This window comes from Musa acuminata, chromosome BXJ1-10 (genome assembly GCF_036884655.1).
Source record: "Musa acuminata AAA Group cultivar baxijiao chromosome BXJ1-10, Cavendish_Baxijiao_AAA, whole genome shotgun sequence".
NCBI classification, from domain to species: Eukaryota; Viridiplantae; Streptophyta; class Magnoliopsida; order Zingiberales; family Musaceae; genus Musa; species Musa acuminata.
In genome coordinates, this window is record NC_088336.1 from 30,772,674 (window position 1) to 30,913,966 (window position 141,293).

Sequence of the window (141,293 nt, forward strand, 5' to 3'; positions counted from 1 at the left end):
TTTGATCACATAAGATGAGTTATGTTTAATCACATAAGTTAGATCATACATAGTCACATAGATGGAGTTGTGTAACTATAAATATATTAGGTTATATTTGACTACATTGATTGTGTTATATTGAATCACACGAGTTGAATTATATTTGGTCACGTAGACTAGGTAATACCTAGTCACATGAGTTAGATTGTACTTGATCATACAGGCTAATTTGGTCAATCAACTTAACTAACTTTAAATCTCCAATTTGACTCATACTTATTAAATTAGATTTTAATATTTTAAAAATTATTTTAAAATATTATAAAATAATAATTAATCATAAATCTATTATTTTTCATGAATTAATTAATTTATGTTCTAAATGTAAAAATAATTAAATTCATACTCAATTGTTTAAAACATAAATTTACCTAATTAAATGAATTAAAATTATTATTAAATTAATTAATCATTTTAACATCATAATTCAATGATAATTATTTATTAATCATAAAATTGTAATTAAAATATTATTTTTGTAACATATAAATTAAAAATAATTATAATATTAAATATTTTAAAAATATAAATTAAAAATTAATAAATAAGAAAATAAAAAATTCTATTCCCCTCGTCATCAGAACCGTTTCCTCTTCAAACTAAGAAAAGATGAGCTTAAGCTCTCAAAATAATAATAATAATAATAATAATAATTTAATTTTTTTAAACTTATTTTTATACCCAAAAGATAGATTATAATATTTATCCTTTATTGTTCAAATGTAAAAATAAAATTTAAAATAGTTATTTTTAAAAATTATATAACTCATTAGTATATAAATAGATTAATAATTTAATTGATTGATAAATTTTTTAACTTGTTCAAGTAAATAGAAAATTAATTTTAATGATTTTTCTTAATCATATTATATAAACAAAAATACTAATTTAAATAAAATAATACATGATTTAGAGTAATTAATTGATGTTAGAAAATTATCGATGATTACAAAAGTCACGACTTTATTGGATTATCTTATTAAACTAATAAATTATCTACAGTCAATCAAGTTCACCTAACAATTACAAGATCTTTTGAATGTTGATAGTTGTAATTTGTTCACTATGTGAACGAATAGAGAAGATGAATTCGAGGATAAGATATAAATTCCTGAAGTTTTAGAACACCTAACATCTATAAAAGGGAAGAGTTCAGTTGAAGCATTGTGAAAACGATGTAAAAGTATAATATGAAAATGCACCGAGGAAAAAAAAAACATAATCCATCAAGACAAATTTATGGCTTTCACATGCATGCATGGCAAATAAAAAGGTCCAATTATGATCTTAAAAACATAATTTTCATGCAAAAAGAGAAATTAATGGTTCAAATAAGACATATCTTAATAAGAGTAATTTAACTTTTAACCCACGATACCTAGCCGAATCACTACAGAGTAATAAAAAACCCATAGTTATTGAAATGTGTTACTTAAAAACTCGGAGTAACTATAGTAACCATTTTCCCGTAAATTAAAATTTTATTTCCACTATATCTTTCCTTTGACTAAGAATAACATCATTAAACTTCTACCATCGATCGATAACAATGACGTACTCCCAATCTGCACGAGAGCAAAGGTCAAGAACAAAAACTTGAGAAACCAAATAATTCTTTCTTAAAAAAATTAATTTAATAAATTCATTTCAAGTTGTCAACCAATAAAATTATCAAACGTAATATCATGATTGGATCTGCGGGATATGGTATAGCTTGTGGGTTGAGTCGGACAAACTCATTGATTTCAATTTAAATCATAATTAATTTTTAAAATTTAAATTAGAATATCCTGAAATTATAATAAAAATATCTAACCATTACCATTGTGTTATTAAAACATAGTATTAACTTAAAATGTTGAATATCTATTTTATAAATTTTATTCATAAGAAAAATTTATCCATATTTTTTTTATATAAATAATTTATTCCTATAATTTTGTATTTCTTGTGCTTAGCGACGGGTTAGACGGACTACAGATAAAAGCGGATTGTTTGTATTAGGGTGCCGCTGCGGCTGCTCTCTTTCGTCCCACAATGGCGGCTGCGACGCTCCGCTCCGTGCTCCGCCGCAATAGCCTCCTGCCCTTGTTCGACACCCACCGCCTTCGAGATCTCCTCTTCTTCTCCTCCTCTGTCGACCTTGCGGCCGCCGTAGGCGGCACCATATCTCCAGATCCCCACTTCATGGTGAAATACCTCGTGAACTCCTGCGGGTTCTCCCCCTCCGAGGCAGCCAAGTTCTCTAAACCCCTTGCGCACCTCCGATCCACCGAGAAACCCGACGCCGTCCTTAACTTCATGAGATCTCAGGGCCTCGGTGGCGCCGTTATCAGGAAGGTGATATCTTGGGAACCCAATTACCTGTGCTACAACGTGGAGACGAACATCGCCCCGAAGTTTCAGTTCTTACGCGATTTGGGCCTATCGGAGTCGGATATCGTCGATGCCATCCTGAAGAACCATGGCATCCTCCTCTTCAACGTTCAGCGTTCAATCGTCCCGAAATTGGAGATGTGGGAAACTCTCTTGGGATCGAGAGAGCTCGTTCTCAAGCATCTCAAGAAGACAACGCGGTTTTTCCACTCCAGCGTTGAGAAGACATTGCATCCTAACCTAAAGTTCTTGAGGGATGAGTGCGGCATTCCTGAAGAAAGGGTCTCTGTCGTCTTGAGAAGTCACCCAAAATTAATCTCACAGAAACCAGAGTCTCTCCGAGCTTTGGTGGCGAGAGCCGATGAGCTGGGGATGCCACGGCAATCTCGGATGTTCGTGCGGACACTTGATGCTCTCCACAACGTAAGCCAAGAAAGGTTCGAGGCCAAGGTCGAGCTCATGAGGAGCTTCGGGTGGTCGGAGTCGGAGTTTTCTTCTGCAGTCAGGAAAGCACCCACCTTCTTATGCATCTCCCTCGATATGTTGCGCAGAAAAGTGGAATTTTTTATGAATGTAGTCGGGTACACCCCTTCCTTCATCGCCTCCCATCCAAATCTCTTGCTATTGAGTCTGCAGAAGACGGTAATTCCTCGGTTTCGTGTTTTGGAGATGTTGAATACGAAAGGCTTGTGGACTCGACGAGGCAAGTTTTCGTACTATGTGACATTATCAAATACAAAATTCATGGAGAAGATTGTTCTACCCTACAAAGAAAAGGTTCCTGAGCTTCTTGATATTTTTGAGAGCAGGTGAGTGTGAAGGGAAATGAGCCCTTTTATTTGGTATCAGAGGAGGATGAGAAGGGCTTAGCTGATGGTCTAACTCACATTTGAATTTCTCAACAGGAGATGAGCAGTGATTCGGCACCTTTTTCCTTGACAACGAGCTGTCTTACATCAACCACCAGCCTTGGCTACTGAGGTGCAGTCCAGTGAAAGAAATATTCCTTTGGTGTCATATGGTAGTAATGTTGTAATTGGAAGGTCTATGCAGTGGCCAACACAAAATGTCTTCCAGTTTTGCTCATTAAGGTTCATGGAAAAGTCTGTTCTTTTTTGCAAAGCAGTAAGCCCCTGGCCTGTTTGAAATCTCTGATCGATGAAGGTAGATTATTCCCCTAGTTTGAGATTTTGGAAATAGAATGCAAATGGCTTCTCTAAAAGTCTATTGAGGTGTGAGATTCTTCTTATGCGACAAGCTAGTTTAGCATTGATTATAAACCAACTTTGTTTTGTCTTATTAAATGTTTGCTCGAATCATTTTCTGATTGTGTTTGGCACACTATTGTCGGATTGTATGTGAACTGCAGGTTTTAGAATTTCTGCTTTTCTTGTCAGTTGATCGTCTATGCAAACTAGTTCTTGTGCTAATTGGAAGATTCCATTTATGTTTCTGTTATGTATTGTGATATTTGCTCGAATCATTTTATTTCTTATTTCAAGTCTTTATGTTGTCGATGTGGTCCATGTTTCCCGCATCATGAACCGCGTGGCCCATTGACTGGTCAATCTCGGAAGGACTGTAAATTCTCTTTGTTTTTTTGGGTCTTGTAATGATAGATCAGTCTAGCTCAGTATCTAATCCACTTTAATCTTTATTGAAATTTCTCCGTTTTCGGTAAAAAAAAACAAAAACTCTAACATGCAAACTAACATGTAAGATCAGAAGGTTTAAAAGTGGCAATTAAATGTGTATTGCAAGATTCTGTAATTGGCTTTAGTTGTTGTTGTAGAGTTTATGATCATTTACATCACTAGTATTTCTGATTTTTATGCACACTATTTTGACCCGTTCTCAACTAGTATTTTTCTGGCTATCGATGCCTTTGTGCATGTATTCGGTATCTCATTTCAGATAGGGTCATAAGATCATCACTCATCTTTATCAATGCGCGAAATGTGTTTTGGATTTTGATATTAGTTGTTCCATCTTTATTCTTTATGTCTTGGATAATAACATCCCAAATCGTTATGTCAATACAAGTCTCAATTTGATCAGACAGACATTAATGAAATGAATTTATGGAAGGAACTGAGAAAAGTAGAATTCATAAATTTAAATAAGACAAGTAATCAAAGCAAAAATATTCACTTATATCATGTTAATGAACCACTGCAACGTGAACATACAACAACATGAGCATTTTCAAACAAAAGATAGGATATTTATGGATAAACACGAAGTTGGCATGTATAGATTCCCGATTGAAATGTGGTCTGCTATAATTAACAGGTGTTATGTTACAGATATACTATATTGGTGTACAGTGAATTTTAATTAAATATTATATAATCCATGATCAACTTCAATCGAGCTTTTTTTTCTTTTTACGAGTCATAAATACTATTCAAGGCATATTAATTTAAACAAAAGAAATCAAGTTTTGAAGGATCATATGATTGGTTTTTTTTTCCAAATCTGGTGCAACAATAATTTTTTTTGGATCAAATAAATGATTAATTTTATATCTTTATAAAGATACAAAATCATATAAATATTTTGTAGATCACTTAATCCATAATTTTGATATAAATAATTTATTACAGTAATTTTTATTCCTATGAATAGTGAAAGACAATCATTAGAATTATGATATTCTTATGGATGCTCTCCTTTATCTAGTTACAATGCTCGGCTCCTACTTTCATCGTGATAACCTCTTGTCATTATTCAAAACTTATCGTATTCGAGGTCTCCTCTTCTTTTATTTTATCGTCGATTGATTAAGATTATGTTTAGATTAAATTAGTTAACAAGAAAATGATGATTGAGTTTTGCCTAACCGTAGGTGTTATATCGTATTTGACCATATTAATTGAGTTATGTTGAATCATGAGTTGGATTATACTTAACTACATGAACTAAGTTATACTTAGTCATATGAGTTAGATTGTACTTAACTATATAGATTGATTTGATCAATCAACTTACATTAAATCATTAATTTAACTCATCTTATTAAATTATATCATAATATTTTAAAATAATAATTAACCTTAAATCTATTCTTTTTCAAGAATTAACTAATTTAGATTCATAAATTTAAATTTAAAACTAATTAAATTATACAAATTTATACATAATTTTTTAAAACATAAATATGTCTAATTAAATAAATTATAATTATTATTCAATTAAGTAATTATTTTAACATCATAATTCCATAATCATTATTTATTAATCATAATATTTTAAAATTAAATATTAATTTGCATCATATTAATTAAAAATTCTACTATTTAATATTTTAAAATATAAATAAAAAATGATAATAAAGAAAATAAAGAATCATACTCGTCCTTGCAATCCTGTCATCAAAATTTTTTTTTTCTTAATCCTCCGTCCAACTTCTAAGCTTGAGGGAGGAATTAACGTGGAGTAGAAGACGAACTCTTCTCGATAGATAAATAATATTTTTGTTTTACTTTCATACAAAACTGGATTGTAATATTAATTTTACATTGTTCTCATACAAAAATAAAATTTAAAATATTTGCTTTCTAAGAATCATATCACACATTAGAAAATAAATCAATTAATAATTTAATAAATCGATAAAATTCTTAATTTATTCATATAAAAAATAATTTTAATTAGTTTAAAGTATATTAAATAAATAAATTAAATATAATAAATATATGATTTATAATAATTAATTTATGTTAAGAAAAAAAAATCTATGATTACAAAAATCTTGAAGTTTCAGAACACCTAACATCTATAAAGGGAAGAGTTGAGCTGAAGTGGTTACTGGAAAAAATGGTTACTGGTTCAAGTAAAAGACATCTGTAATTAAGTAATTTAACTTTTAATCCACAACGCTAAGCTGAATCACTACATAATAAGAGTCGCCAGAAATTCACAGTTATTAAAACAATTTGCTATAAAAAATAAAAATCAGACACGAAGTAACTTCAGCTTATTAAAAAGAAAAATGAAAAATGAGAAGTAGAGAGGTCATCTTTTCCCCTCGAAATCAACTCCATACGTGGCAGGGAACTCCAAGATATCCTTGTCTAAATATCATCGATAAATATCACACACACACACATATATATTATTGTAATTTATTTATACATCAAAATAAAAGTTAAAAATAATCATAGGTTTTATTCATAAACATAATAATATAAACTCAAAAATAAACATTCAACTTTTGGTCTATTTTTTATTAAAATCTAGTCTAAGGTTGCTTTGAAAAAAAGAAACCGAAATTTTTTTAACAATATTAAGTTGTAACACCTTATAACGTAAATACATATCAAAAAGTCAATTATCCAATTGATCGTATATTAAATTCCCGAATGAGTACTCTCCAAATAGTAAATGGAGAGACTTCATTTTATTAGATGATTTTATGTTCTTTGGATATGAATGAACCTATATCGCACTCTCAACAATTGATGAAGTGATATTCCTCACTTATCAAAGTGAGGATATATTCCTCACAATAACAAATAGATAGAGGAACCATCATATCTCACATCCCACTAATTTTTGAAAGAAATCACTCTACTTGTCCTTGTTAAGGCAACAAAATCATCGTATACCGATCATTTTCCATATCGAGATAAAATAATATATTAAAATATTTTTAATTTATTTTTTAAAAATATTATTAATATAAAAATAATATCAATTAGTCATTAATTGATTTGAACCCTAGTTCAATTGATCTAATTGGATTGGATTTAATTTTTATTTAATTAATCTAAACTATCTTAGACTTAATATAATTTATATTATATTTAATTTAATTTATATTAAATAGATTTAAATAAATTAAATCAGTTCAGAGTCACCTTCAATCGATTTAAATTTATCGATCGAACACAAATGAAATAAAGTAAAATAATAAGTTAGATTGTATAGTAAGAGAATAGGTTAAGTTAGTTGATGTACTAATCATGTACATCGTATACGATAATGTATATATCATATCAGGCTATGTAGCCTATGAACTAATCATGTACACTACATATGATTGTCCTTGGATCAGATTAAGTGACTAACCAAGCTTAGCCTATTCGTTGGGTCTAATCTCCGGGTTGTAGTTTAGCTTGTGAGTATAGCCTAATTTTCTAAGTAGATTTTAACCTAAATCATAATTAATTTTTTAATTTTAAACTATAGCATCATGAAATTATAATCAAAACATGAAACTATTACAATTGAGTCATTAAAATATAATAAATAGTAATAGATTAAAAATACAAAATTACATTAAAGGGAAAATAATATTTTTACTCAACTATTATACAAATCTAATATAAATTGAATATTACAACTAGTATGTTGCAAGATAAAAATTTTAAAAATTATTGTAGTATGAATAATTATAATATATTAAATCCAAAAATAAAATTTTAAATATTTGGATGAATATAATAAAATTTTAGAAACTATATATAGCATGAATAATAAATAATAATAATTTTTTTTTTAAATATAGACGCGCCTACCTCTCTTATTCTGATTTGACGTAGTGAAAAATTAAGAAAAGGAATTGCCCCTATTAAATAAAAAGAGTCGAGCCTTCCAAGGTAATAAATATTTTATTTTTTATATATTTATTTAATTAATTAATAAAAAATAATATCACTTAACTTAAAATATTGAATATTTATTTTATAATTTTTATTCATAAGAAAAGAAAGTAAATAATTGTACTTAAACTGAAAGATTTAAGGACAGATGAAACCTGTCAAATTAGTATTTTAAGATCATTTTATCCATATTTTTTATATAAATAATTTATTACTATAATTTTGTATTTCTTGTGCATAGCGAAGGTTATACACACTACGTATAAGGAGGGTGGTTGTAATTAGGGTGCCGCTGCTGTTGCTCTCGTCCCACAATGGCTGCTGCTCCGCTCCGCTCCGTACTCCGCCGCAATGGCCTTCTGCCCTTGTTCGAAACCTGCCGCCTTCGAGATCTCCTCTTCTTCTCCTCCTCTGTCGACCCTGCCGCAGCCGTAGGCGGCACCATATCTCCAGATCCCCACTTCATGGTGGAATACCTCGTGAACTCGTGTGGGTTCTCCCCCTCCGAGGCAGCCAAGTTCTCTAAACCCCTTGCGCGCCTCCGATCCACCGAGAAACCCGACGCCGTCGTTAACTTCATGAGATCTCAGGGCTTCGACGGTGCCGGTATCAGGAAGGTGATATCTTTGAAACCAAATTACCTATGCGTGAACGTGGAGAAGAACTTTGCGCCGAAGTTTCAGTTCTTACGCGATTTGGGCCTATCGGAGTCAGATATCGTCGATGCCATCCTGAAGAACCATGGCATCCTCCTCTTCAACGTTCAGCGTTCCATCGTCCCCAAATTGGAGATGTGGGAAAGTCTCTTGGGATCGAGAGAGCTCGTTCTCAAGCATCTCAAGAAGACAAGACGGTTTTTCTTCTCCAGCGTTGAGAAGACAGTGCATCCTAACCTAAAGTTCTTGAGGGATGAGTGCGGCATTCCTGAAGAAAGGGTCTCTGTCGTCTTGAGAAGTCACCCACAATTAATCTCAAGGAAACCAGAGTCTCTCCGAGCTTTGGTGGCGAGAGCCGATGAGCTGGGGATGCCACGACAATCTCGGATGTTCGTGCGGACACTTGATGTTCTCCATATGGTAAGCAAAGAAAGGTTCGAGGCCAAGTTCGAGCTCATGAGGAGCTTCGGGTGGTCGGAGTCGGAGTTTTCTTCTGCAGTCAGGAAAGCACCCACCTTCTTATGCATCTCCCTCGATATGTTGCGCAGAAAAGTGGAATTTTTTATCAATATGGTCGGTTACACCCCTTCCTTCATCGCCGACAAATCAAATCTCTTGCTATTTTGTCTGCAGAAGAGGGTAATTCCTCGGTTTCGTGTCACAGAGATGTTGAAATCGAAAGGATTGTTGACTGGACAAGCCAAGTTTCCATACATTCTCGCATTATCAGATACCAAATTCTTGGAGAAGTTTGTTCTCCCTCACAAAGAAAATGTTCCTGAGCTGCTCGATATTTTGAGAGTTGAGGGCGTGTGTAAAGGAAAATGATACCTTTCATTTGGTATCGGAGGCTGAGAAAGGGCTTAGCTGATGGTCATTCAATCCGACTCAACATGGACAATCTAAGTTGCACTGGGTTGATAAGGAGTCACCAGCTTTAGTGCTAACTATGCTCTTCTGAAATGTCTTCAACCTCCTTTGGAATTGCTAAAGTTTTACCGCATCAACAAACTATTGCATGCCTCCATAGGCTTCTGCTCGTCCACGCTTTGTGATTCCAGTTGCAGATCTGTTCATTCTTGGATTTGGTGGATGCAACTTCTCATCATCATAGCTGAAGCTTCTGCTCCACTTGAAAGCCTTCAGAAGGCTGCACAACTAAATATCTCCAACATCTTTATCGAGCTAATTCGCTTGGAGTTAGTCGATTCGTTGGTTCCTTAAGAATATTTTGGATGTCATTTTATTTCTTATTTCAAGTCTTTATGTTGCCGATGTGGTCCATGTTTCCCGCATCATGAACCGCGTGGCCCATTGGCTAGTCAATCTCGGAAGGGCTGTAAATTCTCTATTTTTTTTTTGGGTCATAGATCAGTCTATCTCAGTATCTAATCCACTTTAATCTTTATTGAAATTTATCCTTTTACGGTAAAAAAAAACTATAACATGCAAACTAACATGTAAGCTTAGAAGGTTTAAAAGTAGTGACGATTAAATGTGTATTGCAAGATCATGTAATTGGCTTTAGTTTTTGTTGTAGAGTTTATGATTATTTACATCACTAGTATTTCAGATTTATGCACACTATCTTGGCCCGTATCTCAACCAGTTTTTTTCAGGCTATCCGTGCCTTTTTACATGTATTCAGTATTCAGTATCTCATTTCTGATAGGATCATTAGATCATCACTCATCTCTATCAATGGGTGAATTGTGTTTTGAATTTTGATATCAGTTGTTCTATCTTTATTTTTTATTCTTTATGTCTTGGATAATAATGTCTCAAATCTTTATGTCATCACAAGTCTCAATTTTGGTCAGACAAACATTAATGAAATGAATATATGGAATATGGAAGGAACTGAGAAAAGTAGAATTCATAAATTTAAATAAGACAAGGAATCAAAGCAAAATTATGCACTTATATATCATGTTAATGAACCGATACAACGTGAACATACAACGACATACGCATTTTCAAACAAGGATAGGGTATTTATGGATGATCACGAAGTTGGAATGTGTAGATTGATGTCTTCAGATTGAAATGTGGCCTGCTATAATTAACAAGTGTTATTTTACAGATATAGTATATTGATGTACAGACAATTTTAATTAAATATCATATTATCCATCATCAACTTCAATCGTGCTTTTTTTTTTTTTTGGAATTTTTACGAGTCATAAATACTATTCAAAGCATATTAATTTAAACACAAGAAATCAAGTTTTGAATTATCATAAGATTGTTTTTTTTTTAATTCTGTGCAACAATAAATTATTTTTGGATCAAATAAATGAATAATTTTATATATTTATAAAGATACAAAATCATCTAAATATTTTATAGATCATTTTATCCATAATTTTGATATAAATAATTTATTACAATAATTTTTGTTCCTCATGCATAGCGAATAGCAACAGTTGAAATTATGATGCCCTTGTGGATGCTCTCCTTTATCCTCAATAATCATAACCCTTGGCTTCTCTTTTAATCATGATAATCTCTTATCATTATTTAAAGTTTATTCGTTGTCTCCTTTTTTTTTTTTTATCGTCAATCGATTAAGATCATGTTTAAATCAAATTAGTTAACAGAAAGACGATTGAGTTTTCCTTAACTGTACGTGTTGTATCGTATCTGACTATATGAATTGAGTTATATTGAATCATATGAGTTGGATTATACTTAACCACATTGACTGGGTTCACATGAGTTAGGTTGGACTTGACTACATAGGTTGGTTTGATTAGTCAATTTACATTGAATCCTCAATTTAACTCATCTTATTAAATTATATTTTAAATTTTTAAAAATATATTAAAATAATAATTAACCTTAAATCCATTCTATTTCATGAATTAACTAATTTAGATTCATAATTTTAAATTTAAAAGTAATTAAATTATACAAATACATACATAATTTTTTAGACATAAATATGTCTAATTTAAATAAATTAGAATCATTATTAAATTAACTAATTATTTTAAAATCACAATTCAATAATAATTATTTATTAATCATAATATTTTAAAATTAGAAGATTATTTTACATCGTGTATATATATATATATATATATATATATATATAGTTTTACGATATTAACTTAGAGTTAAATCATGACCACATAATATAAATCATATAAATTGAGTCTTATATAATCAAATTATACTTGATCATATAAGTTAAATTATATTTGATTATATGAATTAAGTCATATCTAACTATATAAGTTTGGTTATATTTAGTCACTTATGTTAAGTCATACATAATCAGATGAATTTGATCATGTCTAATCACACGGGCTAAATCATGCTTGATCATATGTAATGTATTATGCTTAGTCGTACTAGCTGAGTTATACCTCATCATATTTGTTAAGTCATAACTATTAAATGAGTTAGACAATGGTTGGCCACATTTGATGCGTTATGTTTAAACATATAAGTTAGATCATACGTCAGATAGATTGAGTAATGTTATATTATATTTGATTATATGGATTGTGTTATGTTGAATCACATCAATTCAATCATATTTGACTACGTAGACCGAGTGATACTTAGTCACACGAGTTAGATTGTACTTCACTACATAAGTTAATTTGGTCAATCAACTTAACTAAGATTAAATATCAAATTTGACTCATACTTGTTAAATTAGATTTTAACATTTTAAAAAATACTTTAAAATGTTATAAAAATAATAAGTAATCATAAATCTATTATTTTTCATGAATTAACTAATTTAGATTTATGTTCCAAATTTAAAAGTAATTAAATCTAAAAATTCATACTTAATTGTTTAAAACATAAATACACTTTCGATGATCATTATTTATTAATAATAAAAGATAAATAATAATTTTAATAATTTTCTTAATCATATTATATAAATAAAAATACTAATTTAAATAAAGTAATATATGATTTAAAGTAATTAATCGATGTTAGAAAATTATCGATGATTACAAAAGTCACGACTTTATTAGATGATCTGCATGATTATTAAATTAATAAATTATCTGTAGTCAATCAAGCTCACCTAATAATTACAAGATCTTTTGAACGTTGATAGTTACAATTTGTTCACTATGTAATCAAACAGAGAAGACAAAATCCAGAATAAGCTACAAGTTCCTGAAGTTTCAGAACACCTAACATCTGTAAAAGGGAAGAGTTGAGATGAAGCATTATGAAAACGATGTAAAAGTATAACATGAAAATGCATCAAGGAAAAAAAATAATATAATTCATCAAGAAAAATTCAGATCATAAAGGGCGTTCTTTCACATGCGGCAAACAAAAAGGTTCAATCGTGGTTTTAAAAACATAATTGCCATGCAAAAAGAAAAATTAATGGTTCAAGTAAAACATATCTAATTTAACTTTTAACCCACCATAGCAAACAGAATCACTACACAGTAGGTAGGAATAATTAGAAACCTATAATTATTGAAATGTGTTACTTAAAAAATCAGAATAACTCCGATCACCTTTTTCTACATAAATCATCTTTTCCCCGTAAACAAAAAATTTATTTCCAATATATCTTTTCGTAACTAAGAATAACACCAGTAAACTTCTGTCATATATCGGTAACAATGACATACTTCCCATTTGCATGAGACCAAAGGTCAAGAACAAAAACCTAAGAAACCAAATAATTATTTATTTAAAAAATCAATTTAATAAGTTCAACATATTAGTTTGACGGATGGATCTAATATGTGGGTTGTATTATAGATTGAGTCTGTACACTGATTGATTTCAATTCAAATCATAATTACTTTTTTTTAATTTTAAATTATACTATCATTAAATTATAATGAAAACATCTGAGTGTCTTATTAAAACATAATATTAACTTAAAATATTGAATATCTATTTTCTAAATTTTATTCATAAGAAAACAGTTAAATAATTAAACTTAAACTGAAAGATTTGATTACAAATGAAACGGTCAAAATAGTATCTTGTAGATCACTTTATCTATTTTTTTGATATAAATAATTTATCCTTTAATTTTGTATTTCTTGTGCTTAGCGAAGGGCTATACACACTGCAGATATAAGCGGGTCGTTTGTCTTAGGGTGCCGCTGCGACTGCTCTCTTTCGTCCCACAATGGCGGCTGCGACGCTCCGCACGGTACTCCGCCGCAATAGCCTTCTGCCCCTGTTCGAAACCTGCCGCCTTCGAGATCTCTTCTTCTTCTCCTCCTCTGTCGACCTTGCCGCCGCTGTAGGCGTCACCACATCTCCTGATCCCCACTTCATGGTGGAATACCTCGTGAACTCCTGCGGGTTCTCCCCCTCCGAGGCAGCCAAGTTCTCTAAACCCCTTGCGCACCTCCGATCCACCGAGAATCCCGACGCCGTCCTTAACTTCATGAGATCTCAGGGCTTCGACGGCGCCGGTATCAGAAAGTTGATATCTTTGAAACCAAATTACCTATGCGCGAACGTGGAGAAGAAGTTGGCCCCGAAGTTTCAGTTCTTACGCGATTTGGGCCTATCGGAGTCGGACATCGTCGATGCCATCCTGAAGAACCATGGCATCCTCCTCTTCAACGTTCAGCGTTCCATCGTCCCCAAATTGGAGATGTGGGAAAGTCTCTTGGGATCGAGAGAGCTCGTTCTCAACCATCTCAAGAAGACAGGATGGTTTTTCTCCTCCAGCGTTGAGAAGACGTTGCATCCTAACCTAAAGTTCTTGAGGGATGAGTGCGGCATTCCTGAAGAAAGGGTCTCCGTCGTCTTGAGAAGTCACCCACAATTAATCTCACGGAAACCAGAGTCTCTCCGAGCTTTGGTGGCGAGAGCCGATGAGCTGGGGATGCCACGGCAATCTCGGATGTTCGTGCGGACACTTGATGCTCTCCTCATGGTAAGCAAAGAAAGGTTCGAGGCCAAGGTCGAGCTCATGAGGAGCTTCGGGTGGTCGGAGTCGGAGTTTTCTTCTGCACTCAGGAAAGCACCCACCTTCTTATGCATCTCCCTCGATATGATGCGCAGAAAAATGGAATTTTTTATCAATGTAGTCGGGTACACCCCTTCCTTCATCGCCTCCCAACCAACTATCTTGCTATATAGTCTGCAGAAGAGGGTCATTCCTCGGTTTCATGTGACGGAGATGTTGAAATCGAAAGGATCGTGGACTGGACAATGCAAGTTTGTATGGATTCTTATAATGTCAGATACCAAATTCATGGAGAAGTTTGTTCTCCCTCACAAAGAAAATGTCCCTGAGCTGCTTGATATTATGAGAGTTGCTGGCGCGTGTAAAAGAAATGATACCTTTCATTTGGCATCGGAGGATGAGAAAGGGCTTAACTGATTGTCTGATTTGTGACGACGAAGGTATATTATTCCCCTAATTTGAGATTTTGGAAATTTTATGCAAAGAACTTATCTAAAGGTGTATTGAGGTGTGGGATATTTCTTTTATGACAAGCTAGATTTGCATTGATTATAAATCAAATTTGTTCTGTCTTACTGATTATTAGCTTAAATTCTTTTCTGATTGTCTTTGGCGTAGTATTGTTGGTTTGTATGTAAACTGCATGTTTTAAAAATTCTACATAACAGTCCAACTGAGATGACCTTTGGATCTATGGAAGGGACTTTTGGCTTTTGTCCAAATTAATTCCTATTCCAGATTGAAGAGTCATATTTCAGATCAAGTTATGCAGCAAGTATATACAAAATATCACCAAAGATCACAGGAAGTTGCTGAGTAGTAGTTGCTCTAACGATTTAAGTGGCTGAAAAACACTTAAACTTCTTTGCAAACCTATTTATTTATGTAGTACTTGGAATATTCAAATTTGATTGATGCATTGTAATATTAGTATGCAGTGGCTTCAATGGAATTTGAAAGACCAGTTGCACTGGGTTGATCAGGAGTCACCAGCTCTTCTGAAATGTCTTCAACCGCCTTTGGAATTGCTAAAGCTTTTCTCGCATCAACAAACTCTTGCATGCCTCCATAGGCTTCTGCTCGTCCACTCTTTGTGATTCCAGGTGCAGATCTCTTCATTCTTGGAGTTCATTCTTGGATTCGGTGGATGCAACTTCTCATCATCCTAGCTGAAGCTTCTGCTCCACTTGAAAGCCTTCAGAAGGCTGCACAACTAAATTTCTCTAACATCTTTATCGAACTAATTGCCTTGAGTTAGTCAATTCGCTGGTTCCTTAAGAATATTTTGGGTGTCATTTTATTTCTTATTTCAAGTCTTTATGTTGTCGATGTGGTCCATGTTTCCCTCATTATGAACCGTGTGGCCCATTGTCTAGTCAATCTAGGAAGGGCTGTAAATTCTCTGTTTTTTTGGGTCTTGTAATGATAGATCAGTCTATCTCAGTATCTAATCCGCTTTAATCTTTATTGAAATTTCTCCTTTTTTGGTGAAAAAAAAACAAAAACTCTAACATGCAAACTAACATGTAAGCTCAGAAGGTTTAAAAGTGACAATTAAATGTGTATTGCAAGATCCTGTAATTGGCTTTAGTTCTTGTTGTAGAGTTTATGATCATTTACATCACTAGTATTTCTGATTTATGCACACTATCTTGACCCGTTTCTCAACCAATTTTTTTCTGGCTATCCGTGCCTTTTTTGTATGTATTCTGTATCTCATTTCTGATTGGATCATTAGATCATCACTCATCTCTATCAATGCGTGAATTGTGTTTTGAATTTTGATATCAGTTGTTCCATCTTTATTCTTTATTCTTTGTCTTGGATAATAATGTCTCAAATCTTTACGTTAACACAAGTCTTAATTTTGGTCAGACAGACATTAATGAAATGAATATATGGAAGGAACTGAGAAAAGTAGAATTCATAAATTTAAATAAGACGAGAAATCAAAACAAAATTATGCACTTATATATCATGTTAATGAACCGATGCAACGTGAACATACACGTATAAGATTGATGTCTTCAGATTGAAATGTGGCCTGCTATAATTAACAAGTGTTATTTTACAGATATAGTATATTGATGTACAGTCAATTTTAATTAAATATCATATAATCCATCATCAACTTCAATCGAGCTTTTTTTCTTTTAATTTTTACGAGTTATAAATTCTATTCAAGGCATATTAATTTAAACAAAAGAAATCATGAAGGATTATATGATTGGTTTTTTATTCACATTTGGTGCAACAATAAATTATTATTGGATCAAATAAATGAATAATTTTATATCTTTATAAAGATACAAAATCATATAAATATTTTGTAGATCACTTTATCCATAATTTTGATATAAATAATTTATTACAGTAATTTTTATTCATATGCATAGTGAAGGACAACCGTTAGAAGTATGATACCCGGATGCTCTCCTTTATCTAGTCATAATGGTCGGCTCCTCCTTTCACCGTGATAACCTTTTGTCATTATTCAAAACCTATTGTTCGAGGTCTCATTTTCTTTTATTTTATCGTCGATTGATTAAGATTATGTTTAGATCAAATAAGTTAACAAGAAAATGACGATTGAGTTTTGGCTAACTGTAGGTGTTGTATCGTATCTGACCATATGAATTGAGTTATGTTGAATCATATGAGTTTGAATTATACTTAACTATATGAACTATGTTATACTTAATCACATGAGTTAGGTTGTGCTTGACTGCATAGATTGATTTGACCAATCAACTTACATTAAATCATTAATTTAACTCATATTATTAAATTATATCATAATATTTTTAAAAAATATTTTAAAATAATAATGAACCTTAAATCTATTCTTTTTCAAGAATTAACTAATTTAGATTCATAATTTTAAATTTAAAACTAATTAAATTATACAAATTCATACATAATTTTTTTAAAGCATAAATGTCTAATTAAATAAATTATAATTATTAATAAATTAACTAATTATTTTAACATCATAATTCCATAATCATTATTTATTAATCATAATATTTTAAAATTAAAATATTATTTTGCATCATATTAATTAAAAAAATCTACTATTAAATATTTTAAAATATAAATAAAAAATGATAATAAAGAAAATAAAGAATCCTACTCGTCCTTGCAATCCTGTCATCAAATTTTTTTTTTCTTAATCCTTCATCCAACTTCTAAGAGGGGAGAATTAACGAGGAGCAGTAGAAAGACGAACTCTTCTCGATAGATAAATAATATTTTTATTTTACTTTCATACAAAAATGGATTGTAATATTAATTTTACATTGTCCACACACAAAAATAAAATTTAAAATATTTGCTTTCTAAGAATCATATCACACATTAGAAAATAAATCGATTAATAATTTAATAAATCGATAAAATTCTTAATTTATTCACATAATAAAAAATAATTTTAATTAGTTTAAAGTATATTAAATAAAAATAAATTAAATATAATAATATATGATATATAATTAATTAATTTATGTTAAGAAAAAATATCTATGATTACAAAAATCTTGAAGTTTCAGAACACCTAACATTTATAAAAGGGAAGAGTTGAGCTGAAGCATTACGAGAAAAAAAAAAAAGTTCAAAAGTGGTGCAGAAACAAACATAATAGCCATGCAAAAATGGTTACTGGTTCAAGTAAAAGACATCTGTAATTAAGTAATTTAACTTTTAATCCACAACGCTAAGCTGAATCACTACATAATAAGAGTCGCCAGAAATCCACAGTTGTTAAAACAAGTTGCTATAAAAAATAAAAATCAGACACGAAGTAACATCAGCTTATTAAAAAGAAAAATGAAAATGAGAAGTAGAGAGATCATCTTTTCCCCTCGACATCAACTCCATACGTGGCAGGGAACTCCAAGATATCCTTGTCTATATATATATATATATATATATATATATATATATATATATATATTTATATATATATATTGTTGAATATCGGATTTTGATGATGAAGTTAATTGTCATTTGTTATCTAATCTATATGTTGAGATAAATGTGCAGGATTAACTACGATTAAAGTAAGATATGCAGCAGGAGTTGCGCCGGAGTCAAGACAATGATCACATTGGGAGTTCGAGAGTTCGACGGAAGTTCGGACAATCGTCGGAGGTTCTGCGGGAACAAATCCGAGAAGTCCATGAGCTTGCCAAAGAAGCTCGTCGGAACTCGCCAAGTGGATCGTCGCAAGTCCATGAGTTTGCCGGAAGTCCACAGGAGCATCACCGAGTGTTCATCGGATGATCGACGGAAGTTCACCGGAAGCTCGCTGGAAGAAGCGATTGACGCACCGGAGCAAGTTGCAGTAAATGTCTTAGGAAATATCGTAGTTAGCACAATGATTAAGTTGGAAATGGGAGGTGATCCCATTAACTTAATCTTGGGGCAATTGGGCCCTTGAAAAACTCAAATTGGGCCGAATGGATCAACCCATTCGGACCCTGATTTCTGCCAGGCGGTTGAACTGCCCAAGCCAGGAGGTGGCACCGCTTGGGCTAAGTCTCCGAGCAAGACTGGGCAGTGCAACCGCCCCAGCCAGGAGGTGGCACCGCTTGGGCTTAGTCTCCGAGCGAGACTGGGCGGTGCAACCTCCCCTGATAGGAGGTGGCATTGCTTGAGCTCGGTCTTCGAGCTCTAGCAGGAGGTGCAACCGCCTCAGTCAGGCGGTGCGGTTGCACCGCCTGAGCTCGATCTTCGAGCTTTGGCAGTAGGTGCAACCGCCCCTAACAGAGGTGGCACCGCCCAGAGGCTCAGTCTTCGAGCTCTGCCAGGCGGTGCAATCGCCTCAGTCAGGAGGTGCAACCGCCAGATCCCGGAATTCCAAGAATTGACAGTTTTGAGCTCCAAATTCAAACTGAATTGGGGCCTATAAATACCCTACCCTTTCAGCACTGAAAGGGCACTCAACATACACCAAAATTCTGATCTTGTTCTGTGATTTTTAGAGCTCAAAATTGTTGTAAAGGCCAAAAGTTCTTCTCCCTCTTTTCTTCTAAATTCTGAGTTTTAAAGAGAGAGAGAAAATTATGTAAGGGTTGTCTCCTAAGCCCGTCAAAAGGAGTGAAACTGTAAAAGGGTGGTTGGCCTTCGCCTATTGAAGGAAGGCCTTTAGTTGACGTCGGTGACCTCGTCGGTGGAGGAAGCCAAAAGTGGAGTAGGTTAAGATTGACCGAACCACTCTAAATCTCGGTTTGCATTTACTTTGAGCATATTATCTTTACTGCAAACCTCCTCAAAAGCTTACTGCTTCTGCGCATATACGATCAGGTTTCAAGCTTTGCACTTTCCGAATCGGCGTTTAGACGTAAATCAGTTTTTTCGTACAATCATCATATTTCAGTTTGCGTTTACGTTTTGATTTCTATCATAACTGCAAACTGCCTTTATATCCTTGCTTAAACTGCATCTCGCTTAATCAAGTGATTTACGAATCAGCATTTAAACGTAAATCAGTTTCTTCGTACGAATATCGTATTTCAGTTTGCGCCTACTATCTGATTTGAATCGTAACTGTAAACTGCATTTATATCTTTACTGCATCTCGCTTAATCAAAAGTTAAAGTGATTTACGAATCGGTTTTCTTACCGAAATCACTTTTATCGAACGAACGCAGTTTTTATTTTAATCGTAAAAGGTTTCATAAACATAATAATATAAACTCAAAAATAAACATTCAACTTTTGGTCTGTTTTTTATTAAAATCTAGTCTAAGGTTGCTTTGAAAAAAAAAATCGAAATTTTTTTAACAATATTAAGTTGTAACACCTTATAACATAAAAACATATCAAAAAGTCAATTATCCAATTCATTGTATATTAAATTCCCAAATGAGTACTCTCCAAATAGTAAATGGAGAGAATTCATTTTATTAGATGATTTTATGTTCTTTGGATATGAACGAACCCATATCGCACTCTCAACAATTGATGAAGTGATATTCCTCACTTATCAAAGTGAGGATATATTCTTCACAATAACAAATAGATAGAGGAACCATCATATCTCACATCCCACTAATTTTTGAAAGAAATCACTCTACCTGCCCTCGTTAAGGCAACAAAATCATCATATACCGATCATTTTCCATATCGAGATAAAATAATATATTAAAATATTTTTAATTTATCTTTTTAAATATTATTAATATAAAAATAATATCAATTAGTCATTAATTGATTTGAACCCTAGTTCAATTGATCTAATTGGATCGGATTTAATTTTTTATTTAATTAATCTAAAACTATCTTAGACTTAATATAATTTAGATTAGATTTAATTTAATTTACGTTAAATAGATTTAAATAAATTAAATCTGTTTAGAGTCACCTTCAATCGATTTAAATTTATCAAATTAGATTTCGCTCAATCGAACACAAATGAGATAAAGTAAAGATAATAAGTTAGATTGTATAGTAATATAATAGGTTAAGTTAGTCTATATACTAATCAGTTGCATTGTATATGACCATGCATATAACATACTAAGCTATGTAGCCTATGAACTAACCATGTACACTACATATGATTGTCCATGTTGGGACAGATTAAGTGACTAACCAGGCTTAGCCTGTTCGTTGGGTCTAATCTACGAGTTGTAGTTTAGCTTGTGAGTAGAGCCTGATTTACTAAGCGGATTTCAACCTAAATCATAAAAAGAGTTGAGCCTTCCAAGATAATAAATATTTTAATTTTTATATTAATTAATTAATTAATAAAAATAATATCACTTAACTTAAACTATTGAATATTTATTTTATAAATTTTATTCATAAGAAAAGAAAGTAAATAATTGTACTTAAACTGAAACATTTAAGCACAGATGAAACCTGACAAATTAGTATTTTAAGATCATTTTATCCATATTTTTTATATAAATAAATTTATTCGTATAATTTTGTATTTCTTGTGCATAACGAAGGTTATACACACTACGTATAAGGAGGGTGCCGCTGCGGCTGCTCTCTTGTCCCACAATGGCTGCTGCTCCGCTCCGCTCCGTACTCCGCCGCAATGGCCTTCTGCCCTTGTTCGAAACCTGCCGCCTTCGAGATCTCCTCTTCTTCTCCTCCTCCTCTGTCGACGCTGCCGCCATCGCCGTAGGCGGCACCATGTCTCTAGATCCCCAGTTCATGGTGGAATACCTCGTGAACTCCTGCGGGTTCTCCCCCTCCGAGGTCCGAGGCAGCAAAGGTCTCTAAACCCCTCGCGCACCTCCGAGCCACCGAGAAACCCGACGCCGTCCTTAACTTCATGAGATCTCAGGGCTTCGATGGCGCCGGTATCAGGAAGGTGATATCTTCGAGACCCAATTACCTTTGCTGCAACGTGGAGAAGAACCTCGCCCCGAAGTTTCAGTTCTTACGCGATTTGGGCCTATCGGAGTCTGACATCGTCGATGTCATCCGGAATAACGATGACATCCTCCGCCGCAACGTTCACCGTTCCTTGGCCCCCAAATTGGAGATATGGGAAAGTCTCTTGGGATCGAGAGAGCTCGTTCTCAAGCATCTCAAGAAGTCAGGATGGTTTTTCTTCTCCAGCGTTGAGAAGACATTGCATCCTAACCTAAAGTTCTTGAGGGATGAGTGCGGCAGTCCTGAAGAAAGGCTCTCTCTCGTCTTGAGAAGTCAGCCACAATTAATCACAAATAAACCAAAGTCACTCCGAGCTTTGGTGGCGAAAGCCGATGAGCTGGGGATACCACGGCAATCTCGGATGTTCGTGTGGACACTTGATGTTCTCCAAATGGTAAGCAAAGAAAGGTTCGAGGCCAAGTTCGAGCTCATGAGGAGCTTCGGGTGGTCGGAGTCGGAGTTTTCTTCTGCAGTCAGGAAAGCACCCACCTTCTTACGCATGTCCCTCGACATGATGCGCAGAAAAATGGAATTTTTTATCAATATAGTCGGGTGCACCCCTTCCTTCATCGCCTCCCAACTAACTATCTTGCTATATGGTCTGCAGAAGAGGGTAATTCCTCGGTTTCGTGTGACGGAAATGTTGAAATTGAAAGGATTGTGGACTTGACAATGCAAGTTTACATCGATTCTCGTTTTCTCAGATACCAAATTCATGGAAAAGTTTGTTCTCCCTCACAAAGAAAATGTTCCTGAGCTGCTTGATATTTTGAGAGTTGCTGGCACCTGGAAAGGAAATGATACCTTGCATTTGGCATCGGAGGATGAGGAAGGGCTTAGCTGATGATCTAATTTGTGACGACGAAGGTAGATTATTCCCCTAATTTGAGATTTTGGAAATAGAACGCAAAGGGCTTATCAAAAGGTGAATTGAGGTGTGGGATTTTTCTTTTATGACAGGCTAGATTAGCATTTATTAGAAATCAAATTTGTTCTGTCGTACTGATTGTTAGCTTAAATTATTTTCTGATCGTCTTTGGCATAGTATTGTTGCTTTGTCTGTAAACTGCATGTTTTAAAATTTCTACCCAACATTCCCAACTGAGATGACCTTTGGATCTATTGTAGGGACTTTTGGATTTTGTCCAAATTAATTTCAATTCTGGATTGGTTTTTGTTTGGGTAAGGCCTGATGAGTCATATTTCAGATCAAGTTATGCAGTATATAGAAAATATCACCAAAGATCACAAGAAATTGTTGAGTGGTAGTTACACTAATGATTTAACTGGCTGAATAAAACTTAAACACCAAAGAGTTGTTTCTGTAATTTGTTTTTAAATGAGCCATCACCCAATTTATGGATTTGGATATATCTAAGAAGGTGTTATCTCTTGTCAGTGGAGGCTTCTTTGCAAACTTATTTATTTATGTAGTACTTGGAATATTCAAATTTGGTTTATGCATTGTAATATTAGTATGCAGTGGCTTCAATGGAATTTGAAAGACCAGTTGCACTGGGTTGATCAGGAGTCACCAGCTCTTCTGAAATGTCTTCAACCTCCTTTGGAATCGCTAAAGCTTTTCCCGCATCAACAAACTCTTCCATCCCTCCATAGGATTCTGCTCGTCCACCCTTTGTGATTCCAGGTGCAGATCTCTTCATTCTTGGAGTTCATCCTTGGATTTGGTGGATGCAACTTCTCATCGTCATAGCTGAAGCTTCTGCTCTACTTGAAAGCCTTAAGAAGGCTGCACAACTAAATTTCTCCAACATCTGAATCGAACTAATTCCCTTGAGTTAGTCAATTCGCTGGTTCCTTCTTTTATTTCTTTGTTCAAGTCTTTATGTTGTCGATGTGGTCCATGTTTCCCGCATCATGAAAGGCGTGGTCCATTGGCTAGTCAATCTTGGATAGACTGTAAATTCTCTATGTTTTTTTGGGTCTTGTAATGATAGATCAGTCTAGCTCAGTATCTAATCCACTTTAATCTTTAATGAAATTTCTCCTTTTTCGGTAAAAAAACTCTAACATGCAAACTAACATGTAAGCTCAGAAGGTTTAAAAGTGACAATTAAATGTGTATTGCAAGATTCTGTAATTGGCTTTAGTTGTTGTTGTAGAGTTTATGATCATTTACATCACTAGTATTTCATATTTATGCACACTATCTTGACCCGTTCTCAACCAGTATTCTTCTGGCTATCCATGCCTTTGTGCATGTATTCGGTATCTCATTTCAGATAGGGTCATAAGATCATCACTCATCTTTTTCAATGCGTGAAATGTGTTTTGGATTTTGATATCAGTTGTTCCATCTTTATTCTTTATTCTTTATGTCTTGGATAATAACGTCCCAAATCTTTATGTCTACACGAGTCTCAATTTTGGGTAGAAAGACATCAATGAAATGAATATATGGAACGAACTGAGAAAAGTAGAATTCATAAATTTAAATTAGACAAGTAGTCAAAACAAAATTATGCACTCATATATCATGTTAATGAACCAATGCAACGTGAACATACAACAACATGCGCATTTTCAAACCAGGATAGGGTATTTATGGATGATCACGAAGTTGGCATGTATGGATTGATGTCTTCAGATTGAAATGTGGCCTGCTATAATTAACAAGTGTCTTGTTACAGATATAGTATATTGTTGTACAGTCAATTTTAATTAAATATCATATAATCCATGATCAACTTCAATCGAGCAATTTTTTTTAAAATTTTTACAAGTCATAAGTACTATTCAAGGCATATTAAGTTAAACACAAGAAATCACGTTTTGAAGGATCATAAGATTGTTTTTTTTTTCAAATCTGGTGTAGCAATAAATTATTTTTGGATCAAATAAATGAATAATTTTATATTTTTTAAAGATATAAAATCATATAAATATTTTGTAGATTACTTTATCCATAATTTTTATATAAATAATTTATTTCTATAATTTTAATCTCTCGTGCATAGCGAATGATAGTTGTTGAAATTATAATGCTCCTGTTACTCTCCTTTATTCTAAAATGATTATTGGAAAGCTTGTCTTCATCCTTAATCATGATGACTTCCTATCCCTATTTGAAACCTATGGCTTTCGAGGTCTTTTTTTTACTTCATCACCGGTTGCATGTTCTATCAAATTAGCTGAAAATATAAGGACGATTGAGGATGAACTCAACGTTTAATAAGAAGAAGTGAACTGCATTATGGAACTACGACTCAAATGCGTCTCATGTCCTGTTGTGTACAAGCAAAAGGATGACCTCCTCAAACTGATGGGTGAATCCAACAAACGATCGAGATGGAAGCACCTCTACCGGGCACATTCCACGCCTGGGAGCATCCCCATCATCATTAGACAATAGTACATATGTTGACCTATGTACGAGTGTACAACATGAAAAGGGAAGCACTTAGTTAGCCTTCAACTCTTCTTCTTCCTCCCTTGAGAACTAACGAGGGATGCCGAGTGAGCTAATGGGGGATGTAGGAGGCCACATAAAGAAGAGCAGGTAAGGAGATAGAGGAAAAATGATTCTGGAGGTCTTAGTAGTCCAGGACATTGCACTATCATTGAACCTTTCAACCATAAGAGCAACATATACCATTGTCTTTATCACACTCTCTTCCTCCACGTATAATTTAGCCCTGCTTTGGCTCAATGCATTCTGCAATGACAAACCAACAAAGTGAGTTTTCATAGGTACATTTTGATATCGACATTTTGATATCCGTGAACATGCATTGATACATACATTAATATCTAAAACCTTTAATCATAAAACCTTAAATCACTAGAAAGGTTAATTTATACGACTACTATGTATTTGTTCTTCGTACTCTGCTACCATACAACTTTAACGTATGGAGTGTAACAACAACGAACATCTGCATATATAGTTTTATGATCTTAACTTAGAGTTAAATCATGACCACATAAAATAGGTCATATAAATCGAGTCATATATAATCAATCATAATTATACTTTATTTAGAAATTAAATTATATTTGATTATATGAGTTAAATCATATCTAACTATATAAGTTTGGTTATATTTAGTTACATTTGTTAAGTCATACTTAATCATATTAATTGAATTAGATGATGTCTAATTATGGGCTAAATTATGTTTGATCACATATAATTGATTATGGTTGGTCATACTAGCTGAGTTATACTTAATCATATGTGCTAAGCCATAACTGCCAAATAAGTTAGACAAGATCACATAGGATGAGTTATGTTTAACCAAATAAGTTAGATCATACTTGATCACATAGATTGAGTTATGTCTAACTACATAAATTATATTATATTTGATTACATGGATTATGTTATTTTGAACCACACAAATCATACTTAGCTACATAGATTGAGTAATACTTAATCGCGTCAGTTAGATTATACTTAACCACATAGACTGGTTTGATCAATCAACTTAACTAAGGTTAAATCTCCAATTTGACTCATACTTATTAAATTAGATTTTAATATTTTTAAAAATATTTTAAAATAGTATAAAATAATAATTAATCATAAATCTATTAATTTTCATAAATTAACTAATTTAGATTTATGTTCCAAATTTAAAAGTAATTAAATCATAAAAATTCATATTTAATTATTTAAAACATAAATGTACTTTCAATAATCATTATTTATGAATCATAAAATTTTAAAATAAAAATATTATTTTTATAACATATAAATTAAAATAATTCTAATATTAAATATTTTAAAAATATAAATGAAAAAATCTACTCTCCTCATGATCATTTCCTCTGAGAACCCTTCCCCCTCGGAGCTAAGAACAACGAGGAAAGATGAGCTTGAGTTCTCCATAAACGATAAATAATAATTTTAATATTTTTTTAATCATATTATATAAATAAAATACTAATTTAAATAAAGTAATACATGATTTAAAGTAATTAATTGATGTTAGAAAATTATGGATGATTACAAAAGTCACGACTTTATTGGATGATCTGCATGATTATTAAACTAATAAATTATCTGCTGTCAATCAAGCTCACCTAATAATTACAAGATCTTTTGAATGTTGATTCTTGCAATTTGCTAACTATGTAATCAAACAGAGAAGACGAAATCCAGAATAAGCAACAAGTTCCTGAAGTCTCAGAACACCTAACATCCATAAAAGGGAAGAGTTCAGCTGAAGCATTGTGAAAACGATGGAAAAATATAATATGAAAATGCACCAAGGAAAAAGAAAACATAATCCATCAAGACAAATTTACGGCTTTCACATGCATGCATGGCAAACAAAAAGGTCCAATTATGATCTTAAAAACATAATTTTCATGCAAAAAGAGAAATTAATGGTTCAAGTAAGACATATCTTAATAAGAGTAATTTAACTTTTAACCCACAATACGAAGCCGAATCACTACATAGTAATAAAAAACTCACAGTTATTGGAATGTGTTACTTAAAAACTGGGAGTAACTATAGTAACCATTTCCCCATAAACCAAAAATTTATTTCTACTATATCTTTCCTTGACTAAGAATAACATCGATCGGTAATAATGACATAATTCCCATCTGCAGTAAAGCAAAGGCCAAGAACAAAAACATGAGAAACCAAATAATTCTTTCTTAAAAAAATTAATTTCATAAGTTCATATCAAGTTGTCAACCAATAAAATTATCAAACGTCATTGTTGGATCTGCGGGATATGGTATAGCTTGTGGGTTGAGTCGGACAAACTAATTGATTACAATTTAAATTATAATTACTTTTTAAATTTTAAATTATATTTTCATGGAATTATAATAAAAATATCTAACAATTACCATTGTGTTATTAAAACATAATATTAACTTAAAATGTTGAATATCTATTTTATAAATTTTATTCATAAGAAAAAATTATCCATATTTTTTATATAAATAATTTATTCCTATAATTTTGTATTTCTTGTGCTTAGCGACGGGTTATACGGACTACAGATAAAAGCGGATTGTTTGTATTAGGGTGCCGCTGCGGCTGCTCTCTTTCGTCCCACAATGGCGGCTGCGACGCTCCGCTCCGTGCTCCGCCGCAATAGCCTCCTGCCCTTGTTCGACACCCACCGCCTCCGAGATCTCCTCTTCTTCTCCTCCTCTGTCGACCCTACGGCCGCCGTAGGCGGCACCATATCTCCAGATCCCCACTTCATGGTGAAATACCTCGTGAACTCCTGCGGGTTCTCCCCCTCCGAGGCAGCCAAGTTCTCTAAACCTCTTTCGCACCTCCGATCCACCGAGAAACCCGACGCCGTCCTTAACTTCATGAGATCTCAGGGCCTCGGTGGCGCCGTTATCAGGAAGATGATATCTTGGGAACCCAATTACCTGTGCTACAACGTGGAGACGAACATCGCCCCGAAGTTTCAGTTCTTACGCGATTTGGGCCTATCGGAGTCGGATATCGTCGATGCCATCCTGAAGAACCATGGCATCCTCCTCTTCAACGTTCAGCGTTCCATCGTCCCCAAATTGGAGATGTGGGAAACTCTCTTGGGATCGAGAGAGCTCGTTCTCAAGCATCTCAAGAAGACAACGCGGTTTTTCCACTCCAGCGTTGAGAAGACATTGCATCCTAACCTAAAGTTCTTGAGGGATGAGTGCGGCATTCCTGAAGAAAGGGTCTCTGTCGTCTTGAGAAGTCACCCAAAATTAATCTCACAGAAACCAGAGTCTCTCCGAGCTTTGGTGGCGAGAGCCGATGAGCTGGGGATGCCACGGCAATCTCGGATGTTCATGTGGACAGTTAATATTCTCCATAGGGTAAGCAAAGAAAGGTTCGAGGCCAAGGTCGAGTTCATGAGGAGGTTCGGGTGGTCGGAGTCGGAGTTTTCTTCTGCTGTCAGGAAAGCACCCAACTTCATAGGCATGTCCCTCGATATGTTGCGCAGAAAAGTGGAATTTTTTATCAATGTGGTCGGTTACACCCCTTCCTTCATCGCCGACAAACCAAATCTCTTGCTATTTAGTCTGCAGAAGAGGGTAATTCCTCGGTTTCGTGTCACAGAGATGTTGAAATCGAAGGGATTGTGGACTGGACAAGGCAAGTTTACATGCATTCTCACATTATCAGATACCAAATTCATTGACAAGTTTGTTCTCCCTCACAAAGAAAGCTTGATATTTTGGGAGTTGCGGGCGTGTGTAAAGGAAAATGATACCTTTCATTTGGTATCGGAGGCTGAGAAAGGGCTTAGCTGATGGTCTAATTTGTCCACGACAAAAGGTAGATTATTCCCCTAATTTGAGATTTGGGAATTTTCTGCAAAGGGCTTATCTAAAGGTCCATTTAGGTGTGGGATTTTTCTTTTATGACAAGCTAGCTAGGTTAACATTGATTATAAATCAAATTTGTTCTGTCTTACTGATTGCTAGCTTAAATTATTTTCTGATTGTCTTTGGCATAGTATTGTTGCTTTGTACGTTAGCTGCAAGTTTTAAAATTTCTACCTAACAGTCCAACTGAGATGACCTTCGGATCTATCGTAGGGACATTTGGCTTTTGTCCAAATTAATTCCAATTCCGGATGGGATTTTGGTTGTTGGGTAAGTCTCAAAGAGTCATATTTTAGATCAAGTTATGCAGCAAGTATATACAAAATATCACCAAAGATCACAGGAAGTTGCTGAGTAGTAGTTGCTCTGACGATTTAAGTGGCTGAAAAAATCATAGAACAGTAAAGAGTTGTTTCTGTAATTTGTTTTGAAATGAGTCGTCACCCGATTTATGGATTTGGATATGTCTAAGAAGGCTTCTTTGCATACTTATTTATTTGTGTGCTAATTGGATATTTAAATTTGATTTATGCATTGTAGTATTAGTGTGCAGTTGCTTCAATGGAGTTTGAAAGAGCAGTTGCATTGGGCTGATCAGGAGTCACCAGCTTTAGTACTAACTTTGCTTCTGGGTTGTATGGACTTTTCTCTGAGCATCAAGACTTGAGTATGCTATCCTAAAATTTCTTCAGCCTCATTTGGAATTGCTAAAGCTTTTCCTGCATCAACAAAGTCGATTATGAAATCTTGATATGTGAGCCTCTTCCTCCGATAGTTGCATCTTTATTGAATGAAAATATCTTTATTGAATGATTTTCAAGAACACAAAATCGTTTATGAAATATAATAAAATCATTCTTAGCTTAAAATTGTTTTAGTTAAGATCCCTAAGCTATCAAATTAGCTATTATCTGGAGATGAATATTTTTCTTTTGATTTTTTTTTATCCTTTCTACCAAAAACAATTGTACCATTAGACATATTTATTTGCCTCAAATAAAAGTTCAAGCTTTATATTTACCAAATTTGTCATCATAATTTTTTTAAAATATTCATATAGGTTATAAGATTTAAAAAAATTGTATTCAAGACATCAACAATTAGATTAGCCTTCCCAAGATAGTAGTTGATATTAAAATTATAATCTTTAGGAAGTTTGATGATCTTCTCTATCCCATATTTAAATTATTCTAAGTGAAAATATACTTGAAATCTTATTTAAGATTTCAAAAGTATATCCATAAAGATAATATCTTTAAAGTTTTAGTGCGAAAATGTTAGATATTAGTTTAAGTTATGAGTAAGATAAGTTTATTTCATGAGGCTTTAATTATTTATGTACATAAGAACTATTTTTTTATTTTATATTAGAACATAACTAAGTCTTTGAAGTGAGGTGTTACTATACATTACAAGACCTCATAAAGATAGGAATAATAGCTAATTTCTCTTTCAATTCTTCAAAACTTTATTGACACAATTTTACATTCTTGTATGTTTATTTGGTTAAAGGTATTGTTATTTTTTAAAGATCTTTTACAAATATTTTACAATATCCAATCATACCCATAAGACTTTAAACTTTGAAACATTAAGAGGTTGTTTCCAATTCATTATAGTTTCAATTTTTTGGGGGCCAATAGACATATCACACTAGAAATTATATGACCAAGAAATATAACCTTATTGAGATACAAATTGAAGTTATTAAATTTGACATACAGTTTCTCTTGACATACAGTTTCTCTTGTCTTAAGATTTTTAAAATTTGTCCTCGGATAGTGTTTATATTTTGTTTTATTTCCTATTTTTGAAGTAGATCAAAATGTTATCATTGATTATAATTATAAATTTATCAAAATAAGAGTGGAATCCCTGAGATCCATAAAAGCAACTAGTACATTTGTGTATTCGAAAGATATTACTAAAAATTTATAATAATCATATCTTATTCTGAAAATAATTTGATGTATTTCTCAATCCCTCTTATCTTTAGTTAATAATACTCAAATCTCAAATTAATTTTTGAGTATACTTGAGTGCTTAAAGCTGATTAAATAGGTCATCTATCCGAAAAAAAATAATACTTATTTTTTATGATCACTTATGTTGAGTTCTCTGATGTGTAGGATCCATCATTTTTCTTTATAAACAGGTGATGGAAACCCCAAGATGATATATTAGATCGAATAAAGCCATTATCTAAAAGGTCATGAATATGCTTTTTTAACTCCAACTAAATTGGTCTCATTCTATTCAGAATTTTGGAAATAGGTGTAGTGTCAAGTAGAATGTCAATTATAAATTCAATTTACTTGTTTGGATAGTCTAAGTAAATCTTTAAGAAAATCATCTGAAAAATCTTATACAAAAGAGATATCTTTTAATATAATAAAAATAAAACTAACTACCCTCAATATCCTTTCAGTAATAATTAGTAGCACTAAAAGTTGAAATAATATAATAGAGCTTTTCTGGAAGCCAATGAACTAAATGAATGTTTGATATTGGGGTGAGAAAATAACAATTTTTTGAAAATAATCAATATTGTGAAACTCTAGTAGAATAAAGTCTACTAACAAATCATGACTTTCAATAATAACAACACGATTTCTAAATAATTGATCAGTTATCAAAGAGTTTTTAATTAGCGTTACTATTAACAATGCATTACTAGTTGTTTTAGGATTCTTATGTAGTCTCACAATAAAATAATATGACATAAAAAATATATGGAACCAGAATCTAGAAGCACATAATAGATATATCATGGAGTATAATTATACCTTGAATGATAAATCTTGAGGCTTCAACATCTTAATAGGTGAGTACATAGTTTCAATTGATCTCCCCTTTTATGTTTTGACTATTACTATTCATATGTTTGCTTTGGAGTTTGATGTTGGCGTTGTTTCTATAGGTTGTCATTCAACAAGTGTCTTGGTTGCTGACAAAAGAAGCATATATGTTGTCCCATGGGGCGTGAGGTGAAAATATGATCAATCTTTTCATATATATATATATAACAACTTATGATAACTTAATTACTAAGAGCTCGTATATAGTAATGTCAAGATTACTTGCTCTTGCCCTTCTTTGAAGGTCCAAGGTCCAAAATGTGATCCCCTATATATACATGGTACAACACTAAAAGGTAACTTTTGAGCCTTTGTCTGTTATAATTCATTATTCAATTTTTTCACCACTAGAGTTAGATTGAGTACTTCAGTATATATTAGTAAAATTAATACAATAACAGATTTTTCAATTGATGGATGAAATCTATTCTCAAAAAGATAAGTCTTTTAATATTTATTAACGATAATATATGGAGAGAACTCGACTAGCTCAATGAAATAATAATCATATTTCATCATAATCCTACTTTCCTAATGAATGCTAACGAACTCATTGTTTTTCGAAACGAACCAAATTAGGAAAGAACTACTTTATTTTTAAATTTCTCCTTTCCTAAATGAAAAAAATAGATGACATCTTCTAGTTTTCTTTGTGTTCAATAGTTTTAAATATTTTCTTCACTTGAAGGATCTAACGTTATACAAGATTAGATCTAGTTTGTTCTAAAAAATAATTAGTCTCAATTTTTTAAGGTGATCTAAATTGTTATTTCTATCTCGCTAAGCTTCATCTCACTTCTTTTGATTCTCAAAATAACCTCTTATAATATTAAGAATTTCGTGTATATCATCTAGAGTATTGGCAAGTGCTGAAAAATGAGATTCATTTTAAGGTGTCCAGAAAGTTAGCACATAATCAATGATAGGTGTATGTGAGGATTAAGTTTGTTTCAAAATACGTAAAACTTTCAAGTTAATATTTGCTGAACATCTTTCAGAGGCATATGCCAATAGCATTATGACCATAAACATCTCGAGCAATATGATTATTATTTACTTAAATTGGATTCATATCTCGTATAATAAGTTAAAAAATAATCATTGAATATCTATTAACCCTAAATAATACAATGATATCATAAAAAAAGTACATCCTGTATATTTTTTTGAATGATTACAGCATCTTTCTATATATACATCACTAGCCAAATTTTAAAAAAAATTATTTTATTAATATATAAATTATAAATATTTATTATAATTTATTTATTCATAAAAATAAAATTCAAAAGTTAGGTTTTATAAAGAAAGATAAATCAAAAATAAAATCCAACTAGCTCTACCTAACGAAAAAAATATTTTTGCTCTTTATTAGAATTCGATTTAGTATTATTATAAGATTGTTTTGAAAATTAAAAATAAAGTAATAAAATTTTAATATGTTGAGTAGGAAACCTTATAAGTTAAATATAACATAAATACATATCCAAAACATGCTCAAATATGCACCCCCATAACAACAAATGGAAAAGCTTCATCATATAGGATAAGTTTATGTTTTCCTAATAGTAAATAGATACAAATACATATTGTGATATCATTCACCTACTAAGGTAGATAGATATTTTCAGTGTCACTAATCTTAAAAAAATATCAATTAATTCTCAATTGATTTGAACCATGACTTAACATTTAACTCAATTTAACTAGTACATAACTAAAATCGATATCTTATTTTTATTTAATCGGATTGAACCACCCCTTTAGATTAGATTTTATTTAATTTAGGTTAAATAGATTTAAATAAGTTAAATCGGTTTGAAATTCTCCGGATCAAAACTGATTAAATGTAATTTGATTCAGGATAATATGATAGATTATACAATACTAAGTTAGATTGAGCTAGCCTAAATCATATACACTGCGTATGTTTATGCATACATCATCAAATTATAATCAAAATAATTAATCATTAATATTGAGTCATTAAAATATAATAAATAATAATAGATCAAAAAGATAAAATTATATTAGGGAGAAAATAACGTTTTTATTCGACTATTATATAAATCTAATAGAAATCAAATATTACAATTAGCATGCAAGAAAAAAATTAAATTTATATATAGTATGAATAATTAAAATATATTATTAATTAAAAATAATTTTTTAAATACTTAACAGCATGGAAGAAAATTTTATAAATTGTATATAGCATGAATAATTATAATATATTTTAATATAAAAATAAAATTTTAAGTACTTGAATGAATATAAGAAAATTTTAGAAACTGTACATAATATAAATAATTGTAATACATCTCAATTCAAAAATATTTTTTTAAAAAAATTAAATATATAAAGAATATTCATTTTTTAAAAAACAAAAGAGAACCTATTATTATGTAAATTCTTGTTCCTCACACAATAAAAAATGGAGAGAATCCTCCCCGCCCTTCAAGGTAATAATTTTTATTTTTATTTAATTTATTGATAAAAATAACAACACTTAACCTAAAGTATAAAATATTTATTTTATAAATTTTATTCACTAGAAATAAATAATAATTATTATACTGAAAGATTTGATTACAAATGAAACGGTCAAAATAGTATCTTGTAGATCACTTTATCTATTTGTTTGATATAAATAATTTATCCGGTAATTTTGTATTTCTTGTGCATAGCGAAGAAGGTTACACACGCTGCATATAGGAATTAGGGTTTCGCTACGGGTGCTATCTTTTGTCCCACAATGGCGGCTGCGACGCTCCGCTCCGTACACCGCCACAATATCCTTCTGCCCTTCTTCGAAATTTGCCGCCTTCGAGATCTCTTCTTCTTCTCCTCCTCTGTCGACCCTGCCGCCGCTGTAGGCGTCACCATTTCTCCAGATCCCAACTTCATGGTGGAATACCTCGTGAACTCCTGTGGGTTCTCCCCCTCCGAGGCAGCCAAGTTCTCTAAACCCCTTGCGCGCCTCCGATCCACCGAGAAACCCGACGCCGTCGTTCACTTCATGAGATCTCAGGGCTTCGATGGCGCCGGTATCAGAAAGGTGATATCTCGAAATCCCAGTCACCTATGCGTGAACGTGGAGAAGAACTTGGCCCCGAAGTTTCAGTTCTTACGCGATTTGGGCTTATCGGAGTCGGATATCGCCGATGCCATCCTGAAGAACGATGTCATCCTGCGCCTCGACGTTCACCGTTCCTTGGTCCCCAGATTGGAGATGTGGGAAAGTATCTTGGGATCGAGAGAGCTCGTTCTCAAGCATCTCAAGAAGACAAGATGGTTTTTCTTCTCCAGCGTTGAGAAGACATTGCATCCTAACCTAAAGTTCTTGAGGGATGAGTGCGGCATTCCTGAAGAAAGGGTCTCTGTCGTCTTGAGAAGTCACCCACAATTAATCTCACAGAAACCAGAGTCTCTCCGAGCTTTGGTGGCGAGAGCCGATGAGCTGGGGATGCCACGGCAATCTCGGATGTTCGTGCGGACACTTAATGCTCTCCACTACGTAACCCAAGAAAGGTTCGAGGCCAAGTTCGAGCTCATGAGGAGCTTCGGGTGGTCGGAGTCGGAGTTTTCTTCTGCTGTCAGGAAAGCACCCACCTTCATAGGCATGTCCCTCGATATGTTGCGCAGAAAAGTGGAATTTTTTATCAATGTGGTCGGTTACACCCCTTCCTTCATCGCCGACAAATCATCTCTCTTGCTATTTAGTCTGCAGAAGAGGGTCATTCCGCGGTTTCGTGTGACGGAAATGTTGAAATTGAAAGGGTTGTGGACTGGAAAATACAAGTTTACATCGATTCTCTTATTCACAGATACCAAATTCATGGAGAAGTTTGTTCTCCCTCACAAAGAAAACGTTCCTGAGCTGCTTGATATTTTGAGAGTTGCTGGCACCTGGAAAGGAAATTATACCTTGCATTTGGCATCGGAGGATGAGGAAGGGCTTAGCTGATGGTCTAATTTGTGACGACGAAGGTAGATTATTCCCCTAATTTGAGATTTTGGAAATAGAATGCAAAGGGCTTATCAAAAGGTGAATTGAGGTGTGGGATTTTTCTTTTATGACAAGCTAGATTAGCATTGATTAGAAATCAAATTTGTTCTGTCTTACTGATTGTTAGCTTAAATTGTTTTCTGAATGTCTTTGGCATAGTATTGTTGGTCTGTCTGTAAACTGCATGTTTTAGAAATTCTACATGACAGTCCAACTGAGATGACCTTTGGATCTATCGTAGGGACTTTTGGATTTTGTTTGGGTAAGTCTTGAAGGGTCATATTTCAGATCAAGTTATGCAGGATATAGAAATTATCACCAAAGATCTTAATTCCAATTCCGGATTGGTTTTTGTTTGGGTAAGTCTTGAAGAGTCATATTTCAGATCAAGTTATGCAGGATATAGAAATTATCACCAAAGATCACAAGAAATTGTTGAGTGGTAGTTACTCTAATGATTTAAGTGGCGAAAAAAACTTAAAACACCAAAGAGTTGTTTCTTTAATTTGTTTTTAAATCAGTCATCACATAATTTATTGATTTGGATATATCTAAGAAGGTGTTATCTCTTGTCAGTCGAGGCTTCTTTGCAAACTTATTTATTTATGTACTAATTGGAATATTTAAATTTGATTTTTGCATTGTAATATTAGTATGCAGTGGCTTCAATGGAATTTGAAAGACCAGTTGCACTGGGTTGATCAGGAGTCACCAGCTCTTCTGAAATGTCTTCAACCTCCTTTGGAATTGCTAAATCTTTTCACGCATCAACAAACTCTTGCATGCCTCCATAGGCTTCTGCTCGTCCACTCTTTGTGATTCCAGGTGCAGATCTCTTCATTCTTGGAGTTCATTCTTGGATTCGGTGGATGCAACTTCTCATCATCATAGCTGAAGCTTCTGCTCTACTCGAAAGCTTTCGGAAGGCTGCACAACTAAATTTCTCCAACATCTGAATCGAACTAATTCCCTTGAGTTAGTCGATTCGCTGGTTCCTTCTTTTATTTCTTTGTTCAAGTCTTTATGTTGTCGATGTGGTCCATGTTTCCCGCGTCATGAAAGGCGTGGTCCATTGGCTAGTCAATCTCGGAAGGACTGTAAATTCTCTATGTTTTGTGGGTCTTGTAATGATAGATCAGTCTAGCTCAGTATCTAATCCACTTTAATCGTTTATGAAATTTCTCCTTTTTTGGTAAAAATAAACAAACTCTAACATGCAAACTAACATGTAAGCTCAGAAGGTTTAAAAGTGACAATTAATTGTGTATTGCAAGATTCGGTAATTGGCTTTATTTCTTGTTGTAGAGTTTATGATCATTTACGTCACTAGTATTTCTTATTTATGCACACTATCTTGACCCGTTCTCAACGAGTATTTTTCTGGCTATCCGTGCCTTTTTGCATGTATTCAGTGTTTTGAATTTTGATATCAGTTGATCCCTCTTTATTCTATTCTTTGTCTTAGATAATAATGTGTCTCTATTTTGTTAAGACAGACATTAGTGAAATGAATATATGGAAGGAACTGAGAAAAGCAGAATTCATAAATTTAAATAAGACAAGTCATCAAAGCAAAATTATGCACTTATATCATGTTAATGAACCAATGCAACGTGAGCATACAACATGCGCATTTTCAAACAAAGGATACGATATTTATTGATGATCACGAAATTGGCATATATAGATTGATGTCTCCAGATTGAAATGTGGCCTGCTGTAATTAACAGGTGTTATGCTACAGATATACTATATTGATGTATGGTTAATTTAATTAAATATCATATAATCCATGATCAACTTCAATCTTGATTTTTTTTTGAATTTTTACGAGTCATAAATACTATTCAAGGCATATTAATTTAAACAAAAGAAATCAAGTTTTAAAGGATTATAGGATTGTTTTTTTTTCAAATCTGGTGCAGCAATAAATTATTTTTGGATCAAATAAATGAATAATTTTATGTTTTTTAAATACAAAATTATATAAATATTTTGTAGATCACTTTATCCATAATTTTGATATAAATAATTTATTCCTGTAATTTTAATCTCTCGTAATAGTGAATGATAGTTGTTGAAATTATGATGCTCCTATGGTTCTCCTTTATTCTTAAATAATTGTCATAAAGCTTGTCTTCCTCCTTAGTCATGATAACTTCTTATCCCTATTTGAAACCTATCGCTTTCAAGGTCTTCTTTTTTTCATATCTTACTTCATCACCGATTGATTGTGATCATGTTCTATTAAATTAGCTGAAAAGATAAGGATGATTGAAGATGAACTCAACGTTTAATAAGAAGAAGTGAACAATATTATGGAACTATGACTCAAATGCGTCTAATGTCCTATCGTGTACAAGCAAAAGGATGACCTCCTCAAACTGATGGGTGAATCCAACAGACAATTGAGATGGAAGCACCTCTATCGGACGCATTCCATGCCAGGAAGCATCCCCATCATCATCATACAATAGTACATATGTTGACCTATGTACGAGTGTACAACATGAAAAGGGAAGCTCTTAGCTAGCCTTCAACTCTTCTTCTTCCTCTCTTAAGAACTAACGGGGGATACCGAATGAGCTAACGGGGGATGCAGGAGGTCACATAAAGAAGAGTAGGTAAGGAGATAGAGGAAGAATGATTCTGGAGATCTTAGCAGTCAAGGACATGACGCTATTATTGAACCTTTTAGCCATGAGAGCAACATATATCATTGTCTCTATCACACTTTCTTCCCCCAAATATAATTTAGCCCTGCTTTGTCTAAATGCAGTCTGCAATAACAAACCAACGAAGTGAGTTTTCATAAGTACATTTTGAAATCAGCATTTGATCAGATCCGTGAACATGCATTAGTACATACATTAATATCTAAAACCTTTAATCATATAATGTTTTGATTTGAGTACCTGAAACTAAGAAAAATTTCAAGAAACAATAATCTCATAAATTAAATCACTAGAAAGGTTAATTTCATACAACTATTGTACATCTGTTCTCCATATGCTATCATACAACTTTAAGGTATGGATATATATATATATATATAGTTTTACGATCTTAACTTAGAGTTAAATCATGACCACATAATATAAATCATATAAATCGAGTATAATCAAATTATACTTGATCATATAAGTTAAATTATATTTGATTATATGAGTTAAGTCATATCTAACTATATAAGTTTGGTTATATTTAGTCACTTGTGTTAAGTCATACCTAATCACATAAATTTGATCATGTCTAATCACACAAGCTAAATCATGCTTGATCACATGGAATGGATTATGCTTAATCATACGAGTTATACCTGATCATATATGCTAAGTCATAACTATTAAATGAGTTAGACAATGCTTGATAACATAGGATGAGTTATGTTTAACCACATAAGTTAGATCATGTCTCATCACATAAATCGAGTAATATATAACTATATATATTATATTATAATTGACTATATGGATTGTGTTATGTTGAATCACATGAGTTGAATCATACTTGACCACGACCACGTAGACTGAGTGATACCAAATCACGTGAGTTTGATTGTACTTCACCATATAGATTAATTTGGTCAATCAACTTAACTAAGATTAAATCTCAAATTTGACTCATACTTGTTAAATTAGATTTTAACATTTTAAAAATATTTTAAAATATTATAAAAATAATAATTCATCATAAATCTATTAATTTTCATGAATTAACTAATTTAGATTTATGTTCAAAATTTAAAAGTAATTAAATCTAAAAATACATACTTAATTGTTTAAAACATAAATACACTTTCAATGATCATTATTTATTAATAATAAAATTTTAAAATTAAAAAATATCATTTTTTTATGTATAAATTAAAATAATTTAAATATTAAATAATTTTAAAAATATAAAAATAAAATATTAATAATAAAAAAATATACTCTCCTCATGATCATTTCCTCTAAGAGAGCTAGGAATTGAGTAAAGATGAGCTTGAGCTCTCCATAAAAGATAAATAATAATTTTAATAATTTTCTTAATCATATTATATAAATAAAAAAAATACTAATTTAAATAAAATAATATATGATTTAAAGTAATTAATTGATGTTAGAAATTTATGGATGATTACAAAAGTCACGACTTTATTGGATGATCTGCATGATTAGTAAACTAATAAATTATCTGTAGTCAATCAAGCTAACCTAACAATTACAAGATCTTTTGAATGTTGATAGTTGCAATTTGTTAACTATGTAATCAAACAAAGAAGACAAAATTCAGAATATGCTATAAGTTCCTGAAGTTTCAGAATACCTAACATCTATAAAAAGGGAAGAGTTGAGATGAAGCATTATGAAAACGATGTAAAAGTATAACATGAAAATGCACCAAGGAATATATATATATATATATATATATATATATATATATATATATATATATATATATATATATATATATATATATATATATATAATTCATCAAGAAAAATTCAGATCATCAGATATGAGAGACAGCAAAAACATAAAGGGCTTTCACATGCATGCATGGCAAACGAAAAGGTTCAATTGTGATTTTAAAAACATAATTGTCATGCAAAAAGATAAATTAATGGTTCAAGTAAGACATATCTTAATAAGAGTAATTTAATTTTTAACCCACGAGACCAAGCCGAAGCATTACACAATAGGAGTAATAAAAAATCCACAGTTATTGAAATGTGTTACTTAAAAACTCGGAGTAACTTATAGTAACTATTTCCCCATAAACCAAAAATTTATTTCCACTATATTTTTCCTTGACTAAGAATAACATCATTAAACTTCTACCATCGATCGATGACAATGACAAACTTGCCATCTGTAGGAGAGCAAAGGTCAAGAACAAAAACATGAGAAACCATAAAATTCTTTCTTAAAAAAATTAATTTAATAAGTTCATATCAAGTCGTCAATTAAGAAAATTATCAAAAGTAATATCATGGTTACATCTACTCCGCGGGCTATGATATAGCTTATGAGTTCAGCCTAACATACTAATTTATTTCAATTTAAATCATAATTAATTTTTAAATTTTAAATTATACTATCATGAAATTATAATAAAAATAAATTATATACCGATCATTTTCATGTCGAGATAAAATAATATATTTAAATATTTTTAATTTATCTTTTAAATATTATTTAATATAAAATAATATCAATTAGTCCTTAATTAACTTGAATCCTAGTTCAATCGATCTAATTGAATTGGATTTAATTATAACCTAGTTTAATCGATCTCTAATTCTTATTTAATTGATCTAAAATTATCTTAAACTTAATATATTTTAGATTATATTAAGTTTAATTTATGTTAAATATATTTAAATAAATTAAATTACTTCAAAGTCACCTTCAATCGATTTAAATTTATCCAATTAGATTTCGCTCAATCGAACACAAATGAAATAAAGTAAAGATAGTAATATGATATGTTAAGTTAGTCGATGTACTTATTGTATATGACTATGCATATAAAATACCAAGCTATGTCAAAATCATAGCCCATAAACTAATCATATGCACTACACATGATTGTCCATGTTGAGTCGGATTGAATGACTAACTAGGCTTAGCCTGTTGGGTCGAATCTATGGGTTGTAGTTTAGCTTGTGGGTAGAGCCTGATTTGCTAAACGAATTTCAACCTAAATCATAATAATTTTTTAATTTTAAATTATAACATCATGAAATTATAATAAAAATCTCAAACTATTGCAATTGAGTCATTAAAACATAATAAATAGTAATCTATTAAAAATATAAAATTGCATTAAGGGGGAAATAATATTTTTATTCAACTATTAGATAAATCTAATAAAAATTGAATATTACAACTAGTATAATGCATGCAAGATAAAAATTTTCAAAATTATTATAGTATGAATAATTATAATATATTAAATCTAAAAATAAAATTTTAAATATTTGGATGAATATAATAAAATTTTAGAAACTATATATAGCATGAATAATAAAAAAATAAAAAAATATTAATTTTTTAAAAAATATAGAAACACCTAACTGTACGTAGTGAAAAACGAAGAATAGGAATCACCCCTATTAAATAAAAAAAGTCCAACCTTCCAAGGTAATAAATATTTTAATTTATTTATTTATTTAATAAAAAATAATATCACTTAACTTAAAATATTGAATATTTATTTTATAAATTTTATTCATAAGAAAAGAAAGTAAATAATTGTAATTAAACTGAAATATTTAAGCACAGATGAAACCTGTCAAATTAGTATTTTAAGATCATTTTATCCATATTTTTGATATAAATAATTTATTCCTATAATTTTGTTTTTCTTGTGCATTGCGAAGGTTATACACAATACGTATAAGGAGGGTGGTTGTAATTAGGGCGCCGCTGCGGCTGCTCTCTTGTCCCACAACGGCTGCTGCTCCGCTCCGCTCCGTACTCCAACGCCGCAATGGCCTTCTGCCCTTGTTCGAAACCTGCCGCCTTCGAGATCTCCTCTTCTTCTCCTCCTCTGTCGACCCTGCCGCCGCCGTAGGCGGCACCATATCTCCAGATCCCCACTTCATGGTGGAATACCTCGTGAACTCTTGCGGGTTCTCCCCCTCCGAGGTCCGAGGCAGCCAAGTTCTCTAAACCTCTTGCGCACCTCCGATCCACCGAGAAACCCGACGCCGTCCTTAACTTCATGAGATCTCAGGGCCTCGGTGGCGCCGCTATCAGGAAGGTGATATCTTCGGAACCCAATTACCTGTGCTACAACGTGGAGACGAACATCGCCCCGAAGTTTCAGTTCTTACGTGATTCGGGCCTATCGGAGTCGGATATCGTCGATGTCATCCTGAAGAACGTTGTTATTCTGCTCCTCGACGTTCACCGTTCCTTGGTCCCCAAATTGGAGATGTGGGAAAGTCTCTTGGGATCGAGAGAGCTCGTTCTCAAGCATCTCAAGAAGACCCGGTGGTTTTTCTTCTCCAGCGTTGAGAAGAAATTGCATCCTAACCTAAAGTTCTTGAGGGATGAGTGCGGCATTCCTGAAGAAAGGGTCTATGTCGTCTTGAGAAGTCACCCACAATTAATCTCACAGAAACCAGAGTCTCTCCGAGCTTTGGTGGCGAGAGCAGATGAACTGGGGATGCCACGGCAATCTCGGATGTTCGTGCGGACACTTGATGCTCTCCACAACGTAAGCCGAGAAAGGTTCGAGGCCAAGGTCGAGCTCATGAGGAGCTTCGGGTGGTCGGAGTCGGAGTTTTCTTCTGCAGTCAGGAAAGCACCCACCTTCTTATGCATCTCCCTCGATATGTTGCGCAGAAAAGTGGAATTTTTTATCAATGTAGTCGGGTACACTCCTTCCTTCATCGCCTCCCAACCATCTATCTTGCTATATAGTCTGCAGAAGAGGGTAATTCCTCGGTTTCGTGTTTTGGAGATGTTGAATACGAAAGGCTTGTGGACTCGACAAGGCACGTGTTTGTCCTATGTGAAATTATCAAATGCAAAATTCCGGGAGAAGATTGTTCTACCTTACAAAGAAAAGGTTCCTGAGCTTCTTGATATTTTGAGAGCTGGTGAGTGTGAAGGGAAATGAGCCCTTTTATTTGGTATCAGAGGAGGATGAGAAGGGCTTAGCTGCTGGTTTAACTCACATTTGAATTTCTCATCCGGAGCTGAGCAGTGATTCGGCACCTTTTTCCTTGACAACAAGCTGTCTTACATCAACCACCAGCCTTGGCTACTGAGTTGCAGTCCAGTGAATGAATTATTCCTTTGGTGTCATATGGTAGTAATGTTGTAATTGGAAGGTCTATGCAGTGCCCAACACAAAATGTCTTCCAGTTTTACTCACTAAGGTTCATGGAAAAAGTCTGTTCTTTGTTGCAAAGCAGAAGTCCCTGGCCTGTTTGAAATCTCTGATAGATGAAGGTAGATTATTCCCCTAGTTTGAGATTCTGGAAATAGAATGCAAATGGCTTCTCTAAAAGTCTATTGAGGTGTGAGATTCTTCTTATGTGACAAGCTAGTTTAGCATTGATTATAAACCAACTTTGTCTGTATGTGAAAATGCAAATGGCACAGTATTGTTGGTTTCTATGTGAACTGCAGATTTTAGAAATTCTGCTTAGCAGTCCAACGGAGATTATTTTGGATCTTAGGAACATTTGGATTCTGTTTAAGTTGATTCTGAACGGGTATTTGGATTCTGACAAATGTAATTCCGGATCGGTTATTGGTTGTTGGGTGAGTGTGAAAGAGCCATGTTTCAGATTAAGTTATGCAGTATGTATACACCACCAAAGATGACGAGAAGTTAAATGGAGTAGTACTTGCTCTGATGATTTTAGTAGCTGAAAAAAATTTAAACCCCAAAGTGTTGTTTCTATAATTTATTGTAGGTGAGTTTTCACGGATTTATGGATTTGGTTGTCTTCAAGGAGTTGTTATCTTGTCAGTTGAGTTTCTATGCAAACTTGCTCGTGTGCTAATTGGAAGATTCCATTTATGTTTCTGTTATGTATTGTGATATTTGCATGCAGGGGCCTCAATGGAATTTGGAAGACCAGTTTTTGTGTTGATCAGGAGTACCATTGGTTTGGTACTCACCCATTTCTTTTGCATGTAAGAAGGTGTCACTTTGCTTGCAGGTTGAATGGACTTCAGAGAATCAAAACTTGTGTATGTTATACTGAAATGCCTTCAGCCTCATTGGAATTGTTGAGTATGCTATCCTGAATTGTCTTCAGCCTCACTGGAATTGTAGAGTTTGCTATCCTGAAATGTCTTCAGCCTCATTGGAATTGTTGCCCAGGCATTTCCTGCATCAACAAACTCTAACATGCAAACTAATTTATACGCCTAAACATTTTAAAATTGACACCAAAATGTGTATTTCAAATCTCTGTAATTGTCTTTAGGATTTCTTTTAGAGTTAATGATCATTACATCATAAGGTTTTATGTCCCGCATTTAGTGCAGAAATGACTACTTATGATTGTGCAATCTATCCTTACCCATTCTCAGCTACTCTTGTTTCGGCCTCTCCATGCAATTGTGCATATTTTTAATATCACAATTCAGATAAGATCATAAGAATATTGATCATCTTTCTCATATGTAAAATGTTTTCGGAATCTTGATATCAGCTGTTCATCTTTTGCAGCGAATTTTGTGTAGCTGTGCATGAATTGTGGAACTGATAGAACTAACAAGTGCATCAAGAATATTGGAAGGTATGCGAAAACTGCTTTTCTAATTACATTCTTGTTCCTGCCATGCTTGTTTGTAGTGCTATAGAGTATGCTATGAATCTTGTCTCTTGCAAGCAATCATTGGAATTGGTTCTTGGATTCTTGTTCATAGTTTTTGTTTTGTTTTTGAGTGTGTTAGTTTATTTAATCTGTTGCGAGTTTGGTATAACAAGGTTTCAAAATCATTTGGTTATTATCTCAATTCTCAATGGGCATATTGAGACCCACAATCGGCCTAAATTGGGCTTTCCCATTGTGTAGGCTTGCTCAATATTTTCTTACTTTTGTTCGTAAGGCCCAATTTAACCCATTACGTTCCCGTATGCAGCCCGTTTCTCGTGCGTACACTCAACCCTGTATCTTACTTTCTTTAAATGTTTGTTATAGATTGCTCCTCGGGCAATCAGGTAAGTGTGATTTCTGTGAATTCTTCATCAAGTCTGCTGCTTTTTCTTCTTTCTTCCAATTGTAAGTTATGTATCTGTTATCATTCCACAACTATGTGTAAGCATAATATAGATTGGAAGTTAAATATATCTTGCAATGATTGTAAGAATTCTTTAATGTCATGGAGAGTATTCAAGCTGAAGTTTTTGTGGAATCGTTTAACTATTGGTTGTTATTAGCAATAAGTAAGAAGGACATTGCAATAGCATTCTTAGCTTAAGTTTTGATCTGCTAATTACCTTACTTTTCATGAAAGCATGATTGTGCCCTGTGAGATTTTTAATCAAAAGCTAAATTTTCCTCTGCCTTAGATTGGTAATTTTGTGGTGTTACTGTTATGTGTAGCAATATTATGCAATGGAAGGTAAACTTGTGCATTTTAATATTGTCACATCTTTGCAATGATCATAAACATTTTTCAAGTTTCTGGTGGTGCTAGTTTCTCCACTGTTGTTTATAGTTGAGTTCTTAACCTATGTTCTTCCAAGCAAGTTTGCCTTGAGCTAAATGTAGCACCTGTGGGATTTACAATTGAAAGGTACACAGTAAGATGAAGGCAACAGAGGTTCTTAATGACTTACTGGGAATGGATGCTAATATGTTACATAAATGTACTTAAATCCTTTGGGTCTCAATTGACATTACAAAAGGCTTGTTGTAAGTGCAATGCCTTTTGTGCCATGGTGCAGGTGGGAGCTAAGCACAATGATAATATCTATATTAAGATAAAGTGGATGAGGCAAATGTGAATTTTGTTGGTGGATATTTCATGGTGGTCTAATCATAAGTGACAGAAGATTGGATGAAAGAAACAGATTAAGATTTGAGCCTATGAGTGATAAAAGGTATTAGTAAATTAGTCCCTCTCATGGATTGCGTCAGATATCGAATTTATTTTATGTCAAGTCCTCATCATTATTCCGAATTTATTGCTCCCTGTTGCTGCTGAAAGGCTGAAGGGGGGTTCCAGGCTTCTGAAAAGTTCTTTGCCTTGAAACTTGGTTGTCTTGAATGCCCTTCATATTCTGGCCTTTGGCTTATGGATTCTATATTCACAGCCGGAGGGTAATTTATTGGTCCCATGGTTGAGTCCGTCGGTGGCCTATAATTTGACACAGCAGATGATGAATATACCTGATGAGATAATTTTGCTAACTGGGGGTATTCCATTACTAGTTCTTCTTCCAGTCCTGCTGCAATTAATTCCCTCTGAGGCTTTCGAGGATACGGCATCTCTACTTCTTTTTCTGAGATATGAGTATCTTGAAAATAGGAATTCAGGCCTTCGCGTAGTTCTTCTGCTAAAAGTGTAAAAGAATATACATATATATATATATATATATTAGCATTTATCTCTATATCCCTTGCTCCAAGATAAACTGGATTGTTGGATTAATAATAATAATAATAGTCTATAATAATAATTATAGAAGATTGGATTTTGAAAATAATTATTACATAAGTAATTGGGAGGCAGTCAACCTCATTCCTTTCATGTTGTAGAACAGACCACTTCAAAACCATTAAGAAGCTTCATGTGTAAGAATCTTCATACAAAGTCGAATGTGCAAACTAACATATAAGCTCAAAAGGTTTAGATGTGATAATTAAATGTGTATTTCAAGATTCGTTAATTACCTTTAGCTCTTGTAGTAGAGTTTATGATCATTTGCATCACTAGTATTTCAGATTTATGCACACTATCTTCACTCATTCTCAACTCGTTTTTTTTCTGCCTAGCCATGCTTGATATGCGTTTTATATTTTGATATCAGTTGTTCCGTCTTTGCAGCGATTCTGTGCAGGAGTCGTAGAACTGATAGAACTTGCAAGTTCATCAACAATATTGGGAAGATACTCTTTTTTCTTGATGACTGAATAATAACGTCCCAATTCTTTTTGTCGACACACGTATGACTCAATTTTGGGAAGACAGACATTAATGAAATGAATATATGGAAGGAAGTGAGAAAAGTAGAATTCATGAATTTAAATAAGACAAGTAATCTAAGCAAAATCGTGCACTTATTTTATGTTAATGAACCATTGCAATGTGAACATAAAACATAAAAGGATAGGATACTTTCGGATGCTCAGGAAGTTGGCATGTATAGATTGATTGTCTCCAGATTGAAATGTGGCCTGCTATAATTAACAGGTGTTGTCATATATATATAAAGGATACTTTCGGATGCTCACGAAGTTGGCATGTATAGATTGATTGTCTCGGATAATCTGTTCTTTTTTTACATGAGGATCATCGATAATAGTCGATCGGCGAGGTTGCTACTGTTTGGATTGTCAAACAAACGATAAGATAGTGGAGGATAATTGACGAGGTAAAAATATAATGAAACGCATATAAAAGTAGAGTAAAAAGCGATGATCGATAGAAGAAAACTGAATATTAAAAAAATTAATTTTTTTTTAATTTAGGCAGTATCATAAGAAAATTTGAATGTAGAAGTTTTTTTAAAAAAAGAATTCGTCGGATGATCAAATCACTTGTCTCATGTAAAGCGTGTTTTCTTATGGAGAGACAAAATTATATAAATATTTTGTCGATCACTTTATCCATATTTGTGATATAAATAAATTATTCCTGCAGTTTTGTATTTCTTGTGCATAGCGAAGTTTATACACACTATATATAGGAATTAGGTTACCCATTTCAGTTCTCTTTCTTCTCCCACGATGGCGGCTGCGACGCTGCGCTCCGTACTCCGCCGCAATCGCCTCCTTCCCTTGTTCGAAACCTGCCGCCTTCGAGGTCGCCTCTTCTTCTCCTCCTCTGTCGACGCTGCCGCCGTCACCGTAGGCGGCACCATGTCTCCAGATCCCCACTTCATGGTGGAATACCTCGTGAACTCCTGCGGGTTCTCCCCCTCCGAGGCAGCCAAGTTCTCTAAATCCCTTGCGCACCTCCGATCCACCGAGAAACCCGACGACGTCCTTAACTTCATGAGATCTCAGGGCTTCGACGGCGCCGGTATCAGGAAGGTGATATCTGCGGATCCCAGATACTTATGCTACAACGTGGAGAAGAACCTCGCCCCGAAGTTTCAGTTCTTACGCGATTTAGGCCTATCGGAGTCGGATATCGTCGATGCCATCCTGAAGAACAATGGCATCCTCCACTACAACGTTCACCGTTACTTGGTCCCCAAATTGGAGATGTGGGAAAGTCTCTTGGGATCGAGAGAGCTCGTTCTCAAGCATCTCAAGAAGTCAAGATGGTTTTTCTTCTCCAGCGTTGAGAAGACTTTGCAGCCTAACCTAAAGTTCTTGAGGGATGAGTGCGGCATTCCTGAAGAAAGGGTCTCTGTCGTCTTGAGAAGTGACCCAAAATTCATCTCACAGAAACCAGAGTCTCTCCGAGCTTTGGTGGCGAGAGCCGATGAGCTGGGGATGCCACGGCAATCTCGGATGTTCGTGCGGACACTTGTTGCTCTCCACAACGTAAGCAAAGAAAGGTTCGAGGCCAAGGTCGAGCTCATGAGGAGCTTCGGGTGGTCGGAGTCGGAGTTTTCTTCTGCAGTCAGGAAATCACCCACCTTCTTAGGTATCTCCCTCGATATGTTTCGCAGAAAAGTGGAATTTTTTATCAATGTGGTCGGTTACACCCCTTCCTTCATCGCCTCCCAACCATCTATCTTGCTATTTAGTCTGCAGAAGAGGGTAATTCTTCGGTTTCGTGTCACAGAGATGTTGAAATCGAAAGGATTGTGGACTGGACAAGCCAAGTTTACATCGATTCTCTTTTTCTCAGATACCAAATTCATGGAGAAGTTTGTTCTCCCACACAAAGAAAATGTTCCTGAGCTGCTTGATATTTTGAGAGTTGCTGGCACCTGTAAAGGAAATGATACCTTGCATTTGGCATCGGAGGATGAGGAAGGGCTTAGCTGATGGTCTAATTTGTGACGACGAAGGTAGATTATTTCCCTAATTTGACATTTGGGAATTTTCTGCAAAGGGCTTATCTAAAGGTCCATTGTGGTGTGGGAATTTTCTTTTATGACAAGCTAGCTAGATTAACATTGATTATAAATCAAATTTGTTCTGTCTTACTGATTGCTAGCTTAAATTATTTTCTGATTGTCTTTGGCATAGTATTGTTGCTTTGTACGTTAGCTGCATGTTTTAAAAATTCTACATAACAGTCCAACTGAGATTACCTTTGGATATATCGAAGGGACTTTTGGCTTTTGTCCAAATTAATCCAATTCCAGATTGGTTTTTGTTTGGGTTAGTCTTGAAGAGTCATATTTCAGATCAAGTTATGCTGTAAGTATATACAAAATATCACCAAAGATCACAGGAAGTTGCTGCGTAGTAATTGCTCTAACGATTTAAGTGGCTGAAAAACACTTAAACTTCTTTGCAAACTTATGTATTTATGTACTAATTGGATTATTCAAATTTGATTGATTCATTGTAATATTAGTATGCAGTGGCTTCAATGGAATTTGAAAGACCAGTTGCACTGGGTTGATCAGGAGTCACCAGCTCTTCTGAAACGTCTTCAACCTCCTTCGGAATTGCTAAAGCTTTTCTCGCATCAACAAACTCTTGCATGCCTCCATAGGCTTCTGCTCGTCCACTCTTTGTGATTCCAGGTGCAGATCTCTTCATTCTTGGATTTGGTGGATGCAATTTCTCATCATCATAGCTGAAGCTTTTGCTCCACTTGAAAGCCTTCAGAAGGCTGCACAACTAAATTTCTCTAACATCTTTATCGAACTAATTGCCTTGAGTTAGTCAATTCGCTGGTTCCTTAAGAATATTTTGGATGTCATTTTATTTCTTATTTCAAGTCTTCATGTTGTCGATGTGGTCCATGTTTCCCGCATCATGAACCGCGTGGCCCATTGTCTAGTCAATCTTGGAAGGGCTGTAAATTCTCTGTTTTTTTGGGTCTTGTAATGATAGATCAGTCTATCTCAGTATCTAATCCGCTTTAATCTTTATTGAAATTTCTCCTTTTTTGGTGAAAAAAAACTCTAGCATGCAAACTAACATGTAAGCTCAGAAGGTTTAAAAGTGACAATTAAATGTTTATTGCAAGATTCTGTAATTGGCTTTAGTTCTTGTTGTAGAGTTTATGATCATTTACATCACTAGTATTTCTGATTTTTATGCACGCTATCTTGACCCGTTCTCAACCAGTATTTTTCTGGCTATCGATGCCTTTGTGCATGTATTCAGTATCTCATTTCAGATTGGGTCATAAGATCATCATCATCTTTATCAATGCGTGAAATGTGTTTTGGATTTTGATATCATTTGTTCCATCTTTATTCTTTATTCTTTGTCTTGGATAATAATGTCTCAAATCCATAATTTTGATATAAATAATTTATCCATAATTTTGATATAAATAATTTATTACAGTAATTTTTATTCCTATGCATAGTGAAGGACAACTGTTTGAATTATGATACCCGGATGCTCTCCTTTATCTAGTCACAATGCTCGGCTCCTCCTTTCACCGTGATAACCTTTTGTCATTATTCAAAACCTATCGTTCGAGGTCTCTTTTTCTTTTATTTTATCGTCGATTGATTAAAATTATGTTAGGTGTTGTATTGTATCTGACCATATAAATTGAATTATGTTGAATCATGAGTTGAATTATACTTAACTATATGAATTATGTAATACTTAGTCACATTAGTTAGGTTGTGATTGACTACATAGATTGATTTGATAAATCAACTTATATTAAATCAATAATTTAACTCATATTATTAAATTATATCATAATATTTTTTAAAAATACTTTAAAATAATAACTAACCTTAAATCTATTCTTTTTCAAGAATTAACTAATTTAGATTGATAATTTTGAATTTAAAACTAATTAAATTGTACAAATTCATACAAAATTTTTTAAAACATAAATATGTCTAATTAAATAAATGAAAATTATTATTAAATAAACTAATTATTTTAACATCATAATTTCATAATCATTATTTATTAATCATAATATTTTAAAATTAAAACATTATTTTGCATCATATTAATTAAAAAAATTCTACTATTAAATATTTTAAAATATAAATAAAAATGATAATAAAGAAAATAAAGAATCCTACTCGTCCTTGCAATCCTATCATCAAAATTTTTTTTTTCTTAATCCTTCGTCCAACTTATAAGAGAGGGGAATTAATGAGGAATAGTAGAAGACGAACTCTTCTCGATAGATAAATAATATTTTTATTTTACTTTCATACAAAAATGGATTGTAATATTAATTTTACATTGTCCACACACAAAAATAAAATTTAAAATATTTGCTTTTTAAGAATCATATCAGAAAATAAATCAATTAATAATTTAATAAATCAATAAAATTCTTAATTTGTTCAAATAATAAAAAATAATTTTAATTAGTTTAAAGTATATTAAATAAATAAATTAAAATAACAATATATGATTTATAATAATTAATTGATGTTAAGAAAAAAAAATCTATGATTACAAAAATCTTGAAGTTTCAGAACACCTAACATCTATAAAAGGGAAGAGTTGAGCTGAAGCATTACGAGAAAAAAAAAAAAGTTCAAAAGTGGTGCAGAAACAAACATAATAGCCACGCAAAAATGGTTACTGGTTCAAGTAAAAGACATGTGATTAAGTAATTGAACTTTTAATCCACAACGCCAAGCTGAATCACTACATAATAAGAGTCGCCAGAAATCCACAGTTGTTAAAATAAGTTGCTATAAAAAATAAAAATCAGACACGAAGTAACTTCAGCTTATCAAAAAGAAAAATGAAAATGAGAAGCAGAGAGGTCATCTTTTCCCCCTCGACATCAACTCCATACGTTGCAGGGAACTCCAAGATATCATTGTCTAAATATCATCGATAAATATCACATATATATATATATATATATATATATAATAATTTATTTATACATCAAAATAAAAGTTAAAAATAATCATAGGTTTTATTCATAAACATAATAATATAAATTCAAAAATAAACATTCAACTTCAAGTCTAAGGTTTAGCTTTCAAAAAAAAAATAACCGAAAAAATTTTCAGAGTCCCCTTCAATCTATTTAAATTTATCAGATTAGATTTCGCTCAATCAAACACAAATGAGATAAATTAAAGATAATAAGTTAGATTGCATAGTAATATAATAGGTTAAGTTAGTCAATATGCTAATCATTTGCATTGTACATGATCATGCATATAACATACTAAGCTACGCAGTCTATGAACTAATCATGTATACTACATATGATTATCCATGTTGAGCCGGATTAAGTGATTAACCAAGCTTAGCATGTTCGTTGGGTCTAATCTACGGGTTGTAGTTTAGCTTGTGAGTAGAGTCTGACTTACTAAATAGATTTTAACTTAAATCATAATTATTTTTTTAATTTTAAATTATAGCATCATCAAATTATAATCAAAACACCAAACTATTATAATTGAGTCATTAAAATATAATAAATATTAATAGATTAAAAATATAAATTTACATTAAAGGGAAAATAATATTTTTACTCAACTATTGTACAAATCTAATAGAAATTGAATATTACAACTAGTATGTTGCAAGATAAAAATTTTAAAAATGATTGTAGTATGAATAATTATAATATATTAAATCCAAAAAAAATTAAATATTTGGATGAATATAATAAAATTTTAGAAACTATATATAGCATGAATAAAAAAATAATAATAATAATAATATTTTTTAAAAAAATATACAAGCGCCTACCTCTCTTATTCTGATTTGAAGTAGTGAAAAACTAAGAAAAGGAAATCGCACCTATTAAATAAAAAGAGTCGAGCCTTCCAAGGTAATAAATATTTTAATTGTTATATTTATTTAATTAATAAAAATAATATCACTTAACTTAAAATATTGAATATTTATTTTATAATTTTTATTCATAAGAAAAGAAAGTAAGTAATTGTACTTAAACTGAATGATTTAAGGACAGATGAAACCTGTCAAATTAGTATTTTAAGATCATTTTATCCATATTTTTGATATAAATAATTTATTCCTATAATTTTATATTTCTTGTGCATACCGAAGGTTATACGCACTTCGTTTAAGGAGCGTGGTTGTAATTAGGGTGCCGCTGCGGCTGCACTCTTGTCCCACAATGGCTGCTGCTCCGCTCCGCTCCGTACTCCGCCGCAATGGCCTTCTGCCCTTGTTCGAAACCTGCCGCCTTCGAGATCTCCTCTTCTTCTCCTCCTCTGTCGACGCTGCCGCCGCCGTAGGCGGCACCATATCTCCAGATCCCCACTTCATGGTGGAATACCTCGTGAACTCCTGCGGGTTCTCCCCCTCCGAGGCAGCCATGTTCTCTGAACCCCTTGCGCACCTCCGATCCACCGAGAAACCCGACGCCGTCCTTAACTTCATGAGATCTCAGGGCTTCGATGGCGCCGGTATCAGGAAGGTGATATCTGGGGATCCCAGATACTTATGCTGCAACGTGGAGAAGAACCTCACCCCGAAGTTTCAGTTCTTACGCGATTTGGGCCTATCGGAGTCGGACATCGTCGATGTCATCCGGAATAACGATGACATCCTCTGCCGCAACGTTCACCGTTCCTTCGGCCCCAAATTGGAGACATGGGAAAGTCTCTTGGGATCGAGAGAGCTCGTTCTCAAGCATCTCAAGAAGTCAGGATGGTTTTTCTTCTCCAGCGTCGAGAAGACATTGCATCCTAACCTAAAGTTCTTGAGGGATGAGTGCGGCATTCCGGAAGAAAGGTTCTCTCTCGTCTTGAGAAGTCACCCACAATTAATCTCACAGAAACCAAAGTCACTCCGAGCTTTGGTGGCGAGAGCCGATGAGCTGGGGATGCCACGGCAATCTCGGATGTTCATGTGGACACTTGTTGTTTTCCACAACGTAAGCCAAGAAAGGTTCGAGGCCAAGGTCGAGCTCATGAGGAGCTTCGGGTGGTCGGAGTCGGAGTTTTCTTCTGCAGTCAGGAAAGCACCCACCTTCTTACGCGTGTCCGTCGACATGATGCGCAGAAAAATGGAATTTTTTATCAATATAGTCGGGTACACCCCTTCCTTCATCGCCTCCCAACCAACTATCTTGCTATATGGTCTGCAGAAGAGGGTAATTCCTCGGTTTCGTGTTTTGGAGATGTTGATTACGAAAGGCTTGGGGACTCGACTAGGCAAGTTTTCGTACTATGTGAAATTATCAAATACAAAATTCCGGGAGAAGATTGTTCTACCTTACAAAGAAAAGGTTCCTGAGCTTCTTGATATTTTGAGAGCAGGTGAGTGTGAAGGGAAATGAGCCCTTTTATTTGGTATCAGAGGAGGATGAGAAGGGCTTAGCTGATGGTCTAACTCACATTTGAATTTCTCAACAGGAGCTGAGCAGTGATTCGGCACCTTTTCCCTTGACAACAAGCTGTCTTACATCGACCACCAGCCTTGGCTACTGAGGTGCAGTCCAGTGAAAGAATTATTCCTTTGGTGCCATATGGTAGTAATGTTGTAATTGGAAGGTCTACGCATTGCCCAACACAAAATGTCTTCCAGTTTTACTCATTAAGGTTCATGGAAAAGTCTGTTCTTTGTTGCAAAGCACAAGTCCCTGGCCTGTTTGAAATCTCTGATAGATGAAGGTAGATTATTCCCCTAGTTTGAGATTCTGGAAATAGAATGCAAATGGCTTCTCTAAAAGTCTATTGAGGTGTGAGATTCTTCTCATGTGACAAGCTAGTTTAGCATTGATTATAAACCAACTTTGTTTGTATGTGACAATGCAAATGGCACAGTATTGTTGGTTTGTATGTGAACTGCAGATTTTAGAAATTCTGCTTAGCAGTCCAACGGAGATTATTTTGGATCTTAGGAACATTTGGATTCTGTTTAAGTTGATTCTGAAAGGGTATTTGGATTCTGTCCAATGTAATTCCGGATCGGTTATTGGTTGTTGGGTGAGTGTGAAAGAGCCATGTTTCAGATTAAGTTATGCAGTATGTATACACCACCAAAGATAACGAGAAGTTAAATGGAGTAGTACTTGCTCTGATGATTTTAGTAGCTGAAAAAAATTTAAACCCCAAAGTGTTGTTTCTATAATTTGTTGTAGGTGAGTTTTCATCTTGTCAGTTGAGTTTCTATGCAAACTTGCTCGTGTGCTAATTGGAAGATTCCATTTATGTTTCTGTTATGTATTGTGATATTTGCATGCAGGGGCCTCAATGGAATTTGGAAGACCAGTTTTTGTGTTGATCAGGATTACCATTGGCTTGGTACTCACCCATTTCTTTTGCATGTAAGAAGGTGTCACTTTGCTTGCAGGTTGAATGGACTTCAGAGAATCAAAACTTGTGTATGTTATACTGAAATGCCTTCATCCTCATTGGAATTGTTGAGTATGCTATCCTGAAATGTCTTCAGTCTCACTGGAATTGTAGAGTTTGCTATCCTGAAATGTCTTCAGCCTCATTGGAATTGTTGCCCAGGCATTTCCTGCATCACAACAAACTCTAACATGCAAACTAATTTATACGCCTAAACATTTTAAAATTGACAACAAAATGTGAATTTCAAATCTCTGTAATTGTCTTTAGGATTTCTTTTAGAGTTAATGATCATTGCATCATAAGGTTTTATGTCCCGCATTTAGTGCAGAAATGACTACTTATGATTGTGCAAACTATCCTTACCCATTCTCAGCTACTCTTGTTTTGGCCTCTCCATGCAATTGTGCATATTTTTAATATCACAATTCAGATAAGATCATAAGAATATTGATCATCTTTCTCATATGTAAAATGTTTTCGGAATCTTGATATCAGCTGTTCATCTTTTGCAGCGAATTTTGTGTAGCTGTGCATGAATTGTGGAACTGATAGAACAAACAAGTGCATCAAGAATATTGGAAGGTATGCGAAAACTGCTTTTCTAATTACATTCTTGTTCCTGCCATGCTTGTTTGTAGTGCTATAGAGTATGCTATGAATCTTGTCTCTTGCAAGCAATCATTGGAATTGGTTCTTGGATTCTTGTTCATAGTTTTTGTTTAATTTTTGAGCGTGTTAGTTTATTTAATCTGTTGCGAGTTTGGTATAACAAGGTTTCAAAATCATTTGGTTATTATCTCAATTCTCAATGGGCATATCGAGACCCATAATCGGCCTAAATTGGGCTTTCCCATTGTGTAGACTTGCTCAATATTTCTTACTTTTGTTCGTAAGGCCCAATTGAACCCATTACGGACCGTATGCAGCCCGTTTCTCGTGCGTACACTCAACTGTGTATCTTACTTTCTTTAAATGTTTGTTATAGATTGCTCCTCATGCAATCAGGTAAGTGTGATTTCTGTGAATTCTTCATCAAGTCTGCTGGTTTTTCTTCTTTCTTCCAATTGTAAGTTATGTATCTGTTTTCATTACACAACTATGTGTAAGCATAATATAGATTGGAAGTTAAATATCTCTTGCAATGGATGCTAATATGTTACATAAATGTAGTTAAATCCTTTGGGTCTCAATGACATTACAAAAGGCTTGTTGTAAGTGCAATGCCTTTTGTGCCATGGTGCAGGTGGGAGCTAAGCACAATGATAATATCTATATTAAGATAAAGTGGATGAGACAAATGTGAATTTTGTTGCTGGATATTTCATGGTGGTCTAATCATAAGTGACAGAAGATTGGATGAAAGAAACAGATTAAGATTTGAGCCTATGAGTGATAAAAGGAATTAGTAAATGATCTCTCTCATGGATTGCGTCAGATATCGAATTTATTTTGTGTCTAAGTCCTCATCATTATTCCGACATTTTTTTTTGTAATCAATGATGATTGTGGTTAACTATTTAACTCTATATGTGTAAAAGAATATATATATATATATTAGCATTTATCTCTATATCCCTTGCTCCAAGATCCTAGCTCCAAGATAAATTGGATTGTTGGATTGATAATAATAATAATAGTCTAAAATAATAATTATAGAAGATTGGATTTTGGAAATAATTATTACATAAGGAATTGGGAGGCAGTCAACCTCATTCCTTTCATGTTGTAGAACAGACCACTTCAAAACCATTAAGAAGCTTCATGTGTAAGAATCTTCATACAAAGTCTAACGTGCAAACTAACATGTAAGATCAAAACGTTTAGAAGTGACAATTAAATGTGTATTTCAAGATTCGTTAATTACCTTTCGCTCTTGTAGTATAGTTTATGATCATTTGCATCACTAGTATTTCAGATTTATGCACACTATCTTCACTCATTCCCAACTCGATTTTTTTCTGCCTAGCCATGTCTGATATGCGTTTTATATTTTGATATCAGTTGTTCCGTCTTTGCTGTGCAGGAGTCGTAGAACTGATAGAACTTGGAAGTTCATCAACAATATTGGGAAGATACTCTTTTTTCTTTATGACTGAATAATAACGTCCCAATTCTTTTTGTCAACACACGTATGTCTCAATTTTGGGAAGACTGACATTATTGAAATGAATATATGGAAGGAAGTGAGAAAAGTAGAATTCATGAATTTAAATAAGACAAGTAATCTAAGCAAAATCGTGCACATATTTCATGTTAATGAACCAATGCAATGTGAACATAAAGCATAAAAGGATAGGATACTTTCGGATGCTCACGAAGTTGGCATGTATAGATTGATTGTCTCCAGATTGAAAATGTGGCCTGCTATAATTAACAGGTGTTGTGATATATATATATATATATATATACATATATATATATATATATATATATATATATATACATATATATATACATATATATATATATATATACATATATATATATATATATATATATATATATATATATCTTTGCATCGATTCTCGGATAATCTGTTCTTTTTTTACATGAGGATCATCGATAATAGTCGATCGGCGAGGATTGCTAATGTTTGGATTGTCAAACAAACGATAAGATAGTGGAGGATAATTGATGAGGTAAAAATATAATGAAACGCATATAAAAGTACAGTAAAAAGCGATGATCGATAGAAGAAAATTGAATATTAAAAAAATTAATTTTTTTAATTTAGGCAATATCATAAGAAAATTTGAATGTAGAAGTTTTTTTTAAAAAAGAATTCGTCGGATGATCAAATCACTTTTCTCATGTAAAGCGTGTTTTCTTATGGAGAGACAAAATTATATAAATATTTTGTCGATCACTTTATCCATATTTGTGATATAAATACATTATTCCTGCAGTTTTGTATTTCTTGTGCATAGCGAAGCTTATACACACTATATATAGGAATTAGGGTACCCCTTTCAGGTCATTTTCCTCTCCCACGATGGCGGCTGCGACGCTGCGCTCCGTACTCCGCCGCAATCGCCTCCTTCCCTTGTTCGAAACCTGCCGCCTTCGAGATCGCCTCTTCTTCTCCTCCTCTGTCGACGCTGCCGCCGTCACCGTAGGCGGCACCATGTCTCCAGATCCCCACTTCATGGTGGAATACCTCCTGAACTCCTGCGGGTTCTCCTCCTCCGAGGCAGCCAAGTTCTCTAAATCCCTTGCGCACCTCCGATCCACCGAGAAACCCGACGACGTCCTTAACTTCATGAGATCTCAGGGCTTCGACGGCGCCGGTATCAGGAAGGTGATATCTGCGGATCCCAGATACTTATGCTACAACGTGGAGAAGAACCTCGCCCCGAAGTTTCAGTTCTTACGCGATTTGGGCCTATCTGAGTCGGATATCGTCGATGCCATCCTGAAGAACAATGGCATCCTCCACTACAACGTTCACCGTTACTTGGTCCCCAAATTGGAGATGTGGGAAAGTCTCTTGGGATCGAGAGAGCTCGTTCTCAAGCATCTCAAGAAGTCAAGATGGTTTTTCTTCTCCAGCGTTGAGAAGACTTTGCAGCCTAACCTAAAGTTCTTGAGGGATGAGTGCGGCATTCCTGAAGAAAGGGTCTCTGTCGTCTTGAGAAGTGACCCAAAATTCATCTCACAGAAATCAGAGTCTCTCCGAGCTTTGGTGGCGAGAGCCGATGAGCTGGGGATGCCACGGCAATCTCGGATGTTCGTGCGGACACTTGTTGCTCTCCACAACGTAAGCAAAGAAAGGTTCGAGGCCAAGGTCGAGCTCATGAGGAGCTTCGGGTGGTCGGAGTCGGAGTTTTCTTCTGCAGTCAGGAAATCACCCACCTTCTTAGGTATCTCCCTCGATATGTTTCGCAGAAAAGTGGAATTTTTTATCAATGTGGTCGGTTACACCCCTTCCTTCATCGCCTCCCAACCATCTATCTTGCTATTTAGTCTGCAGAAGAGGGTAATTCTTCGGTTTCGTGTCACAGAGATGTTGAAATCGAAAGGATTGTGGACGGGACAAGCCAAGTTTCCATACATTCTCGCATTATCAGATACCAAATTCTTGGAGAAGTTTGTTCTCCCTCACGAAGAAAATGTTCCTGAGCTGCTCGATATTTTGAGAGTTGATGGCGTGTGTAAAGGAAAATGATACCTTTCATTTGGTATCGGAGGCTGAGAAAGGGCTTAGCTGATGGTCTAATTTGCCAACAAAGGTAGATTATTCCCCTAATTTGATATTTGGGAATTTTCTGAAAAGGGCTTATCTAAAGGTCCATTTAGGTGTGGGATTTTTCTTTTATGACAAGCTAGGTAGATTAACATTGATTATAAATCAAATTTTTTCTGTCTTGCTGATTGTCTTTGGCATAGTATTGTTGGTTTGTCTGTAAACTGAATGTTTTAGAAATTCTACATGACTGTCCAACTGAGATGACCTTTGGATCTATTGTGGGGACTTTTGGATTTTGTCCAAATTAATTTCAATTCTGGATTGGTTTTTGTTTGGGTAAGTCCTGATGAGTCATGTTTCAGATCAAGTTATGCAGTATATAGAAAATATCACCAAAGATCACAAGAAATTGTTGAGTGGTAATTACTCTAATGATTTAACTGGCTGAAAAAAACTTAAACACCAAAGAGTTGTTTCTGTAATTTGATTTTAAATGAGTCATCACCCAATTTATGGATTTGGATATATCTAAGGTGTTTTCTCTTGTCAGTGGAGGCTTCTTTGCAAACTTATTTATTTATGAACTAATTGGAATATTCAAATTTGATTTATGCATTGTAATATTAGTATGCAGTGGCTTCAATGGGATTTGAAAGACCAGTTGCACTGGGTTGATAAGGAGTCACCAGCTTTAGTGCTAACTATGCTCTCATCATCATAGCTGATGCTTCTGCTCGTCCACCCTTTGTGATTCCAGGTGCAGATCTCTTCATTCTTGGAGTTCATTCTTGGATTTGGTGGATGCAACTTCTCATCATCATAGCTGAAGCTTCTGGTCTACTTGAAAGCCTTCAGAAGGCTGCACAACTAAATTTCTCCAACATCTGAATCGAACTAATTCCCTTGAGTTAGTCGATTCACTGGTTCCTTCTTTTATTTCTTTGTTCAAGTCTTTATGTTGTCGATGTGGTCCATGTTTCCCGCATCATGAAAGGCGTGGGCCATTGGCTAGTCAATCTTGGAAGGACTGTAAATTCTGTCTTTTTGGTTCTTGTAATAATAGATCAATCTAGCTCGGTATCTAATCCACTTTAATCTTTAATGAAATTTCTCCTTTTTCGGTAAAAAAAGAAAAAAAACAAACTCTAACATGCAAACTAACATGTAAGCTCAGAAGGCTTAAAAGTGACAATTAAATGTGTATTGCAAGATTCTGTAATTGGCTTTAGTTGTTGTTGTAGAGTTTATGATCATTTACATCACTAGTATTTCTGATTTTTATGCACACTATCTTGACCCGTTCTCAACCAGTATTTTTCTGGCTATCCATGCCTTTTTGCCTGTATTCAGTATCTCATTTCAGATAGGGTCATAAGATCATCACTCATCTTTATCAATGCGTGAATTGTGTTATTGATTTTGATATCAGTTGTTCCATCTTTATTCTTTGTCTTGGATAATAACGTCCCAAATCGTTATGTCAACTCAAGTCTCAATTTTGGTCAGACAGACATTAATGAAATGATTATATGGAAGGAACTTAGAAAAGTAGAATTCATAAATTTAAATAAGACGAGGAATCAAAGCAAAATTATGCACTTATATATCATGTTAATGAACCGATGCAACGTGAACATACAACAACATATGCATTTTCAAACAAGGATTGGGTATTTATGGATGATCACGAAGTTGGAATGTATAGATTGATGTCTTCATATTGAAATGTGGCCTGCTATAATTAACAAGTGTTATTTTACAGATATAGTATATTGATGTACAGTCAATTTTAATTAAATATCATATTATCCATCATCAACTTCAATCGAGCTTTTTTTTTTTTGAATTTTTACGAGTCATAAATACTATTCAAAGCATATTAATTTAAACACAAGAAATCATGTTTTGAACGATCATAAGATTGTTTTTTTTTTTAATTCTGGTGTAACAATAAATTATTTTTGGATCAAATAAATGAATAATTTTATATCTTTATAAAGATACAAAATCATATAAATATTTTGTAGATAACTTTATCCATAATTTTGATATAAATAATTTATTACAGTAATTTTTATTCCTATGCATATCGAAGGACAACTGTTTGAATTATGACACCCGGATGCTCTCCTTTATCTAGTCACAATGCTCGGCTCCTCCTTTCACCGTGATAACCTTTTGTCATTATTCAAATCCTATCGTTCGAGGTCTCATTTTCTTTTATTTTATCGTCGATTGATTAAGATTATGTTTAGATCAAATAAGTTAACAAGAAAATGATGATTGAGTTTTGCCTAACCGTAGGTGTTGTATCGTATACCATATGAATTGAGTTATATTGAATCATATGAGTTGAATTATACTTAACTATATGAATTATGTTATACTTAGTCACATGAGTTAGGTTATGCTTGACTGCATAGATTGATTTGATTAATCAACTTACATTAAATCATTAATTTAACTCATATTATTAAATTATATCATGATATTTTTTAAAAAATATTTTAAAATAATAATTAACATTAAATCTATTCTTTTTCAAGAATTAACTAATTTAGATTCATAATTTTAAATTTAAAACTAATTAAATTGTACAAATTCATACATAATTTTTTAAAACATAAATATGTCTAATTAAATAAATTATTATTATTATTAAATTAACTAATTATTTTAACATCATAATTTCATAATCATTATTTACTAATCATAATATTTTTAAAATTAAAATATTATTTTGCATCATATTAATTAAAACAATTCTACTATTAAATATTTTAAAATATAAATAAAAATGATAATAAAGAAAATAAAGAATCCTACGCGTCCTTGCAATCATGTCATCAAGGGAGAATTACCGAGGAATAGTAGAAGATGAACTCTTCTCGATAGATAAATAATATTTTTATTTTACTTCGTACAAAAATGGATTGTAATATTAATTTTACATTGTCCACACACAAAAATAAAATTTAAAATATTTGCTTTTTAAGAATCATATCAGAAAATAAATCAATTAATAATTTAATAAATCGATGAAATTCTTAATACCTCATGATGGAATACCTCATGAACTCTAAACCCCTTCGAGGCAGCCAAGGTCTGTAAACCCCTTGCGCACCTCCGAGCCATCGAGAAACCCGACATCGTCCCTAACTTCATGAGATCTCAGGGCTTCGACAGCGCTGGTATCAGGAAGGTGATATCTTCAAGACCCAATTACTTTTGCTGCAACGTGGAGAAGAACCTCGTCCCGAAGTTTCAATTCTTACGCGATTTAGGCCTATCGGAGTCTGACATCATCGATGTCATCCAGAATAACGATGACATCCTCTACCTCTAACCATTACCATTGTGTTATTAAAACATGATATTAACTTAAAATGTTGAATATCTATTTTATAAATTTTATTCATAAGAAAAATTTATCCATATTTTTTATATAAATAATTTATTCCTATAATTTTGTATTTCTTGTGCTTAGCGAAGGGTTGTACGGACTACAGATGAAAGCGGGTTGTTTGTATCAGGGTGCCGTTGCGTCAGCTCTCTTTCGTCCCACAATGGCGGCTGCGACGCTCCGCTCCGTGCTCCGCCGCAATAGCCTCCTGCCCTTGTTCGAAACTCACCGCCTTCGAGATCTCTTCTACTTCTCCTCCTCTGTCGACCCTGCCGCCGCCGTAGGCGGCACCATATCTCCAGATCCCCACTTCATGGTGAAATACCTCGTGAACTCCTGCGGGTTCTCCCCCTCCGAGGCAGCCAAGTTCTCTAAACCTCTTGCGCACCTCCGATCCACCGAGAAACCCGACGCCGTCCTTAACTTCATGAGATCTCAGGGCTTCGATGGCGCCGGTATCAGGAAGGTGATATCTGCGGATCCCAGCTACTTACGCTGCAACGTGGAGAAAAACTTGGCCCCGAAGTTTCAGTTCTTACGCGATTTGGGCCTATCGGAGTCGGATATCGTCGATGCCATCCTGAAGAACCAGGCCATCCTCCTTCACAACGTTCACCGTTCCTTCGTCCCCAAATTGGAGATGTGGGAAAGTCTCTTGTGATCGAGAGAGCTCGTTCTCAAGCATCTCAAGAAGACAACACGGTTTTTCTTCTACAGCGTTGAGAAGACATTGCATCCTAACCTAAAGTTCTTGCGGGATGAGTGCGGCATTCCTGAAGAAAGGGTCTCTGTCGTCTTGATAAGTCACCCACAATTAATCACAAATAAACCAAAGTCACTCCGAGCTTTGGTGGCGAGAGCCGATGAGCTGGGGATGCCACGGCAATCTCGGATGTTCGTGTGGACACTTGATGTTCTCCAAATGGTAAGCAAAAAAAGGTTCGAGGCCAAGTTCGAGCTCATGAGGAGCTTCGGGTGGTCGGAGTCGGAGTTTTCTTCTGCAGTCAGGAAAGCACCCACCTTCTTACGCATGTCCCTCGACATGTTGCGCAGAAAAGTGGAATTTTTTATCAATGTGGTCGGTTACACCCCTTCCTTCATCGCCGACAAATCATATCTCTTGCTATATGGTCTGCAGAAGAGGGTAATTCCTCGGTTTCGTGTGACGGAAATGTTGAAATTGAAAGGATTGTGGACTGGACAATGCAAGTTTACATCGATTCTCGTTTTCTCAGATACCAAATTCATGGAGAAGTTTGTTCTCCCACACAAAGAAAATGTTCCTGAGCTGCTTGATATTTTGAGAGTTTCTGGCACCTGTAAAGGAAATGATACCTTGCATTTGGCATCGGAGGATGAGGAAGGGCTTAGCTGATGGTCTAATTTGTGACGACGAAGGTAGATTATTTCCCTAATTTGACATTTGGGAATTTTCTGCAAAGGGCTTATCTAAAGGTCCATTGTGGTGTGGGAATTTTCTTTTATGACAAGCTAGCTAGATTAACATTGATTATAAATCAAATTTGTTCTGTCTTACTGATTTCTAGCTTAAATTATTTTCTGATTGTCTTTGGCATAGTATTGTTGCTTTGTACGTTAGCTGCATGTTTTAAAAATTCTACATAACAGTCCAACTGAGATTACCTTTGGATCTATCGAAGGGACTTTTGGCTTTTGTCCAAATTAATTCCAATTCCAGATTGGTTTTTGTTTGGGTAAGTCTTGGAGAGTCATATTTCAGATCAAGTTATGCAGCAAGTATATACAAAATATCACCAAAGATCACAGGAAGTTGCTGAGTAGTAGTTGCTCTAACGATTTAAGTGGCTGAAAAACACTTAAACTTCTTTGCAAACTTATGTATTTATGTACTAATTGGAATATTCAAATTTGATTGATGCATTGTAATATTAGTATGCAGTGGCTTCAATGGAATTTGAAAGACCAGTTGCACTGGGTTGATCAGGAGTCACCAGCTCTTCTGAAATGTCTTCAACCTCCTTGGAATTGCTAAAGCTTTTCTCGCATCAACAAACTCTTGCATGCCTCCATAGGCTTCTGCTCGTCCACCCTTTGTGATTCCAGCAGCAGATCTCTTCATTCTTGGAGTTCATCCTTGGATTTGGTGGATGCAACTTCTCATCATCATAGTTGAAGCTTCTGCTCTACTCGAAAGCTTTCGGAAGGCTGCACAACTAAATTTCTCCAACATCTGAATCGAACTAATTGCCTTGAGTAGTCGATTCGCTGGTTCCTTAAGAATATTTTGGATATCATTTTATTTCTTATTTCAAGTCTTTATGTCGTCGATGTGGTCCATGTTTCCCGCATCATGGACCGCGTGGCCCATTGGCTAGTCAATTTCAGAAGGACTGTAAATTCTCTTTGTTTTTTTGGGTCTTGTAATTATAGATCAGTCTAGCTCAGTATCTAATCCACTTTAATCTTTAATGAAATTTCTCTATTTTCGGTAAAAAAAACAGAAACTCTAACATGCAAACTAACATGTAAGATCAGAAGGTTTAAAAGTGACAATTAAATGTGTATTGCAAGATTCTGTAATTGGCTTTAGTTCTTGTTGTAGAGTTTATGATCATTTAAATAAGACAAGTAGTCAAAGCAAAATTATGCACTTATATCATGTTAGTGAACATACAACAACATGCGTATTTTCAAACAAAGTATAGGGTATTTATGGATGATCACGTAGTTGGGATGTATATATTGATGTCTTCAGATTGAAATGTGGCCTGCTATAATTAACAAGTGTCTTGTTACAGATATAGTATATTGTTGTACAATTAATTTTAATTAAATATCATATAATCCATGATCAACTTCAATCGAGCAATTTTTTTTAAAATATTTACGAGTCATAAATACTATTCAAGGCATATTAATTTAAACACAAGAAATCAAGTTTTGAAGGATCATAAGATTGTTTTTTTTTCAAATCTGGTGTAGCAATAGATTATTTTTGGATCAAATAAATGAACAATTTTATGTTTTTTAAAGATACAAAATCATATAAATATTTTGTAGATTACTTTATCCATAATTTTGATATAAATAATTTATTCCTATAATTTTAATCTTTCATGCATAGCGAATGATAGTTGTTGAAATTATGATACTCTTGTGGCTCTCCTTTATTTAAAATGATTGTTGTAGACTTCCTATCCCTTTTTGAAACCTATGGCTTTTGAGGTCTTTTTTTTTTTACTTCATCACCGATTGATTATGATCATGTTTTATCAAATTAGCTGAAAATATAAGGATGATTGAGGATGAACTTAATGTTTAAGAAGAAGATGATGAATTGCATCATGGAACTACGACTCAAATGCGTCTCTTGTCCTTTCGTGTACAAGCAAAGGGATCACATCCTAAAACTGGTAGGTGAATCCATCATACGATCGAGATGGAAGCACCTCTGCCGGGCCCATTCCACGCCTGGGAGCATCCCCATCATCATCAGACAATAGTACATCTGTTGACCTATGTATGAATATACAACATGAAAAGGGAAGCATTTAGTTAGCCTTCAACTCTTCTTCTTCCTCCCTTGAGAACTAACGGGGGATGCCGAGTGAGCTAATGGGGGATGTAGAAGGCCACATAAAGAAGAGCAGGTAAGGAGATAGAGGAAAAATGATTCTGGAGGTTTTAGTAGTCAAGGACATGGCACTATCATTGAACCTTTCAACCATGAGAGCAACATATACCATTGTCTCTATCACTCTCTTCCTGCACGTATAATTTAGCCCTGCTTTGGCTCAATACATTCTGCAATGATAAACCAACAAAGTGAGTTTTCATAAGTACATTTTGATATCCGTGAACATGCATTGGTACATACATTAATATCTAAAACCTTTAATCATAAAATGATTTGATTTGAGTACTTGAAACTCAAAGAATTTCATGAAACAATAATCTCATAAATTAAATCACTAGAAAAGTTAATTTATACGACTATTATGTATTTGTTCTTTATACTATGCTACCATACAACTTTGAAGTATGGAGAGTAACAACAACGAGCATCTGCATATATAGTTTTATGATCTTAACTTACAGTTAAATCATGGCCACATAACATAGGTCATATAAATTGAGTGATGTATAATCACATAGATTGAATTATATTTGATTTAGAAGTTAAATTATATTTGATTATATGAGTTAAGTCATATCTAACTATATAAGTTTGATTATATTTAGTTACATTTGTTAAGTCATACTTAATCATATGAATTGAATTGGATGATATCTAATTATGAGCTAACTTATGTTTGATTATGCTTGATCATACTAGCTGAGTTATAGTTAATCATATATGCTAAGTCATAATTGCCAAATAAGTTAGACAATCCTTGATCACATAGGATGAGTTATGTTTAACCACATAAGTTATATCATACTTGATCACATAGATTTAGTTATGTTTAACTACATATATTATATTATATTTGAACTATACGAATGACCAGATTGAGTAATACTTAATCACGTCAATTAGATTATACTTAATCACATAGATTGGTTTGATCAATCAACTTAACTAAGGTTAAATCTTCAATTTGACTCGTACTTATTAAATTAGATTTTAATAGTTTAAAAAATATTTTTAAAATATTATAAAATAATAATTAATTATAAATATATTAATTTTCATAAATTAACTAATTTAGATTTATGTTCCAAATTTAAAAGTAATTAAATCATAAAAATTTAAACTTAATTATTTAAAACATAAATATACTTTCAATAATCATTATTTATTAATCATAAAATTATAAAATAAAAATATTATTTCTATAACATATAAATTAAAATAATTCAAATATTAAATATTTTAAAAATATAAATAAAAAAATCTACTCTCCTCGTGATCATTTCCTCTAAGAACCCTTTCCCCTCAAGCTAGGAACAACGAGGAAAGATGAGCTTGAGCTCTCCATAAAAGATAAATAATAATTTAAATATTTTTTAATCATATTATTTAAATAAAATACTAATTTAAATAAAGTAATACATGATTTAAAGTAATTAATTGATGTTAGAAAATTATGGATGATTATAAAAGTCACGACTTTATTGGATGATATGCATGATTATTAAACTAATAAATTATCTGCAGTCAATCAAGCTCACCTAACAATTACAAGATCTTTTGAATGTTGATTCTTGCAATTTGTTCACTATGTAATCAAACAGAGTAGACGAAATCCAGAATAAGCTACATGTTCCTGAAGTTTAAGAACACCTAACATCTATAAAAAGGGATGAATTGAGATGAAACATTATGAAAATGATGTTAAAGTATAACATGAAAATGCACCAAGGAAAAAATATATATATATAATTCATCAAGAAAAATTCAGATCATAAAGGGCTTTCACATGCATGCATGGCAAACGAAAATGTTCAATTGTGGTTTAAAAAAAAAAACATAATTACCATGCAAAAAGAGAAAATAATGATTCAAGTAAAACATATATTAATAAGAGTAATTTAACTTTTAACCCACAATACCAAGCCGAATCACTACAGAGTAATAAAAACCTCACAGTTATTTTTACTATATCTTTCCTTGATTAAGAATAATATCATTAAATTTCTACCATCGATCGATAACAATGACATACTTCCCATTTGCAGGAGAGCAAAGGTCAAGAATACAAACCTGAAAAACCAAATAATTCTTTCTTAAAAAAATTAATTTAATAAGTTCTATCAACCAATAAAATTATCAAATGTAATATCATGGATATGCGGGATATGGTATAGCTTGTGGGTTGAGTCGGACAAACTAATTGATTTCAATTCAAATCATAATTAATTTTTACTTTTAAAATTATACTATCATGAAATTATAATAAAAATATCTAACCATTACCATTGTGTTATTAAAACATAATATTAACTTAAAATGTTGAATATCTATTTTATAAATTTTATTCATAAGAAAATTTTATCCATATTTTTTTATATAAATAATTTATTCCTATAATTTTGTATTTCTCGTGCTTAGCGACGGGTTATACGGACTGCAGATAAAAGCGGGTTGTTTGTATTAGGGTGCCGCTGCGGCTGCTCTCTTTCGTCCCACAATGGCGGCTGCGACGCTCCGCTCCGCTCCGTGCTCCGCCGCAATAGCCTCCTGCCCTTGTTCGACACCCACCGCCTTCGAGATCTCCTCTTCTTCTCCTCCTCTGTCGACCCTACGGCCGCCGTAGGGGACACCATATCTCCAGATCCCCACTTCATGGTGAAATACCTCGTGAACTCCTGCGGGTTCTCCCCCTCCGAGGCAGCCAAGTTCTCTAAACCTCTTGCGCACCTCCGATCCACCGAGAAACCCGACGCCGTCCTTAACTTCATGAGATCTCAGGGCCTCGGTGGCGCCGTTATCAGGAAGGTGATATCTGCGGATCCCAGATACTTACGCTACAACGTGGAGAAAAACTTGGCCCCGAAGTTTCAGTTCTTACGCGATTTGGGCCTATCGGAGTCGGATATCGTCGATGCCATCCTGAAGAACCATGGCATCCTCCTCTTCAACGTTCAGCGTTCCATCGTCCCCAAATTGGAGATGTGGGAAGGTCTCTTGGGATCGAGAGAGCTCGTTCTCAAGCATCTCAAGAAGACAACGCGGTTTTTCCACTCCAGCGTTGAGAAGACATTGCATCCTAACCTAAAGTTCTTGAGGGATGAGTGCGGCATTCCTGAAGAAAGGGTCTCTGTCGTCTTGAGAAGTCACCCAAAATTAATCTCACAGAAACCAGAGTCTCTCCGAGCTTTGGTGGCGAGAGCCGATGAGCTGGGGATGCCACGGCAATCTCGGATGTTCATGTGGACAGTTAATATTATCCAGAGGGTAAGCAAAGAGAGGTTCGAGGCCAAGGTCGAGTTCATGAGGAGGTTCGGGTGGTCGGAATCGGAGTTTTCTTCTGCTGTCAGGAAAGTACCCACCTTCATAGGCATGTCCCTCGATATGTTGCGCAGAAAAGTGGAATTTTTTATCAATGTGGTCGGTTACACCCCTTCCTTCATCGCCGACAAATCATATCTCTTGCTATTTAGTCTGCAGAAGAGGGTAATTCCTCGGTTTCGTGTCACAGAGATGTTGAAATCGAAAGGATTGTGGACTGGACAAGGCAAGTTTTCATGCATTCTCACATTATCAGATACCAAATTCATTGAGAAGTTTGTTCTCCCTCACAAAGAAAATGTTCCTGAGCTGCTTGATATTTTGAGAGTTGCGGGCGTGTGTAAAGGAAAATGATACCTTTCATTTGGTATCGGATGATGAGAAAGGGCTTAGCTGATGGTCTAATTTGCCAACGACAAAGGTAGATTATTCCCCTAATTTGAGATTTTGGAAATAGAATGCAAAGGGCTTATCAAAAGGTGTATTAAGGTGTGGGATTTTTCTTTAATGGCAAGCTAGATTAGCATTGATTATAAATCAAATTTGTTCTGTCTTACTAATTGTTAGCTTAACTTATTTTCTGATTGTCTTTGGCACAGTATTGTTGCTTTGTACGTTAGCTGCATGTTTTAAAAATTCTACCTAACAGTCCAACTGAGATGACCTTCGGATCTATCGTAGGGACTTTTGGCTTTTGTCCAAATTAATACCACTTCCGGATTGGTTTTTGTTTGGGTATGTCTTGAAGAGTCATATTTCAGATCAAGTTTTGCAGTATATAGAAATTTTCACCAAAGATCACAAGAAATTGTTGAGTGGTAGTTACTCTAATGATTTAAGTGGCGAAAAAACTTAAAACACCAAAGAGTTGTTTCTGTAATTTGTTTTTAAATTAGTCATCACCCAATTTATGGATTTGGATATATCTAAGAAGGTGTTATCTCTTGTCAGTGGAGGCTTCTTTGCAAACAAAGTTATTTATTTATGTACTAATTGGAATATTCAAATTTGATTGATGCATTGTAATATTAGTATGCAGTGGCTTCAATGGAATTTGAAAGACCAGTTGCACTGGGTTGATCAGGAGTCACCAACTTTATTATCAACTTTGCTTGCAGGTTGTATGGACTTTTCTCTGATCATCAAAACTTGAGTATGCTCTCCTGAAATGTCTTCAGCCTCATTTGGAATTGCTAAAGCTTTTCCTGCATAAACAAACTCTTACCTGCCTCCTTAGGCTTCTGCTCATCCGCCCTTTGTGATTCGAGCAGCAGATCTCTTCATTCTTGGAGTTCATTCTTGGATTCGGTGGATGCAACTTCTCATCATCATAGCTGAAGCTTCTGCTCTACTTGAAAGCCTTCTGAATGCTGCACAACTACATTTCTCCAACATCTGAATCGAACTAATTCCCTTGAGTTAGTCAATTTGCTGGTTCCTTAAGAATATTTTGGATGTCATTTTATTTCTTTGTTCAAGTATTTATGTCGTCGATGCGGTCCATGTTTCCCGCATCATGAACGACGTAAATTCTCTACGTGTTTTTGGGTCTTGTAATGATAGATCAGTCTAGCGCAGTATCTAGTCCTCTTTAATCTTTAATGAAATTTCTCCTTTTTCGGTAAAAAAAAAAAAGCAAACTCTAACATGCAAACTAACATGTAAGCTCAGAAGGTTTAAAAGTGACAATTAAATATGTATTGCAAGATTCTGTAATTGGCTTTGGTTCTTGTTGTAGAGTTTATGATCATTTACATCACTAGTATTTCAGATTTTTATGCACACTATCTTGACCCGTTCTCAACCAGTATTTTTTGGGCTCTCGATGCCTTTGTGCATGTAATGCATTGTGAAGATACCACAGAATCCGCGTTTACAAACAAAGGATATGATAGATGATCACGATGTTGGCATTTATGGATTGATGTCTCCAGATTGAAATGTGGCCTGCTATAATTGATGTGGCCTGCTATTAACAGATGTTGTGACTCAGATATATAGCTTGGATGTACAGTCAAAATTTAATTAAAATATTATATAATTCATGATCTCGATCGGTAGACAATCTTTCCTTTCTTGTTTGAGGATCTCGATCGGTAGCAAAATTATGTCATTTTATACGGATTATTTTTTATATCGAGATAAAAATAATATATTAAAATATATTAATTTTTTTAAAAAAAATATCATTAATATCAAATAATATCAATTAATCGATCTAATTGAATTAGATTTAATTATAATCTAATTAAATTGATTTCTAATTCTCATTTAATCGATCTAAACTATCTTAGACTAATATAATTTAGATTAAATTAAGTTTAATTTATATTAAATATATTTAAATAAATCAAGTTGGTTCATAATTACCTTCAATCGATTTAAATTTATCAAATTAGATTTACCTCAATCGAACATAAATGAAATAAAATAAAGGTAATAAGTTAAACTATATAGCAATATGATAGGTTAAGCTAGGCAATGTAGCATTACAAATAATTATACATGCACCGTACGAAAATTATGTTAGCTTATGGTACCAAAGTAATATGATGTGTATGACACATGATTGTCAATCGAATTGAACGACTAGTTGGCTTAATCAGTTGGTTGAGTCTAATATACTGGTTGTGGTTTAACCTAGGGATAGAACTTGATTTGTTAAGCAGATTTTAACCTAAATATTAATTATTTTTTTAATTTTAAATTATAGCATCACAAAATTATAATCAAAACACCTAACTATTATTATTGGGTCATTAAACATAATAAATTAAAAAATAAAAAATTACATTGAAGGGAAAATAATATTTTTCCTCAACTATTATACAAATCTAATAGAAATTGAATATTACAACTAGTATGATGGATGGAAGAAAAAAACTTTAAAAATTATTATAGTATGAATAATTATAATATATTATAATCCAAAAGTAAAGATTTAAATATTTGGAGGAATATAAAAAAATTTAGAAATTATATATAGCATGAATAATTATAAAAATATTTTAATCAAAAAATAAAATTTTAAGAACTTGAATGAATAGAAGAAAATATTAGAAACTATATATAGTATAAATAATTATAATATATTTTAATCAAAAAATAAAATTTTAAACACTTAAAGATATTAAAAATATTTATTTAAAAAAAATATACTTGCGTCTACCCCTCTTATTCAGATTTGACCTAATGAAAAATGAAAGAAATGAATCACCCTAAGAAGAGGTAAGCCTTCCAAGGTAATAATTTTTTTAATATTTATATTTATTTAATTAATTGATAAAAATAATATCACTTAATTTAAAAATATTGAATATTTATTTTATAAATTTTATTCATAAGAAAAGAAAGTAAATAATTATACTTCAACTTAAAGATGTAAGTACAGATGAAACGGTCAAATTAGTATCTTAAGGTCATTTTATCCATATTTTTTATATAGATAATTTATTCCTATAATTTTTGTATTTCTTGTGCATAGCGAAGCTTATACACACTACCTATAAGGACGGTTGTAGTGATTAGGGTGCCGCTGCGGCCGCTCTCTTTTGTCCCATAATGGCGGCTGCGAGGCTCCGCACCGGGCTCCGCCGCAAGAGCCTTCTGCCCTTGTTCGAAACCTGCCGCCTTCGAGATATCCTCTTCTTCTCCTCCTCTGTCAACGCTGCCGCCGCCGTAGGCGGCACCATATCACCAGATCCCCACTTCATGGTGGAATACCTCGTCAACTCCTGCGGGTTCTCCTCCTCCGAGGCAGCCAAGTTCTCTAAACCCCTTGTGCACCTCCGATCCACCAAGAACCCCGACGCCGTCCTTAACTTCATGAGATCTCAGGGCTTCGATGGCGCCGGTATCAGGAAGCTGATATCTGGGGATCCCAGATACTTATGCTACAACGTGGAGAAGAACCTCGCCCCGAAGTTTCAGTTCTTACGCGATTTGGGCCTATCGGAGTCGGACGTCGTCGATGTCATCCGGAATAACGAGGAAATCCTCTGCCGCAACGTTCACCGTTTCCTCGTCCCCAAATTGGAGATATGGGAAAGTCTCATGGGATCGAGAGAGCTCGTTCTCAAGCATCTCAAGAAGTCACGCAGGTTTTTCTTCTCCAGCGCTGAGAAGACATTGTATCCTAACCTAAAGTTCTTGAGGGATGAGTGCGGCATTCCTGAAGAAAGGGTCTCTGTCGTCTTGAGAAGTTGCCCACAATTAATCTCACTGAAACCAGAGTCTCTCCGAGCTTTGGTGGTGAGAGCCGATGAGCTGGGGATGCCACGGCAATCTCGGATGTTCATGTGGACCCTTTATGTTTTCCACAACGTAAGCAAAGAAAGGTTCGAGGCCAAGGTTGAGCTCATGAGGAGCTTCGGGTGGTCGGAGTCGGAGTTTTCTTCTGCAGTCAGGAAAAATCCCAACTTCTTATCCATGTCCCTCGATATGTTGCGCAGAAAAGTGGTATTTTTTATCAATATAGTCGGGTACACCCCTTCCTTCATCGCCTCCCAACCAACTATCTTGCTATATAGTCTGCAGAAGAGGGTCATTCCTCGGTTTCATGTGACGGAGATGTTGAAATCGAAAGGATTGTGGACTGGACAATGCAAGTTTACATCGATTATCGTATTCTCAGATACCAAATTCATGGAGACGTTTGTTCTCCCTCACAAAGAAAATGTTCCTGAGCTGCTTGATATTTTGAGAGCTGCTGGCACCTGTAAAGGTAATGATACCTTTCATTTGGCATCGGAGGATGAGAAAGGGCTTAGCTGATGGTCTGATTTGCCAACGACGAAGGTAGATTATTCCCCTAATTTGAGATTTTGGAAATTTTATGCAAAGAGCTTATCTAAAGGTGTATTGAGGTGTGGGATATTTCTTTTATGACAAGCTAGATTAGCATTGATTAGAAATCAAATTTGTTCTGTCTTACTGATTGTTAGCTTAAACTATTTTCTGATTGTCTTTGGCATAGGATTCTTTGTTTGTACGTAAACTGCATGTTTTAAAAATTCAGCTTAACAGTCCAACTGAGATGACCTTCGGATCTAATGTAGGGACTTTTGGATTTTGTCCAAATTAATTCCAATTCCCGAAGTGTTTTTGGCTGTTGGGTAAGTCTCAAAGATTCATTCATATTTCAGATCAAGTTATGCAGTAAGTATATACAAAATATCACCGAAGATCACAAGAAGTTGCTGAGTAGTAGTTGCTCTAACGATTTAAGTGGCTGAAAAACACTTAAACTTCTTTGCAAACTTATTTATTTATGTACTAATTGGATTATTCAAATTTGATTGATGCATTGTAATATTAGTATGCAGTGGCTTCAATGGAATTTGAAAGACCAGTTGCACTGGGTTGATCAGGAGTCACCAGCTCTTCTGAAATGTCTTCAACCTCCTTTGGAATTGCTAAAGCTTTTCTCGCATCAACAAACTCTTGCATGCCTCCATAGGCTTCTGCTCGTCCACCCTTTGTGATTCCAGCAACAGATCTCTTCATTCTTGGAGTTCATTCTTGGATTCGGTGGATGCAACTTCTCATCATCATAGCTGAAGCTTCTGCTCTACTTGAAAGCCTTCTGAAGGCTGCACAACTACATTTCTCCAACATCTGAATCGAACTAATTCCCTTGAGTTAGTCGATTTGCTGGTTCCTTAAGAATATTTTGGATGCCATTTTATTTGTTTGTTCAAGTATTTATGTTGTCGATGTGGTCCATGTTTCCCGCATCATGAACGGCGTGGCCCATTGGCTAGTCAATCTCGGAAGGACTGTAAATTCTCTAGTATAGATCAGTCTAGCTCAGTATCTAATCCACTTTAATCTTTAATGAAATCTCTCCTTTTTTGGTATAAAAAAAAAAACTCTAACATGCAAACTAACATGTAAGATCAGAAGGTTTAAAAGTGACAATTAAATGTGTATTGCATGATCCTGTAATTGGCTTTAGTTCTTTTTGTAGAGTTTATGATCATTTACATCTCTAGTATTTCAGATTTATTCCCACCATCTTGACCCGTTCTCAACCAGTTTTTTTTTGCCTATCCGTGCCTTTTTGCATGTATTCAGTATCTCATTTCAGATAGGATCATTAGATCATCGCTCATCTTTATCAATGCGTGAAATGTGTTTTGGATTTTGATATCAGTTGTTCCATCTTTATTCTTTATTCTTTATGTCTTGGATAATAACGTCCCAAATCTTTATGTCAACACAAATCTCAATTTTGGGAAGAGAGACATCAATGAAATGAATATATGGAAGGAACTGAGAAAAATAGAATTCATAAATTTAAATAAGACAAGTAATCAAAGCAAAATTATGCACTTATATATCATGTTAATGAACCGATGCAACGTGAACATACAACAACATATGCATTTTCAAACAAGGATAGGGTCTTTATGGATGGATGATCACGAAGTTGGCGTGTATAGATTGATGTCTCCAGATTGAAATGTGGCCTATATTGATGTACGGTCAATTTAATTAAATATCATATAATCCATGATCAAATTCAATCTTGATTTTTTTTGAATTTTTACGAGTCATAAATACTATTCAAGGCATATTAATTCAAACAAAAGAAATCAAGTTTTAAAGGATTATAGGATTGTTTTTTTTTCAAATCTGGTGCAACAATAAATTATTTTTGGATCAAATAAATGAATAGTTTTATTTTAAAAAAAATACAAAATTATATAAATATTTTGTAGATCATTTTATCCATAATTTTGATATAAATAATTTATTCCTGTAATTTTAATCTCTCATATATAGTGAATGATAGTTGTTGAAATTATGATACTCCTATGGTTCTCCTTTATTCTTAAATGATTGTCGCAAAGCTTGTCTTCCTCCTTAGTCATTATAACTTCCTATCCCTATTTAAAACCTATCGCTTTTGAGGTCTTTTTTTTTTTTTTCTTACTTCATCACCGATTGATTGTGATCATGTTCTATCAAATTAGTTGAAAAGATAAGGATGATTGAAGATGAACTCAATGTTTAATAAGAAGAAGTGAACTGCATTATGGAACTACGACTCAATTGCGTCTCATGTCCTGTTGTGTACAAGCAAAAGGATGACCTCCTCAAACTGATGGGTGAATCCAACAGACGATCGAGATGGAAGCACCTCTATCGGGCGCATTCCACGCCAGGGAGCATCCCCATCATCATCATACAATAGTACATATGTTGACCTATGTACGAGTGTACAACATGAAAAGGGAAGCTCTTCTCTTCTTCTTCCTCTCTTAAGAACTAACGGGGGATGCCGAGTGAGCTAACGGGGGATGCAGAAGGCCACATAAAGAAGAGCAGCTAAGGAGATAGAGGAAGAATGATTCTGGAGGTCTTAGCAGTCAAGGACATGACGCTATAATTGAACCTTTTAGCCATGAGAGCAACATATATCATTGTCTTTATCACACTTTCTTCTCCCACATATAATTTAGCCCTGCTTTGTCTCAATGCAGTCTGCAATAACAAACCAACGAAGTGAGTTTTCATAGGTACATTTTGACATCAGCATTTGATCAGATCCGTGAACATGCATTAGTACGTACATTAATATCTAAAACCTTTAATCATATAATGTTTTGATTTGAGTACCTGAAACTCAAAAAAATTTCATGAAATAATAATCTCATAAATTAAATCACTAGAAAGGTTAATTTCATACAACTACTGTACATCTGTTCTCCATATGCTATCATACAACTTTAATGTATATATATATATATATATATATATATATATATAGTTTTACGATCTTAACTTAGAGTTAAATCTTGACCACATAATATAAATCATATAAATCGAATCATATATAATCAAATTATACTTGATCATATAAGTTAAATTATATTTGATTATATGAGTTAAGTCATATCGAACTATATAAATTTGGTTATATTTAGTCACTTGTGTTAAGTCATACCTAATAACATAAATCACGGGCTAAATCATGCTTGATCACATGGAATGGATTCTGCTTAATCATACGAGTTATACCTGATCATATGTGCTAAGTCATAACTATTAAATGAGTTAGATAATGTTTGATCACATACGATAAGTTATGTTTAACCACATAAGTTAGATCATGCCTCGTTATATAAATCGAGTAATGTCTAACTATATATATTATATTATAATTGACTATATGGATTGTGTTACGTTGAATAACATGAACTGAATCATACTTGACCACGTAGATCGAGTGATAACTAATCACATGAGTTAGATTGTACTTCACCATATAGACTAGTTTGGTCAATCAACTTAACTAAGGTTAAATCTCAAATTTGACTTATACTTGTTAAATTAGATTTTAATATTTTAAAAAATATTTTAAAATATTATAAAAATAATAATTCGTCATAAATCTATTATTTTTCATGAATTAACTAATTTAGATTTATGTTCCAAATTTAAAAGTAATTAAATCTAAAAATACATACTTAATTGTTTAAAACATAAATACACTTTCAATGATCATTATTTATTAATAATAAAATTTTAAAATTAAAAATATCATTTTTTATGTATAAATTAAAATAATTTTAAAAATATAAAATAAAATAATAATAATAAAAAAATATACTCTCCTCATGATCATTTCCTCTAAGAGAGCTAGGAATTGAGTAAAGATGAGCTTCAGCTCTCCATAAAAGATAAATAATAATTTTAATAATTTTCTTAATCATATTATATAAATAAAAAATACTAATTTAAATAAAATAACATATGATTTAAAATAATTAATTGATGTTAGAAATTTATGGATGATTACAAAAGTCACGACTTAATTGGATGATCTGCATGATTAGTAAACTAATAAATTATCTGCAGTCAATCAAGCTAACCTAACAATTACAAGATCTTTTGAATGTTGATAGTTGCAATTTGTTAACTATGTAATCAAACAAAGAAGACAAAATTCAGAATATGCTATAAGCTCCTGAAGTTTCAGAATACCTAACATCTATAAAAAGGGAAGAGTTTAGATGAAGCATTATGAAAACGATGTAAAAGTATAACATGCAAAATGCACCAAGGAATATATATATATATATATATATATATATATATATATATATATATATATATATATATATATATATATAATCATCAAGAAAATTTCAGATCATCATGGATAAGAGGCTCAAATGGTGAAATCAGATATGAGAGACAGCAAAAACATAAAGGGCTTTCACATGCATGCATGGCAAACGAAAAGGTTCAATTGTGGTTTTAAAAACATAATTGTCATGCAAAAAGAGAAATTAATGGTTCAAGTAAGACATATCTTAATAAGAGTAATTTAATTTTTAACCGACGATACCAAGCCAAATCACTACACAATAGGAGCAATAAAAAATCCACAGTTAATTGAAATGTGTTACTTAAAAACTCGGAGTAACTTATAGCAACCATTTCCCCATAAACCAAAAATTTATTTCCACTATATTTTTCCTTGACTAAGAATAACATCATTAAACTTCTACCATCGATAACAATGACAAACTTGCCATATGTAGGAGAGCAAAGGTCAAGAACAAAAACATGAGAAACCATAAAATTCTTTCTTAAAAAAATTAATTTAATAAGTTCTTATCAAGTCATCAATTAAGAAAATTATCAAAAGTAATATCATGGTTAGATCTAGTCCGCGGGCTATGATATAGCTTATGGGTTGAGCCTAACGTACTAATTTATTTCAATTTAAATCATAATTAATTTTTAAATTTTAAATTATATTATCATGAAATTATAATAAAAATAAATTATATACTGATCATTTTCATATCGAGATAAAATAATATATTAAAATATTTTTTAATTTATTTTTTTTTTAAATATTATTAATATAAAATAATATCAATTAGTCCTTAATTAACTTAAATCCTAGTTCAATCAATCTAATTGAATTGGATTTAAGTATAACCTAGTTGAACCGAATTCTTATTTAATTGATCTAAAACTATCTTAGACTTAATATATTTTAGATTATATTAAATTTAATTTATGTTAAATAGATTTAAATAAATTAAATTAGTTCAGAGTCACCTTCAATCGATTTAAATTTATCAAATTAGATTTCGCTCAATCGAATACAAATGAAATAAAGTAAAGATAATAAGTTAGATTATATAGTAATATGATAGGTTAAGGTAGTCTATGTACTTATTGTACATGACTATGCATATATCATATCAAGCTATGTCGACTCATAGCCCATGAACTAATCATCTATACAACACATGATTATCCATGTTGGGTTGGATTGAATGACTAACTAAGCTTAGCTCATTGGGTCAAATCTACGGGTTGTAGTTTAGCCTATGGGTAGAGCCTGATTTGCTAAACGAATTTCAACCTAAATCATAATTAATTTTTTTTTAATTTTTAATTATAACATCATGAAATTATAATAAAAATCCCAAACTATTGGAATTGAGTCATTAAAACATAATAAATAGTAATATATTAAAATATAAAATTACATTAAAGGGAAAATAATAATTTTACTCAACTATTATACTAATCTAATAGAAATTGAATATTACAACTAGTATAATGTATGCAAGATAAAAAATTTCAAAATTATTGTAGTATGAATAATTATAATATATTAAATATAAAAATAAAATTTTAAATATTTGGATGAATATAATAAAATTTTAGAAAATATATATAGCATGAATAATAAAAAATAAAAAAATATTAATTTTTTTAGAAAATATAGAAATGCCTAACTCTACGTAGTGAAAAACGAAGAAGAGGAATCACCCATATTAAATAAAAAGAGTCGAGCCTTCCAAGGTAATAAATATTTTAATTTTTATATTTATTTATTTATTTAATAAAAATAATATCACTTAACTTAAAATATTGAATATTTATTTTATAAATTTTATTCATAAGAAAAGAAAGTAAATAATTGTACTTAAACTGAAATATTTAAGCACAGATGAAACCTGTCAAATTAGTATTTTAAGATCATTTTATCCATATTTTTGATATAAATAATTTATTCCTATATTTTTGTATTTCTTGTGCATAACGAAGGTTATACACAATACGTATAAGGAGGGTGGTTGTAATTAGGGTGCCGCTGCGGCTGCTCTCTTATCCCACAATGGCTGCTGCTCCGCTCCGCTCCGTACTCCAACGCCGCAATGGCCTTCTGCCCTTGTTCGAAACCTGCCGCCTTCGAGATCTCCTCTTCTTCTCCTCCTCTGTCGACCCTGCCGCCGCCGTAGGCGGCACCATATCTCCAGATCCCCACTTCATGGTGGAATACCTCGTGAACTCCTGCGGGTTCTCCCCCTCCGAGGCAGCCAAGTTCTCTAAACCTCTTGCGCACCTCCGATCCACCGAGAAACCCGACGCCGTCCTTAACTTCATGAGATCTCAGGGCCTCGGTGGCGCCGCTATCAGGAAGGTGATATCTTCGGAACCCAATTACCTGTGCTACAACGTGGAGACGAACATCGCCCCGAAGTTTCAGTTCTTACGTGATTTGGGCCTATCGGAGTCGGATATCGTCGATGTCATCCTGAAGAACGATGTTATTCTGCGCCTCGACGTTCACCGTTCCTTGGTCCCCAAATTGGAGATGTGGGAAAGTCTCTTGGGATCGAGAGAGCTCGTTCTCAAGCATCTCAAGAAGACCCGATGGTTTTTCTTCTCCAGCGTTGAGAAGAAATTGCATCCTAACCTAAAGTTCTTGAGGGATGAGTGCGGCATTCCTGAAGAAAGGCTCTCTCTTGTCTTGAGAAGTCACCCACAATTAATCTCACAGAAACCAGAGTCACTCCGAGCTTTGGTTGCGAGAGCCGATGAGCTGGGGATGCCACGGCAGTCTCGGATGTTCATGTGGATACTTGATGCTCTCCTCATGGTAAGCAAAGAAAGGTTCGAGGCCACGGTCGAGCTCATGAGGAGCTTCGGGTGGTCGGAGTCGGAGTTTTCTTCTGCAGTCAGGAAAAATCCCACCTTCTTAGGCATCTCCCTCGATATGTTGCGCAGAAAAGTGGATTTTTTTATCAACGTGGTCGGTTACACCACTTCCTTCATCGCCTCCCATCCAAATCTCTTGCAATTGAGTCTGCAGAAGAGGGTAATTCCTCGGTTTCGTGTTTGGGAGATGTTGAATACGAAAGGCTTGTGGACTCGACGAGGCAAGTTTTCGTACTTTGTGAAATTATCAAATACAAAATTCCAGGAGAAGATTGTTCTACCTTACAAAGAAAAAGTTCCTGAGCTTCTTGATATTTTGAGAGCAGGTGAGTGTGAAGGGAAATGAGCCCTTTTATTTGGTATCAGAGGAGGATGAGAAGGGCTTAGCTGATGGTCTAACTCACATTTGAATTTCTCAACAGGAGCTGAGCAGTGATTCGGCACCTTTTTCCTTGACAACAAGCTGTCTTACATCAACCACCAGCCTTGGCTACTGAGGTGCAGTCCAGTGAAAGAATTATTCCTTTGGTGTCATATGGTAGTAATGTTGTAATTGGAAGGTCTATGCAGTGCCCAACACAAAATGTCTTCCAGTTTTACTCATTAAGGTTCATGGAAAAGTCTGTTCTTTGTTGCAAAGCAGAAGTCCCTTGCCTGTTTGAAATCTCTGATCTATGAAGGTAGATTATTCCCCTATGGCTTCTCTAAAAGTCTATTGAGGTGTGAGATTCTTCTTATGTGACAAGCTAGTTTAGCATTGATTATAAACCGACTTTGTTTTGTCTTACTAAATGTTTGCTTGAATCATTTTCTGATTGTGTTTGGCACAGTATTGTTGATTTGTATGTGAATCGCAGGTGGACCAAGATTATTCATTGTCTGGATCTTAGGCCTCTGCTCCTACCAGCACAATCTTCGTCGCGCACCGCTTCCTTCATGGCAACTTGAATGACAATACTGTGGCATATTCTTCAAGAGTACCCGTCTCTACGTCCTCTTGCCTCGTGCTAAGGCCTTCTGAACCCAAATTTGCCTCCGCAAATTGAGTCGCCTTAGTTCCTCCATCAAATGCTCCTTCGAGATAAGGTGCATGTGCCCAGAAGCTTCATTCGTCTTTGGCACCATGCAAGATGAGTCCGTTCCGTCAGAATGAATGACCCATGGAACAACATGATCCTGCTCTTGCTTTTGCAAGAGTTCATGTCTTTGATTTCTGTCCAAGGAAAGCATTATACCTCCACTCTATGTTCCATCTTCTATGCTGGCTCCCTTTATGCAGCTTGGGTACTTCGCCAAGTTATACCCAAGTTGTTCCGCTCCTCGTTTTTGCATTGAGTTAATGGTGGCCCTCGCGCCCACCATTCCACGGGTCAGCCCTCCCTTGAGTCCGATCTCCATATTGACTCCAAGTGTGCCTTCATTTGTGTTGCTTTGGGTCGCTCCCCCACTTGATCTCGCAATGCATCCACTAATACATTCTCTCAAGCGAGATCATGCGACGACTTCTCGTCGCTTGCTCGGTCCATTGAGCTTCATAGAGTTGTTGTTTGTTGAGGTACTCCTCCTCAACATGTGCGATCTGTTGCACATGATTCTCCCTCTGGAAAGCCAGGACTTATCCCTCCTGAATATCTATCCCGTTGGAGCAACATATCTCTTCGTTTCGGAGACCATCATCCCCTTGGACTACTCCGATCTGCTGAACAAACTGTGCGTTGTTCCACCTCCTACAAACGCATTTGCTAGATTACGACTCTACGTTAATACAGCCCCCGCTGCACCACTCAAGGCCTAGTAACATGCTGAACTCGTTGCACACTTCAACCTCCTACGGACGTATCCTTCACATGCTGAAGAGAAAGTTTCAATGCTCCATGGCGCCAAGTTTCGGTCGCCTTGGGATGGCCACCAACATTCCATCGTCCGCATACAAGCTCATGCATGAGTACCAAATTCTTCGAGCTAGAAATTCCCCTCACCTCTGCGAGCTTTGCATAACTCTTTCGGTCGTTGAGCAACTCATTCCACATTGCATGGTCTCATTCTTTACCAAGCGTCTCGCTTGCCTTGAGCACCATTGAGTATAGTTATCAACGTTGAGCCGTAGCTCAAACTCAGCCATCCCAACCTTTGTGTGCTTCGTATTCTTCCAAGCTTGCCTGTTCTCGTGATGCCTCTTGCGCGAAGGGTTGGCCATTCCTCTGAATGCCAATGTCAGATGTCCGCTCCTCCGAGCGACTCTTTTTCCTACATCTCCATGCCCGTTTTCCCCCAAACGATTGCGCGTGTGCTGACTGCCCTCAATGCAGCCCCGCTAGGTCCCCCACGTTTGCATGATAAGTGTTTCTATGAGTGCTTGTCTCGCTCTGATACCATCTGTCATGGACTTAGTTGGTTTTGCCTAAGTCGTGCGGCACCCTTACGTGTTCGTCCGCAAAAGTCAACCTCCTCGAAGCCTCCCATTGTCCCTTAGCACCAACAAAAGAGAGAACGGGTTAGAGAGAACACCTAACTCGGGATCCACAAGCAAAGATCTCTGAAAACACTTCATAGACAATGCAAATTACAAATAGACTTTACAAGCTCTGAACAATTGCACAACAAAGGGTAAAATGGTCCACTACAGACCGAAAATCTCTCACGTGTCCACATGAAACAACCTTTATTTACAAGCCTAAAGCGATCACCAACCTAACTAAAATGGGATTATTAAGCCTTCGGTCGTCCCTCTACATGTTGTACAAAGTATGAACATACCAAAAGGCACGGACATACATAAGCATTACATCAAACATCCTGTTTCAAAGTTTGTCCATGATAGTATGCAACCCGTTTCACGTACTCAACCCTGTATCTTACTTTCTTTAAATGTTTGTTATGGATTGCTCCTCAGGCAATCAGGTAAGTGTTATTTCTGTGAATTCTTCATCAAGTCTGCTGCTTTTTCTTCTTCCAATTGTAAGTTATGGATCTGTTTTCATTACACAACTATGTGTAAGCATAATATAGATTGGAAGTTAAATATATCTTGCAATGATTGTAAGAATTCTTTAATGTCATGGAGAGTATTCAAGCTGAAGTTTTGTGGAATCGTTTAACTATTGATTGTTATTAGCAATAAGTAAGAAGGACATTGCAATAGCATTCTTAGCTTAAGTTTTGATCTGCTAATTACCTTACTTTTCATGAAAGCATGATTGTGCCCCGTGAGATTTTTAATGAAAAGCTAAATGTTCCTCTCCCTTAGATTGGTAATTTTGATGTGTTACTGTTATGTGTAGCAATATTATGCAATGGAAGGTAAACTTGTGCATTTTAATATTGTCACATCTTTGCAATGATCATAAACATTTTTCAAGGTTCTGGTGGTGCTAGTTTCTCCACTGTTGTTTATAGTTGAGTTCTTAGCCTATGTTCTTCCAAGCATGTTTGCCTTGAGCTAAATGTAGTACCTGTGGGATTTACAATTGAAAGGTATACAGTAAGATGAAGGCAACAGAGGTTCTTAGTGACTTACTGGGAATGGATGTTAAGATGTTACATAAATGTACATAAATCCTTTGGGTCTCAATTGACATTACAAAAGGCTTGTTGTAAGTGCAATGCCTTTTGTGCCACGGTGCAGGTGGGAGCTAAGCACAATGATAATATCTATATTAAGATAAAGTGGATGAGGCAAATGTGAATTTTGTTGGTGGATATTTCATGGTGGTCTAATCATAAGTGACAGAAGATTGGATGAAAGAAACAGATTAAGATTTGAGCCTATGAGTGATAAAAGGAATTAGTAAATGAGTCCCTCTCATGGATTGCGTTAGATATCCAATTTATTTTGTGTCAAGTCCTCATCATTATGCGGACATTTTTTTTGTCATCAATGATGATTGTGGTTAACTATTTAACTCTATATGTGTAAAAGAATATATATATATATATATATATATATATATATATATATATATATATATATATTACCATTTATCTCTATATCCCTTGCTCCAAGATCCTAGCTCCAAGATAAACTGGATTGTTGGATTAATAATAATAATAATAATAATAATAATAATAATAATAATAATAATAATAATAATAATAGTCTATAATAATAATTATAGAAGATTGGATTTTGGAAATAATTATTGCATAAGGAATTGGGAGGCAGTCAACCTCATTCCTTTCATGTTGAAGAACAGACCACTTCAAAATCATCAAGAAGCTTCTTGTGTAAGAATCTTCATACAAAGTCGAATGTGCAAACTAACATGTAAGCTCAAAAAGGTTTAGATGTGACAATTAAATGTGTATTTCAAGATTCGTTAATTACCTTTAGCTCTTGTAGTAGAGTTTATGATCATTTGCATCACTAGTATTTCAGATTTATGCACACTATCTTCACTCATTCTCAACTAGTTTTTTTTCTGCCTAGCCATACCTTCGTGCATATCTTTAGTATTATTTCAGATAGGATCATAAGATTATCAATCATCTTTATCAATGCGTGATATGCGTTTTATATTTTGATATCAGTTTTTTCGTCTTTGTAGAGATTCTGTGCAGGAGTTGTAGAACTGATAAAACTTGCAAGTTCATCAAAAATATTGGGAAGATACTCTTTTTTCTTTATGACTGAATAATAATGTCCCAAATCTTTTTGTCAGCACACGTATGTCTCAATTTTGGGAAGACTGACATTAATGAAATGAATATATGGAAGGAAGTGAGAAAAGTAGAATTCATGAATTTAAATAAGACAAGTAATCTAAGCAAAATCGTGCACTTATTCATGTTAATGAACCAATGCAATGTGAACGTAAAACAAAGGAGAGAGACTTTCAATGGTCACGAAATTAGCATGTATAGATTGATTGTCTCCTGATTGAAATGTGGCTTGATTAACAAGTGTTGTGATATATATATATATATATATACACATCTTTGCATCGATTCTCTGGATAATCTTTCCTTTTTTTGCATGTGGATCATCGATAATAGTCGATGGGCGAGGTTGCTAATGTTTGGATTGTAAAAAGCGATGATCGATAGAAGAAAACTGAATATTAAAAAAAATAATTTTTTTAATTTAGGCAATTTCATAAGAAAATTTGAATGTAGAAGTTTTTTTTTTTTTAAGAATTCGTCGGATGTTCAAATCACTTTTCTCATGAAAAGCGTGTTTTCTTATGGAGAGACAAAATTATATAAATATTTTGTCGATCACTTTATCCATATTTGTGATATAAATAATTTATTGCTGCAGTTTTGTATTTCTTGTGCATAGCGAAGCTTATACACACTATATATAGGAATTAGGGTGCCCCTCTCACATCTCATTCTTCTCCCACAATGGCGGCTGCGACGCTCCGCTCTGTACTCCGCCGCAATCGCCTCCTGACCTTGTTCGAAACCTGCCACCTTCGAGATCGCCTCTTCTTCTCCTCCTCTGTCAACGCTGCCGCCGTCACCGTAGGCGGCACCATATCTCCAGATCCCCACTTCATGGTGGAATACCTCGTGAATTCCTGCGGGTTCTCCCCCTCCGAGGCAGCCAAGTTCTCTAAACCCCTTGCGCACCTCCGATCCACCGAGAAACCCGACGCCGTTCTTAACTTCATGAGATCTCAGGGCTTCGATGGCGCCGGTATCAGGAAGGTGATATCTTGGAAACCCAATTACCTATGCTACAACGTGGAGAAGAACCTCGCCCCGAAGTTTCAGTTCTTACGCGATTTGGGCCTATCGGAGTCGGATATCGTCGATGCCATCCTGAAGAACCATGGCATCCTCCTCTTCAACGCTCAGCGTTCCATCGTCCCCAGATTGGAGATGTGGGAAAGTCTCTTGGGATCGAGAGAGCTCGTTCTCAAGCATCTCAAGAAGACAATGCGGTTTTTCCACTCCAGCGTTGAGAAGACATTGCATCCTAACCAAAAGTTCTTGAGGGATGAGTGCGGCATTCCTGAAGAAAGGCTCTCTGTCGTCTTGAGAAGTCACCCACAATTAATCTCACATAAACCAGAGTCTCTCCGAGCTTTGGTTGCGAGAGCCGATGAGCTGGGGATGCCACGGCAATCTCGGATGTTCATTTGGACACTTAATATTCTCCAGAGGGTAAGCAAAGAAAGGTTCGAGGCCAAGGGCGAGTTCATGAGGAGGTTCGGGTGGTCGGAGTCGGAGTTTTCTTCTGCTGTCAGGAAAGCACCCAACTTCATAGGCATGTCCCTCGATATGTTGCGCAGAAAAGTGGAATTTTTTATCAATGTGGTCGGTTGCACCCCTTCCTTCATCGCCGACAAATCATATCTCTTGCTATTTAGTCTGCAGAAGAGGGTAATTCCTCGGTTTCGTGTCACAGAGATGTTGAAATCGAAAGGATTGTTGACTGGACAAGCCAAGTTTCCATACATTCTCGCATTATCAGATACCAAATTCTTGGAGAAGTTTGTTCTCCCTCACAAAGAAAATGTTCCTGAGCTGCTCGATATTTTGAGAGTTGAGGGCGTGTGTAAAGGAAAATGATACCTTTCATTTGGTATCGGAGGCTGAGAAAGGCCTTAGCTGATGGTTTAATTTGCCAACGACGAAGGTAGATTGTCCCCTAATTTGAGATTTTGGAAATAGAATGCAAAGGGCTTATCAAAAGGTGTACTGAGGTGTGGGATTTTTCTTTAATGGCAAGCTAGATTAGCATTGATTATAAATCAAATTTGTTCTGTCTTACTAATTGTTAGCTTAACTTATTTTCTGATTGTCTTTGGCACGATATTGTTGGTTTGTATGTAAACTGCATGTTTTAAAATTCTACCTAACAGTCCAACTGAGATGACCTTCGGATCTATCATAGGGACTTTTGGCTTTTGTCCAAATTAATTCAAAATCCGGATGGGATTTTGGTTGTTGGGTAAGTCTCAAAGAGTCATAGTTTAGATCAAGTTATGCAGCATCTACAAAATATCACCAAAGATCACAGGAAGTTGCTGAGTAGTAGTTGCTCTAACTATTTAAGTGGCTGAAAAAATCATAGAACAGTAAAGAGTTGTTTCTGTAATTTGTTTTTAAATGAGTCGTCACCCTATTTATGGATTTGGATATGTCTAAGAAGGCTTCTTTGCATACTTATTTATTTGTGTGCTAATTGGATATTGAAATTTGATTTATGCATTGTAATATTAGTATGCAGTGGCTTCGATGGAGTTTTAAAGAGCAGTTGCATTGGGTTGATCAGGAGTCACCAGCATTAGTACTATCTTTGCTTCAAGGTTGTATGGACTTAAGCATCAGAACTTGGGTATGCTATCATGAAATGTCTTCAGCCTCATTTGGAATTGCAAAAGCTTTTCCTGCATCAACAAATTCTGACTTGCCTCCGGTGGCTTCAGCTCATCCACCCTTTGTGATTTGGTTAGCAGATCTCTTCATTCTTGGAGTCTGTGGTCTATGTTTCCCTCGTCATGAATGGCTTGGCCCAATGGAAAGTCAATTTAGGCAGAATTATAAATTCCCTATTTTTTTGGTCTTCTAATTATGGATCACATTTTGGGAGAAAGGTATGCACAATGCACATTCCATTGCTTATATCTTTACTCTCACATTTTGGGAGAAAGATATGCACAATGCACATTCCATTGTGCATATCTTTACTCTCACATTTCAAATAGGGATCATAAGAATATCAATCATCTTTATCAATGCGGGAAATGTGTTCTGAATTTTGACATCAGTTGTTCCATCTCTACAGAGGTGTGGAGAGTAAGTACAAGGAGCATCTCCAGATATATACTCTTACAATCTCACAACTTCCTTGCATACAAATCTTCACTTGACAAACCACCCATAAGAGAATTCCCAAACGGAGACTAGAGTTATATCAGAGTCACATTCAATCAATTTTGGATTGGTATTCACATATCTCACCTCGGAGTCATTGCTCAGTTCCTTGGTTCTTTCCAACATTGTAACTAGTTGTCTAACTTGGTTCTTGAGGATTTTAACTGTCATGTTAATCAACAAAAATCACAAATAATTGCAGTGCAACATACCATCACTATATATACTACTGTGGATCTCATTAGAGAGAATCCTCATCTCAATCAACTCTTGTATTCAGTCATATGCCAATGTAGTGCTCATCTCCAGCCACAAATTCTAAAATCCATGCTAGTGAATAAAGCAAATGTAAGTTCTGGCAACATTACTTTCCCTTCTTTTCTCTCTCTTTCATCTTTCCCTGCCACTACCTTCCCCTCACCATCACCTTTGCAGCTATCCGCCAAAAGCTCTAAACCCGGATGCCTTTAATGACATGGAGCAATTAGAAATGAGGAAGAAAGAGAAAAACAACCATGTCTTCCATGCAAAGACTCAGCATTACTGGGTTGCTCTCAAACTGAGAAACCGAAACCATCAGGATATTGGAAAATCTACTGTCGACTTTCTCTTGAATTCCTTCTTTTCCCCAAATAGGTTTCTCAAATCAACATTCACAATATTCCCATCATTATAAATTTTTTATGACGATAAGAATGCATTGTACTGCAAACAGGCTGCTAATAGCACAATATTTCCACACACCAAAAGCACAACCAATAAAAAAAAAACTTGCATCCATGGTAGCGAGTCTTGACTCAACTCAATACTGCTTCAATATTTCCTTCATGATATTCTTCCCCTTCAATTCTCTTTCTAAATTTATATTTGTGATAAACTTTGTGAAGTTGTTGGGACCACTTAAACCTATATGGCGGCAGTACAAATCCATAAACAACAAGTTCATTTTTAATTCAATAGAGAGAGCTATGTCATAACCTTACAAATTAGACCAGAATCAGTAAAAATATCATTATGGTAAGATCTATGCAAAATGTGAACCCAAACAAGGAATGAGTGCAACAAACATGAGGAACCACAGGAGAAATGCAATCAAATACGAACACTAAGCACTTCTAATATTTGATTTCCATAATGGCATCTTTTAATATGTGATTCTCATAATGGCTCATCGTCACGGTTAAAATCATTTAACCCATTTCATGTTTCTCACTACTCGCAACTTCGACCGTGACATGACGAGCACAATGCTTAACTTCTCCATACCACATCACAGAATGATGTCACAATGGTGAAAGCAGACAACAGAGTAACAGAGTAACAATTGTAAGAAACATAGTATTTCCACAATCAGAAATTCCATTTCTATAAAGGAACACAATCACACTATTTTGGCTACAAAAGAACAAAATATTGATAAATCAAAATAAAATCATAAATTAAGAAAATGAGTGTTCTATTCAAAGAATGATGAAATATCAAACAACAAGGGAAATTCTTGACTAAACCTAATTGATAATTAGCACGTTAAGAGAAGTGTTGTCAGAAAATGAGTAACATACAGGTGAATAACAACCGAGTAACATCACAAGCTCCTCGTCAATTCTTAGCCTGCCATAACACAAAAGGATAAGTCAGATTATATAAAAAATTATATATTTCTCAACTCTTCACACCCACAATTTACCTTAAGTTTCAAGTAGCATCAATACACCAGCAATAAGGTTAATTTTAAAAGTCAAGAAACACGATAAATAACCATGAGAATTGGAAGGATAAAGTCACCACTTTATTGGATGATCTGCATGCTCCATAGTCGTTATTAAACTAATAAATTATCTACAGTTAACCAAGCCTAACTAGCAATTACGAGATCTTTTGAATATTGATAGTTACTATTTGTTAACAATGTAATCAAACAGTAAAATGTGAGAGAAGACGAATTCCAGGATAAGCTATAAGTTCATGAAGTTTCAGAATACCTATCTATAAAAGGGAAGAGTTGAGATGAAGCGTTGTGAAAACGATGTAAAAGTATAACATGAAAATGCACCAAGCAAAAAAACATAATCCATCAAGAAAATTTGATGGTCATCATAGGAAAGAGGCTCAAAGGGTAAAATCGGATATGAAAGACAGCAAAAGCATAAAGGGCTTTGACAAGCATGCCATCATATTAAAGGTTAAAGACTGACATTCAATACAGACAGAAAAAAGCTTCACAAAAACTTGCTAGAAAAAAAAAGGTCCAAATGTGGTGTAGAAACATAATCGCCATGCAAAAGGAGCAGTTACTGGTTCAAGTAAGGCATATGTTATTAAGTAATTTAAATTTTAACTCATAATGCCAAGCCGAATCACTACATAATAGAAGGAACCAGAGACCCACAGTTTATTAAACCAAGTAACTATAAAAAATCAGACACACAAGTAACTTCAGGTTATCAAAAAGGAAAATGAGAACCAGAGAGTTACCTTTTCCCCTCAACATCAACCCCATGAATAAAAATTTTATCTGAATATTTGGCAAGGAACTCCAAGTTTCCTTATCAAGAATAACATCACTGAACTTCTGCCGTCTGTCAGTAACAATGGCATACTTCCCATCCTGTGGGAGAGCAAAGGTCAAGAACAAAAGAGATGAGAAATGAAATAATTCCTCTTGAAAATAACCAATTTAACAAGTTAACAACAAGTCAAAAATATAACACCAAAAATAATGTCATATTATATAACACCAAAAAAGAAAAAAAAAATCAAACTATTATATTAATGGAGTAACAATGTATCTCTACTTATGTCAAACTATTATATGTTAGTCCTCGCTTTATTTCTTATCAATGATCATAATATGTAATGATCCTTTTTTTTTTTTTTTTTATGCGAGAGTCAAGAACCAATATTACTAGACATAAGATAGAGTAGGGCAACTGATGAGGTGAAGATACTAAGAAGCATATAAGCATATAAAAAGTGATAATAAGTAGTGGTAAGATAATCATTCTTAAAAAAATATTTATATAAAATTTTTAAAACTTAGAGCGTTGTAGGAGACAAACATGTGTGATTTTCTAAAAACAGATAAAATTATATAAATATTATATAGATAATTTTATCCATATTTTTTATACAAGTAATTTATTCCTGTAATTTTGTATTTCTTGTGCATAGCGAAGGTTACACGCTACATATACGAATTAGGGTTTCGCTACGGGTGCTATCTTTTGTCCCACAATGGCGGCTGCGACGCTCCGCTCCGTTCTCCGCCGCAATAGCCTTCTGCCCCTGTTCGAAACCCGCAGCCTTCGAGGTCTCTTCTTCTTCTCCTCCTCTATCGACCCTGCCGCCGCTGTAGGCGTCACCATATCTCCAGATCCGAACTTCATGGTGGAATACCTCGTGAACTCCTGTGGGTTCTCCCCCTCCGAGGCAGCCAAGTTCTCTAAACCCCTTGCGCACCTCCGATCCACCGAGAAACCAGACGCCGTCATTAACTTCATGAGATCTCAGGGCTTCGACGGGGCCGGTATCAGGAAGGTGATATCTGGGGATCCCAGATACTTATGCTGCAACGTGGAGAAGAACCTCACCCCGAAGTTTCAGTTCTTACGCGATTTGGGCCTATCGGAGTCGGATATCGCCGATGCCATCCTGAAGAACGATGTCATCCTGCGCCTCGACGTTCACCGTTCCTTGGTCCCCAAATTGGAGATGTGGGAAAGTATCTTGGGATCGAGAGAGCTCGTTCTCAAGCATCTCAAGAAGACAAGATGGTTTTTCTTCTCCAGCGTTGAGAAGACATTGCATCCTAACTTAAAGTTCTTGAGGGATGAGTGCGGCATTCCTGAAGAAAGGGTCTCTGTCGTCTTGAGAAGTTACCCACAATTAATCTCACAGAAACCAGAGTCTCTCCGAGCTTTGGTGGCGAGAGCCAATGAGCTGGGAATGCCACGGCAATCTCGGATGTTCGTGCGGACACTTAATGCTCTCCACAACGTAAGCCAAGAAAGGTTCGAGGCCAAGGTCGAGCTCATGAGGAGCTTCGGGTGGTCGGAGTCGGAGTTTTCTTCCGTAGTCAGGAAAGTGCCAACCTTCTCATGCATGTCCCTCGATATGATGCGCAGAAAAATGAAATTTTTTATCAATGTAGTCGGGTACACCCCTTCCTTCATCGCCTCCCAACCAACTATCTTGCTATATAGTCTGCAGAAGAGGGTAATTCCTCGGTTTCGTGTCACAGAGATGTTGAAATCGAAAGGATTGTGGACTGGACAAGGCAAGTTTACATGCATTCTCACATTCTCAGATACCAAATTCATGGAGAAGTTTGTTCTCCCTCACAAAGAAAATGTTCCTGAGCTGCTTGATATTTTGAGAGTTGCTGGCACCTGGAAAGGAAATGATACCTTGCATTTGGCATCGGAGGATGAGGAAGGGCTTAGCTGATGGTCTAATTTGTGACGACGATGGTAGATTATTCCCCTAATTTGAGATTTTGGAAATAGAATGCAAAGGGCTTATCAAAAGGTGAATTGAGGTGTGGGATTTTTCTTTGATGACAAGCTAGATTAGCATTGATTAGAAATCAAATTTGTTCTGTCTTACTGATTGTTAGCGTAAATTATTTTCTGATTGTCTTTGGCATACTATTGTTGGTTTGTCTGTAAACTGCATGTTTTAGAAATTCTACATGACAGTCCAACTGAGATGACCTTTGGATCTATTGTAGGGACTTTTGGATTTTGTCCAAATTAATTTCAATTCTGGATTGGTTTTTGTTTGGGTAAGTTCTGATGAGTCATATTTCAGATCAAGTTATGCAGTATATAGAAAATACCACCAAAGATCACACGAAATTGTTGAGTGGTAACTACTCTAATGATTTAACTGGCTGAAAAAAACTTAAAACACCAAAGAGTTGTTTCTGTAGTTTGTTTTTAAATGAGTCATCACCCAATTTATGGATTTGGATATATCTAAGAAGGTGTTATCTCTTGTCAGTGTAGGCTTCTTTGCAAACAAAGTTATTTATTTATGTACTAATTGGAATATTCAAATTTGATTTTTGCATTGTAATATTAGTATGCAGTGGCTTCAATGGAATTTGAAAGACCAGTTGCACTGGGTTGATAAGGAGTCACCAACTTTAGTGCTAACTATGCTCTTCTGAAATGTCTTCAACCTCCTTTGGAATTGCTAAAGTTTTTCTCGCATCAACAAACTCTTGCATGCCTCCACAGGCTTCTGCTCGTCCTCTCTTTGTGATTCCAGGTGCAGATCTCTTCATTCTTGGAGTTCATTCTTGGATTTGGTGGATGCAACTTCTCATCATCCTAGCTGAAGCTTCTGCTCCACTTGAAAGCCTTCAGAAGGCTGCACAACTAAATTTCTCCAACATCTTTATCGAACTAATTGCCTTGAGTTAGTCGATTCGCTGGTTCCTTCAGAATATTTTGGATGTCATTTTATTTCTTATTTCAAGTCTTTATGTTGTCGATGTGGTCCATGTTTCCCGCATCATGAACCGCGTGGCCCATTGGCTAGTCAATCTAGGAAGGGCTGTAAATTCTTTGTTTTTTTGGGTCTTGTAATGATAGATCAGTCTAGCTCAGTATCTAATCCGCTTTAATATTTATTGAAATTTCTCCTTTTTTGGTAAAAAAAAAACAAAAACTCTAACATGTAAGCTCAGAAGGTTTAAAAGTGACAATTATATGTGTATTTCAAGATTCTGTAATTGCCTTTAGTTCTTGTTGTAGAGTTTATGATCATTTACATCACTAGTATTTCAGATTTATGCACACACTATCTTGACCCGTTTCTCAACCAGTTTTTTTCTGGCTATCCGTGCCTTTTTGCATGTATTCAGTATCTCATTTCTGATAGGATCATTAGATCATCACTCATCTCTATCAGTACGTGAATTGTGTTTTGAATTTTGATATCAGTTGTTCCATCTTTACTCTTTATTCTTTGTCTTGGATAATAACGTCCCAAATCGTTTTGTCAATATAAGGCTCAATTTTGGTCAGACAGAAGGAACTGAGAAAAGTAGAATTCATAAATTTAAATAAGATAAGTAATCAAAGCAAAATTATGCACTTATATATCATGTTAACGAATCGATGCAAAGTTGGTATGTATATTGATGTCTTCAGATTGAAATGTGGCATGCTATAATTAACAAGTGTTATGTTACAGCTTTTTTTTTTTTAATTTTTAGGAGTCATAAATACTATTCAAGGCATATTAATTTAAACAAAAGAAATCAAGTTTTGAAGGATCATATATTTTTTTCAAATCTGGTGCAACAATAAATTATTTTTGGATCAAATAAATGATTAATTTTATATATTTATAAAGATACAAAATGATATAAATATTTTATAGATCATTTTATCCATAATTTTGATATAAATAATTTATTACAGTAATTTTTATTCCTTGTGCATAGCGAATAATAATCCATAACGCTTGGCTCTCCTTTAATCGTGATAATCTCTTGTCATTGTTTAAAGTGTCTCATTTTCTTTTATTTTATCGTCAATCGATTAAGATTATGTTTAGATCAAATTAGTTAACAGAAAAACGACGATATGTGTTGAATCAAATTACTTAGTGGAATACCTTGTGAATTCCTGATCCCCATTTCATGGTGAAATACCTCGTGAACTCCTGCGGGTTCTCCCCCTCCGAGGCAGCCAAGTTCTCTAAACCTCTTGCGCACCTCCGATCCACCGAGAAACCCGACGTCGTCCTTAACTTCATGAGATCTCAGGGCTTCGACGGCGCCGGTATCAGGAAGGTGATATCTGCGGTTCCCAGATACTTACGCTACAACGTGGAGAAAAACTTGGCCCCGAAGTTTCAGTTCTTTCGCGATTTGGGCCTATCGGAGTCGGATATCGTCGATGCCATCCTGAAGAACCAGGCCATCCTCCTTCACAACGTTCACCGTTCCTTGGTCCCCAAATTGGAGATGTGGGAAAGTCTCTTGGGATCGAGAGAGCTCGTTCTCAAGCATCTCAAGAAGACCCGATGGTTTTTCTTCTCCAGCGTTGAGAAGACATTGCATCCTAACCTAAAGTTCTTGAGGGATGAGTGCGGCATTCCTGAAGAAAGGCTCTCTCTCGTCTTGAGAAGTCACCCACAATTAATCTCACAGAAACCAGAGTCACTCCGAGCTTTGGTTGCGAGAGCCGATGAGCTGGGGATGCCACGGCAATCTCGGATGTTCATGTGGACACTTAATATTCTCCAGAGGGTAAGCAAAGAAAGGTTCGAGGCCAAGGGCGAGTTCATGAGGAGGTTCGGGTGGTCGGAGTCGGAGTTTTCTTCTGCTGTCAGGAAAGCACCCAACTTCATAGGCGTGTCCCTCGATATGTTGCGCAGAAAAGTGGAATTTTTTGTCAATGTGGTCGGTTGCACCCCTTCCTTCATCGCCGACAAATCATATCTCTTGCTATTTTGTCTGCAGGAAGAGGGTAATTCCTCGGTTTCGTGTCACAGAGATGTTGAAATCGAAAGGATTGTTGACTGGACAAGCCAAGTTTACATACATTCTCGCATTATCAGATACCAAATTCTTGGAGAAGTTTGTTCTCCCTCACAAAGAAAATGTTCCTGAGCTGCTCGATATTTTGAGAGTTGAGGGCGTGTGTAAAGGAAAATGATACCTTTCATTTGGTATCGGAGGCTGAGAAAGGCCTTAGCTGATGGTCTAATTTGCCAACGACGAAGGTAGATTATCCCCTAATTTGAGATTCTGGAAATAGAATGCAAAGGGTTTATCAAAAGGTGTACTGAGGTGTGGGATTTTTCTTTAATGGCAAGCTAGATTAGCATTGATTATAAATCAAATTTGTTCTGTCTTACTAATTGTTAGCTTAACTTATTTTCTGATTGTCTTTGGCACAGTATTGTTGGTTTGTATGTAAACTGCATGTTTTAAAAATTCTACCTAACAGTCCAATTGAGATGACCTTCGGATCTATCGTAGGGACTTTTGGCTTTTGTCCAAATTAATTTCAATTCCGGATGGGATTTTGGTTTGTTGGGTAAGTCTCAAAGAGTCCTATTTTAGATCAACTTATGCAGTAAGTATATACAAAATATCACCAAAGATCACAGGAAGTTGCTGAGTAGTAGTTGCTCTAACGATTTAAGTGGCTGAAAAAATCATAGAACAGTAAAGAGTTGTTTCTGTAATTTGTTTTGAAATGAGTCGTCACCAGATTTATAGATTTGGATATGTCTAAGAAGGCTTCTTTGCATACTTATTTATTTGTGTGCTAATTGGATATTGAAATTTGATTTATGCATTGTAATATTAGTATGCAGTGGCTTCAATGGAGTTTGAAAGAGCAGTTGCATTGGGTTGATCAGGAGTCACCAGCTTTAGCACTAATTTTGTTTCAAGGTTGTATAGACTTTTCTCTGAGCATCAAAACTTGAGTATGCTATCCTGAAATGTCTTCTGCCTCATTTGGAATTGCTAAATCTTTTCCTGCATCAACAAATTCTGACTTGCCTCCGGGGGTTTCAGCTCATCCACCCTTTGTGATTTGGTTAGCTGATCTCTTCATTCTTGGAGTCTGTGGTGTGGAGAGTAACTACAAGGAGCATCCTCCAGATACATACTCTTACAATCTCACAACTTCCTTGCATAGAAATCTTCACTTGACAAACCACCCATAAGAGAATTCCCAACAGAGACTAGAGTTATATCAGAGTCACATTCAATCAATTTTGGATTGGTATTCACTTATCTCACCTTGGAGTCATTGCTCAGTTACTTGGTTCTTTCCGACATTGTAACTAGTTGTCTAACTGGTTCAAAAAAATATTTGACCATGTGCATCAAACATTCTTCTCATCAGACTATTTTTGTTGTAGATTGACTTTTCACAATGAGAACCCCCTTTGTACATTGTTGTTACCTTATTAGATCAAGGGTTCATCATAATCAACAAAATTATTTCCATGGAATGTCAATCTTCACATATATGCTGCATCACAATTATCTTACGTGAAATTTTAGGAATATATACTTTGGAAGTCATCTACAGATTGTTCACAATCAGATATAAAACTGCTGCCAAGCCACAAGACTTGAGTGATCACTTTACCAATTTGGATAGTTGTTCTACCCCATTTGGGTCTCACTGTAATGCAACGAACACTCACCATCCCACAACATTTGCGATCAATGGTGTTGTCCTAAAACGTTCCATCAAGAGAAGACACATAATCACAATGCTTATGCTTACAGCATTATCCGTAGCTATAGTCTACAGTGATTTCTCCATCATAACAACAATAAGTTAATGTGCTAAATAAATTGACAATAACTACTACTCTTACTTCCACCATGATCGTTGCAATGTATTGAGGATTTTAACTGTCATGTCAATCAACAAAAATTCACAAATAATGGCAGTGCAACATACCATCGCTATATCTAGTACTGCATATCTCATTAGAGAGAATCCCCATCTCAATCAACTCTTGTATTCAGTCATATGCCAATGTAGTGCTCATCTCCAGCCACAAATTCTAAAAACCATGCTAGTGAATAAAGCAAATGTAAGTTCTGGCAAAATTACATTCCCTTCTTTTCTCTTTCTCTTTTATCTTTCCCTGCCACTACCTTCCCCTCACCATGACCTTTGCAGCTATCCGCCAAAAGCTCTAAACCTGGATGCCTTTAATGACATGGAGCAATTAGAAATGTGGAAGAAAGAGAAAAACAACCATGTCTTCCATGCAGACTCAGTATTACTAGGTTGCTCTCAAATTGAGAAACCATCAGGATATTGGAGAATCTAATGTCAACTTTCTCCTTAAATTCCCTCTTTTCCTCAAATAGGTTTCCAAAATCAGAACTTTACTGTAGACATCATCAAATTGCATACAAGTCCATGCTACAATTACTAGCAAAGAAATAGTATACCTTCTTTCTGCAGCTAAGATCCAACACAAGTCTATTCTTGCCAATCATATTGACAAGATGTTTAAGTGGTCCATCTTCCCATCGCTGAAAATATACTGCGAGAGAGTAACAAGTATTGGTGGTTTAGACCCAACAAATGGGAATGAATCAGTACACAATTTTCAACAGACAAAGTGCCTGCATAACTGTAGCTGAATTCTTAAGATTTTGGAGGATCAGGAAATTGAGGCTATCCCCCAACTTTGCCACCTATAGTTTCATTTCCTAATTATTTTTATATGTTTATAAAAGTGAGAAAGTAGCTCTTGGTATCAGAATTCAACATATATAAGCATATAATAGAACTAGTAATCAAAATATGATGTAATAAAAAAAAGACATAAAATCAATAAGAAATTTCTATTATATATTTTGTATGTAAATAAAGCATTATCTAAAAATAGACTTTTCAGTTCTTTTTACTATTTATACTGTATATATATATGTCAAGAGAAAGAATAAAAGACATTCTACACCAAGGAGGTGTGTCCATGTCCAAATGCACAAGGGGACTCTAGACAAGAGCCGTATTCCTGGTATGTTGAATTGATAGCAATAAATAAATCATTGAACTATCAATGTGTTACGTAAAAAATGATGAACCAATAGAGTTCTCTTAACATTCTTTCTTTTTTCCCCGATAATCATTTTTTGATCTGGGAGTTGGTTTAGGCTTGTGAATAAGATTGGATTGAAAAAATTCGCACAGCAAATATTCTACATGCAAGTAAATGAATACATACTGACGTAACAATCACATGACTTGCCCCTTGTTCAAGATAATTCATGGCATTATCTGCATTGATCCCACCTCCAACTTGCATACCACCTATAGTTACAATTCAACAAAGCAAGAAAACATTAAAGTAGAAACTTGAATTCGAGAAAAAGAACAACTACAAAGAGAAAGGAAAAGACATGACTTGAATGATAATGCGTCAAATCTTTATGTCGACCCACATAAGTCTCCAATTTGGTAAGATGGACATTGATGAAATGAACGTAGAAGGAACTGAGAAAAGCAAAATTCATAAATTTGAAGAAGACAAGTTATTAAAGCAAAATTATGCACTTATACCATGTTAATGAACCGTGACAATGTGAACATACAACAAAATGCACATTTACACACGAAGGATAAGATACCTATGGATGATCACGAAGTTACCAGGGTAAGCACGAAGGGCCTCGAAGGCCGCAGATTGGCTTGCGGCGTCGGCGCCAAGCATTATGACATGGCCACCCTTGAGCCCGTCCTTCTTGTACAGATTCGCAAACTCTGCCGGCGACTTATCCGACTCGAAGTTGGTCACCAGGTCCGACGCGCCGCCGTCTGTCGAATCACGAAGCGTGGATCCCACGATTTGTTTCACTTTATCCTACCACTTTGGATCTCGTTCTACTCAGCGGTGCCAAGAGAACCCGAGGAGAAAGCAAGAGAAGAATGCGCAGTACCTTGTGGAAGTCGATGCAGGGGCGGAACCGGATGGTACAGCTGATCGAGCGAGGCTTGCTGTGCTTCCTCCCCATCCTCCAATGGCTCGCGGGGTGGGAAGAAGACAACGGGTTGCGAAGAGGGATCGGGGTCGAAGGAGACGACCGGAGACTAGGGAGCGTTCGAGTAGTCAGTGGCATCCCTTCGGGTGGAGCTGCGATGAGGAGAGAGGAGGTGGTGGCGGACGCGGGCGACGTAGCGGCGTAAGTGCGGGGGTTGGCGCGGCGATACCAGCGATTCCACGAACAATGTGATCAAGTGGAAGAGATCATATGCAAGGGGATACAATTTTGATCAAGACCGTTCATTTCTAGGGTAACGGTCGGATGTTCATCCTCAACTCGGTCCCGCGTGGTGTTTATGGTGCAAGTTTGATCCACTTCCGTGGCTCTTCGACACGCGGGCACGGTATAAATTGTTACCTCGAATTCGTGTCGTGAAGTGTGTTGTGCTTTAATTAACAATATATTAATGTACGGTCAAATTTAACTAAAATATATATTAAGCATGATCAACTTTACTCAAGAATTTTTACTACATTTTTACAAGTCATAAATATTAATTAAGGTATATTAATTCAGACAAAAGAAATATTTTTTTCACTTTGGCAATTAATAATTTTATATTTTAAAGTGTGAATGATAAGGATGAATTAAAAAATATATAATTTTGGTTTTTTTTTCATTAACGCTTCAAATTTAAAAAAATTTCATATAACATCTTTTTATCGGATGAAAAGATCATTTTCGTCTCGTAACATAGAAAATTTTTACATATAAGTTTGGCTTAGTCGTATCTCCACCTATGTATAATAGATTTTAACCCTAATATGACATAGGAGAAGACTCGAGAGTCCGTTCGACTTGAGATGCATGTTTATTTTTTTTATAGATTTTTATATTTTCTTATTATCAATGATCATGATGTGTAATAACGCTCTTATCAAACATGTTTAGAGTCGAAAAAAAAAAAGAATAGTAGTATGATGATCATTCTTAAAAAAATATTTATATATAATTTTTAAAACTTAGAGCATTCTACTAGATTAAATAGTCAAAATTCGTCCCAAAATCAAAATTATTTTCTTTAGCAAGTGTGTTTTTCTGAAAAAGTTAAAATTATATAAATATTTTATAGATCATTTTATCCATATTTTTTAGATACAAAATTTATTCCTGTAATTTTGTATTTCTTGTGCGTAGCGAAGGTTACACACACTGCATATAGGAATTAGGGTTTCGCTTGGGGTGCTCGCTTCTCTCCTACAATGGCGGCTGCGACTCTCCGCTCCGTCCTCCGCCGAAATAGCCTTCTGCCCCTGTTCGAAACCTACCGCCTTCGAGATCTCTTCTTCTTCTCCTCCTCTGTCGACCTTCCCGCCGCTGTAGGCGTCACCACATCTCCTGATCCCCACTTCATGGTGGAATACCTCGTGAACTCCTGCGGGTTCTCCCCCTCCGAGGCAGCCAAGTTCTCTAAACCCCTTGCGCACCTCCGATCCACCGAGAAACCCGACGCCGTCCTTAACTTCATGAGATCTCAGGGCTTCGACGGCGCCGGTATCAGAAAGTTGATATCTTTGAACCCAAATTACCTATGCGTGAACGTGGAGAAGAAGTTGGCCCCGAAGTTTCAGTTCTTACGCGATTTGGGCCTATCGGAGTCGGATATCGTCGATGCCATCCTGAAGAACCATGGCATCCTCCACGTCAACGTTCAGCGTTCCATCGTCCCCAAATTGGAGATGTGGGAAAGTCTCTTGGGATCGAGAGAGCTTGTTCTCAACCATCTCAAGAAGAAAGGATGGTTTTTCTCCTCCAGCGTTGAGAAGACGTTGCATCCTAACCTAAAGTTCTTGAGGGATGAGTGCGGCATTCCTGAAGAAAGGGTCTCTGTCGTCTTGAGAAGTCACCCACAATTAATCTCACGGAAGCCAGAGTCTCTCCGAGCTTTGGTGGCGAGAGCCGATGAGCTGGGGATGCCACGGCAATCTCGGATGTTCGTGCGGACACTTGATGCTCTCTTCATGGTAAGCAAAGAAAGGTTCGAGGCCAAGGTCGAGCTCATGAGGAGCTTCGGGTGGTCGGAGTCGGAGTTTTCTTCTGTAGTCAGGAAAGTACCCACCTTCTTATGCGTCTCCCTCGATATGATGCGCAGAAAAATGGAATTTTTTATCAATTTAGTCGGGTACACCCCTTCCTTCATCGCCTCCCAACCATCTATCTTGCTATATAGTCTGCAGAAGAGGGTCATTCCTCGGTTTCGTGTGACGGAAATGTTGAAATTGAAAGGATTGTGGACTGGAAAATACAAGTTTACATCGATTCTCGTATTCACAGATACCAAATTCATGGAGAAGTTTGTTCTCCCTCACAAAGAAAATGTTCCTGAGCTGCTTGATATTTTGAGAGTTGCTGGCACCTGGAAAGGAAATGATACCTTGCATTTGGCATCGGAGGATGAGGAAGGGCTTAGCTGATTGTCTAATTTGTGACGACGAAGGTAGATTATTCCCCTAATTTGAGATTTTGGAAATAGAATGCAAAGGGCTTATCAAAAGGTGAATTGAGGTGTGGGATTTTTCTTTTATGACAAGCTAGATTAGCATTGATTAGAAATCAAATTTGTTCTGTCTTACTGATTGTTAGCTTAAATTATTTTCTGAATGTCTTTGGCATAGTATTGTTAGAAATTCTACATGACAGTCCAACTGAGATGACCTTTGGATCTATCGTAGGGACTTTTGGATTTTGTCCAAATTAATTCCAATTCTGGATTGGTTTTTGTTTGGGTAAGTCTTGAAGAGTCATATTTCAGATCAAGTTATGCAGGATATAGAAATTATCACCAAAGATCACAAGAAATTGTTGAGTGGTAGTTACTCTAATGATTTAAGTGGCGAAAAAAACTTGAAACACCAAAGAGTTGTTTCTGTAATTTGTTTTTAAATGAGTCATCAACCAATATATGGATTTGGATATATCTAAGAAGGTGTTATCTCTTGTCAGTGGAGGCTTCTTTGCAAACAAACTTATTTATTTATGTTGTAATTGGAATATTCAAATTTGATTTATGCATTGTAATATTAGTATGCAGTGGCTTCAATGGAATTTGAAAGACCAGTTGCACTGGGTTGATCAGGAGTCACCAGCTTTAGTGCTAACTATGCTCTTCTGAAATGTCTTCAACCTCCTTTGGAATTGCTAAAGCTTTTCTCGCATCAACAAACTCTTGCATGCCTCCATAGGCTTCTGCTCGTCCACTCTTTGGGATTCCGGGTGCAGATCTGTTCATTCTTGGATTTGGTGGATGCAACTTGTCATCATCATAGCTGAAGCTTCTGCTCCACTTGAAAGCCTTCAGAAGGCTGCACAACTAAATTTCTCCAACATCTTTATCGAGCTAATTCCCTTGGAGTTAGTCGATTCGTTGGTTCCTTAAGAATATTTTGGATGTCATTTTATTTCTTATTTCAAGTCTTTATGTTGCCGATGTGGTCCATGTTTCCCGCATCATGAACCGCGTGGCCCATTGGCTAGTCAATCTCGGAAGGGCTGTAATTTCTGTGTTTTTGGGTCTTGTAATGATAGATCAGTCTAGCGCAGTATCTAGTCCTCTTTAATCTTTAATGAAATTTCTCCTTTTTCGGTAAAAAAGAAAAGAAAAGCAAACTCTAGTATTTCTGATTTTTATGCACACTATCTTGACCCGTTCTCAACCAGTATTTTTCTGGCTATCGATGCCTTTGTGCATGTATTCAGTATCTCATTTCAGATAGGGTCATAAGATCATCATCATCTTTATCAATGCGTGAAATGTGTTTTGGATTTTGATATCAGTTGTTCCATCTTTATTCTTTATGTCTTGGATAATAACGTCCCAAATCGTTATGTGAATACAAGTCTTAATTTTGATCAAACAGACATTAATGAAATGAATTTATAGAAGGAATTGAGAAAAGTAGAATTCATAAATTTAAATAAGACAAGTAATCAAAGCAAAATTATGCACTTATATCATTTTAATAAACCACTGCAACGTGAAGTTGGCATGTATAGATTGATGTCTCAAATGTGGTCTGCTATAATTAAAAGCTGTTATGTTACAGATATACTATATTGGTGTACAGTCAATTTTAATTAAACATCATATAATCCATGATCAACTTCTATCGAGTTTTTTTTTTTAATTTTTACGAGTCATAAATACTATTCAAGGCATATTAATTGAAACAAAAAAAATCAAGTTTTGAAGGATTATAAGATTGTTTTTTTCCTTAAAATCTGTTTCAACAATAAATTATTTTTGGATCAAATAAATGAATAATTATATATATATATAAAGATATAAAATCATATAAATATTATGTAAATCACTTTATCCATATTTTAAGATCATTTTATCCATATTTTTGATATAAATAATTTATTCCTATAATTTTGTTTTTCTTGTGCATAGCGAAGGTTATACACACTACCTATAAGGAGGGTGGTTGTAATTAGGGTGCCGCTGCGGCTGCTCTCTTGTCCCACAATGGCTGCTGCTCCGCTCCGCTCCGTACTCCTCCGCAATGGCCTTCTGCCCTTGTTCGAAACCTGCCGCCTACGAGATCTCCTCTTCTTCTCCTCCTCTGTTGACACTGCCGCCGCCGTAGGCGGCACCATATCTCGAGATCCCCACTTCATGGTGGAATACCTCGTGAACTCCTGCGGGTTCTCCCCCTCCGAGGCAGCCAAGTTCTCTGAACCCCTTGCGCACCTCCGATCCACCGAGAAACCCGACGCCGTCCTTAACTTCATGAGATCTCAGGGCTTCGATGGCGCCGGTATCAGGAAGGTGATATCTGGGGATCCCAGACACTTATGCTACAACGTGGAGAAGAACCTCGCCCCGAAGTTTCAGTTCTTACGCGATTTGGGTCTATCGGAGTCGGATATCGTCGATGCCATCCTGAAGAACAATGGCATCCTCCGCCTCGACGTTCACCGTTCCTTGGTCCCCAAATTGGAGATGTGGGAAAGTCTCTTGGGATCGAGAGAGCTCGTTCTCAAGCATCTCAAGAAGACCCGATGGTTTTTCTTCTCCAGCGTTGAGAATAGATTGCATCCTAACCTAAAGTTCTTGAGGGATGAGTGCGGCATTCCTGAAGAAATGGTCTCTGTCGTCTTGAGAAGTAACCCACAATTAATCTCACAGAAACCAGAGTCTCTCCGAGCTTTGGTTGCGAGAGCCGATGAGCTGGGGATGCCACGGCAATCTCGGATGTTCATGTGGACACTTGATGTTTTCCACAACGTAAGCAAAGAAAAGTTCGAGTCCAAGGGCGAGCTCATGAGGAGCTTCGGGTGGTCGGAGTCGGAGTTTTCTTCTGCAGTCATGAAAAATCCCACCTTCTTATGCATCTCCCTCGATATGTTGCGCAGAAAAGTGGAATTTTTTATTAATGTAGTCGGGTACACCCCTTCCTTCATCGCCTCCCATCCAAATCTCTTGCTATCAAGTCTGCAGAAGACGGTAATTCCTCGGTTTCGTGTTTTGGAGATGTTGAATACGAAAGGCTTGTGGACTCGACGAGGCACGTTTTTGTCCTATGTGACATTATCAAATACAAAATTCATGGAGAAGATTGTTCTACCCTACAAAGAAAAGGTTCCTGAGCTTCGTGATATTTTGAGAGCAGGTGAGTGTGAAGGGAAATGAGCCCTTTTATTTGGTATCAGAGGAGGATGAGAAGGGCTTAGCTGCTGGTCTAACTCACATTTGAATTTCTCATCAGTAGCTGAGCAGTGATTCAGCACCTTTTCCCTTGACAACAAGCTGTCTTACATCAACCACCAGCCTTGGCTACTGAGGTGCAGTCCAGTGAAAGAATTATTCCGTTGGTGTCATATGGTAGTAATGTTGTAATTGGAAGGTCTATGCAATGCCCAACACAAAATGTCTTCCAGTTTTACTCATTAAGGTTCATGGAAAAGTCTGTTCTTTGTTGCAAATCTGAAGTCCCTGGCCTGTTTGAAATCTCTGATAGATGAAGGTAGATTATTCCCCTAGTTTGAGATTCTGGAAATAGAATGCAAATGGCTTCTCTAAAAGTCTATTGAGGTGTGAGATTCTTCTTATGTGACAAGCTAGTTTAGCATTGATTATAAACCGACTTTGTTTTGTCTTGCTAAATGTTTGCTCGAATAATTTTCTGATTGTGTTTGGCACACTGTTGTTGGTTTGTATGTGAACTGCAGGTTTTATAAATTCTGCTTAGCAGTCCAACGGAGATTATTTTGGATCTTAGGAACATTTGGATTCTGTTTAAGTTGATTCTGAACGGGTATTTGGATTCTGTCCAATGTAATTCCGGATCGGTTATTGGTTGTTGGGTGAGTGTGAAAGAGCCATGTTTCAGATTAAGTTATGCAGTCTGTATACACCACCAAAGATGACGAGAAGTTAAATGGAGTAGTACTTGCTCTGATGATTTTAGTAGCTGAAAAAAATTTAAACGCCAAAGTGTTGTTTCTATAATTTGTTTTAGGTGAGTTTTCACGGATTTATGGATTTGGATGTCTTCAAGGAGTTGTTATCTTGTCAGTTGAGTTTCTATGCAAACTCAACTGACATGTATTGCGATATTTGCATGCTGGGGCCTCAATGGAATTTGGAAGACCAGTTTTTGTGTTGATCAGGATTACCATTGGTTTGGTACTCACCCGTTTCTTTTGCATGTAAGAAGGTGTCCCTTTGCTTGCAGGTTGAATGGACTTCAGAGAATCAAAACGTGTGTATGTTATACTGAAATGCCTTCGGCCTCATTGGAATTGTTGAGTATGCTATCGTGAAATGTCTTCAGCCTCACTGGAATTGTTGAGTTTGCTATCCTGAAATGTCTTCAGCCTCATTGGAATTGTTGCTCAGGCATTTCCTGCATCAACAAACTCTAGCAATGCAAACTAATTTATACGCCTAAACATTTTAAAATTGACAACAAAATGTGTATTTCAAATCTCTGTAATTGTCTTTAGGATTTGTTTTAGAGTTAATGATCATTACATCATAAGGTTTTATGTCCCGCATTTAGTGCAGAAATGACTACTTATGATTGTGCAAACTATCCTTACCCATTCTCAGCTACTCTTGTTTCGGCCTCTCTATGCAATTGTGCATATTTTTAATATCACAATTCAGATAAGATCATAAGAATATTGATCATCTTTCTCATATGTAAAATGTTTTCGGAATCTTGATATCAGCTGTTCCATCTTAAGGACTTTTGGCTTTTGTCCAAATTAATTCCAATTCCGGATGGGATTTGGTTTGTTGGTTAAGTCTCAAAGAGTCATATTTTAGATCAAGTTATGCAGTATATGCAAAATATCAACAAAGATCACAAGAAGTTGCCGAGTAGTAGTTGCTCTAACGATTTAAGTGGCTGAAAATAACTTAAAACACCAAAGAGTTGTTTCTGTAATTTGTTTTTAAATGAATCATCACCCGATTTATGGATTTGGATATGTCTAAGAAGGCTTCTTTGCAAACTTATTTATTTGTGTGCTAATTGGATATTTAAATTTGATTTATGCATTGTAGTATTAGTGTGCAGTTGCTTCAATGGAGTTTGAAAGAGCAGTTGCACTGGGCTGATCAGGAGTCACCAGCTTTCGTACTAACTTTGCTTCTGGGTTGGATGGACTTTTTCTCTGAGCATCAAGACTTGAGCATGCATGCTATCCTGAAATTTCTTCAGCCTCATTTGGAATTGCTAAAGCTTTTCCTGCATCAACAAACTCCGACGTGCCTCCGGAGGCTTGTGTTCATCCACCTTTTGTGATTTGGTTAGTTCATTCTTCTCGATGTGATCTATGTTTCTCGTGTCATGAGTGAAAGAAAAAGACAAAACTATAACATGCAAACTAATATGTAAGCTCGAAAGGTTTTTAATTGACGATTAAATGTGTATTTCAAATTTCTGAAATCGCCATAGCACTTGTTGTAGAGTTTATTTATATTTGCATCACTAGTGTTTCAGATAGAATCATAAGATATCAATCATCTTTGTCAATGTGTGAAATGTGTTTTGAATTTTGACATCAGTTGTTTCATCCTTGCAGAGAATCTGTGCATTATGAGTTGTAGAACTGATAGAACTTCCAAGTTGATCAACAATTTGCTTGGGAAGATATGAAAAAAATTCTTTTTTTTTTTTTATGACTTTTATAATACTCTTGACAACATCACAATTTGCTTGCATCGAAATCTCCACTTGACAAATCACTCATGAGAGAATTCTCAAGAGACTTCGAGTTATATCAGAGTCATATTCGATCATCTTTGGATTGAGAGTCACATTGACTTGTAAAAGAAAACTGACAGCCAATAAAGAGAAGTGCATGGATTCAGTATTACTCTCAAACCGAGAAACTATCAGGATCTTGGTAAATATGTCAAATTTCTTCTCAAGTCCTTTTTCCCAAATAGGCTTCTCAAATCAGCATTCACAATATTTCATTCAATATTTTCATCAACATTCACAACATCACAAGCTCCTCGTCGATTCCTAGCCTACCATAACACAAATGGATTAGTCAAATTATACAATAAATTATATGTTTTTAAATTTTAACACTCTCAATTTACCTTAAGCTTCTTGTAGCATCAATGTACCAGCAATAAGGTTAATTTTTAAAAATCAAATATAAATCAAGTATTACAATTAGTATCATGCATGCAAGATAAATTTTTTTAAAAAATAATATTAATATAAATAATTATAATATATTTTAATGTAAAATAAAATTTTAAAAACATTATAGCATGAATAATTATAATGTATCTTAGTCAAAAAATAAAATTTTAATTACTTGAAGGAATAGAAGAAAATTTTAATAGCTATATAAAGCATGAATAATTATAATATATTTTAATCTAAAACTAAAATTTTAAACACTTAAATGTATATAAGAAAATATTTATTTTTTAAGAAAGGTAGAGGGATCTACCTCTCAGGATATAATTTCTTATTTTTCTCGTTTTTGTTGATGAATGAATGAGAAAAATCTCTCACCTTAGATTAGAGTGGATGAGTCTTCGATCGAAGGTAATAAGATTTTTTACTTTTATATTTATTTAATATCTGTTTTTATTTAATTTATTAGTAAAAATAACATCATTCAACTTGGAATATTTAATATTTATTTCTTAGATTTTATTAGTAAGAAAACTCAAGTAATTATGCTTAAAACGAGGGATTTGATTATATTTATTCTCGATTTGTTTTTCAAAGTTAGCTTACCTCAAGAAATAAAGGAGGATATTACTTTCTCGTATATTATTCTATTTCCCAAGGTGTCTTTTGTTCGAATGGTGTCGCCAACGAATCTTTATCGAAGATATAACTTTATTCATTAGAACATGATTTTTCTTTTTCAAGATCTAGTTCGGTTACTTTAAGAAGGTGGTATTGTCTCATAACGACAGATGCTAGTAACATATGACATGAGATAAATCCCTTATATATCTCTAGAGTATAGAAACGTAAAATTCATCATAGATATTAGTTAGAACTAGTGGCAAAGCTAATCTGTATGTCAAATGCCTAACGTTCTGTAAAATCTCAAATGGGTCAATAAATCTAGAGGTTAACTTTTCTCTTTATCCAAACCTCATAACCTCTTGGTTGGTGATACTTACAAGAAAACATGATCATCAATTTTGAACTATGGATCTCTTCGATTTCGATATGCATAACTTTTCTAATGAATTATTTCAACTTCCACTAAAGCTTAAGCACAAGCTCTTAAAAGATCTTTCATTGTTCATATTTTTCTCTCAGATTGACCATTAGTTTGCGAGTGAAAACTATTTTAAATTTTAATTATGTGCCCAAGGATTTCTACAAATTCTCTTAAAACTTAGAAATAAACCTTAGATCTCTATAAAATATAATATTAATTGGCACCTTAAGATATTGAATGATCTCCTTAACGTATAAACTTGTTAGTTTATCCAAGAGATACTTTTTGTTAATAAGGAGAAAGTTAACAGATTTAGTAAGTCTATTTACTAGTATTCAAAATTTATTATATTCTTTCAATGCCTTGGGTAGTCTTATTGTAAAACCCATAGTGACCTAATCTTATTTTCATTCAGAAATTAGAATCCAATAGTTGCATCTTTATTGAATGATTTTCAAGAATACAAAGTCGATTATGAAATCTAATAAAATCATCCTTAGTTTAAAATATTTTTAGTTAGATCCCTAAGCTATCTCATTAGCTATTATCTGAAGATGTATATCTTTCTTTGATTTTTTTCAATCCTTTATATCAAAAAAAAATTATACCATTAAACACACATTTATTTACCTTAAATAAAAGTTCAAGCTTCATATTTACCAAATCTATCATTATAATTTTTTAAAATATTCATATAGGCTATAAGATTTAAAAAAAAATTGTTCAAGCCATCAACAACTATATTAACCTTCCCAAGATAGTAGTTGATATTAAAATCATAATCTTTAGAAAGTTTGATGATCTTCTCTATCCCATATTTAAATCATTCTAAGTGAAAATATACTTGAAATCTTATTTAAGATTTCAAAAGTATATCTATAAAGATAATACCTTTAAAGTTTTAGTGCAAAAACGATAGATATTAGTTTAAGTTATGAGTAAGATAGTTTATTTCATGAGGCTTTAATCATCTATGTATATAAGAACTATTTTCTTATTTTTTATTAGAACATAACCAAGTCTTTCTCATAAAGAATCACCAATATAGGAATAATAGCTAATTTCTCTTTCAATTCTTTTAAAACTTTATTGACACTTATTGTCTTGAATGAACTTTACGTTTTTGTATATCAATTTAGTTAAAGATGTTATTTTTGAAAGATCTTTTATAAATCATTTACAATATCCAATCATACCTCATAAGCCTTTAAACTTTGAAACAATAAGAGGTTGTTTCTAATTCATCATAGCTTTAAATTTTTTGGGACTAATAGACATACCGCACTATAAATTATATGACCAATAAATATAACCTTATTGAGATACAAATTGAAGTTGTTAAATTTGACATACAGTTTCTCTTGTTTTAAGACTTTTAAAATTGTCCTCGAATAGTGTTTATGTTTCGTCATATTTCCTATTTTTAAAGTAGATCAAAATGTCATCATTGAATATAATTATAAATTTATCAAAATAAGAGTGGAATCACCTATTCATAAGATTAATAAAAGCAACTAGTACATTTGTGTATTCGAAAGATATTACTAAAAATTTATAATGATCATATTGAAAATAATTTGATGTACATCTCATTCCCTCTTATCTTTAGTTGATAATACTCAAATCTCAAATCAATTTTTGAGTATACTTGAGTGCTTTAAGCTGATTAAATAGGTCATCTATCCGAGAAAAAAAATACTTATTTTTTATGATCACTTGGTTGAGTTCTCTTTAATGGATGTGTAGGATCCATCATTTTTCTTTATAAACAGGTGATGGAAACCCCAAGATGATATATTAGGTCGAATAAAGCCATTATCTAAAAGCTCATGAATATGCTTTTTTAACTCCAACTTAATTGGTCTCATTCTATTATGAGGTTTGAAAATAGGTGTAGTGAAATAGAAGGTCAATTATAAATTCAATTTACTTGTCGGGATAGTCTAAGTAAATTTTTAATAAAATCATCTGAAAAATCTATAAAAAAAGATATCTTTTAATATAATAAAAATAAAACTAAGTACACTTAATATCCTTTCAGTAATAATAGTTAGTAGCACGAAATAAAATAGAGCTTTTCTTGAAGCCCAATGAACTAAATGGATGATTGATCTAGGGGTAAGAAAATAACAACTTTTCAAAAATAATCAATACTTGTATAGTATGTTAAAAGTCAATCCATACCTGAGATAGGATCGATATTGTGAAACTCTAATAGAATAAGGTTTACTAATAAATCATGACTTTCAATAGTAACAATACGATTTCTAAATAATTGATCAGTTTTCAATTAGTATTGCTATTAACAATGCATTACTAGTTGTTTTAGGATTCTTATGTAGTCTCACAACAAAATAATATGATATAAAAAAATATGAAACCATAATCTATAAGCACATAATAGACATACCATGGAGTACAATTATACATTGAATGATAAATCTTGAGACTTCAACATCTTAATAGGTGAGTACATAGTTTCAACCGATCTCTCCTTTTAGATTTTGACGTTGACGTTGTTTCTATAGGTTGTCATTCAACAAGTGCTTTGGTTGCTGACAAAAGAAGCATACATGTTATCCCATGAGGCATGAGGTGAAAATACAATTAGTCTTTCCATATAAATAACAACTTATGACGACTTGATTACTGAGAGCTCGTATATCGTAATGTCAAGATTATCTGCTCTTGCCCTTCCTTGAAGGTTCAAAATGTGATCCCCTATACATAGATGGTACAATACTAAAAGGTAGCTTTTGAGCCTTTATCTATTATACTTCATTATCCAATTTTTTTACCACTAGAGTTAGATTGAGTACTTTAGTATATATTAGTAAAATTAATACAATAACAGATTTTTCAATTGATGGATGAAATCTCCTCTCAGAAGCATAGGTCTTTGTCTTTTGATATTTATTATAGGTAATATCGGGAGAGAACTAGACTGGCTCAATAAAATAATAATTATACTTCATCATAATCCACTTTCTTAATGAATGTTAAGGAACTCGTATTGCTTTTCAAAACCAACCAAATTAGGAAAAAACTGCTTATAGAATATATTTTTAAATTTCTCTTTTTCTAATTAAAAAAATAGATGACATCTTCTAATTTTCTTTGTGTTCAATAGTTTTAAATATTTTCTTCACTTGGTGGATCTAACATTCTATAAGATTAGATCTAGTATGTCCTAGAAAATAATTAGTCTCAATTTCTTAAGGTGATCTAAAGTATTATTTCTACCTCGTTAAGCTTCATCTCACTTCTTTTGACGCTCAAAATAGCTTCTTATAATATTAAGAATTTTATGTACATCATCTTGAGCATTAGCGAGTGTTGAAAAATAAGATGCATTTTACGATGTCCAGAAAGTTAGCACATAATCAGTGATAGGTGTATGTAAGGATTAAGTTTGTTTCAAAATACGTAAAACTTTCAAGTTAGTATTTGCTAAACATCTTTTAGAGGCATATGCCAATAGCATTATGACTTTGAGCATCTATGAGCAATATGATTCATATCTCGTATAATAAGTCAAAAGATATTCACTGAATATCTATTAACCCTAAATAATGCAATGATATCATGAAAAAAAGCATATCCTATATTTTTTTCAATGATTACAACATCTTTCTATATATACATCATGAGTCAAATAAAAATATATTATTTTTATTAATATATAAATTTTAAATATTTATTATAATTTATTTATTCATCAAAATAAAAGTCAAAAGTTAGGCTTTATTGAGAAAGATGTTAACTCAAAAATAAAATCCAACTAACTCTACCTAGCGAAAGAGGCATGTTTGCTTTATATTAGAATTCGATTTAGTATTTTTATGAGGTTAGTTTGAAAATTAAAAATAAAATAATAAAATTTTAATATATTGAGTAGGAAACCTTATAAATTCAGCGTAACATAAATACATAACCAAAACTCAATCAAGTCACTAGCGTATATCAAATGCCCAAATATGCACTCCTATAAAAACGGATAAGTTTATGTTTTCCTAATAGCAGATAGATACAAATACATATCAAATTTCCAATAGTAGATATTGTGATATCATTCACCTGCCAAAGTAGATATATATTTCTCTCAATAGTATATAGTGGACAAAGGAACTATTTAATCGTCATGTCTAATAGCCTATTAATCTCCAAAGGGAATCACCCTAGCTATCATCCATAAAAAAAATAAAATTATCTCATAATAATTATGTCCATTGAGATAAAATAACATATTAAAACATCTCAATCTATATTTTCAGTATCACTAATATTAAATAATATCAATTAGCTCTCAATTAATTTGAACCATGACTCAATCGGACCAACTGAACTCAATTTAACTAGTACATCACTAAAATCGATATCTTATTTTTTTAATCGATTTAAACCATCCTAAACTAGTATAATTTAGATTAAATTATATTTAATTTAGGTTAAATAGACTTAAATAAGTTAAATCGATTTGGAATCCTCCCAAATAGATCTAAACTGCTTAAATGTAATTTGGTTCAGGATAATAAGCTAAATTATATAACACAAAGTTAGATTGAGTTAGCTTAAATCATATACACTACGTATGTCTGTGCATACATCATCAAATTGTAGTCAAAATAGTTAATCATTAATATTGAGTCATTAAAATATAATAAATAATAATAGATCAAAAAGATAAAATTATATTAGGGAGAAAATAACGTTTTTATTCAACTATTATATAAATCTAATAGAAATCAAAGATTACAATTAGCATGCAAGATAAAAATATAAATTTATATATAGTATGAATAATTAAAATATATTATTAATTAAAAATATTTTTTTAAATACTTAACAGCATGGAAGAAAATTTTATAAATTGTATATAGCACAAATAATTATAATATATTTTAATATAAAAATAAAATTTTAAGTACTTGAATGAATATAAGAAAATTTTAGAAACTCTACATAGTATAAATAATTGTCATACATCTCAATTCAAAAATATTATTTTTAAAAAAAACTTAAATATATAAAAAATATTTATTTTTAAAAAAATACAAGATAACCTATTCTTATGTAAATTCTTGTTCCTCACACAGTAAAAAATGAAGGAGAGAATCCTCCCCGCCCTTCAAGGTAATAATTTTTATTTTTATTTAATTTATTGATAAAAATAAAATAAAATCACTGAACCTAAAATATTAAATATTTATTTTATAAATTTTATTTACTAGAAATAAAAAAATTAATTATACTGAAAGATTTGATTACAAATGAAACGGTCAAAATAGTATCTTGTAGATCATTTTATCTATTTTATTGATATAAATAATTTATCCTTTAATTTTGTATTTCTTGTGCTTAGCGAAGGGTTATACACACTGCAGATAAAAGCGGGTTGTTTGTCTTAGGGTGCCGCTGCGACTGCTCTCTTTCGTCCCACAATGGCGGCTGCGACGCTCCGCTCCGTACTCCGCCGCAATAGCCTCCTGCCCCTGTTCGAAACCTGCCGCCTTCGAGATCTCTTCTTCTTCTCCTCCTCCTCTGTCGACCCTGCCGCCGCTGTAGGCGTCACCATATCTCCAGATCCCAACTTCATGGTGGAATACCTCGTGAACTCCTGTGGGTTCTCCCCCTCCAAGGCAGCCATGTTCTCTAAACCCCTTGCGCACCTCCGATCCACCGAGAAACCCGACGCCGTCCTTAACTTCATGAGATCTCAGGGCTTCGATGGCGCCGCTATTAGGAAGGTGATATCTATGAAACCCAATTACCTATGCTACAACGTGGAGACGAACCTCGCCCCGAAGTTTCAGTTCTTACGCGATTTGGGACTATCGGAGTCGGACATCGTCGATGCCATCGTGAAGAACCCTGCCATCCTCTGCCTCGAAGTTCACCGTTCCTTCGTCCCCAAATTGGAGATGTGGGAAAGTCTCTTGGGATCGAGAGAGCTCGTTCTCAAGCATCTCAAGAAGGCAAGACGGTTTTTCTTCTCCAGCGTTGAGAAGACATTGCATCCTAACCTAAAGTTCTTGAGGGATGAGTGCGGCATTCCTGAAGAAAGGGTCTCTGTCGTCTTGAGAAGTCACCCACAATTAATCACAAGGAAACCAGAGTCTCTCCGAGCTTTGGTGGCGAGAGCCGATGAGCTGGGGATGCCACGACAATCTCGGATGTTCGTGCGGACACTTGATGTTCTCCAAATGGTAAGCAAAGAAAGGTTCGAGGCCAAGTTCGAGCTCATGAGGAGCTTCGGGTGGTCGGAGTCGGAGTTTTCTTCTGCAGTCAGGAAAGCACCCACCTTCTTATGCATGTCCCTCGATATGTTGCGCAGAAAAGTGGAATTTTTTATCAATGTGGTCGGTTACACCCCTTCCTTCATTGCCGACAAATCAAATCTCTTGCTATTTTGTCTGCAGAAGAGGGTAATTCCTCGGTTTCGTGTCACAGAGATGTTGAAATCGAAAGGATTGTTGACTGGACAAGCCAAGTTTCCATACATTCTCACATTATCAGATACCAAATTCTTGGAGAAGTTTGTTCTCCCTCACAAAGAAAATGTTCCTGAGCTGCTCGATATTTTGAGAGTTGAGGGCGTGTGTAAAGGAAAATGATACCTTTCATTTGGTATCGGAGGCTGAGAAAGGGCTTAGCTGATGGCCTAATTTGCCAACGACGAAGGTAGATTATTCCCCTAATTTGAGATTTTGGAAATAGAATGCAAAGGGCTTATCAAAAGGTGAATTGAGGTGTGGGATTTTTCTTTTATGACAAGCTAGATTAGCATTGATTAGAAATCAAATTTGTTCTGTCTTACTGATTGTTAGCTTAAATTATTTTCTGAATGTCTTTGGCATAGTATTGTTAGAAATTCTACATGACAGTCCAACTGAGATGACCTTTGGATCTATCGTAGGGACTTTTGGATTTTGTCCAAATTAATTCCAATTCTGGATTGGTTTTTGTTTGGGTAAGTCTTGAAGAGTCATATTTCAGATCAAGTTATGCAGGATATAGAAATTATCACCAAAGATCACAAGAAATTGTTGAGTGGTAGTTACTCTAATGATTTAAGTGGCGAAAAAAACTTGAAACACCAAAGAGTTGTTTCTGTAATTTGTTTTTAAATCAGTCATCACCCAATTTATGGATTTGGATATATCTAAGAAGGTGTTATCTCTTGTCAGTGGAGGCTTCTTTGCAAACAAACTTATTTATTTATGTTGTAATTGGAATATTCAAATTTGATTTATGCATTGTAATATTAGTATGCAGTGGCTTCAATGGAATTTGAAAGACCAGTTGCACTGGGTTGATCAGGAGTCAGCAGCTCTTCTGAAATGTCTTCAACCTCTGGAATCGCTAAAGCTTTTCCCGCATCAACAAACTATTCCATCCCTCGATAGGCTTCTGCTCGTCCACTCTTTGTGATTCCAGGTGCAGATCTCTTCATTCTTGGAGTTCATTCTTGGATTTGGTGGATGCAACTTGTCATCATCCTAGCTGAAGCTTCTGCTCCACTTGAAAGCCTTCAGAAGGCTGCACAACTAAATTTCTCCAACATCTGAATCGAACTATTTCCCTTGAGTTAGTCGATTCGCTGGTTCCTTCTTTTATTTCTTTGTTCAAGTCTTTATGTTGTCGATGTGGTCCATGTTTCCCGCATCATGAAAGTCGTGGTCCATTGGCTAGTCAATCTCTTAAGGGCTGTAAATTCTCTACGTGTTTTTGGGTCTTGTAATGATAGATCAGTCTAGCGCAGTATCTAGTCCTCTTTAATCTTTAATGAAATTTCTCCTTTTTCGGTAAAAAAACAATAATGAAACTCTAGTATTTCTGATTTTTATGCACACTATCTTGACCCGTTCTCAACCAGTATTTTTCTGGCTATCGATGCCTTTGTGGATGTATTCAGTATCTCATTTCAGATAGGGTCATAAGATCATCATCATCTTTATCAATGCGTATAATGTGATTTGGATTTTGATATCAGTTGTTCCATCTTTATTCTTTAGAAAAGTAGAATTCATAAATTTAAATAAGACAAGTAATCAAAGCAAAATTATGCACTTATATCATGTTAATGAACATACAACAAAATGCGCATTTTCAAACAAAGGATAGGATATTTATGGATAAACACGAAGTTGGCATGTATAGATTGATGTCTCCCGATTGAAATGTTGTCTGCTATAATTAACAGCTGTTATGTTACAGATATACTATATTGGTGTACAGTCAATTTTAATTGAATATCATATAATCCATGATCAACTTCAGTCGAGCTTTTTTTTATAAATTTTTTACGAGTCATAAATACTATTCAAGGCATATTAATTTAAACAAAAGAAATCAAGTTTTGAAGGATTATATGATTGGTTTTTTATTCAAATTTGGTGCAACAATAAATTATTTTTGGATCAAATAAATGAATAACTTTATATTTTTATAAAGATAAAAAATCAGATAAATATTTTGTAGATCACTTTATCAATAATTTTGATATAAATAATTTATTACAGTAATTTTTATTCCTCGTGCATAGCAAACGACAGTTGTTAGAATTATGATACCTTTATAGATGCTCTCCTTTATCCTTGAATGTTAGTCACATCACTCGACTCCTCCTTTATTCTCCAATGCTAGTCACGACAAGTTGTCAACCTACAAAATTGACAAAAGTAATATCATATTATTTAACAATAAAAAATAAATAATTCAACAAGACTTATATATATATATATATATATATATATTGAAGGACGACAACAATGTCATATCCTAAATTTCTTTTTACAAGATTTTACAAACACATCAATAAATAACATTTTTAATATATATTATAAATAAATATATATTTATATAATAATTTATTTATACATCAAAATAAAAGTTAAAAGTAATCATAGGTTTTATTGAGAAACATAATAATATAAACTCAAAAATAAAATTCAACTGGATATACTTTGCAATAAAGGAAGGTATGCTCTCATTGGAATTTGGTCTAATGCTACTAGAAGGTTACTTGAAAAAAAAATTAACAATACTAAGTCGTAACATCTTATAACATAAATACATATCAAAAAGTTAATTGAAAGAACCAAGGAACTGAGCAATCACTCCAAGGTGAGATATGTGATTACCAATCCAAAATTGATTGAATGTGACTCCGATATAACTCTAGTCTCTGTTGGGAATTCTCTTATGGGTGGTTTGTCAAGTGAAGATTTGTATGCAAAGAAGTTGTTAGTTTGTAAGAGTATATATCTGGAGATGCTCCTTGTAGTTACTCTCCACACCTCAAAGATTTGGGACGTTAGTATATATCTTCCCAATAATCTTGATGAACTTGGAAGTTCTATCACTTCTACAACTCATGCACAGATTCCCTGTAGAGATGGAACAACTGATGTCAAAATTCAGAACACATCTCACGCATCGATAAAGATGATTGATATTCTTATGATCCTATTTGAAATGTGATAATAAAGATATGCACAATGGAATGTGCATTGTGCATACCTTTCTCCCAAAATGTGATCCATAATTAGAAGACCAGAAAAATAGGGAATTTATAATTCTGCCTAAATTGACTTGCCATTGGGACAAGCCATTCATGACGAGGGAAACATAGACCACAGACTCCAAGAATGAAGAGATCTGCTAACCAAATCACAAAGGGTGGATGAGCTGAAGCCCCCGGAGGCAAGTCAAAATTTGTTGATGCAGGAAAAGCTTTAGCAATTCCAAATGAGGCCGAAGACATTTCAGGATAGCATACTCAAGTTTTGATGCTCACAGAAAAGTCTATACAACCTTGAAACAAAGTTAGTGCTAAAGCTGGTGACTCCTGATCAACCCAAAGCAACTGCTCTTTAAAACTCCATTGAAGCCACTGCATACTAATATTACAATGCATAAATCAAATTTCAATATCCAATTAGCACACAAATAAATAAGTATGCAAAGAAGCCTTCTTAGACATATCCAAATCCATAAATCGGGTGATGACTCATTTAAAAACAAATTACAGAAACAACACTTTGGTGTTTAAGTTTTTTTCAGCCAGTTAAATCATTAGAGTAATTACCACTCAACAATTTCCTGTGATCTTTGGTGATATTTTCTATATACTTACTGCATAACTTGATCTGAAATATGACTCTTTGAGACTTACCCAACAACCAAAATCCCATCCCGAATTGGAATTAATTTGGACAAAAGCCAAATGTCCCTACGATAGATCCGAAGGTCATCTCAGTTGGACTGTTAGGTAAAATTTTTAAAACATTCAGTTTACATACAAATCAACAATACTGTGCCAAAGACAATCGGAAAATAAGTTAAGCTAACAATTAGTAAGACAGAACAAATTTGATTTATAATCAATGCTAATCTAGCTTGCCATTAAAGAAAAATCCCACACCTCAAAACACCTTTTGATAAGCCATTTGCATTCTATTTCCAAAATCTCAAATTAGGGAATAATCTATACCTTCGTTGTTGGCAAATCAGACCATCAGCTAAGCCCTTTCTCATCCTCCGATACCAAATGAAAGGTATCATTTTCCTTTACACACGCCCGCAGCTCTCAAAATATCAAGCAGCTCAGGAACATTTTCTTTGTGAGGGAGAACAAACTTCTCAGTGAATTTGGTATCTGATAATGTGAGAATGCATGGAAACTTGGCTTGTCCAGTCAACAATCCTTTCGATTTCAACATCTCTGTGACACGAAACTGAGGAATTACCCTCTTCTGCAGACAAAATAGCAAGAGATATGATTTGTTGGCGATGAAGGAAGTGGTGTGACCGACCACATTGATAAAAAATTCCACTTTTCTGCGCAACATATCGAGGGAGATGCATAAGAAGGTGGGTGCTTTCCTGACTGCAGAAGAAAACTCCGACTCCGACCACCCGAAGCTCCTCATGAGCTCGACCTTGGCCTCGAACCTTTCTTGGCTTACGTTGTGGAGAGCAAAAAGTGTCCGCACGAACATCCGAGATTGTCGTGGCATCCCCAGCTCATCGGCTCTCGCCACCAAAGCTCGGAGAGACTCTGGTTTCTTTGAGATTAATTGTGGGTGACTTCTCAATACGACAGAGACCCTTTCTTCAGGAATGCCGCACTCATCCCTCAAGAACTTTAGGTTAGGATGCAATGTCTTCTCAACGCTGGAGAAGAAAAACCGTCTTGTCCTCTTGAGATTCTTGAGAACGAGCTCTCTCGATCCCAAGAGACTTTCCCACATCTCCAATTTGGGGACGATGGAACGCTGAACGTTCAAGAGGAGGATGCCATGGTTCTTCACGATGGCATCGACGATGTCCGACTCCGATAGTCCCAAATCGCGTAAGAACTGAAACTTCGGGGCGAGGTTCGTCTCCACGTTGTAGCATAGGTAATTGGGTTTCATAGATATCACCTTCCTAATAGCGGCGCCATCGAAGCCCTGAGATCTCATGAAGTTAAGGACGGCGTCGGGTTTCTCGGTGGATCGGAGGTGCGCAAGGGGTTTAGAGAACATGGCTGCCTTGGAGGGGGAGAACCCACAGGAGTTCACGAGGTATTCCACCATGAAGTTGGGATCTGGAGATATGGTGACGCCTACAGCGGCGGCAGGGTCGACAGAGGAGGAGGAGAAGAAGAAGAGATCTCGAAGGCGGCAGGTTTCGAACAGGGGCAGGAGGCTATTGCGGCGGAGTACGTAGCGGAGCGTCGCAGCCGCCATTGTGGGACGAAAGAGAGCAGTCGCAGCGGCACCCTCAGACAAACAACCCGCTTTTATCTGCAGTGTGTATAACCCTTCGCTAAGCACAAGAAACACAAAATTAAAGGATAAATTATTTATATCAAAAAAATAGATAAAGTGATCTGCAAGATACTATTTTGACCGTTTCATTTGTAATCAAATCTTTCAGTATAATTATTATTTTTTATTTCTAGTGAATAAAATTTATAAAATAAATATTTAATATTTTAGGTTAAGTGATTTTATTTTATTTTTATCAATAAATTAAATAAAAATAAAAATTATTACCTTGAAGGGCGGGGAGGATTCTCTCCATTTTTTACTGTGAGGAACAAGAATCTACATAAGAAGAGGTTCTCTTGTATTTTTTTTAAATTAAATATTTTTTATATATTTAAGTTTTTTTAAAAATAATATTTTTGAATTGAGATGTATTACAATTATTTATACTATGTAGAGTTTCTAAAATATTCTTATATTCATTCAAGTACTTAAAATTTTATTTTTATATTAAAATATATTATAATTATTCATGCTATATACAATTTATAAAATTTTCTTCCATGCTGTTAAGTATTTAAAAATCATTTTTAATTAATAATATATTTTAATTATTCATACTATATATAAATTTAATTTTTTATCTTGCATGCTAATTGTAATCTTTGATTTCTTTATATTTATATAATAGTTGAATAAAAACATTAGTTTCTCCTTAATATAATTTTATCTTTTTGATCTATTATTATTTATTATATTTTAATGACTCAATATTAATGATTAACTATTTTGACTATAATTTGATGATGTATGCACAGACATTTGTAGTGTATACGATTTAGGCTAACTCAATCTAACTTAGTGTTATATAATCTAGCTTATTATCTTGAACCAAATTTCATTTAATCAGTTTAGATCTATTTGGGAGGATTCCAAATCGATTTAACTTATTTAAGTCTATTTAATCTAAATTAAATAAAATTTAATCTAAATTATACTAGTTTATGATGATTTAAATCGATTAAAAAAATAAGATATCGATTTTAGTTATGTACTAATTAAATTGAGTTCAGTTGGTCCGATTGAATCATGGTTCAAATCAATTGAGAACTAATTGATATTATTTAATATTAATGATACTGAAAATATAGATTGAGATGTTTTAATATGTTATTTTATCTCAACATGGACATAATTATTATGAGATGATTTTAATTTTTTATGAATGATAGCTAGGGTGATTCCCTTTGGAGATTAACAGGCTATTAGACATGACGATTAGATGATTCCTTTGTCCACTATACTATTGAGAGAAATATTGATATCACAATATCTACTATTGGAAATTTGATATGTATTTGTATCTATCTACTATTACGAAAACATAAACTTATCCTATATGATGAAGTTTTTCCATCCGTTTGTATAGGAGTGCATATTTGGGCATTTGATATACGCTAGTGACTTGATTGACTTTTGGATATGTATTTATGTTAGACTGAACTTATATGGTTTCCTACTCAATATATTAAAATTTTATTATTTTATTTTTAACTTTCAAAGCAACCGCATAAAAATACTAAATCGAATTCTAATATAGAGCAAACATGCCTCTTTCTCGAGGTAGAGCTAGTTGGATTTTATTTTTGAGTTAACATCTTTCTCAATGAAGTCTAACTTTTGACATTTATTTTGATCAATAAATAAATTATAATAAATATTTAAAATTTATATATTAATAAAAATAATATATTTTTATTTGACTCGTGATGTATATATAGAAAGATATTGTAATCATTGAAAAAAATATAGGATGTGCTTTTTTTATGATATCATTACATTATTTAGGGTTAATAGATATTCAGTGATTATCTTTTGACTTATTATACGATATATGAATCATATTGCTCTGCTCATAGTCATAATGCTATTGGCATATGCCTCTAAAAGATGTTCAGCAAATACTAACTTGAAAGTTTTACATATTTTGAAACAAACTTAATCCTTACATACACCTATCACTGATTATGTGCTAATTTTCTGAACATCGTAAAATGCATCTTATTTTTCAACACTTGCTAATGCTCAGGATGATGTACATGAAATTCTTAATATTATAAGAAGCTATTTTGAGCGTCAAAAGAAGTGAGATGAAGGTTAACGAGGTAGAAATAATACTTTAGATCACCTTAAGAAATTGAGACTAATTATTTTCTAGGACATACTAGATCTAATTTTGTAGAATGTTAGATCCATCAAGTGAAGAAAATATTTAAAACTATTGAACACAAAGAAAATTAGAAGATGTCATCTATTTGGTTCGTTTAGAAAAGCAATATGAGTTCCTTAGCTGAAGCTTCTGCTCCACTTGAAAGCCTTCAGAAGGCTGCACAGCTAAATTTCTCCAACATCTTTATCGAGCTAATTCCCTTGGAGTTAGTCGATTCGTTGGTTCCTTAAGAATATTTTGGATGTCATTTTATTTCTTATTTCAAGTCTTTATGTTGTCGATGTGGTCCATGTTTCCCGGCGTGGCCCATTGGCTAGTCAATCTCGGAAGGACTGTAAATCCCGGCGTGGCCCATCCTCCTCCGGGGCAGCCAAGTTCTCTAAACCCCTTGCGCACCTCCGATCCACCGAGAAACCCGACGCCGTCCTTAACTTCATGAGATCTCAGGGCTTCGACGGCGCCGGTATCAGGAAGGTGATATCTTCGAGACCCAATTACCTTTGCTGCAACGTGGAGAAGAACCTCGCCCCGAAGTTTCAGTTCTTACGCGATTTGGGCCTATCGGAGTCTGACATCGTCGATGTCATCCGGAATAACGATGACATCCTCCGCCGCAACGTTCACCGTTCCTTGGCCCCCAAATTGGAGATATGGGAAAGTCTCTTGGGATCGAGATAGCTCGTTCTCAAGCATCTCAAGAAGAAAATGTGGTTTCTCAGCTCCAGCGTTGAGAAGAGGATGCATCCCAACCTAAAGTTCTTTAAGGGATGAGTGCGGTATCCCTGAAGAAAGGGTCTCTTCCGTCTTGAGAACTCACCCACAATTAATCTCACAGAAACCAGAGTCACTCCGAGTTTTGGTGGCGAGAGCCGATGAGCTGGGGACGCCACGTTTATCTCGGATGTTCGTGTGGACACTTGATGTTCTCCAAATGGTAAGCAAAGAAAGGTTCGAGGCCAAGGTCTAGCTCATGAGGAGCTTCGGGTGGTCGGAGTCGGAGTTTTCTTCTGCAGTGAGGAAAGCACCCTCCTTACGCATGTCCCTCGATATGATGCGCAGAAAATGGAATTTTTTATCAATATAGTCGGGTACACCCCTTCCTTCATCGCCTCCCAACCAACTATCTTGCTATATGGTCTGCAGAAGAGGGTAATTCCTCGGTTTTGTGTCTTGGAGATGTTGAATACGAAAGGCTTGTGGACTCGACGAGGCAAGTTTTTGTACTATGTGAAATTATCAAATACAAAATTCATGGAGAAGATTGTTCTACCTTACAAAGAAAAGGTTCCTGAACTTCTTGATATTTTGAGAGCAGGTGAGTGTGAAGGGAAATGAGCCCTTTTATTTGGCATCAGAGGAGGATGAGAAGGGCTTAGCTGATGGTCTAACTCACATTTGAATTTCTCAACGGGAGCTGAGAGCAGTGATTCAGCACCTTTTTCCTTGACAACAAGCTGTCTTACATCAACCACCAGCCTTGGCTACTGAGGTGCAGTCCAGTGATAGAATTATTCCTTTGGTGTCATATGGTAGTAATGTTGTGGAAGGTCTATGCAGTGCCCAACACAAAATGTCTTCCAGTTTTACTCATTAAGGTTCATGGAAAAGTCTGTTCTTTGTTGCAAAGCAGAAGTCCCTGGCCTGTTTGAAATCTCTGATCGATGAAGGTGGATTATTCCCCTAGTTTGAGATTTTGGAAATAGAATGCAAATGGCTTCTCTAAAAGTCTACTGAGGTGTGAGATTCTTCTTTTGTGACAAGCTATTGTAGCATTGATTATAAACCAACTTTGTTTTGTCTTATTAAATGTTTGCTCGAATCATTTTCTGATTGTGTTTGGCACACTATTGTTGGTTTGTATGTGAACTGCAGGTTTTAGAAATTCTGCTTATCTTGTCAGTTGAGCGTCTATGCAAACTTGTTCTTGTGTTAATTGGAAGATTCCATTTATGTTTCTGTTATGTATTGTGATATTTGCATGCAGGGGCCTCAATGGAATTTGCAAGACCAGTTGCTGTGTTGATCAGGATTACCATTGGTTTGGTACTCACCAATTTGTTTTGCATCTAAGAAGGTGTCACTTTGCTTGCAGGTTGAATGGACTTCACAGAATCAAAACTCGAGTATGCTATCCTGAAAAGTCTCCAGCCTCATTGGAATTGTTGCTCAGGCAGTTCCTGCATCGACATACTCTAACATGCAAACTAATTTATAAGCCAAAACATTTTAAAATTGACAACAAAATGTGTATTTCAAATTTCTGTAATTCTCTTTACGTTTTGTTGTAGAGTTAATGATCATTACACCACAAGGTTTTATGTCCTGCATTTAGTGTAGAAATGACTACTTATGATTGTGCACACTATCTTGACCCATTCTCAGCTACTCTTGTTTCTGCCTCTCCATGCAATTGTGCATATTTTTAATATCGCAGTTCAGATAAGGTCATAAGAATATCGATCATCATTCTCAATATGTAAAATGTTTTCTGAATCTTGATATTAGCTGTTCCATCATTTGCAGCAAATTTTGTGTAGCTGTGCATGATTTGTGGAACTGACAACTTTCAAGTGCTTCAAGAATATTGGAAGGTATGCAAAAACTGCTTTTCTAATTACATTGTTGATCCTGCCAAGTTTGTTAGTGGTGCTACAGAGTTTGCTGTGAGGTCTGTATGACAAAGTTTATTTGTTTTATTTTTGACTGTGTTGGTTTATTTAATCTGTTGTGAGGTCAGTATGACAAAGTTTCAATTTCATTTTGTTTTTATCTCAATTCTCAATGGCAATATGGAGACTCATAATGGCCCTAAATTGGGCTTTCGCATTTAGTAGACTTCCTCAATATTTGCGCCCAATCGAACCCATTATGGACCCGTAAGCAGCCCATTTTTGTGCGTACACTAAACCCTATATCTTACTTTCTTAAATTGTTATAGATTTCTCCTCAGGGAATTCTTCATCAAGTCTGCTCCATTTTCTTCTTTCTTCTGATTGTAAGCTATGTATCTGTTATCATTGCACAACTGTGTAAGCATAATATAGATTGGAAGTTAAACATATCTTCCAATGGTCGCAAGAATTCTTCAATGTCATGGAGAGTACTCAAGCTGAAGCTTTTGCGTAATCGTTTAACTATTGATTGTTATTAGCATTAAGTAAGAAGGACATTGCAATAGCATTCTCGGCTTAAATTTTGATTTGCTAATTACCTTTCACTAAAGCATGATTGTTCCCTGTGATATTTTTAATCAAAAGCCAATTGTTTCTCTCCCTTAGATTGGCAGTTTTTGAGGTGTTACTGTTATGTGTAGCAATATTATGCAATGGAAGGTAAACTTGTGCATTTTAATATTGTCTCACATCTTTGCAATGGTCATAAGCATTTTTCAAGTTTCTGGTGGTGAATCCAACCTCATGTTCTGTTGATTCTTTTGACTCCTTTTCTATGAAGAATGCAGCAGGTACTGAGAACACCAAAATAACATTCTATAGATGATGATGTAAAATGATGAGAATTTTGCCAATTATTTAGTTTGATTTTTTATGTTGCCTGCTACTTTCCCCACTGTTGTTTATAGTTGAGTTCTTAGCCTATGTTCTTCCAAGCATGTTTGCCTTGAGCTAAATGTAGTACCTGTGGGATTTACAATTGAAAGGTGTACGGTATGTTGAAGGCAAGAGAGGTGCTTAATGGCTTACCGGGAATGGATGCTTAGATGTTACATAAATGTACTTAAATCCTTTGGGTCTCAATTGACATGACAAAAGGCTTGTTGCAAGTGCAATGCCTTTTGTGCCATGGTGCAGGTGGGAGCTAAGCACAATGATAATATCTATATTAAGATAAAGTGGATGAGGCAAATGTGAATTTTGTTGGTGGATATTTCATGGTGGTCTAATCATAAGTGACAGAAGATTGGATGAAAGAAACAGATTAAGATTTGAGCTTATGAGTGATAAAAGGAATTAGTAAATGAGTCCCTCCCATGGATTGCATCAGATATCGAATTTATTTTGTGTCAAGTCCTCATCATTATTCAGACATTTTTTTTTGTCATCGATGATGATTGTGATTAACTATTTAACTTTATATGTGTAAAAGAATATATATATATATATATATATATATATATATATATATATATATATATATATATATATATGAGCATTTATCTCTATATCCCTAGCTCCAAGTTCAACTGGATTGTTGGATTAATAATAATAATAGTCTATAATAATAATTATAAATGATTGAATTTTAGAAATAATTATTACATAATGAATTGGGCGACAGTGAGCCTCATTCCTTTCATGTTGAAGAACAGAACATTTCAAAACCATAAAGAAGCTTCATGTGTAAGAATCTTCAGACAAAGTCTAACGTGCAAACTAACATGTTAGTTCAAAAGGTTTAGAAGTGACAATATATATATATATATATATATATATATATATATATATATATATATATATATATCGATCAGCGAATAATCTTTTCTTTTTTTTGTATGAGAATCATCGACAATAAGATAGGCGAGGTTGCTACTGTTTGGATTGTCAAGCGGACAATAAGATAGTGGGGGGATAATTGACGAGGTAAAAATATCACGAAACGTGTATAAAAGTACAGTAAAAAGCGATGATCGATAGAAGAAAACTGAATATTAAAAAAATTTTAATTTTTTTAATTTAGATAATTTCATAAGAAAATATGAAATTACAAGTTTTTTTAAAAAAGAATTCGTCGGATGAACAAATCACTTTTCTCATAAAAAGCGTGTTTTCTTGTGGAGAGATAAAATTATATAAATATTTTGTCGATCACTTTATCCATATTTGTGATATAAATAATTTATTTCTGCAGTTTTGTATTTCTTGTGCATAGCGAAGCTTATACACACTATATATAGGAATTAGGGTGCCCCCTTCACTCCTCTTTCTTCTCCCAATGGCGGCTGCGACGTTCCGCTCCGTACTCCACCGCAATCGCCTCCTGCCCTTGTTCGAAACCTGCTGCCTTCGACATCTCCTCTTCTTCTCCTCCTCTGTCGACGATGCCGCCGCAGTAGCCGGCACCATGTCTCCAGATCCCCACTTCATGGTGGAATACCTCGTGAACTCCTGCGGGTTCTCCCCCTCCGAGGCAGCCAAGGTCTCTAAACCCCTTGCGCACCTCCGAGCCACTGAGAAACCCGACGCCGTCCTTAACTTCTTGAGATCTCAGGGCTTCGACGGCGCCGGTATCAGGAAGGTGATATCTGCGGATCCCAGATACTTATGCTACAACGTGGAGAAGAACCTCGCCTCGAAGTTTCAGTTCTTACGTGATTTGGGCCTATCGGAGTCGGACATCGTCGATGTCATCCGGAATAACCATGTGATCCTCTGCCGCAACGTTCACCGTTCCCTTGTCCCCAAATTGGAGATGTGGGAAAGTCTCTTGGGATCGAGAGAGCTTGTTCTCAAGCGTCTCAAGAAGACAGGATGGCTTTTCTTCTCCAGCGTTGAGAAGACATTGCATCCTAACCTAAAGTTCTTGAGGGATGAGTGCGGCATTCCTGAAGAAAGGCTCTCTCTCGTCTTGAGAAGTCACCCAAAATTAATCTCACAGAAACCAGAGTCACTCCGAGCTTTGGTGGCGAGAGCCGATGAGCTGGGGACGCCACGGCTATCTCGGATGTTCCTGTGGACACTTGTTGTTCTCCAAATGGCAAGCAAAGAAACGTTCGAGGCCAAGGCCGAGCTCATGAGGAGCTTCGGGTGGTCGGAGTCGGAGTTTTCTTCCGTAGTCAGGAAAGTACCCACCTTCTTATGCATGTCCCTCGATATGATGCGCAGAAAAATGGAATTTTTTATCAATGTAGTCGGGTACACCCCTTCCTTCATCGCCTCCCAACCAACTATCTTGCTATATAGTCTGCAGAAGAGGGTCATTCCTCGGTTTCATGTGACGGAGATGTTGAAATTGAAAGGATTGTGGACTGGACAATGCAAGTTTACATCGATTATCGTATTCTCAGATACCAAATTCATGGAGAAGTTTGTTCTCCCTCACAAAGAAAATGTTCCTGAGCTGCTTGATATTTTGAGAGCTGCTGGCACCTGTAAAGGTAATGATAACTTTCATTTGCATCGGAGGATGAGAAAGGGCTTAGCTGATGGTCTGATTTGCCAACGACGAAGGTAGATTATTCCCCAAATTTGAGATTTTGGAAATTTTATGCAAAGAGCTTATCAAAACGTGAATTGAGGTGTGGGATATTTCTTTTATGACAAGCTAGATTAGCATTGATTATAAATCAAATTTGTTCTGTCTTACTGATTGTTAGCTTAAACTATTTTCTGATTGTCTTTGGCATAGGATTCTTTGTTTGTACGTAAACTGCATGTTTTAAAAATTCTACTCAACAGTCCAACTGAGATGACCTTCGGATCTAATGTAGGGACTTTTGGATTTTGTCCAAATTAATTCCAATTCCCGATGGGTTTTTGGTTGTTGAGTAAGTCTCAAAGATTCATATTTCAGATCAAGTTATGCAGTATATACAAAATATCACCGAAGATCACAAGAAGTTGCTGAGTAGTAGTTGCTCTAACGATTTGAGTGGAATTTGTAAACTCCAAAAAGTTGTTTCTGTAATTTGTTTTTAAATGAGTCGTCACCCGATTTATGGATTTGGATATATATCTAAGAATGTGTTCACTTGTCAGTGGAGGCTTCTTTGCAAAATTATTTATTTGTGTGCCAATTGGAATATTTAAATTTGATTTATGCTTTGTAATATTAGTATGCAATGGCTTCAATGGAATTTGTAAGATCAGTTGCATTGGGTTGATCAGGAGTCACCAACTTTATTATCAACTTTGCTTGCAGGTTGTATGGACTTTTCTCTGAGCATCAAAACTTGAGTATGCTCTCCTGAAATGTCTTCAGCCTCCTTTGGAATTGCTAATCCGCCCTTTCCCGCATCAACAAACTCTTACATGCCTCCTTAGGCTTCTGCTCATCCGCCCTTTGTGATTCGAGCAGCAGATCTCTTCATTCTTGGAGTTCATTGTTGGATTCGGTGGATGCAACTTCTCATCCACCCTTTGTATCATGGCTGAAGCTTCTGTTCTACCTGAAAGCCTTCGGAAGGCTAAGAGAATTGCGATGATTCGCTGGTTCCTTAAGAATATTTTGGATGACATCTCATCTCTCTGTTCAAGTCTTTATGTTGTCGATGTGGTCTATGTTTCCTGGCGTCATTCATGACGTGGCTTGTCAGCTAGTCAATTTTGGGGGAATTGTAAATTCTCTTCTGTTTTTTTTTCCTCTTCTAATGATGGATAAGTGTTGCTTAATCCACTTTAACCTTTAATGAAATTTCTCCTTTTTTTCATTAATAGAAAAAAAATCTTAGCATGCATGCTCAAAAGGTTTTTAAAGTGACAATTAAATGTGTATTTCCAGATTCTGTAATTGCCTTTAGTTCTTGTTGTAGAGTTTATGTATATTTACATCAATAGTATTTCACACTTTCTTGACCCATTCTCAGCTAGCTTTCTTTTCTGCCTAACCATTCCATTGTGCAACCAATACATTATTTTGGATCCAATTAATGAATTATTTTATATTTTAATGTGTAAATAATAATAATAAAATGACTTTTTAAAGAAATCAGGTATTTGTTATAAAGAGACAAAATTATATAAATATTTTGTAGACCATAATTTTTATCTAAATAATTTATTACTATAATTTTTATTTCTCATGCATAACGAATGACTAATAATTTGAGTAACTCCCAACTCAGAAAAATTCTATGAAACAATATTTTCTGAGAAAAAAATCACTACTATATCTATGAAAGGTTCATTTCATACAATTGCTGTAATTATATAACACACTCTATTATCAGACTGCTTTGAGGTGTGGAGAGTAATATATGCTCTTACAATCTCACTCACAATTTGCTTGCATAGAAATTTTTATTTGACAAACCATTCACATGAGAATGTCATATTGGGTCATAAAAGAAAACTGACAGTGAATAAGGAGAAGTGCAAGGAGTCAGTGTTGCTACGTTGCTCTCAAACTGAGAAACCATCAGGATCTTGAAAAATCTATCGTCAACTTTCTCCTTGAATTCCTTCTTTTTCCCGAATAGGTTTCTCAAATTAACATCCACACTAGTCTCATCAACATTCACAACATCATCACAAGCTCCTCGTCGGTTCTTAGCCTTCCATAACACAAAAAGATAAGTCAGATTATACAACAAATTATATATTTCTCAATTCTCCACACCAGCAATTTACCTTAAGCTTTAAGGAGCATCGATACGCCAACAGTATGGTTAATTTTAAAAGTCAAGAAACAAGATAAACATAAACTTAATAACAATGAGAATTACAAGGATAAAGTCTATCACATCCCAAATTTAAAGAAAAACATTATTTGTTTATTTAAAATTTATATAAGATTTTTTTGTTAATCTTTAGACTTTGATCGTTATCTTTACGATACTAAATATTTTTTAATTAAAAAAATCATATCTTTTTAGTAAGGTCAAAGGTGATAAGGAAATCTCTTCCATCCATATGTATTACGAAGTAGTATGTTATACTATAAATAAATATAAGTTAAAAAAATCACCAATTATGGTCGATTTTTAAAAAATTATAATTTTTTTAAATATTCATGAAACACATACAAATATTAATGATTTAATATAAAATGATAATATATCTATCTATTATTAAACTTATGTATTAAAAAAATAATGATAATTTCTATATAGTAAATAAAATTATGCATCATTCACATATAATACATACATAATAGTCAGGTAATAAAAGCGCAGATTATACCCGATGATATACACTCCCAACGATTGATGGAGGAACATATCCCATGAGATTGATTTCTCTCAACAACGGATGGAGGAACATATCTCACAAGATTGATTTCTCTCAACAACGGATAGAGAGAACTTATGTTACTCTCCATACGACGGATGAAGCAGTATCCATTATCTATCCAAGTGGAGACATATTTCTTCTAACAATAGATGGGAGAACCATCTAATTATCAAGTTTGATGACTTGTTAATCCTTGAAGGAATCACTTTACTTGATCTCGGTAAAGATACATAGTTAAACACAATCATCTATTTATGTAATACATTCAAAAAATAATATGATAAAATATTATGAAGATTCATGATTCATATATTACTTATCATACTATATCCATTATCGACCATGTATTATAATAAATCGACAACTTCTTTCATAGGTATGTGGACCACTTTACATATACTATAATAACAATCACATTAATATCATCAATTTAATTAAAACTAACTATCATTTCCAAGTGACATCTTAAAATAAAATTTTTAAGTTAATCAAATCAATATCTTAATAGTCTTCATTAACAAGAACATTAATTAGCATAACCAAATTGACTTCAAGCAAACTTAATTCAATTAGAATCTAACGTAACCAACCTCCAAATTTTATAGAAGTGATGTATAATTATTCTTGACTAATCTAATAGAAAAATCAAATCATCTCATATTGATCATATGCATATCGAGATGAAATAATACAATATAATGAAACATCTTAATTTATCTTTTTAACATCATTAATATCAAATAATATAAATTAGTTCTCAACTGGTTTGAATTCAATTGGACCAATTGAACTCGATTTAACTATAACATAACTAAATCGATCGTAATTCTTATTTAAATGATCTAACTTACCTAAACTATTATAATTTATATTAGATTAAGTTTAATTTAAATTAAATAAACTTAAATAAATCAAATCAATAAATTGATTAAATCATATTAGGTTCAATTAATTCTTAAGTCCAAATAAAAAAATATAAGGATAATAGGCTAAATTATATTGCACTAAGTTAGATTGGGTCAGCCGAAATCATATGCAATGCATATGTTTGTTATACTAAGCTATGTCAACCCATAGCCAATAACCCAAAGACTAATCAGTTAGGCTCAACTAATCAGTTGAGCCTAACCTACTAGTTATGGCTTGGTCTGTGGGTTGAGCATGACTTGTTGATTAATTTCAACTTAAATTTTCATAAATTTCTTTAATTTTAAATTATAACATCATGAAATTACAATCAAAACATCTAATCATTAACATTATTCATTAAAATATAATAAATAATAATAAATAAAAAGTTAAAATTGTATAAGAGAGGAAATAATATTTTCAGTCAACTATTATATAAATTTAATATTAATAGGCTATTATAACTAGCATTCAAGATAAAATAAAAATAAAAATCATAATAGCCTGAATAACTATAATATATCATAATTAAAAACAAAATTTTAAATACTTAAAGGAATAAAAAAATTAAAAACTATATATAGCATGTATAATTATAATATATTTTAATCTAACAATAAAATTTTAAATATTTAAAGATAAAAAAGAAATATTTATATTTAAAAAAAATAAGAGAACAAAAAAATATATATAACTTTTTGTTTCTCATGCTATGAAAAATGAAGAAGAGGAATCCTCCCCTTGAATAAAAAGAGATGAGCTCTTTAAGGTAATTATATTTCTATAATTTATTTTAATTTATCGATAAAAATAATATCATTTAATCTAAAATATTAAATATTTACTTTATAAAATTTTATTCACAAGAAAATTTAAAAAATTATACTGAAAGATTCGATTACAAATGAAACGGTCAAATTAGTATTTTGTAGATCAATTTAACTATATTTTTTTATATAAATAATTGATTCCTATAATTTTGTATTTCTTGTGCAAAACGAAGGTTATACTCACTACATATAAGGAGGGTAGGAAGAATTAGGGTGCCTCTGCGGTTGCTCTCCTTTGTCCCACAATGGCGGCTGCGACGTTCCGCTCCGCACTCCGCCGCAACAGCCTTCTGCCCTTGTTCGAAACCTGCCGCCTTCGAGATATCCTCTTCTTCTCCTCCTCTGTCAACGCTGCCGTCGCCGTAGGCGGCACCATATCACCAGATCCCCACTTCATGGTGGAATACCTCGTCAACTCCTGCGGGTTCTCCTCCTCCGAGGCAGCCAAGTTCTCTAAACCCCTTGTGCACCTCCGATCCACCGAGAAACCCGACGCTGTCCTTAACTTCATGAGATCTCAGGGCTTCGATGGCGCCGGTATCAGGAAGGTGATATCTGGGGATCCCAGATACTTATGCTACAACGTGGAGAAGAACCTCGCCCCGAAGTTTCAGTTCTTACGCGATTTGGGCCTATCGGAGTCGGACGTCGTCGATGTCATCCGGGATAACGATGAAATCCTCTGCCGCAACGTTCACCGTTTCCTCGTCCCCAAATTGGAGATATGGGAAAGTCTCTTGGGATCGAGAGAGCTCGTTCTCAAGCATCTCAAGAAGTCATGGTGGTTTTTCTTCTCCAGCGTTGAGAAGACATTGCATTCTAACCTAAAGTTCTTGAGGGACGAGTGCGGCATTCCTGAAGAAAGGGTCTCTGTCGTCTTGAGAAGTAGCCCACAATTAATCTCACTGAAACCAGAGTCTCTCCGAGCTTTGGTGGTGAGAGCCGATGAGCTGGGGATGCCACGGCAATCTCGAATGTTCATGTGGACCCTTAATGTTTTCCACAACGTAAGCAAAGAAAGGTTCGAGGCCAAGGTTGAGCTCATGAGGAGCTTCGGGTGGTCGGAGTCGGAGTTTTCTTCTGCAGTCAGGAAAAATCCCACCTTCTTATGCATGTCCCTCGATATGTTGCGCAGAAAAGTGGTATTTTTTATCAATATAGTCGGGTACACCCCTTCCTTCATCGCCTCCCAACCAACTATCTTGCTATATAGTCTGCAGAAGAGGGTAATTCCTCGGTTTCGTGTTTTGGAGATGTTGAATACGAAAGGCTTGGGGCCTCGACGAGGCAAGTTTTTCTACTATGTGCAATTAACAAATACAAAATTCCGGGAGAAGATTGTTCTGCCTAACAAAGAAAAGGTTCCTGAGCTTCTTGATATTTTGAGAGCAGGTGAGTGTGAAGGGAAATGAGCCCTTTTATTTGGTATCAGAGGAGGATGAGAAGGGCTTAGCTGATGGTCTAAGTCACATTTGAATTTCTCAACAGGAGCTGAGCAGTGATTCGGCACCTTTTTCCTTGACAACAAGCTGTCTTACATCGACCACCAGCCTTGGCTACTGAGGTGCAGTCCAGTGAAAGAATTATTCCTTTGGTGTCATATGGTAGTAATGTTGTAATTGGAAGGTCTACGCATTGCCCAACACAAAATGTCTTCCAGTTTTACTCATTAAGGTTCATGGAAAAGTCTATTCTTTGTTGCAAAGCACAAGTCCCTGGCCTGTTTGAAATCTCTGATCGATGAAGGTAGATTATTCCCCTAGTTTGAGATTTTGGAAATAGAATGCAAATGGCTTATCTAAAAGTCTATTGAGGTGTGAGATTCTTCTCATGTGACATGCTAGATTGGCATTGATTATAAGCCAACTTTGTTTTGTCTTACTAAATGTTTGCTCGAATCATTTTCTGATTATGTTTGGCACACTATTGTTGGTTTGTATGTGAATCGCAGGTTTTAGAAGTTCTGCTTAGCAGTTCAACCGAGATGATTTTGGATCTTATGAACTTTTCTTTGCGTAGCATATAAAGTATTGATAATAGGTTTAGTAATCTTATTTTCTTTGGTTTTGATGATTATTTTAAGCTTGCAAACAAAGATTGTGTTCTGTGAGCACTTGTCAGGAATTGAGTTTGTAGTAGATTATTTTGGACTTTTTGTTGTGTAATTTTTCAAAACTTTTAAGTATGTTTGTAATTTCAATATAGTAAATAAAATCATAAAAATAATTTTTAATATTTATGAAACATATATAAATATTAATGATTTGATATAAAATGATAGTATATCTATCTATTATTAAACTTATATATTTAAAAAATAATAATAATTTTATATAGTAAATAAAATCATGCATCATTCATATTTAATACATACATAATAGTTAGATAATAAAAGCACAGATTATACCTGATGATGTACTCTCCCAATAATTAATGGAGGAACATATCCTATGAGATTGATTTCTCTCAACAATGGATAAAACAATGGATAAAGATAACTCATATTGCTCTCCATGGATAAAGTTGTATCCATCATCTGTCCAAGTAGAGACATATTTCTTCTAACAATAGATGGAGGAACCGTCTAATATCAAGTTTGATGACCTGTTAATCCTTGGATAAATTGTTTTACTTGTTCTCGATAAGAATACATAGTTAAACATAATTATTTATTTATGCAATATATTTAAAAAAATAATATGATAAAATATTATGAAGATTCATGATTGATGTATGACTTATCATATTATATCAATTATCGATCATGTATTGTAATAAATCGATAGTTTTTTTAATACGTCATACTTCAAATGAAACCACTCTACATAGTTATATATATAATACGATAACATTCACATTAATATCATCAACTTAATTAAAAACTAATAATTATTTCTAAATGACATATTTAAATAAAATTTTTAAGTTAATTAAATTAATATCTTAATAATCTTCATTAACAAAAACCCTAATTAGCATAACCCAATTGATTTCAAGCAAACTTAATTCAATAAGAATCTAATAGAACCAACCTCCAAAATCTATAAAAGTGATCTATAATCATCACTGGTCTAATTTAGATTTGATTGATTTCAATTAGGCCAAATAAGTTTTTCGAATAGTAGATAAAGAGAAACCTCATCTGATGGTTTACTATCCCTGAAGAATATCACCCTATCTACCGATGGAAAAATAAAATCATCTCATATTGGTCATATGCATATCGAGATAAAATAATACAATGAAACATCTTAATTTATCTTTTTAACATCATTAATGTTAAATAATATTAATTAGCTCTCATTCGATTCAATCGGACCAATTTAACTATAACATAACTAAATCGATCTGTAATTCTTATTTAAATGATCTAACTTACCTAACTATTATAATTTATATTAGATTAAGTTTAATTTAAATCAAATAAACTTAAATAAATCAAATCAATAAATTGATTAAATCTAATTAGGTTCAATTAATTCTTAAGTCTAAATAAAAAAAAGATAAGAATAATAGACTAAATTATATAGCACTAAGTTAGATTGGGTCAGCCGAAATCATATGCAATGCATACGTTTGTTATACTAAGCTATGTCAAACACATAGCCAATAACCCAAAGACTAATCATATGAATTGCACGTGACTATGTGAGTAATTGGTTAGGCTCAACTAATCAGTTGAGCCTAACCTACTAGTTATGACTTAATATGTGGGTTGAGCATGACTTGTTGATTAATTTTAACTTAAATTGTCATAAATTTCTTTAATTTTAAATTATAACATCATGAAATTATAATCAAAACATCTAATCATTAACATTATTTATTAAAATATAATAAATAATAATAAATAAAAAGTTAAAATTGTATAAGAGAGGAAATAATATTTTCAGTCAACTATTATATAAATTTAATATTAATAAACTATTATAAGTAGCATTCAAGATAAAAAAAGTTTAAAAATTATATATAGTATGAATAACTATAATATATTATAATTAAAGACAAAATTTTAAATACTTAAAAGGAATAAAATAATTAAAAACTATATATAGCATGTATAATTATAATATATTTTGATCTAACAATAAAATTTTAAATATTTAAAGATAAAAAAAATATTTATATTTAAGAAAATATAAGAGAACAAAAAAAAATATAACTTTTTGTTTCTCATGTTATGAAAAATGAAGAAGGGGAATCCTCCGCTGAATAAAAAGAGATGAGCCCTTTAATGTAATTATATTTCTATATTTTTATTTAATTTATTGATAAAATAATATCATTTAATCTAAAATATTAAACATTTACTTTATAAAATTTTATTCACAAGAAAATTTAAAAAATTATACTGAAAGATTTGATTACAAATGAAAATGTCAAATTAGTATTTTGAAGATCAATTTAACTATATTTTTTATATAAATAATTTATTCCTATAATTTTGTATTTCTTGTGCATAACGAAGGTTATACTCACTACATATAGGGAGGGTTGGAAGAATTAGGGTGCCTCTGCGTTTGCTCTCCTTTGTCCCACAATGGCGGCTGCGACGGTCCGCTCCACACTCCGCCGCAATAGCCTTCTGCCCTTTTCGAAACCTGCCGCCTTCGAGATATCCTCTTCTTCTCCTCCTCTGTCAACACTGCCGCCGCCGTAGGCGGCACCATATCTCCAGATCCCCACTTCATGGTGGAATACCTCGTCAACTCCTGCGGGTTCTCCTCCTCCGAGGCAGCCAAGTTCTCTAAACCCCTTGCGCACCTCCGATCCACCAAGAAACCCGACGCCATCCTTAACTTCATGAGATCTCAGGGCTTCGATGGCGCTGGTATCAGGAAGTTGATATCTTCGAGCCCCATTTACCTATGCTGCAACGTGGAGAAGA

The 141,293-nt window shown here is 34.4% G+C and overlaps 21 protein-coding genes and 2 pseudogenes across 51 annotated transcripts; 21 read left to right on the plus strand and 2 right to left on the minus strand.

The window, feature by feature from the left end:
• The first annotated feature begins 2,033 nt into the window (after positions 1-2,033).
• LOC135596143 (transcription termination factor MTERF15, mitochondrial-like) lies at positions 2,034-3,876 on the plus strand. Its single transcript, XM_065087995.1, has 2 exons — positions 2,034-3,227; positions 3,324-3,876. The coding sequence occupies exons 1-2, from the start codon at positions 2,080-2,082 to the stop codon at positions 3,328-3,330; spliced, it is 1,155 nt and encodes a 384-aa protein (XP_064944067.1). The 5' UTR covers positions 2,034-2,079; the 3' UTR covers positions 3,331-3,876.
• A 4,462-nt stretch (positions 3,877-8,338) lies between these two features.
• LOC135594831 (transcription termination factor MTERF15, mitochondrial-like) lies at positions 8,339-9,508 on the plus strand. Its single transcript, XM_065085340.1, has one exon. It carries the CDS (start codon positions 8,339-8,341, stop codon positions 9,506-9,508), a length of 1,170 nt encoding a protein of 389 aa, XP_064941412.1.
• Positions 9,509-13,765: 4,257 nt separating this feature from the next.
• LOC135596144 (uncharacterized) lies at positions 13,766-16,079 on the plus strand. Of its 2 annotated transcripts, none has more exons than XM_065087996.1 (2): positions 13,766-15,046; positions 15,538-16,079. In XM_065087996.1, exon 1 carries the CDS (start codon positions 13,812-13,814, stop codon positions 15,021-15,023), a length of 1,212 nt encoding a protein of 403 aa, XP_064944068.1. In that variant the 5' UTR covers positions 13,766-13,811; the 3' UTR covers positions 15,024-15,046; positions 15,538-16,079. The 2 variants fall into 2 exon arrangements, with proteins under 2 accessions (XP_064944068.1, XP_064944069.1); XM_065087997.1 differs by having other exon boundaries at positions 15,545-16,079.
• Positions 16,080-21,590: 5,511 nt separating this feature from the next.
• On the plus strand, positions 21,591-24,017 carry LOC135596146 (uncharacterized). Of its 3 annotated transcripts, none has more exons than XR_010480827.1 (3): positions 21,591-22,611; positions 22,703-22,865; positions 23,475-24,017. XR_010480827.1 is itself a non-coding variant. In XM_065087999.1 (2 exons), the coding sequence occupies exons 1-2, from the start codon at positions 21,895-21,897 to the stop codon at positions 22,769-22,771; spliced, it is 786 nt and encodes a 261-aa protein (XP_064944071.1). In that variant the 5' UTR covers positions 21,591-21,894; the 3' UTR covers positions 22,772-23,173. The 3 variants fall into 3 exon arrangements, 1 of the variants encoding a protein (XP_064944071.1); XR_010480828.1 differs by having other exon boundaries at positions 23,482-24,017; XM_065087999.1 differs by lacking the exon at positions 23,475-24,017 and having other exon boundaries at positions 22,703-23,173.
• Positions 24,018-27,995: 3,978 nt separating this feature from the next.
• LOC135596147 (transcription termination factor MTERF15, mitochondrial-like) lies at positions 27,996-30,068 on the plus strand. Of its 3 annotated transcripts, none has more exons than XM_065088000.1 (2): positions 27,996-29,265; positions 29,856-30,068. In XM_065088000.1, exon 1 carries the CDS (start codon positions 28,041-28,043, stop codon positions 29,238-29,240), a length of 1,200 nt encoding a protein of 399 aa, XP_064944072.1. In that variant the 5' UTR covers positions 27,996-28,040; the 3' UTR covers positions 29,241-29,265; positions 29,856-30,068. The 3 variants fall into 3 exon arrangements, with proteins under 3 accessions (XP_064944072.1, XP_064944073.1, XP_064944074.1); XM_065088001.1 differs by having other exon boundaries at positions 29,869-30,068; XM_065088002.1 differs by lacking the exon at positions 29,856-30,068 and adding an exon at positions 29,529-29,779.
• A 4,799-nt stretch (positions 30,069-34,867) lies between these two features.
• LOC135585219 (transcription termination factor MTERF15, mitochondrial-like) lies at positions 34,868-37,360 on the plus strand. 2 transcript variants are annotated; one of them, XR_010480829.1, is made up of 2 exons: positions 34,868-36,221; positions 36,836-37,360. XR_010480829.1 is itself a non-coding variant. In XM_065088003.1 (2 exons), the coding sequence occupies exon 1, from the start codon at positions 34,929-34,931 to the stop codon at positions 36,138-36,140; it is 1,212 nt and encodes a 403-aa protein (XP_064944075.1). In that variant the 5' UTR covers positions 34,868-34,928; the 3' UTR covers positions 36,141-36,163; positions 36,836-37,360. The 2 variants fall into 2 exon arrangements, 1 of the variants encoding a protein (XP_064944075.1); XM_065088003.1 differs by having other exon boundaries at positions 34,868-36,163.
• A 5,219-nt stretch (positions 37,361-42,579) lies between these two features.
• On the plus strand, positions 42,580-45,091 carry LOC103969885 (transcription termination factor MTERF15, mitochondrial-like). The gene is made up of 2 exons (XM_009383523.3): positions 42,580-44,604; positions 44,746-45,091. The coding sequence occupies exon 1, from the start codon at positions 42,897-42,899 to the stop codon at positions 43,797-43,799; it is 903 nt and encodes a 300-aa protein (XP_009381798.3). The 5' UTR covers positions 42,580-42,896; the 3' UTR covers positions 43,800-44,604; positions 44,746-45,091.
• Positions 45,092-48,397: 3,306 nt separating this feature from the next.
• On the plus strand, positions 48,398-50,873 carry LOC103969109 (uncharacterized). Of its 6 annotated transcripts, none has more exons than XM_065088014.1 (3): positions 48,400-49,465; positions 49,569-49,581; positions 49,673-49,761. In XM_065088014.1, exons 1-3 carry the CDS (start codon positions 48,598-48,600, stop codon positions 49,722-49,724), a joined length of 933 nt encoding a protein of 310 aa, XP_064944086.1. In that variant the 5' UTR covers positions 48,400-48,597; the 3' UTR covers positions 49,725-49,761. The 6 variants fall into 6 exon arrangements, with proteins under 6 accessions (XP_064944085.1, XP_064944086.1, XP_009380825.2 ...); XM_009382550.3 differs by lacking the exon at positions 49,569-49,581 and adding an exon at positions 50,351-50,873 and having other exon boundaries at positions 48,407-49,465; positions 49,673-49,835; XM_009382548.3 differs by lacking the exon at positions 49,569-49,581 and adding an exon at positions 50,351-50,873 and having other exon boundaries at positions 48,411-49,465; positions 49,607-49,835.
• Positions 50,874-53,989: 3,116 nt separating this feature from the next.
• LOC135586096 (uncharacterized) lies at positions 53,990-55,776 on the plus strand. The gene is made up of 2 exons (XM_009382543.3): positions 53,990-55,193; positions 55,290-55,776. The coding sequence occupies exons 1-2, from the start codon at positions 54,047-54,049 to the stop codon at positions 55,301-55,303; spliced, it is 1,161 nt and encodes a 386-aa protein (XP_009380818.2). The 5' UTR covers positions 53,990-54,046; the 3' UTR covers positions 55,304-55,776.
• On the plus strand, positions 55,413-61,521 carry LOC103969108 (uncharacterized). 8 transcript variants are annotated; one of them, XM_065088009.1, is made up of 5 exons: positions 55,413-55,547; positions 56,122-56,260; positions 56,747-56,816; positions 59,208-60,463; positions 61,178-61,521. In XM_065088009.1, exons 3-4 carry the CDS (start codon positions 56,767-56,769, stop codon positions 60,397-60,399), a joined length of 1,242 nt encoding a protein of 413 aa, XP_064944081.1. In that variant the 5' UTR covers positions 55,413-55,547; positions 56,122-56,260; positions 56,747-56,766; the 3' UTR covers positions 60,400-60,463; positions 61,178-61,521. The 8 variants fall into 8 exon arrangements, with proteins under 8 accessions (XP_064944081.1, XP_064944082.1, XP_064944080.1 ...); XM_065088010.1 differs by having other exon boundaries at positions 56,122-56,203; XM_065088008.1 differs by lacking the exon at positions 55,413-55,547 and adding an exon at positions 55,961-56,017 and having other exon boundaries at positions 56,122-56,203.
• A 5,884-nt stretch (positions 61,522-67,405) lies between these two features.
• LOC103969105 (uncharacterized) lies at positions 67,406-76,601 on the plus strand. Its single transcript, XM_065085341.1, has 5 exons — positions 67,406-67,455; positions 69,488-69,497; positions 69,861-71,111; positions 74,289-75,557; positions 76,078-76,601. Exons 1-4 carry the CDS (start codon positions 67,406-67,408, stop codon positions 75,531-75,533), a joined length of 2,556 nt encoding a protein of 851 aa, XP_064941413.1. The 3' UTR covers positions 75,534-75,557; positions 76,078-76,601.
• Positions 76,602-81,859: 5,258 nt separating this feature from the next.
• Positions 81,860-85,720, plus strand: LOC103969115 (uncharacterized). Of its 2 annotated transcripts, none has more exons than XR_010480830.1 (2): positions 81,860-83,419; positions 83,597-85,720. XR_010480830.1 is itself a non-coding variant. In XM_009382560.3 (2 exons), the coding sequence occupies exons 1-2, from the start codon at positions 81,916-81,918 to the stop codon at positions 83,173-83,175; spliced, it is 1,164 nt and encodes a 387-aa protein (XP_009380835.2). In that variant the 5' UTR covers positions 81,864-81,915; the 3' UTR covers positions 83,176-83,435. The 2 variants fall into 2 exon arrangements, 1 of the variants encoding a protein (XP_009380835.2); XM_009382560.3 differs by lacking the exon at positions 83,597-85,720 and having other exon boundaries at positions 81,864-83,065; positions 83,162-83,435.
• Positions 85,721-88,053: 2,333 nt separating this feature from the next.
• Positions 88,054-90,241, plus strand: LOC108951478 (transcription termination factor MTERF6, chloroplastic/mitochondrial). Of its 3 annotated transcripts, none has more exons than XM_065088019.1 (2): positions 88,054-89,322; positions 89,917-90,241. In XM_065088019.1, exon 1 carries the CDS (start codon positions 88,083-88,085, stop codon positions 89,253-89,255), a length of 1,173 nt encoding a protein of 390 aa, XP_064944091.1. In that variant the 5' UTR covers positions 88,054-88,082; the 3' UTR covers positions 89,256-89,322; positions 89,917-90,241. The 3 variants fall into 3 exon arrangements, with proteins under 3 accessions (XP_064944091.1, XP_064944089.1, XP_064944090.1); XM_065088017.1 differs by having other exon boundaries at positions 88,055-89,389; positions 89,910-90,241; XM_065088018.1 differs by having other exon boundaries at positions 88,055-89,322; positions 89,910-90,241.
• Positions 90,242-93,765: 3,524 nt separating this feature from the next.
• Positions 93,766-96,204, plus strand: LOC103969886 (uncharacterized). The gene is made up of 2 exons (XM_065088020.1): positions 93,766-95,100; positions 95,646-96,204. The coding sequence occupies exon 1, from the start codon at positions 93,798-93,800 to the stop codon at positions 95,007-95,009; it is 1,212 nt and encodes a 403-aa protein (XP_064944092.1). The 5' UTR covers positions 93,766-93,797; the 3' UTR covers positions 95,010-95,100; positions 95,646-96,204.
• Positions 96,205-96,439: 235 nt separating this feature from the next.
• Positions 96,440-99,096, plus strand: LOC135596148 (uncharacterized). Its single transcript, XM_065088022.1, has 2 exons — positions 96,440-98,303; positions 98,897-99,096. The coding sequence occupies exon 1, from the start codon at positions 97,216-97,218 to the stop codon at positions 98,188-98,190; it is 975 nt and encodes a 324-aa protein (XP_064944094.1). The 5' UTR covers positions 96,440-97,215; the 3' UTR covers positions 98,191-98,303; positions 98,897-99,096.
• A 730-nt stretch (positions 99,097-99,826) lies between these two features.
• Positions 99,827-102,084, minus strand: LOC135594832 (1-(5-phosphoribosyl)-5-[(5-phosphoribosylamino)methylideneamino] imidazole-4-carboxamide isomerase, chloroplastic-like; annotated as a pseudogene).
• A 1,168-nt stretch (positions 102,085-103,252) lies between these two features.
• On the plus strand, positions 103,253-105,720 carry LOC103969082 (uncharacterized). Of its 3 annotated transcripts, none has more exons than XR_010480831.1 (2): positions 103,253-104,619; positions 105,139-105,720. XR_010480831.1 is itself a non-coding variant. In XM_018819497.2 (2 exons), the coding sequence occupies exon 1, from the start codon at positions 103,317-103,319 to the stop codon at positions 104,526-104,528; it is 1,212 nt and encodes a 403-aa protein (XP_018675042.2). In that variant the 5' UTR covers positions 103,253-103,316; the 3' UTR covers positions 104,529-104,551; positions 105,139-105,720. The 3 variants fall into 3 exon arrangements, 2 of the variants coding, with proteins under 2 accessions (XP_018675042.2, XP_009380778.2); XM_018819497.2 differs by having other exon boundaries at positions 103,253-104,551; XM_009382503.3 differs by having other exon boundaries at positions 103,253-104,551; positions 105,146-105,720.
• An 862-nt stretch (positions 105,721-106,582) lies between these two features.
• LOC135594833 (uncharacterized) lies at positions 106,583-107,749 on the plus strand. Its single transcript, XM_065085342.1, has one exon. The coding sequence runs from the start codon at positions 106,583-106,585 to the stop codon at positions 107,747-107,749; it is 1,167 nt and encodes a 388-aa protein (XP_064941414.1).
• A 9,411-nt stretch (positions 107,750-117,160) lies between these two features.
• LOC103974147 (transcription termination factor MTERF15, mitochondrial-like) lies at positions 117,161-119,620 on the plus strand. 2 transcript variants are annotated; one of them, XM_065088028.1, is made up of 2 exons: positions 117,161-118,455; positions 119,043-119,620. In XM_065088028.1, exon 1 carries the CDS (start codon positions 117,216-117,218, stop codon positions 118,386-118,388), a length of 1,173 nt encoding a protein of 390 aa, XP_064944100.1. In that variant the 5' UTR covers positions 117,161-117,215; the 3' UTR covers positions 118,389-118,455; positions 119,043-119,620. The 2 variants fall into 2 exon arrangements, with proteins under 2 accessions (XP_064944100.1, XP_064944101.1); XM_065088029.1 differs by having other exon boundaries at positions 119,050-119,620.
• An 88-nt stretch (positions 119,621-119,708) lies between these two features.
• On the minus strand, positions 119,709-123,576 carry LOC135596149 (transcription termination factor MTERF15, mitochondrial-like). 5 transcript variants are annotated; one of them, XM_065088024.1, is made up of 3 exons: positions 122,270-123,576; positions 120,918-121,163; positions 119,709-120,438 (listed from the first exon to the last, which is right to left on the minus strand). In XM_065088024.1, the coding sequence occupies exon 1, from the start codon at positions 123,507-123,509 to the stop codon at positions 122,337-122,339; it is 1,173 nt and encodes a 390-aa protein (XP_064944096.1). In that variant the 5' UTR covers positions 123,510-123,576; the 3' UTR covers positions 119,709-120,438; positions 120,918-121,163; positions 122,270-122,336. The 5 variants fall into 5 exon arrangements, with proteins under 5 accessions (XP_064944096.1, XP_064944097.1, XP_064944099.1 ...); XM_065088027.1 differs by lacking the exons at positions 119,709-120,438; positions 120,918-121,163 and adding an exon at positions 121,339-121,676 and having other exon boundaries at positions 122,270-122,500; positions 122,592-123,576; XM_065088025.1 differs by lacking the exon at positions 120,918-121,163.
• A 7,112-nt stretch (positions 123,577-130,688) lies between these two features.
• On the plus strand, positions 130,689-133,144 carry LOC103969889 (transcription termination factor MTERF6, chloroplastic/mitochondrial-like). 3 transcript variants are annotated; one of them, XR_010480832.1, is made up of 2 exons: positions 130,689-132,013; positions 132,637-133,144. XR_010480832.1 is itself a non-coding variant. In XM_065088032.1 (2 exons), exons 1-2 carry the CDS (start codon positions 130,711-130,713, stop codon positions 132,683-132,685), a joined length of 1,284 nt encoding a protein of 427 aa, XP_064944104.1. In that variant the 5' UTR covers positions 130,689-130,710; the 3' UTR covers positions 132,686-133,144. The 3 variants fall into 3 exon arrangements, 2 of the variants coding, with proteins under 2 accessions (XP_064944104.1, XP_064944103.1); XM_065088032.1 differs by having other exon boundaries at positions 130,689-131,945; XM_065088031.1 differs by lacking the exon at positions 132,637-133,144 and adding an exon at positions 132,206-132,566 and having other exon boundaries at positions 130,689-131,945.
• Positions 133,145-136,612: 3,468 nt separating this feature from the next.
• On the plus strand, positions 136,613-138,326 carry LOC135596151 (uncharacterized). Its single transcript, XM_065088033.1, has 2 exons — positions 136,613-137,797; positions 137,894-138,326. The coding sequence occupies exons 1-2, from the start codon at positions 136,651-136,653 to the stop codon at positions 137,905-137,907; spliced, it is 1,161 nt and encodes a 386-aa protein (XP_064944105.1). The 5' UTR covers positions 136,613-136,650; the 3' UTR covers positions 137,908-138,326.
• Positions 138,327-140,902: 2,576 nt separating this feature from the next.
• LOC103975122 (uncharacterized) overlaps positions 140,903-141,293 on the plus strand; it is an 11,383-nt pseudogene continuing 10,992 nt past the window's right edge.

Bases quoted from the DNA above. Each gene is read 5' to 3' on its own strand.
- LOC135596144 (XM_065087996.1), top strand. From the start codon at position 13,812: ATGGCGGCTGCGACGCTCCGCACGGTACTCCGCCGCAATAGCCTTCTG.
- LOC135596151 (XM_065088033.1), top strand. From the start codon at position 136,651: ATGGCGGCTGCGACGTTCCGCTCCGCACTCCGCCGCAACAGCCTTCTG.
- LOC103969082 (XM_018819497.2), top strand. From the start codon at position 103,317: ATGGCGGCTGCGACTCTCCGCTCCGTCCTCCGCCGAAATAGCCTTCTG.
- LOC135594831 (XM_065085340.1), top strand. From the start codon at position 8,339: ATGGCTGCTGCTCCGCTCCGCTCCGTACTCCGCCGCAATGGCCTTCTG.
- LOC103969886 (XM_065088020.1), top strand. From the start codon at position 93,798: ATGGCGGCTGCGACGCTCCGCTCCGTTCTCCGCCGCAATAGCCTTCTG.
- LOC135594833 (XM_065085342.1), top strand. From the start codon at position 106,583: ATGGCTGCTGCTCCGCTCCGCTCCGTACTCCTCCGCAATGGCCTTCTG.
- LOC103974147 (XM_065088028.1), top strand. From the start codon at position 117,216: ATGGCGGCTGCGACGCTCCGCTCCGTACTCCGCCGCAATAGCCTCCTG.
- LOC103969109 (XM_009382546.3), top strand. From the start codon at position 48,598: ATGGCGGCTGCGACGCTGCGCTCCGTACTCCGCCGCAATCGCCTCCTT.
- LOC108951478 (XM_065088019.1), top strand. From the start codon at position 88,083: ATGGCGGCTGCGACGCTCCGCTCTGTACTCCGCCGCAATCGCCTCCTG.
- LOC103969108 (XM_065088009.1), top strand. From the start codon at position 56,767: ATGAATTGTGGAACTGATAGAACAAACAAGTGCATCAAGAATATTGGA. The intron at 56,817-59,207 runs GTATGCGAAAAC...TACCCCTTTCAG, and splicing joins TGCATCAAGAATATTGGAAG to GTCATTTTCCTCTCCCACGA.
- LOC103969885 (XM_009383523.3), top strand. From the start codon at position 42,897: ATGAGATCTCAGGGCCTCGGTGGCGCCGCTATCAGGAAGGTGATATCT.
- LOC135596146 (XM_065087999.1), top strand. From the start codon at position 21,895: ATGAGATCTCAGGGCTTCGATGGCGCCGGTATCAGGAAGGTGATATCT. The intron at 22,612-22,702 runs GTAATTCCTCGG...TCGTTTTCTCAG, and splicing joins TATATGGTCTGCAGAAGAGG to ATACCAAATTCATGGAAAAG.
- LOC135596147 (XM_065088000.1), top strand. From the start codon at position 28,041: ATGGCGGCTGCGACGCTCCGCTCCGTGCTCCGCCGCAATAGCCTCCTG.
- LOC103969115 (XM_009382560.3), top strand. From the start codon at position 81,916: ATGGCTGCTGCTCCGCTCCGCTCCGTACTCCAACGCCGCAATGGCCTT.
- LOC103969889 (XM_065088031.1), top strand. From the start codon at position 130,711: ATGGCGGCTGCGACGTTCCGCTCCGTACTCCACCGCAATCGCCTCCTG. The intron at 131,946-132,205 runs GTAGATTATTCC...GATCTAATGTAG, and splicing joins CTGATTTGCCAACGACGAAG to GGACTTTTGGATTTTGTCCA.
- LOC135596148 (XM_065088022.1), top strand. From the start codon at position 97,216: ATGGTGAAATACCTCGTGAACTCCTGCGGGTTCTCCCCCTCCGAGGCA.
- LOC135596149 (XM_065088025.1), bottom strand. From the start codon at position 123,509: ATGGCGGCTGCGACGCTCCGCTACGTACTCCGCCGCAATAGCCTCCTG.
- LOC135596143 (XM_065087995.1), top strand. From the start codon at position 2,080: ATGGCGGCTGCGACGCTCCGCTCCGTGCTCCGCCGCAATAGCCTCCTG.
- LOC135585219 (XM_065088003.1), top strand. From the start codon at position 34,929: ATGGCGGCTGCGACGCTCCGCTCCGTACACCGCCACAATATCCTTCTG.
- LOC103969105 (XM_065085341.1), top strand. From the start codon at position 67,406: ATGCCGAGTGAGCTAATGGGGGATGTAGAAGGCCACATAAAGAAGAGC. The intron at 71,112-74,288 runs TGATACCTTTCA...TGTAGTGATTAG, and splicing joins CGGGCGTGTGTAAAGGAAAA to GGTGCCGCTGCGGCCGCTCT.
- LOC135586096 (XM_009382543.3), top strand. From the start codon at position 54,047: ATGGCTGCTGCTCCGCTCCGCTCCGTACTCCGCCGCAATGGCCTTCTG.